The sequence below is a fragment of the Hippopotamus amphibius genome, chromosome 12 (genome assembly GCF_030028045.1).
Source record: "Hippopotamus amphibius kiboko isolate mHipAmp2 chromosome 12, mHipAmp2.hap2, whole genome shotgun sequence".
Taxonomy (NCBI): domain Eukaryota; kingdom Metazoa; phylum Chordata; class Mammalia; order Artiodactyla; family Hippopotamidae; genus Hippopotamus; species Hippopotamus amphibius.
In genome coordinates, this window is record NC_080197.1 from 62,608,267 (window position 1) to 62,715,380 (window position 107,114).

Below are 107,114 nucleotides of genomic sequence, written 5' to 3' on the forward strand. Positions count from 1 at the left end.
TACTTCGATAGAAAAAACTATAAGATTATAAAAAAAAATCCTATGAACCTCTAGAGTTAACGGGTAATAGTTGGGGGATGGGAGAGGGAATGTGGTAAGACCTGGGCATATGAAAGAGCATTTTAGGGTATAATTGTTATACTTTTATAGCTTTTGAACCAGGTGAATGTCTTGTTGATTAAAGCTTTTTAAATAAAAAAATGTTAAAATTACTTTCAATGTAAAAAAAAATAGCAAGGACATTAAAATCTTTAGAAATTCTGAAAAATTAATTTTGTCTTCTCATTTCACTTTTTTTCCCAGCCTCCTACACTGTGGGAAAATAGCAAAAACAACAATCTTTTATGAAGTGTCCTTTACACACATTCTGAGGGCTCTGGTGATGATTTTCTTTCTTTCTTTCTTTCTTTCTTTCTTTCTTTCTTTCTTTCTTTCTTTCTTTCTTTCTTTCTTTCTTCCTTCCTTCCTTCCTTCCTTCCTTCCTTCCTTCCTTCCTTCCTTCCTTCCTTTCTTCTTTTCTTTCTTTCTTTCTTTCTTTCTTTCTTTCTTTCTTTCTTTCTTTCTTTCTTTCTTTCTTTCTTTCTTTTTCCTTTTTTTAGATGTTCTTGCCTAGAACATGAAGTAAAGCAACCCATGCCACTCAGGTTATTAGATTGTAAGAACAATTTGCCATTGTTTATAGAAGTCAGAGTTCACAAAGCTTCTTCCAGATCTAACAGTTTTCTTTGGGTAACTTTTGAGATTCTATTAAGTGTTAGAGTAGATAAGCTATTTTCATTGTAAGACAGGTTATAAGCATTATTAAAAGACAAATTGTGTCTCTTTTCAAGCCCATGAAACAGGCTGTTTCTGAATAGATACTGTGTTTCAGAGTCTAGCATTGAGATTCTTATTTTCTTATTTCAAAATTATTAGCTTGAAACCCATGGAAGCTAATGGTTGAAGAACTACCATTCTTTTTAAATATTTTGTATTACTTTGTGCTCAAATAATAGAGAACAAACTTTACCATGTTAAGCCAATAGATTTAACTGGGTGATATGGAGGAAAAATAAATTCTAACATCCTCAGAAGACAGATTTAATTTAATTTAAAACAACCAAGAAATTTTACTACTAGGGATCAGAGAAATAAAACATATACATGTGTAGTCATATGACATTTATATATTTAGTCTAGAGCACACAGCACTACACTTGTGTGTAAATGTGATACTTCCAAAGCCATGACTCTTCTACTTCAAACCCATGTGATGAGATTATTCTGAGACAAATCTGGTCTGGGGTAAAAACAGCTTTCTAAGAAATACAGAATTTCCCTGGTTGCGCAGTGGTTAAGAATCTGCCTGCTTAATGCAGGCGACATGGGTTCGATCCTGGGCCAGGGATCCCACATGCCTTGGAGCAACTAAGCCTGTGTACCACAACTACTGAGCCTGTACTCTAGAGCACGAAAGCCACAACTACTGAGCCCATGTGCCGCAACTATTGAAGCCCGAGTGCCTAGACCCCGTGCTCTGCAACAAGAGAAGCTACTGCAATGAGAAGCCTGCACACCACAACGAAGAGTAGCCCCAGCTCACTGCAACTAGAGAAAGCCTGCACGTAGCCATGAAGACCCAACGCAGCCAATAAAATACGTTAATTAATTTAAAAAAAAGAAACAAATATAGAACACCCTGAGGTTTAAAAGGGTTAAATACACAGGGAGTTTTTCTCCCAAGGGAAAAAATGCAATCAGAAGGTGATGACAACTCACTTCCCAGGTTATCTCCTGTTTGTTCTACGGGCATGGCATTTGGCCGCCTGCATTACAAAACACTCAGGGTTGCCAGGCATGTCCTCTCAGCCATGAGGAACTAGAGGGCCAGTTGGAAATTATGACTCCCACCTGATACCAGGCAGCTGGTGCTTTCAATTTATGTCGAAGACATAAATGGTCATTTCTAACCAACTACATAATTCTAGAACAATGTGCAGGATATTTTTAACAGTAGATAAAAATAACACATACATATTAGTCAAGGGCTTTACAAGGAAACATCATAAGCTTACTTAAAAGTTAAAGATTTATCACATTTTATTTCTATCCCTGATAATAATGTGTGTGTGTGGGGGGGGGGGGCTGGGAGAGAGGAAAAGTGTGCTAAGAAAGCTTGTGCTAAAAGCTTGACACAAGCAGGCTTTTAATGAATGTTGTTAGTTCACTTGTATATTAACGGGACATATTTTTAGGTTAAAAGGCCTATTTTATACATATATGCTATATCTATGTAAGTTCCATAGAGATGCATAAGAAGGCATGTACGTTTTTTTCTGTTACTTTTGGACACCTTGTAAACTCAATAATATATTTACATCTCATTTTTAAATTAGATGCTTTTTAAACATTTTCCTCCATGCCTCAACCCATACACTAAATAGTAAGATTATTTGAATTTTAATAATAAAAATGTATTTGGAAATCCTAAACCCTTTTAAAGATAAAAACAAAATCTCTGGGCTTCCTAGGTGGCGCAGTGGTTGAGAATCCGCCTGCCAATGCAGGGGACACAGGTTCAATCCCTGCTCCAGGAAGATCCCACATGCCACGGAGCAACTAAGCCTGTGTGTCACAGCCATTGAGCCTGCACTTTAGAGCCCGTAAGCTACAACTATTGAGCCCATGTGCTGCAACTACTGAAACCTACGTGCCTAGAGCCCATGCTCTGCAACAAGAGAAGCCACAGCAATGAGGAGCCCACGCACCACAACGAAGAGTAGCCCCCACTCACCACAACTAAAAAGAAAGCCCGCACACAGCAAAAAAGATCCAATACAGCCAATAAAATAAATACATAAATAAAAATAAATTTATAAAAAAGCAAACGAAACAAATCTCCTGAGAAACTGATTTTGCTTTCTATTTTGGGAGCACCAAGAATGAAATAAGAGGGACTTCCCTGGTGGCACAGTGGGCAAGAATCCACCTGCCAATGCAGGGGACGTGGGTTCGAGCCCTGCCCCAGGAAGATACCACATGCCACGGAGCAGCTAAGCCCGTGAGCCACAACTATTGAGCCCATGTGCTGCAAATACTGAAGCCCATGTGCCTAGAGCCCGTGCTCTACAACAAGAGAGGCCACCGCAATAGGAAGCCCGCACACCACAACGAAGAGCAGCCCCTACTCACCGCAACTATAAAGAAAGCCCACACACAGCAAAAAAGACCTAACACAGACAATAAAATAAATAAATAAATAAATAAATAAATAAATTTATATTAGAAAAAAGAATGAAATAAGAGAGATGATGTCTTGTTTTATGTGGACATATTTGAGGCTAAATTATACTGTAAGGAATTTTGCCAATGTTAGTATCTAGTTTTAACTTTATTCCTGAATATCTTTTATCCCCGTTCTTGTTTTTATTTCTTAATTCTACTTCAGAATTGTGCTACCTTCACACTACTACATAAATCATTGTAAGCCATGTAAAATATCATCTAAAAAATGTATACTTTGGGTAAAGGAAACTACACAAAGAACAGTAACAAGCAAAATCCTCAGACTTTTATTGACTATCGTGTTCCAGGTATGGGCTGAGATTCAAAGTTTAAAACAACACAATTCCACCTTCAACAGTCTTATAGAGAAGAAATAGAGGCAAACAGAAAATTACTGTAATATATAATGATGAAATTAGCCAGGGCATTAAAGAAATGTTAAGTAGGAAAATCTAAGGTAACCTAGGAAGGGTGGAGCTTGAGAAAGCCTTGGTCCAGGTGTCACTTAGAGGAGCTGGCCTGGGGTCCAGAATGAACAGCCGGCAGACTATTCCTGGCAAAGGCGACAATGACTGCCCAGGAAGAGAATCAGGTCACAGCATTGTGTGGGGGCTTTGAAATGCAGACTGATGGCCCTGGAGCATTGGATTCCTGGTTCTGCATGTTCGATGGTGGGGCTGGGGCAGGTGGGGGGCCTATTCCATAAAGATGCCACTAGAGGAAGTGTGGCCACAAGACGGAGGGTATCACCAAATCGACAGAGGGTGCTGACAGTATTCAGACTCTTCAAATAATTATGGACTTTGGGGTTATCAGGTTTATGAATAATGTACTCATTAAACTCTAAGATATTTGTTGATTTAAATGTATTTTATGAAAGAAAAATGATCTCTTTCCTCCTCTTCCTGAATTCCTTAACCTGAGTATAGACTGCTAGTATGCATGGAAACCCTAGACTCAAGCAAGAAATGCATCATTTCCAGTGGAAGGATTTTCCCTGGGAAGGCAGAGCTCCTGGTTCTCTCCAGGTACTTCCAATTCCCTTGCATGCTAGCAGTGGCCTAGAAAGGCTGGGGTGTATCTCTCCATTGTCCTTTTCCCCCCTCTTTTTCTTGTTCCCTTAATCTATTCCGCATCTTCTATCTTTTCCGTATTTTTTTAATCTTTATTGGAGTATAATGAGCAGCCTGCAGTATTGTGTTCGTTTCTGCTGTACAACAAAGTGAATCAGCTGTATATATACATATATCCCCATATCCCCTCCCTATCCCACCCCTTTAGGTCTTCACAAAATATCAAGCTGATCTCCCTGTGCTCTGTAGCAGCTTCCCACTAGCTATCTATTTTACATTTGATAGTGTGTGTATGTCAATACTACATTTTACACATACTTGGTGACTGAAACTTTCCTGATTTTGCTTTTAGAAAGTGCCTAAATATGAAGAAATCTGCCTGTACCTCCAGAAACAGATTTACATATTCATGAAACTAGCCATGAATTTTGACTGAGTGCTTACTGGGTACCAGGCAATGTGACAGGCACAGGAGATAGAGTGGGAAGCCACAGACATGAGCCTAGTGGGGAAAAAAACACCAATCAAATATTTACACAATTAGATACATGTAATTCCAAACTGTAATAAGTATTAGGAGGAAAATGTGCCCTATTTCAGGGAACCACAGAAGGCTTCCCTCTGAGACAGTTACATTTGACCTGAAGGGGAAAGATTTGAGGAGCATTCTAGGCAGAGAGCACAGAATGTCAGAGGCTCTGGGGCAGAAGGAACAATGACCTATTTAAGAAACTGAAAGAAAGCCAGTTGGGTTTGGTGCTCAGAGTCAAAAAAAAAAAAAAAATGGTGCACGTTAAAAAAAGAAGAAGCTGCAGAAGAACACAGGAACTGGATTCTGCAAGATCTTGTAAGTCAGGTTTCAAATCTGAATCCTTAGCCTAAGAATTTGAAGCCAATTGAGTGTTCTGAATTTGAGCATGACTTGATCCAATTTGCAATTTTTTAAAAATTTATTTATTTATTTATTTTATTGGCTGTGTTGGGTCTTTGTTGCTGTGTGCGGGCTTTCTTTTAGTTGCAGTGAGTGGGGGCTACTCTTCGTTGTGGTGTGTGGGCTCCTCATTGTCGTGGCTTCTCTTGTTGCAGAGCATGGGCTCTAGGCACGTGGGCTTCAGTGGTTGCAGCATATGGGCTCAATAGTTGTGGCTCATGGGCTCTAAATCACAGGCTCAGTAGTTGTGGTGCACAGGCTTAGTTGCTCCGTGGCATGTGGGATCTTCCTGGAGCAGGGATTGAACCCGTGTCCCCTGCATTGGTAGGCAGATTCTTAACCACTGCATCATCTAGGAAGTCCCTCCAATTTGCATTAAAAAAAAGACAAAACACTTTAGTTGTCAAGTGGCAAGAGTGAATCCTGGAAACCATTACAAGAGATGAATGTAACTTAGACTAGGGTGATGATGGTGGAGAAATAGAGACGTTGGAGAATTCTGTAGATATTTACGAGGCTGCATTGACAAGGGCTTAAGAGAAACAAGCAGGGGCAAGGCCACAGTTGTTAGCAGAGCAGATTCTAGAGCCAAACCTCCTGATGTAAATCATGGCTCTGACACCTGTGAGCTGTGTGACATCGAACCAATCCATTAACCTTAGCCTCATTTTCCATATCTGTAAAATGGGCAAAATATTGGTCCTTCCTACTCAGGGTTGTTGTGAGAACTAAATACTTAATAGACATAAAGCACCTAGTCCATTGCCTGGCACGAGTGCTCTATAAATGTGTGATGCTCTCAGCCCGGATACAGAGAATGTTGATGGAGAAGAAGGAGGGGCCTAGGAGGATGCTCAGAAATGCATTCATTGTATTCAAACACGACTTCAATTGGTTTAGGAGGAATCACATAGGAACATGAAACTGTTAAGCTCTAAATTGGTAACAATCTATAAGAAATGATTGTGCTTTACTCAACAAGAGAATCTTTTTTTTTCAGGTCAGATCCCAAAGAGGAACTTACTCTCCCTTCTAAAAGTGATTTAAAACAAAACAGCAGCATTTTTGCTGAGAAATGCCGAACACCAAAGAGAAAAATCACAGGTGGGTGCCTAGATATCACAGAGCACTAATGATAAACTGAAACAGAAGTTGTTCCTCGGGAAATAAGAAATTAGCAGCTACTTCCTTAGGAAGCTATTGACACACTCAATCATCCACCCTTTTGGCAAATACTTCCGGCGTGGGTATAACATGTCAGGCAATTTGCTAGGTGCAGGATACAAAGGTAACCACAACAGGGTTTCTATCTGCCTAAAGATGACTGTGGAAGCATTAAGCAAACCCAAGAAATTATTTTAAATAAAACTCTATATCTGAAATTAACAAATTATAAAAGGAAATAAAACTGATAAAGGAAAAATGAGCAAAATAAGAAAAGTTACTAAACATGATGAGGGCTATATTTGAGTTCAAGAGCAAATATTCTATTAAAATATTAATACTGAAAGTAGTCTCATAAGTGTCACTTATAGACACTTGACATTATTATTTGACAATGTTTAGTATATTCTAGCTTTTGCAATCAAATAAAGATGAGATGTATTAGGAAATATTAGGAAAGAATTATTATCTTTTGATGACTGCCTACCTAAAAATTCCAAGAAACATCAGTGCTAATAAGACAGTGTAATATGACAGATACAAGAGAATTGTAAACATCAACCACTTTCCTCTATACTAGAAGAAATTTAAACTTGGAATGGAAAGCCTATATCATTTCCCATATCACACTAACGATAAAGGATTTAAAATACCTTGAATAAATTAAAGTAAAATCTTATATGAAGAAAATTATAAAACTAATTATAAATCATAATAACAATTTCATAAATTATAACATTTACTAATGGAAGGATTTAAATGCATAGATATTTTATATTTCTGGGTGGGAAGACAATATCACAAAGATATACATCCTTTCCAATATCAAATTACTTGAATTCCAAGCAGATTGTGAATGAATTGATGCATTTGGTTTTTGGTTTGGTGGGGTGAGAGCTGTGAGGGGAGGATGACTGTTTTGGTGATGGTGGACTCATCCGAGTGCAATGGAATTAGATGAGACTTTTAAAGTTTGATAGTAATATGGTCATAGTTTTATATTTAAATGATCACTCTAAGTGCTGCATGGAAAATGGACTGTGTGTGTTTGTGGCAGGAAGGAGAGCTAAGGAAATGTGGGGAGCCTAGGTAGGAGGAGTAAGGAGGCTGAGGCAGTTAGAAGGTGCCATATCCCACACGCTGCAACTAAGACCTGGCGCAGCCAAATATATAGATAGATGATAGATAGATAGATAAATAGATAGATAGATAGATAATAGATAGATTCAAATCTGCCTGTTTTATTTTTTCTTAAAAAAGAAAAGAAAAGAAAAAGGAACCAACCAAACAACAAAAACAAGGCAGCTGCCTGGCTCCCTTGGGCACTGGGCGTGCATCTCCGTTGGCAGGCCTGCTCATCAGGCCGGTCCTGCTGTGGCTGTGGTTGGTGTGAACACATTACCAGGTATGGGAGGCGCTAACGAGTGGCAGAGTAAAAAGATAAGTTGGGGCGGGTGAGAACCAGTAGTCTCAAGGTAAAGTGCATGGCGAAGGCTGGCACGAAGGCTGACACTGGCCGCGTCCGGGCATCTCCCTCCTCCCTGGCCGGAGGAAAGGGCTCAGCACAGAATTGTAGTCAGCAGGAGTTCGTGGCCACCAGCCACCAGGGGAGGGCCAGACCGCAGTCCCTGCTGCCCCCCAGCCACAGCCCTCCAGAACCCTCAGGCTTCCAGAGAGGCGGTCAGCACGAAGGCGGCGGCAGCGGCCTTCCTGGGCGCTGGGCAGCAGGCCAGCCATTGCTCAAAGGCTGAGCAGGACCTGGCCGGGGCTCCTGGAGACCGGCCGTGGGCAGCCAATCTCACTGCTGCTTTTTTTATTAAAAAAAAAAAAAAATATTATAGCTGAAGGCAGCTTGGACTGTGGTGGCTGCAGAGGCAGAGGAGAGAAATGCACTACTTGGAGACATAAAGAGAAAAAAAAAAAGTGATAGGACCCAGGGCTTAAAGTATGAACATTTCCAAATGCAAAATGAAAAATTTCAAAGTGTTAATAAGGATCCTGACACGAGATAGCGATTTCTAGTAGGATGTGACGTGAAACAGACAGATTGCTAGGAAGTATTAGGGAAAGCTTCAATAAACCCTGGACATCTCAAAAACAAGATTCAGAAAGGATGAAAAGAAGACTTTGCTCTCATGCACGTCTATCTAAAGGCTTTCAACAGCACCTTACAGATAGGAAACTAGAAAAAGTTAGTATTGGAACTTTCATTTGTATTTTGCGGCATAGATTACACTTGTGTTTAAAAATTGTTCTTATTACACGTGGCATAATGTGAATTCAGTCACGCTTACCTAACCCTGCTGTCTTCATAAAATCCTAAATAATGAAATCCTCCAGACTGATACACATTAAATATCTCAGCCAGGTGAATGCTACCTGAATTTCACTCAAGCATCTGCTCTCCAGAGAAAGGAAACTGGGTGAGCAGTATTTCTCACAGAGTTTTATTTTACCAGGTCCAATTTCTGTGTGATGTGTTGACTCCAGGGAAGGAATTATTTGCCCCAGAGAAGGATCAGTCCCTTTCTCCTTTCTCAGGCTGGTTTAATGAGGTCGATTCTCCATGAGGATGTTTTTCAAAAGTATCATTTTGGCAAATAATTATCATCACTAACAAGAGTAAAATCTACCCATGACAATCTTCTGAATCTCTCAAAAAAAAAAAAAAATCAAAAGAGAAAAACTGATGCTTAGAACAGATAATAACTTTCTCTTCCTGTTATTCTACAAACTGCTTTGCACCTCACTGAAGGAGACAAAATTTTTTAAAATATATTTTAAATGATATATTTTGATAGAGGTGAATTTCTAAAATTCTACACAATTAAGATAAAATTCTTAATTTCACATATATGTTCACAGACTGGTACATGTCCCAGTCTGTCCCCAAAGCTCCTGTGAGGTGATAAACTGTGTCAGATATGAACCAATAGTTCACACAAACTTAAAAAGCCATTCTTTGTTATTTGTAGAATTCACTCAGTTTCAAATACAGATTTTGTTCTCTTCTAGAAGTATTTGGATATCTTACCACTCCTGATTAAGATTTGTGTGATTTGACACAAAATAAACTTTAAGAACAACTTTCAAGTTCTCTTTCTATTTTTCCACACATGATCTCGTGAAAGCTGCATGCTATATTCTTGAATCAAGGCCTAATTTTAATGAGGTTCAAAGTTGAGATAATAATGCTTTCTGAACAAGCAATATTTTTGAACTTCCATTCAGAAGTTAATTTGGTCTAAGATTAAAGGACTCAACATCAGTTTTTAGTTGCAAACCTCTAACCTAGTGTTCCCATGTATTTTCTCATCTCTCCCCTGAAGGTAAGAACTGCTAGGCTAATTGCCAAAGAGATAATGCATTGCTTTTAATTTTAACTCTTCCTTGGTTATTTTAGAAGACATGGCATGCGTATATTCTGATTATTCGTTTCCTGAACCTACATGAGTGGCATCTGCTTGTACTGCAGTTAGTTTATCTTCTCTGACTGGTTCACCCTCAGAAATATGCTGTCCCTTACAAAAGAAGTGCTATTTAGCCAATTATGATGTTGTATGATGTATTTCCAAGAATAAACATTTTCTTGATTTATGTTATTTTCTAAAGTCAAGGACATAAATCAATTCTGTTCACATTCCTTTGGCAGAAAATTAGTTGCCTGTCTACATCTGGTCTCCAGAAAATTGGGTAATGTGTTTCAACCAGGTGGCCATATACCCAAGATGAATGGGAAAACCAATTTGGTACACAATCTAAAAAGTAAGCATTCTTAAAGCTTGCTTTTATCCAAGAAATAAACTTTTGGTTTTGTAAACCAAACTAAAGTTTCTAGGTATTGTCTAAAAGAAAGAAAGAAAGAAAGAAAGAAAGAAAGAAAGAAAGAAAGAAAGAAAGAAAGAAAGAAAGAAAAACTTTTGTAAAAATCATGATGTTAACACGCCCCAGGGATAGTAGAGACAGCAGCATTATCTTTATCACTCACTCTCTTATTTTACTCATTTTTATTTATTCATATGTGGTTTTAACTAGGCAGCTATACACCTTTTTGTTTTTAAACATTTATTTATTTGGCTGCATCAGGTCTTGAGGCGGCATGTGGGATCTTCGTTGCTGTGTGCGGATCTGTAGTTGCGGCATGCACGTGGGATCTAGTTCCCTGATCAGGAATCGAACCCCGGCCCCCTGCATTGGGAGCTCAGAATCTTAACCACTGGACCACCAGGGAAGTCCCTATACACATGTTTGGTGAAATACTGACTTCATTTAAAACACTTGCCTGGGATCACACATCCAAAAAAAAAGGACAATCCCAAGCTATTAATCACTAAGATATCAATATGCTGAAGTATATATTTGCCTCCCACAATGCTTATCTTCATTGCACTGTGTTAGAAAGACCTCTGAAAACAAATAACAGCACATATTTGCCATACACCAACTAGCACATTGGACTTGGAAAAAATCTCTTGGCACTTTATAATACCGCTTTCCTCTTAACCTTCTAATCTAAATCAACACTAAAGAGTTTTATAATCATAGAGTGATTCCACAGTATTCCTTAGGAACCTTTTCTGAGTTACAAGAACAACTTGTTTTCTAGTCAAACCGCACGTGGAATTGCCAGCCAAGTACAGTAATTCGACTTCTCCTCCAAGTGCAGTGATTAAGAAATAGCCTTGTACTGATATTGCGAGACATGTTTTAAAAAAAAGAAAAAAAAACACCTTTCAATTTGAATATAACTAACATTATATTTTAAAGTTCAATTTTCCTACAAAATTGTGTTTATAATAGGGCTGAGTAATGTCTATGACCGTGACGACTTTTGCTTATAATCTGACACCGTGGCACCCAGGATTTGTGTTTAATGAGAAGACGTTTTTATGCTTTCTGTACACAAAAATGGAGGTTTATTAGGTTGATAAATAGGTAAACCCAAAAATATGTATTCTCAAGGAGACATATGGTGAACCTTGATGGAACTGGAGTTAATCAGGGTCCCATGTGTGGCTGGTCTCACCAGGGTTGGGTAGGACTGATTCCTGGGCTCACCTAACTACCCTGAGCATGGACTTAGAAGGTAAAGAAGGCGATTCCCGACAGCCACTCCCCCTGGCAGAAATACTTTACTACAACAACTGTACTAACGTTAGCATTTCTTTCATTATATTAAACAAAGAAATAAATATTACTACACCTACTATTTTCATGACACTGTTTTGGAAGGAAATTAGTTTATCATCACATATGTAACTTGGCTTGTTATCCTTGTCATATTTGTCATATATATATATTTTACAAGCATCTGGATATATGTGTGTGTGTGTGTGTATGTATATACACTATATACATATACTCTCTCTATATAGTATAAAATCACTGTGTAAAAAGATTTGACCACATTTTATATCCTGAATCGGGTGGAGAATGTCAGAAAAATAAGCCTGTAACTTGATATTTCTAACCTCCACATCAGTGTCCCTTTATCCAAGTAGAGCTCAGAGAAAACAGAGTCTTGGTGGCCACCAACCAATGGTCTCTGGAGTGGAGACCAGGGCAGAGGTGGATTCGCAGCTTGAGCTGGCCTGCCACAGGTCAACTTCATGCAACCCGACTGCAATCCCTGGACTCTGAGCCAAAGCAGGATTTGGCAGACACTGTACCAGGGACGTGTATACATTCTCTTAACTAATCCTCACAACATGCCCATGAGATAAGTATTATCACCCCCATGTCACAGACTAGTGAGTAGTTCAGTTCCAACTGAGACTAGCCTGACTCCAAAGCCCTTTTTTTGAAACAATTGTGTGATGCTACCTCTCCAGCGATCTGGTAAACATACAGTATCGTGAGGCTTTGGTTTCTGCTCTTGGCAGATAATTTGGTTCTCAACTTTACACATCTTTGCTTTGATTCTGAGTTTTTAAACTGATATTTTAAAAAGTGGTCATACTGATTCTATTCAAATTTTAATGGGAAAAGGAAGAAGGGGACACATTGACAAAAACATCTTAGAATTTGATTGGCCTTCTCAGGGTGACTTACTTTCTCCCCTGAGAGATATCATCTGCTTTCTCTCTCCCCCCAAATCCCATTCTTTCAGCTTTTCATCCTTGGGCTAAAGCTACTCTTCCAAATCTCTTCATCTTGTATAGTGACTCAGTGAAAGAAGAGTTTAAAATAAAGTCGGGAATAGAGCACAGTAAAACGAAAGCTCTGGACTTCCCTGGTGGCACAGTGGTTAAGAATCTGCCTGCCAATGCAAGGGACACATGTTCGATCCCTAGTCTTGGAAGATCCCACATACTGCGGAGCAACTAAGCCTGTGCACCACAACTACTGAGCCTGTGCTCTAGAGCCCACGAGCCGCAACTACTGAAGCCTGCCTGCTGCAAATACTGAAGCCTGCAGACCTAGAACCTGTGCTCCGCAACAGGAGAAGCCATCGTAATGAGAACCCCATGCACCGCAACAAAGACCCAAAGCAGCCAATAATAAAAAAACAAAAACAAAACAAAAACAAAAATCCAAAAACTCTTTTCCAAAAACAAGTTCTGGGTGTCAAAGCAACACTCCATTTATGCTGCCACTAAAATAATCTCAATGGTCAAGGTCAAAACTCTTTCTAACTATCATCAATGCAATGGGTAGGCATTGTCAACTTAGATTACAAGATTAATTTTAGAATAACTACTTCTTCTTTCTTTGGCCATTTCAATTGATCAGCAATTCCAAATGTACACTGTAAAAAATTAAATCAAAAGCTTAAGATTCCTGTGTTTTTAAGGAATCACTTACAGTTAACCTAAATGAGTAAAATAGCCCTGTGGAGACTAAGGTAACTATGGTGAGTGTTAAGAAGACAGATTTCTCCAGCTCCAGCTGATTGTTGCTGTGAAGGTATGCAAATAGGATCTTGATTTTTCAGGAGGAAATAGAAACCCAAAGTTTTATGTGAAATTCCCCATTTTTGAGAAATAATCGCACTTTTTGTAAATATTAAGCACTGTATGTACCAAGTAAGATTCAGGAGACCAGGAGAAGAAAGATGGCAGTGAAGTAGAAGGGCGTGGAATGCATCCTTCTCCACAGATGCATCAGGAATACATCAAAAGATGCAATAATTCCTACAGAGAACCAGCTGAACAACAGCAGACAACCTCGGACATCAGAAAGGACTGCAAAGATCCTGACATAGCTGGGTAGGACAGAGGAAAAAAAAAAGGGGAAAGAGGAGGAGAAGAAAGGAAAGGGATGGGTCCCATACTCTGGGGCAGGGGGGTCTGAAACAGGGGGGAGATTGCTGAATTCGGGGAAATGTCCCTTATCTGATGGTGAAACCCCTTCTCCAATGGGGAATTTCCCTGGGTCAGAAGGGAGACATTTGGGACTGTTCAAAGAGGGTGAAGCAGCTCATCTGTGGCAGACAGGAAAGACTGAGAAACAAACAGAGGGTCTGCACCAAGGCTCAGTGTGTCTGGACTGAGACGTTGGTTCACAGCTGAACAGGGGGTATGGGAGCTGGAATGTGGGAACTGGAGAACTGGTTCAGGGTGAGAAACATTGTTGGCAGTGGGGAGACAGACTGAGAGGACAGGAGGGGAGAAATCCACAGTAGAGAATGCCTACTGCAGAAAGCTGGGCAGCCATGGGGGCGGCTCTATACTGCTGACTCACAAGCAGCGGGGCGGAGCCGCTGGTGTAGCCTCTCTCTTGGCACCTGCAATGGACGAAGGAAGGACCCCTCTGGGCCTGGCTAACACAGTCAGGGATAACAAAGACCCCCTGGGCAGGGCTGGCCTAGAGTGCCTGCAGCCGAGAGCCAAAAGTCTGCAGAGTGGCACAGCTCTGGAGACATTCTGTTTACACCTGAGCCGCCAGTGTCCCCTGCAGCAGGCACTGCCCAAGCTGCCCAAGCCACTGCGACCCAGGCAGGGTGCCACTGCTCACTCACTCCCAGAGGAAGGAGCCACTATTGTACCCTCTCTCTACCCACACACCTGTACTTACAGATGAACAATAAAGGAAGCAGAGGCTGGTCATAGAGTAATACAAAAAGCCCAAGGCAGGTAGAAGGACACTTACAGCTGAGACCCCAAGGAAACAGAAATATTATTATTAATTCTGTTGATCTAGTCCATTCTGGGGTCAGTTCTAGTTTTTTTTTTCTTAAATTAATTACGATCTTAGTCCTAAGGGATCTACATGTTTTATAACATATTTTTTTATTCTATTTTTTCTTCAATTTTTATTTTTAGCCTCTTTATATTTTGCTATTTCTAGCTAAGTTTTTTGTAGTGCTGACTGTATCTCCTACCTTCTTTCCATCTCTTTTATACATTTCTTTTTTTTCTCTCTTTTCTTTTTCTTTTCATATTTCCAGTCATGCTACGCTCTTCCGTTGCCCTGTCTTCTATCCTTTTTTAGTTTGTTTTATCTTAATATACTTATAAGCAATATTATCAGCCTGCTCTGTTTCCTTGCTTTATTTTCCAGATGACACACTGCTGTGGTTTTTATTATTAGGTTTTGTCTTTATCTTAGTTCTTAGTAAAATTGTCTGATTTCATTCTGAGAATCTTCAGTCTGTCTGGTGGTACTCTAGCTCTTTATTATATTTGACCCTAGCTTTCAATATCTCCCTAGATTTGTGTTTGTGTGTGTGTGGTGTTATTTGTTTGTTTTTGCTTTTGTTTCTGTTTTGTTCTGTTTTGGTTTTCAATTTCTGTTGGTTTTCCCTTTGAATGTCTGATAGCATACTGGGGTTCTTCTGTCAGGTATTTCTAGTGCTTTATGTTCTATTGGATTCAGTATTTGTGTGTCTTAAACATGTATGTGTTTCCTTGACTTAGTATTTGGTTGACTCAACACTCTGCTGTTAGTCTGGGGGCTTGGACAATCTTCTTTAAACCCCTTTATTGCTGGCACAAGCAACCTCTGAAGTTTGGACTACCATGAGAAAACAAAGAAACACCATGCAGGCAAAAGAGCAGGAAAAAACCCCACAAAACCAAATAAATGAAGACGAAATAGGAAAAATACCTGGAAAAGAAATCAGAGTAATGATAGTAAAAATGATACAAAATCTCGACAACAAACTGTAGAAAATATAAGAAACAGTTAATAAGGACTCAGAAGAACTAAAGAGCAAACAAACAGCAATGGACAACAAAATAACTGAAATTAAAAATACTCTAGATGGTATAAACAGCAGAAGAACTGAGGCAGAAGAATGAATAAGTGAGTTGGAAGATAGAATGGGGGAAACAACTGCCACAGAGCAGGAAAGAGAAAAAAAGAATGGAAGACAGTCTCAGAGACCTTGGTGACAACATTAAGCACACCAACATTTGAATCATAAGCATCCCAGAAGAAGAAGAAAAAAAGAAATGGTCTGAGAAAATCTTTGAAGAGGTTATAGTGGAAAACTTCCCCAACATGGGAAAGGAAATAATTAATCAAGTCCAAGAAGCGCAGAGAATCCCATACAGAATAAACCCAAGGAGAAACACACTAAGGCACATATTAATCAAACTAACAAAAATTAAACACAAAGAAAAAATATCGAAAGCACCAAGAGAAAAGCAACAAATAACATATAAGGGAAAACCTATAAGGATAACAGCTGATCTTTCTGCACAAACTCTGCAGGTCAGAAGGGAATGGCAGATTATACTGAAAGTCCTGAAAGAGAAAAACCTACAGCAAAGAATACTCTTCCCAGCAAGAATCTCATTCAGACTCGACAGAGAAATCAAAAGCTTTCCAGACAAGCAAAATTAAGAGAATTCAGCACCACCAAACCAGCCTTACAACAACTGTTTAAGGAAGTTCTCTAAGTAGGAAACACAACAGAAGGAAAACACCTGCAAAAACAAAACCAAAACAATTAAGAAAATGGTAATAGGAACACACATGTCAATAATCACCTTAAATGTAAATGGATTAAATGCTCCAACCAAAAGACATGGACTGGTTGAAAGGATAAAAAACGAGACCCTTCTATATGCTCCCTACAAAAAACACACTTCAGACCAAGGGACACATATAGACTGAAAGGAGAGGGGCGGAAAAAGATATTCCATGCAAATGAAAGTCAAAAGAAAGCTGGAGTAGCAATACTCATATCTGACAATTTAGACTTTAAAGTAAAGACTATTACAAGAGACAAGGAAGGACACTCCATAATGATCAAGGGATCAATCCAAGAAGAACATATAACAATTGTAAATATCTATGCACCCAACATAGGAACACCTCAATACATAAGGTAAATACTAACAGCCATAAAAGGGGAAATTGACAGTAACACAATAATAGTAGGAAACTTGAATACGCCACATACATCAATGGACAGATCATCCAAACAGAAAATAAATAAGGACACACAAGCCTTAAAGGACACATTAGCCCATCTCGACTTAATTGATATTTATATGACATTCCACCCCCAAACTACAGAATACACTTTCTTCTCAAGTGCACATGGAACATTAACGAGGATAGATCACATCTTGGGTCACAAATCAAGCCTTGGTAAATTCAAGAAAATTGAAATCATATCAAGCATCTTCTCTGACTACAACACCATGAGACTAGATATCAATTACAGGAAAAAAACTGTAAAAAATACAAACACATGGAGACTAAACAATATGCTATTAAACAAAGAAATCATTGAAGAAATCAAACAGGAAATAAAAAAATAACTAGAAACAAATGACAATGAAAACACAACAACCCAAAACCTATGGGATGCAGCAAAAGCAGTTCTAAGAGGGATGTTTATAGCAATATAGTCCTACCTCAAGAAACAAGAAAAATATGGAATAAACTCCCTAACCTTACACCTAAAACAATTAGAGAAAGAAGAACAAAAAAAAACCCAAGTGAGCAGAAGGAAAGAAATCATAAAGATCAGATCAAAAATAAATGAAAAAGAAAGGAAGGAAACAATAGCAAAGATCAAGGAAACTAAAAGCTGGTTCTTTGAGAAGATAAACAAAATTGATAAACCATTAGCCAGACTCATCAAGAAAAAAATGGAGAAGATGCAAATCAACAGAATTAGAAATGAAAAAGGAGAAGTAACAACTAACACCACAGAAATACAAAAGATCATGAGAGACCACTACAAGCAACTATATGCCAATAAATTGGATAACCTGGAAGAAATGGTTAAGTTCTTAGAAAAGTATTATCTTCCAAGACTGAACCAGGAAGAAATAGAAACTATGAACAGACCAATCACAAGTATAGAAATTGAGGCAGTGATTAAAAATCTCCCAACAAACAAAAGCCCAGGGCCAGATGGCTTCACAGGTGAATTCTATCAAACATTTAGAGAAGAGCTAACACCTATCCTTCTCAAACTCTTCCAAAATATAGCAGAAGGAGGAACACTCCCAAACTCATTCTACAAGGCTACATCACCCTCATACCAAAACCAGGCAAAGATGTCACAAAGAAAGAACATTACAGGCCAATATCACTGATGAATATAGATGCAAAAATCCTCGACAAAATACTAGCTAAGAGAATCCAACAGAAAATTAAAAAGATCATACACCATGATCAAATGGGGTTTATCCCTGGAATGCAAGGATTCTTCAATATAAGCAAATTAATCAATGTGATACATCATAACAAATTGAAGGATAAAAACCATATGATACTCTCAATAGGTGTGGAAAAATCTTTTGATAAAATTCAACATCCATTTATGATAAAAACTCTCCAGAAAATGGGCATAGAAGAAAATTACCTCAATATAATAAAAGCCATATATGAGAAACCAAAAGCCAATATCATTCTAAATAGTGAAAAATTGAAAGAATTTCCTCTAAGAACAGGAACAAGACAAGGGTGCCCACTCTCACCATTATTATTCAATATAGTTTTGGAAGTTTAAGCCACAGCAATCAGAGAAGAAAATGAAAGGAAAGGAATACAAAATGGAAAAGAAGTAAAATTACCACTCATTGCCGATGACATGATATTATACATAGAAAACCCGAAAGACTCTACCAGAAAACTGCTAGCACTAATCGATGAATTTAATAAAGTAGCAGGATACAAAATTAATGCACAGAAATCTCTTGCATGCCTATACAATAACAATGAAAAAGCAGAAAGAGAAATTAAAGCAACTCTCCCATTTACCATTGCAACAAAAAGAATAAAATACCTAGGAAGAAACCTGCCTCAGGAGGCAAAAGACCTGTATGCAGAAAACTATAAGACAGTGATGAAAGAAATCAAAGATGATACAAACAGATGGAGGGACATACCATGTTCTTGGATTGGAAGAATCAATATTGTGGAAATGACTATGCTACCTAAAGCAATTTACAGATACCACGCAATCCCTATCAAATTACCAATGGCATTTTTCACAGAACTAGAGCAAGAAATCTTATAATTTGTACGGAAATACAAAAGACTCCGAATAGCCAAAGCAATCTTGAGAAGGAAAGACGGAGTTGGTGGAATTAGGCTTCCTGACTTCAAACTATACTACAAGGCCACAGTGATCAAGACAGTAGGGTACTGGCACAAAAATAGAAAGGAAGATCAATGGAACAGAATAGAGAACCCAGACATAAACCCAAGCACATTTGGGCACCCTATCTTTGACAAAGGAGGCAAGAATATACAATGGAAAGAAGACAGCCTCTTCAATAAGTGGTGCTGGGAAAATTGGACAGCTACATGTAAAAGAATGAAATTAGAACATTTCCTAACACCATACACAAAAATAAACTCAAAATGGATCAAAGACCTAAATGTAAGGCCAGACACTATAAAACTCCTAGAGGAAAACATAGGCAGAACACTCTATGACATACATCAAAGCAAGATCCTTTTTGACCCACCTCCTAGAATCATGGAAATAAAATAAAAAGTAAACAAATGGGACCTAATGAAACTTAAAAGCTTTTGCACAGCAAAAGAAACCATAAACAAGACAAGAAGACAACCCTCAGAATGGGAGAAAATACTTGCCAATGAAGCAATGGACAAAAGATTAATCTCCAAAATATACAAGCAGCTCATGCAGGTTAATACCAAAAAAGCAAATAACCCAATCCACAAATGGGCTGAAGACCTAAATAGACATTTCTCCAAAGAAGACATGCAGATGCTCAACATCACTAATCATTAGAGAAATGCAAGTTAAAGCCACAATGAGATATCACCTCACACTGTTCAGAATGGCCATCATCAAAAAATCTAGAAACAAGAAATTCTGGAGAGGGTATGGAAAAAAGGAAACTCTCCTGCACTGTTGGTGGGAATGTAAATTGGTACAGCCTCTGTGGAAAACAGTATGGAGGTTCCTTAAAAAACTAAAAATAGAACTACCATATGATCCAGTAATCCCACTACTAGGCATATACCCAGAGATAACCATAATCCAAAAAGAAACATGTACCATAATGTTCATTGCAGCACTATTTACAATAGCCAGGACATGGAAGCTACCTAAATGCCCATCAACAGATGAATGGATAAAGATGTGGCACATATATACAATGCAATATTACTCAGCTATAAAAAGGGATGAGATGGAGCTATATGTAATGAGGTGGATAGACCTAGAGTCTGTCATACAGAGTGAGGTAAGCCAGAAAGAGAAAAACAAATATTGTATGCTAACTCATATATACGGAATCTAAAAAAAAAAAATTGGTACTGATGACCCCAGTGACAGGGCAAGAATAAGGATGCAGATGCAGGGAATGAACTGGAGGACACGGGGTTGGGGGCGTGGGGGGCGAGGGGGAAGCTGGGACGAAGTGAGAGAGTAGCACAGACATATATACACTACCAACTGTAAAATAGATAGCCAGTGGGAAGTTGCTGTATAACAAAGGGAGATCAACTCGATGATGGGTGATGCCTTAGAGGGCCAGGACAGGGAATGTGGGAGGGAGTCGTGGGCAGGAAGGGATATGGGGATATATGTATAAATACAGCTGATTCACTTTGGTGTACCTCAAAAGCTGGTACAAGTGTGTAAACCAATTATATTCCAATAAAGAGCTTAAAAAAAGAATAAACAAATGAAGTTCAATAGTAAGAATTTAATGAATAAAGAAAAATCATAAACGAAAAAAAAGTTCAGGAGACCATATTGTGACTGCTGCCATAAAAGTTGAATTTTCTGAAGCTCTCTTTCAGCACTCTGCACCCCTCTTCCTGAGATGTTACTACTCCCGTGACCTCAGTTACCAGCTATGTCCCAGATCGCTCCTCTGAGGTTCTGAGTCGGGAGGATATCTAACTTTCTACTGGATATATGGCTGGTATCACAAACACACCATGGCTAAAATTGAAGTCATTATCTAACCTCTCAAGTAAATCTATTCTCTCCCCTAGTGTTTCTGATTTTAGTATGTTGCATGACTATCTGCCTAGGTACCCAGACTAGGTGCCAAACTACTCTTCTCCACACTCAATCAACTCCAGGTCCTGTCAAGTCTTTTTCTTTGGCCAATTGTTTTTATGTATGTATTTATGTATGTATTTATATTGAAGTATAGTTGATTTACAATGTTGTGTTAGTTTCAGGTGTACAGCAAAGTGATTCAGTTATATATATGTATATTCTTTTCCAGATTCTTTTCCCTTATAGGTTATTACAAAATATTGAGTATACAATACAGTAGGTCCTTGTTAGTTATCTATTTTATGTACACTAGTGTATATATGTTAATCTCAAACTCCTAATTCATCCGTTCCTTCCACCCACCTTGGCAACCATAAGTTTGTTTTGTGTGTCTGTGAGTCTGTTTCTGTTTTATAAGTATGTTCATTTGATGTGCAACAAAGATCCTGTGTGCTGCAACCAAGACCCAGCAGAACCAAATAAATAAATAGTTTTTTAAAAAGTTCATTTGTATCTTTTTTAAAAAAAATTACATATGTAAGCCATATTATGTGATATTTGTCTTTCTCTGTCTGGCTTACTTCACTTAGTATGATAATCCCTAGTTTCATCCATGTTGCTGCAAGCGGCATTATTTCATTCTTTTTTTACAACTGAGTAATATCCCATTGTATATATGTACCACATCTTCTTTGTCAACTCTTAAACACATCTCACTACTCTTTTCTCTCTAATCCCACTGCTATCACTTTAATGCAAATTGCCAGCATCTCTTGCATGGATTACATTGGACTCTTTTTTTTTTTTTTAACCCATGGTGGCTTTTATAGCCAGCCTATACACGGAAAATCTTGATCAAAATGTATGTGTCAACCCTCGGGCACATTCAGCCAGTGAGATACTCAGACTATGAAAAGACCAATTACAGGAAATGCAGTCCTCTAGTTCTTTCTCATTCGAAGGCATCCTCTCTTCTCACCAAATGGATACTCCTAAGCTATTTAATTTGTTCTCTCTTGTTCTAGGTTCTCTTTTTCTAGTGGATATAGTTGAATTTTAAGAACTTAAATGTTCATATGATGCATATCCCAGACTGCAAACACATCATCTTTAGTCTCATCCCATCATAATCCGTTCTTCAGTGTTCAGTGAGCATTCTTTGGAAAATGTAAATCTTCAGGATGATTCACTGTTTGAAATCTGGCACTCCATGGACTTGTCTGGAAAAAACCCCACACTCTGATGTGGTTTGTTCTAATTTTTCATCAAGGTATAACACAACGGTATTTACTTTGTGACAATTCATTGAGCTTATGATTTGTGCATTTTGCTATGTGTGTGCCCTATTTCAACTTAAAACAAAAATACATAGAAGAAAAATAATGCAAATTCTATCATGGCTTTTCCTTGCCTTGATGTAGTCACCACATGGAAAACACAATTTCTATTTATTTATTTATTTAATTTATTTATTGGCTGCATTGGGTCTTCATTGCTGCACACGGGCTTTCTCTATTTGCTGCGAGTGGGGGCTACTCTTCGTGGTGCGCAGGCTCCTCACTGTAGTGGCTTCTCTTGCTATGGAGCACTGGCCCTAGGGACATGGGCTTTAATAGTTGCAGCACATGGGCTCAATAGTTGTGGCTCACGGGCTCTAGAACACAGGCTCAATAGTTGTGGCACACAGGCTTAGTTGCTCTGTGGCATGTGGAATCTTCCCAGAGCAGGGCTCGAACCCATGTCCCCTGCATTCGCAGGCGGATTCTTTACCACTGCGCCACCTAGGAAGTCAGTAAAACACTACTGGAAAACAATTCAAAAAATGAAAAATAAAACTACCATGAATTCAAAACTCCTTTTTTTTCCCTCTTTTTTGCCAACTGAGATGTAACTGACATATAACATCAGGTAAGTTTAAGGTTTATATACAACATGATGATTTGATGAACTGATATATTGTGAAATGATTACTACTGTAGGGTTAACTAATACTTCCATCACGTTACATACTTACCATCGAATGTACCAGGCTGTACATTCGACTCCCAGGACTTGCTCATTTTATAACTGGAAATTTCTATCCTTTGACCAACATCCTATTTCTCCCAGCCCCCAACCCCTGGCAATCACCATTCAACAGTGTTTCTATGAGTTTGGCTTTTTTTAGATTCCACATGTGATATTTGTGTTTCTCTGTCTGACTTATTTCACTTAGCATAATGCCCCCAAAGTCCATCTATGTTGTCAAAAATGGCAAAATTTCCTTCTTTCTTATGGTTGAGTAATATTCCATTGGGCATATATATACCATGTTTTCTTTATCTATTCATCCATCAATGGATACTAAGGTTGTTTCCACATCTTGGCTATTGTAAATAATGCTCCAGTGAACATGGAGGTGCAGTTATCTTTTCCAGTTAGCATTTCTATTTCCTTCAGATAAATACCCAGAAGTGCAATTGCTGAACCACGTTAGTTTTATTTCTAATTTTTTGAATTGTTTTCCAATAGTGTTTTCCATGGTGACTACATCAATTTACACTCCCATCAACAGTATACAAGGACTCTCTTTTCTCCACATCCTCACCAACACTGGTTATTTTTTGTCTTTTTGATAATAGCCATTCTAACAGGTGTGATGTGATATCTTGTGGTGGTTTTGACTTGCGTTTCCCTGATGATTAGTGATGTTGAGCAACTTTTCATGTACCTGTTGGCCATCTTTGTGTCTTCTTTGGAAAAAACATCTATTCAGATCCTCTGCCAATTTTTGAATCAGATTGGTTTTTTTTTTTTTTTGCTGTTGTTATATGAGCTTCTTATGTATTCTCACACATATAATTTGCAAATATTTTCTCCCATTTATAGGTTGCCTTTTTATTTTTTATTTATTTATTTTTTTACACTTTAAATATATGCAGTTTATTGTATGTCAATTATATCTCAATAAAAGTTCTTAAAGGTGAAAAAAACAAAAAACAAAAAAGACACCCAATGCCCAGGCTCACCCTCGATGAAGTAATCCAGAATCTCTGGGAGCTGAATCCAGGCAGCAGTATTTTAAGGAGTCCTCCCATTGGTTTTGTGTGCAACTAAAATCAAGGAACACCTTCATGGAGAAGCTTCACCTCCCACTCTCCTTCCAGAGACTCTAGCTGCCCCATATTCTGTGACCTCATGCTAATTAACTCCAGCTTTTCCCTCGGTGCCCAGGAAAAAGCTAGCAATATGACTTTCCCCCGCCACAACCCCTTTTGTAGATGGGCACCAAGAAGGATCTTTCTTTGTGTGATGGAAATATTCTGTATCTTGATTGTGGTGGTGGTGGTGGTTAGATGACTGTTTACATTTGCCAAAACATTAAATTAGACTTAAAATTGGTGAATTTTATTATATGTAAATTATACTTCATTAAGCCTGTGTTTAGAAAGGTATGAATATTGGAAAGGAAGAAATAGATCATTATTTACTCACATAAATTAATATCCCCCCAAAAATTAATATCCATATTGTGACTGATTAATTCTACTTCCTTGTGAATTAATTCTCTTTCTTGACATTGGTGCTTTTCTTCTCTAGTCCTGGGTTTCCTCAAATCTTTGGTGATTCTTTTTTTTTTTTAAACTCTTTATTGGAATATAATTGCTTTACACTCTTGTCCCTGTCTCTGAGGTACACCAAAGTGAATCAGCTGCATCTACACACATATCCCCATATCCCCTCCCTCCCCCGACTCCTCCCCACCCTCCCCTTCCTGGCCCTCCAAGGCATCTCCCATGAAGTTGATCTCCTTTTGTTATGCAGCAACTTCCCACTAGCTATCTATTTTACAGCTGGTAGTGTAAATATGTCTATGCTACTCTCTCACTTTGTCCCAACTTCCCCTTTGCCCCTCACCCCAGCCCCGTGTCCTCAAGTCCATTCTCTACTTCTGTATCTCCACTCTTGCCTGTCACTGGTTTCATCAGTACCGTTTCTTCAGATTCCATGTATATGTGTTAGCATACAATATTTGTTTTTCTCTTTCTGGCTTACTTCACTCTGTATGACAGACTCTAGGTCTATCCACCTCATGACATATAGTTCAATTTCATTCCATTTTATGGCTGAGTAATATTCCATTGTATATATGTGCCACATCTTCTTTATCCATTCATCTGTTGATGGGCATCTAGGTTGCTTCCATGTCCTGGCTATTGTAAATAGTGCTGCAATGAACATTATGGTATATGTTTCTTTTTGGATCATGGTTTTCTCTGGGTATATGCCCAGCAGTGGGATTACTGGATCATATGGTAGTTCTATTTTTAGTTTTTTAAGGAACCTCCAAACTGTTTTCCATAGTGGCTGTACCAGCTTACAATCCCACCAACAGTGCAGGAGACTTCCCTTTTCTCCACACCCTCTCCAACATTTATTGTCTCTAGATTTTTTGATGATGGCTTTTTATTTTGTTAATGGTGTCCTTTTCTATGCAGAAGCTTTTTAGTTTGAAGTAGTCCCACTTGTTTATTTTTGCTTTTGCTGCCTTTGTTTTTGTTGTTAAATCCAAAAAATTGTTGCCAAGACTGATGTCAAGAAGCTTGTTTCCTATCTTTTCTTTTAGGAGTTTTATGGTTTCAGGTTTTACATTTAAGTCTTTAATCCATTTTGAGTTAATTTTTGTGTATAATATGAGAGAGTAGCCTAGTTTCATTCTTGTGCATGTGGCTGTCCAGTTTTCTCAACACCATTGCTTAACAAGATTGTCCTATCCCCATTGTATATTCTTGTCTCCTTTGTCATATATTAATTGGCCATATAAGTGTGCATTTATATCTGGGCTTTCTATTCTGTTCCGTTGAACTTCGTGCCTGTTTTTAACGCCAATACCATACCATTTTGATATAGCTTTGTAACATAGTTTGAAATCAGAAAGTGTGAGCCCCCAGCTTTGTTCTTTCTCAAGATTTCTTTGGCTATTTGGGGTCTTTTGTGGCTCCATACAAGTTTTAGTATTGTTTGTTCTATTTCTGTGAAGATGCCATTGGAATTTTGATAGTGGTTACATTGAATCCACAGATTACTTTGGATAGTATGGACATTTTAACAATATTAATTCTTCCAACCCATGAGCACAGAATATCTTTCCATTTCTTTCTGTCTTCTTCAATTTCTTTCACTAATATCATATGGTTTTCAGTGTACATGTCTCTTACCTACTTGGTTAAATTTATTCCTAGTATTCTATTCTTTCTGATGCAATTAGAATTGGAATTATTTTCTTAACTTGTCTTTCTGACAGTTTGTTATTAACGTATAGAAATGCAACAGATTTCTTATATTGATTTTTTTTATCCTTCGGCTTTACTGAATTCATTTATTAGTTCTAACAGCTTTTTGGTGAAGTTTTTAGGGTGTTCTATATATAATATCACATCACTTGCAAATAGTGACAGGCTTACTTCTTCCTTTCTGATTTCCTTTTATTTCTTTTTCTTGGGAGATCATTCTCAGTATCTCATTGCATTAATTCCATTGTTACATATATGTTATGCATCACTCTCAAAGTCCTTTAATTACTTGTTTCATACTGACTTTCCCTGCTGGAATGTAAACTTCACAAAGTCAAGGATTCTGATCACAGTACCTGATATACTGCATTTAATTCTCCATGTTAATCTTGTTTCTGCAGTCACAACTGCAACCCATGCATAATAAGCTACAGACAAAGGACAAATGAAAGCACAGAAATGAACTATATAGGGATGCCACTTTGGAAAGGCACTCTCTTTACCTTAAGAAGAAAAAGATCAAATGTTAATAACATGTTCATTGCTGCTCTTATAGCACTGAGAAGAAAACAGGAGACTATCTATGGAAGGGATAAAGTATTATATTCTAGAATTTGTGACTGATAGGCAGGCTTCATAACCTCAGATTCCAAGCCTCCTCTCTTGCCCTTCTCAACATTCCATTTTTCATACAGCAAACTGAGAAATCTTTTCAGAGCATAAATAAGATAACATTACAACGCTGCATAGAACCATTCAATGAGTTTCCAATACAACCAGGATAAAATGCAAGTTCTGAACCAGCTTTTCTATAATTTGCTCTCTGCTTTTGTCTCTGACTTTCTCCCCTCCATACTTCTCATTCATTTTGCTCTGGGTCCTAAGCACATTGGTCTTTCTGTTCCTGTGTCACTTAAAGGCATTACTCTCTCTTCTCCTAGACCTTCAAGTGTTGCCTCTTTTTCATTATTTGTGTCTCAATTCAAATAACACTTCCTCAGAGTGAGCTTTCTTGCCCTCCCCAGCTAAAGCACTCATTTCTATCAAGTGGCATTCTCTACCATTGTGGTTTTGCTTCTTCAGAAACTTAGCAGCACCTGAAATACTGTAATCCATTTATTGGCTTACGTGATTAATGTCATTCTGTTCACACAAAGGCAGGGACTTGTCTACGGTTTATTGAAAATGTCTTCAGCTCCTACAATAGTAGTACTTAGTAGGTGGTCTATACATATGTTAACAGAATCTTTCTGATTATGCAGGTGCAGGCTAATCAAGCCTTGAAATCCTAAAGACCTCCAAGAAGATTTCGAAATAGCAAAGAAAATGTGTTGTTTTCTAAATGTGTCTAGTGACCTCTGCTGGATTACTTACCAAGGAAACCAAATATGAATCTTCATTTTTTTCTTAATTGCCCTCTCACCTTTGTGGGGGTTTTTTTGGGGGGGGGGAGGGGTTATACTCACAGTTATGGTTTATTACAGGGAAAAGATAGAGATTAAAATCAGCCAAGAGAAGAAGACTATAAGGCAGAGTCCAGGAGAAGTACTAAATACAGAGCTCCCATTGTCCTCTCCCCATGGAGTCTTATATGTGTTATTGGGATCTATGAGACTAGACACTGCAAACTTCAAGATCTATCACAGCCCTGTCACCCCGTTCTCACTTCTTGTCAACATGTCCCTCTGTTTTGTTTTATTGGAATTTCTATTTGCAGGACTCACATGGGTTATGTCAACACAAGCAGAGCATTTTGTGAAACAGAAAGTCATTTTGAAAATTTGGGCTCCTATTTTCACTATTTTAGTACTTGAATTTTTTGATTAGTCATTTAGCTTTTTTCCTACCACTCAGATGAATGGATAATAAACTATATACTTAAATTTACAAAGATAATCAAACACGTCACTGAATCATGGAAGACATTTTTAATTTACTTGATTCACATTGATTTATTAATCTCAGATAACGAACTACGGTTTTCTCTAACTTGAGTTATTAAAATATGTTTAAGTAGGTAAGGCCAACTGTGCAGAAAATGGCTGAAGACCTAATTAAAGATTCTAACCTTTATAACTCTAAAAAGTTAGAATCTTTTATTAGGTTTTAGTACTAAGAAGTAACAAATAGGATTAGTTATAGTAAATAGAAAAAATAAAAATAGTAATAGTACTAACAAGTAACAAGTTATTCTATAAGATTCTGCTCATAATTCTAATGTGAAGGATATTTTTTGTGAATTTCAATTCTGCTGCTATATGGAATAATAATGTAAACATATTGGTTGTACACTAAATCTCTAAAGTAAGATGTTTCAAAACATTCATTTTGTGACTGCGTTTACTCCATTTAGGGACAATATTAGACTGTATCTGTGTGTGTAAATAAATTGGCACATACGTGCTTATATACATACAAACACATGGAAAAAATAAGTATATAGCATTTATTGACAGGCTGACCCTGATCATATATCAGAACCTAATGTCTTTTACAATTTTCTTCCCGTATTTGTACATTTTTACATCCACTGAATTTTTATCAGTTTGATAATATTTGAGGTAAATGTATGAATATGACTAAAATTAATTTCTACAACCTTGTTAAAATGATGGTCTGATGATCACAGATTAGTCAAAATTACATTCTTTGTATGTTATACCCAAAGACATCCTGGCATTTATATTTTGAATAGGGAAATTTTTAAGAAGTGTAATTAAGGAAAGGGGAATCAAGATCAATGCCTATCATCAAAATTCAATCTGTTAATGTAGAATAAAATAACTAGAAGTAATTTTTTTAATGATCTAGAAATGGGAATCAAGAGAAAAAATAATACTTAGGAAATCTAAAGAGATTTAAAGCTTGGAAACACATTCCAGTCGATTCTACATGTAACCTACAATGGTCTGCAAACTTTGTAAGGGGAATTGCTACTCCTGGACCCCTTCAGAGATCATGAAATAAGTACTGGTGACTGTGTGAGTCTAGGAGTTTGGTCAAGAGGACAAGGGCTAAAGGTCGGGACTCGTCACGATCAGCGTGTGAAGATTTCATTAAACTAGCGGGTGCTTACCCTAAGCCCCAAACTGGGGGGGTTTACTTGTGCTTGTTCTGCACTGTTTGGGTAAATATTGATCTGAGATGGTGTCCTCACTGGACCTTCCCAGAAAGACTGTAAAAGGAATTGAGAATCCCGCCTTCCATTAGCGATTCTCTGGGAAGCCCATGAGATCTCTTTCTGTTTATTTCTATGAGAAGCTGCTAAAGCCTGTGATCTACCAGCTCTGAACCTCTGCATGCGTAACGCGCACCACTCCTAGGATTGCAGTTCTTTGAAAGCGGGACTCAAAAGTGCCAGAGAACTGAAGGAAGAATGCTCCGAGGCCGATCCTTATCTGTGACATCCCTGGGTGGGCTGCCTCGGTGGGAAGCCGGACTTCCTGTGGAGGATTTACTGCTCTTTGAAGTCGCTTGGGAAGTGACCAATAAAGGTTTGTACTACCCCTCAGGTGGCTATTTGCCAGATGGCTGAAGAATGTAGATTAGGATTCCACAGAATGCTGTCTATTGAGAATGAATTGCCAAGGAGTGAGGAAAGTATTCAAACCAAATCTAAGTTTAGAGGACGTTTAACCTTGTCTATTTCAACAAGGTTGAAATGAAAGCCAAGGAAAACTTAGACTGGTGTATGTATTGAAGGGAGAGAAAATTGAAAATATTAGTCATGGCAGAGAATGTGCATTTAAATTAAAATTTGAAATCTGTGTTATGACAAAACTGGAATATAGAGTTAATATTCACTTTTTCGTTTTATGATTTTTCTCAAAATCAAAATTGCACAAAAAAAGCGCAGTTTTGTACTTTATTTTAGGAAGAACTGGGTCTGATCAGGACCAATTAGAAACTTTAACTCCATACTCTGTTAGCAGTTATATGAAATATTTAACAACATTTCTAATAATTCAAGATTAACTTGGAATTAAAGTTTTAACTTAGAAGCAGTTCAGAAAGCATAATATTGAGCTCCTATTAAGAAGAATGCATGTAATTTTCCCCTCAATACTGTATAAGCATAGAAATTATAAAATAAGAAAGGAAATCAAATTGCCAGAACTAAAACAATTTCCTAATAAGATATAATCTCATTTATGCTGGATTGGAAATGGTGAGGCAGAGAACTGTGACCTAAATGATTTTTATGATAAAGGTATCTGTAAAATTATTAAAAAAACAAGTCCTTGTGGATTGATATTGTCTAGTTTATGTGTCAAGACTATTACCACTAATACTGAAGGAATACTGGTAAAGAAAAAGTAATAGTTCTGAAGGTTGAGTTCTTCAGAGTCATGAAAAACCAGGCCAAATGATTGGTGGGTAAAAGGCAGTGATAACTTGTGGAATTTAAAGGATCTGAAATGATAACATGTGACGTGATCTATTATTACAATTTTTTGAAATTTATTTTTTTGTTTTTATTTTTTATGACATGTTTATTGCAGTAATTTAAAGGGTCCAAAATAAACATGAATGTGATACATTACTTCTTCCTTTTAGCTAATCAGAGCCAGCAAAACCTCAAAATCAGAGAAGTTGTATTTAGCATTTGTTCTGATTTTTACCTTATGCTGTGTTCAAAGTTCTTATATGTATGCATCATAAAATTCATAAAATCATACAATAAAAATTAAAAATGAATTCTTCCTGTTTAGAAATGCACAGAATGAATGTCAGAGAACAAATCACAGTCATCTCTTTGTAGTTTAGTGAAGAAGAAGCAAAGCGGGCAGAAACCTTAATACGGAAATGTGAGGTATTTTACAAATAGCTGTTCCTAATATTCTTTTTCCAGTCATGAGGTTTTTAAACATGCCTAAAGCTCCTGGGAACAGAGCTGTGTCTTCTACACATAAATCCCAGACCGTTCCTTGAAATAGAGGTTTTTTCCTACAGAGTAGGCAGGAACTCAAGGATATAGCTTATTGCTGGAAAAAAACTCGGGAGGGATTCTTTTGCACCAAGAATCAGTTCAGAAGACTTCTGTGTGGGTCCTTCTAAACAGAGCCCCTCTCCTTCCTTCTAGCAGATGTTAAAGGCGCATCGTTTCCTGGTGCTGGGCACACACTGGTGAAACTGTTTATCCCACAGATTTTATGCCCTGACAACATGCATGCTGCTCCCAGGACCTAGAACAGTGCCTGGTGCATAGAAAATGCCCAATGAGTTTTTTTCTTTTGCATGAAGGAATGAACACATTTATTTTTCAACCTAAGCTGCCTTTGATACTTATTTTCTTTAGTTTCCCATGCAAGAGGAAGCAGATTTTCTTGTCAAGAGGGGACCCATGGAGTGATTTACCCAAGTTATCATCTCCAACATATCTTTAATATTTATCACAGTCATATTTTTAAGAAATTTTTATGTAAATGGACAATTGTGTCCATCCCTCACAACATTGACACTATAGTTTTTTTGAAAATTTTACTTTGAACTTTTACTTCCCTGCAGTTCATTGCAGTGATAGGAGGCATCTTGGAGAACATGAATACAACTCCTTCACTTCACAGATGAAAAGGACGCCTACAAGGCATTACATAATCAAGCAAATGGCAGGGTTGGGACCAACACTTAGGTCTCCTCTGAGTCCAAGTCTCTTTTTTATTACCACTCAAGAATAAAAAATTAAAATGTCCAGTGTCTAAGGAAATGTCCTGTAGGTAAAAGGATGCAGGACACAGTCAAAAAGGTCAGGATATTCTCAGACTTAGAAAAAAAATCCCTTAAACTATCTGAATATCAGTTTCTTCATGATGAAATGAATGTAGTGCACTCCAGCCATCTTACAATGTTTTGTGGAAACAAGAAAATGTATTCATATCCAAGAAAACAAAAGATTTCTTAGAGAGGACAAAAAAATTCCTTACTGCCAGAATTTTGCCCATGAACAATGAAATGTGTAAAATATAACAAATGAGATTGTCACAGTTAAATTATTGGGTGTTAATTCTCTGACCTCAAAACAACCTTTTCTACTTGCTCACATTAACCTTGAAATGTATTGCTCTTATTCATTCATTCAGTCTTATTCAATAAAGATTCATCAAGTGTCTATTGGGTATCAGACATTGGAAAATGAGGTGCACAGAGTTTAACAATACAGAATTGATTCCCGATCTTCCAGAATTTATGAACTTGTAGAAAGATAGACATTGAACATGCAATTGTAGTCAAATGTAACTAGTGTGAGAATGAGAACAAGGTGCTCTAGGACTACACAGGCAGACCTCATTTTATTGTGTTTCACTTCATTGTACCTAGCCAATACTGCATTTTTTTTTTTTTTACAAATTGAAGTTTCATGGCAACCCTGCATCAAGCAAGTCCATCAGTATCATTTTCCCAACAGCATTTACTCACTTTGTGTCTCTGTATCACATTCTAATAATCCTCACAATGTATCATAATTTTTCATCATGGATGTATTTTTGTGGTGATTTGTGATCAGTGATCTTTGATGTTGCTATTGCAAAAAGATTACAACTCACTGAAGGCTCAGATGATGGGTAGCCTTTTTTAGCAATAATGTATTTTGAAATTAAGGTATGTACTTTTTTTTAGACAAAATGCTATTGCACGCTTAATAGACTGTGGTATAGTGTAAACATAACTTTTATATGCACTGGGAAACCAAAAAATTTGTGATTCACTTTATTGCAATATTCGCTTTATTGGGGTGGTCTGGAATAGAACCTGCAATAGCTCTGAGGTCTGCCTGTACTTTGGTGGGGAGAGGGGGAGGTTTCTACCTAGTTGGGGGCTTGGGAAAAACCTTTGACAAAAAGACATTTGAGCTGACATCTGAAGGATGACTAGCTGTTGGGTAGAGAAGAGGAGGTGGTGACAAAGAGGGGACAATGTTCTGTATGAGGGACCTGTATATGCCAAGATACAGAGGTGAGAAAGTGTACTCTGTTCAATGATCTGAGGGAAGCTCAAAGACAGAAAAAGACTGGCACCAGCAAGGGCTGGACTGAAGTTTGTGGTGAGTTAATAACCTTAAGGAGTTACATTTCCAATCCACGACGGGTGGGAAGCCATTGAAGTTCTAGGTAGTGGGAAGTGCTAAGAAGTCAGAGGTGTCTTTTTAATTTTTTTTTTTTTTTTTACTGAATGAAAAATTCTTTAAATTCTATAGTGCTTTACAATTTTCAAGTTTCACACAATTTCATATAATCCCATAATAATTTTTTTCTCCCTACCCCTACAGTGCTCCTCCTCCCTTTCCCCTCCCCACTGGTATCCACTAGTTTGTTCTCTATATCTGTGAGTCTGCTTCTTTCTGATTTTATTCACTAGTTTGTTATATTTTTAAGATTCCACATATAAGTGATATCCTACAGTTTTTGCCTTTCTCTGTCTGACTTATTTCACTTAACATAATGCCTTCCAAGTCCATCCATGTTGCTGCAAATAGCAAAATTTCATTCTTTTTTTTATGGCTGAATAGTATTCTATTGTATATATAGTTACCACAGAAAGCACTATTACTAGTTGGGGACAGGCTAGCAGGAAAGTCACAACAAGTTAGAGACTGTGCCGTGACCTAGGATGGAGAGTTTTGCCCCCAAATTGGAAATAAGCTTTACTTTCAACTTCTTTGCTACAATCGTTTCTTCTATACAAATTTACCCAAGTCACTGTAGACTGTGGGCCAATGATCATGTTGTGGATATTTAGGGTCATTAAAAAGAGTTTAATGAATGTGTCAAAAATAATGTATGCTGATTTCGTCAACATGAACACTTCTGAAATTTAGTCACTAAATGGATGCTTCCCCCTAAAAACTGAATGAAAACAATTTGTTTTAGCACCAAGCCCATGCCGACTGTAAAATAATTGCACAACCTAAAAGTTGAGTCCTCAGCAGACTTTCTGAGGACTATAGCCTGGGATATAGCCTCTCGGTTCGCTCTGAGGGACTGTTCCAAAAATGGTAAGGGAGGAGTCAGGATATATAGCAATTTTTGGTGAAAAAAAAGCAAACCACGAACATGTAGTTAAACATCAAAAGGTTACTGCTAATTACAAAAACAGACATCTCAAGTTAATGACTTGAGACTTGCAAGAGTCTGGGCTAATTGAAATCATTCCTTTGATATGCTTCTGTGTTAAATATTTATTTATTTATTTTGGGCTGCATTTGGTCTTCGTTGTGGTGCATGGGCTTCTCATTGCAGTGGCTTCTCTTGCTGCGGAGCACAGGCTCTAGGCGTGTGGGCTTCAGTGATTGTGGCACTCAGGCTCAGTAGTTGTGTCACACGAGCTTAGTTGCTCTGCGGCATGTGAGATCTTCCTGGACCAGAACTTGAACCCGTGTCCCCTGCATTGATAGGCAGATTCTTAACCACTGTGCCACCAGAGAAGTCATGATTTGCTTCTTAACTATCTAGGGCCAGTATTCTGTTTTTCTCCACCCTGAATTCCCCTCAGGGTATACCATCAGGGCAGTTGCAGTGGCTGATGGCTTTCTGGCCACAGCATCCTTTGTTTACTGAAATGGCAGGTGACATTCTTTGTCCACGCTAGCTTATTGCCAGACATAGTACTTCTCCCTGTTACCTTCAAACAGCATAGTATAGTTGTGGGTTATATGGTACAAAAGTCATATGGGAAAACTCAGAAAACTACAGTTAAAATGATGTGGTAGAAACTGATTGTGATCAAGTCCACTACTGGGATCTGAGGCAGGAGTTCTAAAAGTGGAGACCTTGATGAAAGTGAACTTCTAGGAGTTTGCAAACCTTCTAAAATTGTACATGAAAATTGTGTGCTCATACGTGTATGTGCTTTTTCAGAGAAAGGACTGAATAATTTCATCAGATTTCCAAATGCGCCTATGATTGATGTGAGAACCACTGCTCTAAAGTTTTCTTTATCATGGGTTCCTTTTTATTAACGCAAGTGTTTAGAGCCAAAATGAAAAAGCTGTTTCCCCAAGTGTTGCTTTCCAAATAACCTTTCTGTAGAGCATAGTAGAAAGGATTCCAGCCTGCCCAAGACCTAAAGATGCTTATTTTTGTGTGATGCTGTTCACTTTCTCCCTCTGCCCCTCCCACCACCATTTTCAAAGATTCATCTGTATGTTGCTCCACAGGGTCACAGTCAGTCCTTTGTATCCACGGTTCCACGTCTGCGGATTCAACCGAATTTGGATTCAAAAAAAACTCCAGAAAGCTCAAAAAACACATATCAGCAAACTATTTACACCCCCATTCATGTTGTGTTAGATGTTATAAGTAACCTAGAAATGATTTAAAGTATATGGGAGGATGTGCATAGGTTATATGCAAATACTATGCCATTTTGTATAAGGGACTTGAGCATCCTTGGATTTTGGTATCCACAGTGGTGGTCGGGGAGTGATGTCCCAAAACCAACCTGCCGTGTGTACCAAGGGACAACTATACTTGTAATCCTGCTATCTAAAACTTGTGGGCTCTGGAGTCAGACTGTCTGGATCATTACCTTTGTGACATCGGATCCACCTAGTAACCTCTCTGTGTCTCAGTTTCTCCATCGATAATAGTAGCGTCTTCCTTAATAGTGTCGTGAAAACTAAAAGAAATACCCACTGTAAATCACTTAGAACAATGCCTAGCATCTAATAACACTCTGTTAGCTTATTATTATTTCTTATAAAGTGTATTCATAAAATGGGGATGTTGGATCATTCGTTTTCACACTGGCTCTCACTTTGAGCAATTGCATGAGTCTATTTTTAAATGCAAAACAGACAGAGGAAAAAAAAAAAAGGACATGGATCCGAGTTACTCCAATCATGGGCAAGGCTGTAATTAGAGGCTGGGTTTTCTTTGCCTGGTGTGGATATGCAGTGGCCACGTCATGTCAAAGGCATCCCAAGCTGCACCACACGAAACACACAGTCTCTGTAAGGACCATGCTTGGCACACAGATACCTTCAAGATGAGCACACGTCTCCCCACTTCCCTTCCATCCAGACTGCCATGACCAAGCCCTGCCTGTATAAAACATTCAGAGCTGTTCTCGTGGATATAATCAGGGTGGGGGCCTGCCTGTGGCCTTGCTCTAAGTGCATCATCTCCCACTGCCCTGGACGGAGGCTGCTTTGATCTGAACCACAGATCTGGCCGACTGCTAGGCACACAAACATTTGGTGACCATCGTCACCAGTTGCATTTAGTCTCTTTCCTACCGACCTGCTGCCTCAGAGGATGATGTCTAACTGGGTAATGACCACCCCTGCTCTAGCAACTATGTCTTGGAACAGGAGGGTCAGATTAGTAGCTATGCATACTGAAATCCCAGACTTCTAAACTCTCTGACTTTCAACCACTCAAAAATAGTGAAGGGTCTCTCTTTCTATATATACTCATATTTATATATTATCCTATATAGCTCCTTTTTTCGGCGGGTGCCCACCTTCTGTACTGCCTTGGAATCCTGCTTTTAACAATGTCAGTAGTGTTTCTAGACAAAAACTTTAGGTTCTAGCTACTTTGCTGACATGTAGAATTTCTACAGCTAGAGTGCGGATAGTTTTTGACTCACCCTCGTATATGCTATGATAGCTCATCTTTTCTTTCTGATAAAAGGCTCGATACTTTGCCTTCACACTGCAGATGGCTCCTATGTTGTTTCAGGAAAGTACTGATCAATAAAATACAAAGTACATGTTTGAAAGTGAAGGGTAAGTCCAAATTCAATGACCTACACTTGGTAAAACAATAATTCATTAAAAAAAAAATGTGTTGGTGAACCTTTGGTTTGTAGTCTAAATTTGAAAATAGGGATGACCCTTTTCTAGGCTATCATACTCACCTTTAATGAGCATTCCAAGAGAGTAGTTTGGTGTTAAAAGGTGGTAAATAGAGTGAAAACTGAGAGAAAGTCATTGGCATATAAATCTGGGGAGGACAGAGAGGGCCTGAAATGGAGCTTGATCGTGTGAAACAGCAGTAAGAGGACGTCCCCACAGAGAGACTGTATGGGGAGAAATCTGGGGGGAAAGGATTTATTTACAATCACGCCTCACCAATATAGGATGAAATTTTTTTTTAAGTTTATGTTTTTAATCCTGATAGACTGAAAGAACAGAGCCATAGTATTTATAAACACTCTTAAGGCTATTTGGGGACTCTTTATCTCAAGGCTGAAGTCCTCAAGTGGGAAAAAGAAGTAGCAAATTAATTGTGTTTATCTTTGCATTTCAATTGTCAAATCTAACCATTTATGGTTTTTTTTGAAATAAAAAATTTCTCTTCTCCCTTACATCCTCTAGCAAATAAAAATGTGTTTGTATTAACCCAAGTGTATTTTAATTTGCAACACATAACCTAACAAACAAGGATGTTCTAATATTCCTGGGCAAAATACACAGTTGCTAATAAAAGAGTTTTCAAGAATAGCAAAAGTGTGTGGGACTTCCCTGGTGGCACAGTGGTTAAGAATCTGCCTGCTCTATGCAGGGGACATGGGTTTGACCCCTGGTCCGGGAAGATCCCACATGCCGAGGAGCAATTAAGCCCGTGAGCCACAACTGCTGAGCCCATGTGCCACAACTACTGGAACCTGTGCTCCGAAACAAGAGAAGCCACCACAATGAGAAGCCCGCACACCACAACAAAGAGTAGCCCCTGCTTGCCACATCTAGAGGAAGCACATGCACAGCAATGAAGACCCAATGCAGCCAATAAATAAATAAATAAATAAATAAATTTATTAAAAAAAGAAAGAATAGCAATGTGAATAAGACATTTAATAAGTGTATGCCATCAGAACCCGATAACATATTCATTCCCCTGGATAAAATAAAGATGAAGAAAATGTCTACAAAGAGGAGAAATTATCTGAAGATTTTGAATTTTTATTGATAGAGGGATTGAATAAAGCTTATATAAATATATACATTTAAATATGTTGCTAAGATGTGACTCTCAGACTTTAGAGAAAAGTTCTTCTTTTTAGTTGCTCTTGCAAACTATTTAATTTCCTTTTTCCTCAACAAGTGGTTTTGATGGTTCCCAAAATTTTCTGGAATCTGGAGGAATATTTAGTCATCCTTGATGTTGGCCTCAGTTTACGTAGACTGAGATTCATCGCTGAATGTTTAAGTAAATCCTGACTGTTCTGGTCCAGTCTGGAAGGCTCTGTTGTGGGTTTGCAGAGCCTCTTCCTGTGTCCCATGCTGTCCTCATCAGCCACCTGAGCTGGGATTGTAGTGTCCTTATTATCAGACTCTGTTTAAGTGACAGTTTAAATTTCTTTTAGGTACAGTCAAAAAGTTTTTTCTTAAAGGTCAAGTTTCTAAGGATAATACATTTACCTAGGCTTATATGAAAATTACATGTAATATTTACATTTTGGCTCTTTTATAAATTAGCTCTTTTATAAATTAATGAACTAAGTTGTGTCATGTAATAGTATTAACATTTGTCTTTTATGTCCCACTTTTCAAAAGGCAATTTACCAAAAAGTGTATTTTGAGTGATTCAGACTTTTAAAAAAATTTGCAGATGGCAATTCTACCCATGGCCATCAATTATGACTATTGGTAAGATTTATTATTTAAGGTCTAAGTTATTGAAATAAGAAATTTAAGAGATACAGTAGCTATGAAACCCTACATTCTGAAGAACTGGAATACATTATGAAAAACCATGATGAAAAATAAGACTTTTTCTTCTTAATATACAAGTAGCAAAAGTGTTCTTGGGAGTGTAGTTGATGATTAATGCCAGAATCTGTATTAGCTTGGGGATTTTACACAGGATTTCTTGAGCTCTTCCTTTGGTTCATGGACAAAGTATCGCTCAAGAAATTGATTCAGAATGTTTTCATGTTCTCATACAAGGTGATTGCTTTGAGCCAGCACAGGAAATACCCAGTGCAGCTCACTGAAGGTATTCTCCCTGCTGGCCCTCCCTATCCCTCCTACCTGTTTGCTGAACCCCTCCTTTTGAATGCCTAGGACTCTGCTTGCACCTTCTGTTCCCAAAGTAGGGCCTTGGCTCGAACTGTTCTCTCTGCCTAAAAAATTCTTCGCCATGATAGCCTCTTGCTTGATTTCCTTACCCTTACAAATACTTACTGTAAATCTCACCTTTTCAATGAAGCCTACTTTTTAATACTGCTGCTCCAACCTGCCCTTCCTCCCCAAGTGAAGCACTATTTTACCTCCTTGAACAGGTGAGCTAATTGAGCCTTACATGGGTTAAATGAGTGAACTAGTTCAATTTAAGTTCGTTACAATTTTTCACCATTATTATTCCTTGATAAATATTTTTATACACATATCTTCTTATTTTTTTAACTTTTTATTTTATATTGGAGTATAGCCAATTAACAATGTTGTGATAATTTCAGATGCACAGCAAAGCGACTCATGCATACACATGTATACATGTATCCACTCTCCCCAGACTCCCCTCCCATCCAGGCTGCCACATAACATTGAGCAGAGTTCCCTGTGCTATACGGTAGGTCCCTGTTGGTTATCCTTTTTAAGTATAGCAGTTACACATATCTTCTTATTTCTCCCCCAGGACAGTTTTCCAGCTGTAAATATGCTGGATATAAGAGTATCCATATTTTCTAAGAGTATACATATTTTTTGGCTTTGTGTTTTAATAGTAGTGACAGCAATGCCAGAGAGATGAAATGCAATACCATGTGAAAATTTGTATTTGTGTCATTGGGTTTGATATGAGGGTTGGGCCAAGAATCTCCCCTCAAAATCTCTCAGCTTCTTCCTCTTGTCAAAAGGTATTTGCTTGGCCCCTAGAAGGGAAGAGGCTTTTTATCCTGGGAGACTTGCTTATAATTTGAGCGGTGGCTATTACTTGGTGGTATTTTATCCACTTGGACCACAGAAGGAAAAGGGTGAAAGGTGATTACTGCTGCTGAGGGCGTGTGTCATGACAATAGCAGTTTGTCTCACCTTTGACACTACCATGTGGACAGAGCTTTAAGCTAAGTACTGCTTTATTCCAATTGTCTCTTCAGGTTTCCTTGAAATATTTGCACTTCTCTGCGCCTGCCAACCTGCTGCTCTCTGACAAGCACCCAGCATGAAATTGAACAAAATAGTAACTCTTTGATAGTATTCCCTAGAAACTTTCTTTTAGAAAGTTAAATAAACCCTTGTGCTGGATGAATCCCACAGGCTAACTTAAAAATGAGGACTAACACAGTATTGGATATCAACTATACTTCAATAAAAAAATGTTGGCTTAAGTAACATAGAAAAAAAAAAAAAGACTCATGTCCATCCTTTCATCACTGAAAATGAACTACTAACCTGCATGATAATGGGACCTTTTCTTTTTAACAGTTGGTGGCATCTATACTGTGATTCAGACAAAGGCCAAAACAACAGCAGATGAATGGGGAGAGAATTATTTTCTGATCGGTCCCTATTTTGAGCATAATATGAAGACTCAGGTGGAACAGTGTGAACCTGTAAATGATGCTGTGAGGAGAGCAGTGAACACAATGAATAAACACGGCTGCCAGGTAAAGGCTACTGCCCGACACTCCATTCAGCAGGGTGTGGGGAAACACCACAGTTTACATGAACTCACAAGCAAAGACCACTCATCTTCTTAGGGGAAAGGAGTTGGTTTATGAGAAAGATGATGAACTTGATTTTAAATAGGTTACTTTTGAGGCACCTTGTGAAAACCATAGGATGTTCATCTAGTAGCATCGTAGCTTTGGAACTCAGCAGAAGGTACAGAATAGAGATTCTGGGGGAAAAATCATTTGTGTCTAAATTGTAGTTGACATTATGGGTGTTGATAACATTATTCAGTGGAAGATTACAGACTAAGAGCGAAAGTTTTGAGCCAAACCTTGGGCAATGTCAACGTGTTAGAACAGCTACATGAAAAGAAGTCAGAGACTGCAAAAGTAAAAGTTTAGCTAGTGATTAGAACTAAGGACGTCCTCAGAACCTGTGAATATGTTGCCTTATAAAGCAGAAGGACTTTGTAGTAGTGACTATGTTAAGGTTCTTGAGATGGGAAGATTATCCTGAATTATGTGGGTGGGTCCAATGTGATTACAAGTGTCCTTATAAGAAGGAGGCAGTAGAATTAGAATCAGAGATGAGATGTGACAATGGAAGCAGAAATTGGAATGATGAGAGCTTTGAAATGGAGGAAGGGGCCACAAGCTGAGGAATGCAGTTGGCCTCTAGAAGCTGGGAAAGGCTAGAGAACAGATTCTCCCCCTAGAGGCTGCAACTCTGCTGGCATGCTGATTTTAACCCATAAGACCCATTTCAGAGGACTGATTCTCAAATCTGTCAGATAACAAATTTGTGTTGTTTTAAGCTACTAGGATGGCAGTAATTTGTTGCCATCACTACAGGAATAGAGATGTCAAGACAAGGAAGGAGAGAGTTTGTCAAGTATAAGGGAGGGATTGAATCAACAAAGGATTGAACCAGGGTCAGCTGAGTTTAGCAATATTCAGGTCATTCGTGGTCGCCTTGCTAACTACAGAGGGGAGAAAGGGGGGTTAAGTCAGATTGCAGTAGCTTGGAGAATGAATAAGTGATGAGATAAAGGACACAGAAGCGTGGCTATGAGATTTTTCTGTGAAGAGGAAAGATAAGCTGTTTCTGGGTGACATGGTTTTGAGACTTGGTGTTGTCTTAATTATGAGTGAGCCTATTTATATGACAAAAGGGAATATCTGGGGAGCAGAGAGAAGCTTAAAGTTCAGAAGGAATGAATGATTGAAGAGAGTAAGATCACTGAGAACAAGAGAGGAAACGAGATCCAAAGCACTACTGAAAGGATGGTTCTTCATTCCTTTCACTCAAACTGGAAATAAAGGATGAATGCAGACAGACAAGTTGATGAAGAATTCTGGATGGTCTCGTTCAGTGTTTCTGATGATCTTAAGAGCTAAAGTTCATCTTCTGAGAGTTAGGAGGCAAGTGCTGAAATAAAAGAATATGACCGAAAAAGTTCAGAAAAAGTGTTCAAGGAATAGGGAAAAGGGTTTCTGGACATCTTTAAGGTACAGTCGTGACTTTTTAATGGCACAAGTATACACAACTGTGACTTTCTCCATCAGCCATCAACAGCCGGAGTGAGAGTGCAGGAAGTTAAATAGTTGGAAATTTGGTGTTTAATTTTGGCATTTGTGCAATGGGGCAAGGTGGCACAAGTCTTGGAGGTAACTGTGGGATTGATTGAATTAATGGTTTGAGTTGATGGACTGTTGAGTCTGAAATGGATAGGAAAGGAAGTGATGAAAGGAGAAAGATGGTGACGATGCCAGAGAAAATGGAAGGTTCCAGAAACTGGAGGTCTCGAAGAGATACATACACTGGGAGAGATACAGTGAGAGAAGTGGAAGTATGGAAGTTGTGGTCAAGGGATACAACGTTAAGGCTGAACATTTCAGAGGAGGGACAGTTTGTATTTTGACAAGGATAATATTGCAGACTGGAGCTTAGGTGGCTAAAATGCAGTGGCCTTGAAGTTCTTTGTTATTTTGCCTTTTTTAAAATGATTTTTTAAAATTTTGTTTTATCTTCTTTATGGCTACGTTGGGTCTTCATTGCTGTGCACGGGCTTTCTCTAGTTTTGGCGAGCAGGGGCTACTCTTTGTTGAGATGTGTGGGCTTCTCATAGCAGTGGCTTCTCTTGTTGCAGAGCACTGGCTCTAGGCTTCAGTAGCTGCAGCACGTGGACTCAGTAGTTGTGGCACACACGCTTAGTTGCTCCACGGCATGTGGAATCTTCTCAGACCAGAGATCGAACCCATGTCCCCTGCAGTGGCAGGCAGATTCCTAACCACTGTACCACCAGGGAAGTCCCTAAGTTCTATGAAGTCAGTAAGGTTAAATAGCTATGAAGTGTGTAGGATTCAATCCTGGATTTTAAAGTTTCCCAGAATAAGGTAGAAAAGTAACCAAGAGATTGGTAGAACAAGGAAAGTAACATATTTGCATAACGTAAATTTCGATGTCATTGTATACAAATAAAGAGTAAAGTTTTCAAAGTTTCAGTGTAATTTAAAAAATCCTAACTTTCTTCATACTCACCCCAGGAATGTAGTTCCTGGGGGTGAAAAAATGAGAAGTTCTCACTGAGATGTCCACGTGAGTGGTGATGTCTGGGAGGTATAAGCAAGGTTTAAAGTGCAGAATATCTAGTTTAAAAGGGAACTTGAAGTTCCAGAGGGCACCATGGAAGCATAGCATTGTGAGGGTAGCATTGAGAATTAGGAGAGCAGAGAAGGTTGCATGTTGTACAGTTGGGATGAAATGAGTGAGATATTAGAAGGTGTTCGCATTTGAAGCTCTCATGAAAGAAGAGGGAAGTGAAAACTGTGGTGGAACTGACTGGTCTCAAGATTCGAAATGGATTTCTGATGTAAGGATGTTTTCATGTCATAGCCAAGAATGCACTGCAAGTCAAGACAAGCTAGCTTACGTTCGCTGTAGTTTCAACACTTCTCTGTGCTGTTAGCTCACTGTATCACATGCCACATATCAGGCAGCCAGTAGCTATTTATTAAATGAATACATAAATCAATGAATGTTCCAAAGAGAAAACTATTGACAGGTTGTTTGGGGCTCAGGAAAACTCAATCTGAAAAGGAAATAGTGCCGCGACAAATGCTGAATTACAGTGGAAGCAACTGACACATACTGTAATGAGGGTCTTTCAAAGTTGACCGAGGCATGGCTGGGAGAGAGACATCACTATATATTCCTGAGTCCCACGCAAGGGAATGGTGATCAAATGGGCTTTGAAGCTCTGCAAAATTCTGTCTTGCATGGAGTCATAAGGTCAATGTAAGCAATGTAGACACATTCAGTTTACTAGAGAGGACTGAATACCCAATGAGAGAGGCTCTTAGCTTCCGCCAACTTCCAAAAAGCGTTTGAAGTGATTTATGGAATTTTCTTCCATGTAATAGGAGAATAAACATAAAGTAGAAAGCAAGACAAATGAATGAGTAAATAACTGTAGGAAAATAGAGACCAAAAGGGAAGTTAAAACTTAGATATACAAGTGACTATATAATTACAATTGGAAAAACTCTGAAATAGCTGCTGCATTAAAACTTGCACAAGGAAGTTGCTGTATAACAAAGGGAGATCAACTCAATTATGGGTGAGGCCTTAGAGGGCCAGGACAGGGAAAGCGGGAGGGAGCTGCGGGAAGGAGGGGATATGGGGATATATGTATAAATACAGCTGATTCACTTTGGTGTAACTCAAAAGCTGGTACAAAAGTGTAAAGCAATTATATTCCAATACAGAGCTTAAAAACAAACTTGCACAAGGAAAGCATTTAGGAATAAAAGAACCATTTTGAAGAATGTAACAGAATTAGACTGCTAGACTAAAGAGAAAATGAGTCTCCGGCAATACATTTAGTTAAGACCTCTGGCAGCAACCATATTGAGAAACACTTGGTGTTACTTTTTTTTTTTTTTTGATAGGAGGAATAAGAGAAATCATATACATTTGTCTAGAGAAACAAATTTTTTCTGGCAGGAAATATTGTAAGTCCTGTTGCATAAAGGAAAATAAGTGACATGGTAGACGTATCAAAGATACAGAACAATTCATCTTATGACTCTTATCATAAATACATAGACCATAATATTAAATCCTAAACCCATGAGCTCAAGGTCATAGAAAGGTCATGAGGAACAGAAGAACAAAGATTACATGATCTAAGTACTTCATTTTTAAATAACCAAATTTAATGAAGAGCAAGAACTTGGAGATTCTAGATGAATGGGTGCCTTCCTTCTTCGGGCTCAAACATCAAATGCTCTGTTATCACTATGGCTTCCCATATGACCAGTGTAATCTACTGCTGAGTTCTAAATACAGTTTATAGCTTCTAAGCACAAATACATTTTCCTCCCTTGTGTTGCGTAGGATTACTCCATGGCTGTGTGTTCTTTATATACGGCAGGTGCACTTTGGAAGATGGCTGATAGAAGGGAGTCCTTACGTGGTGCTCTTTGACATAGGCTATTCAGCTTGGAACCTGGACAAGTGGAAAGGTGACCTCTGGGAAGCATGCAATGTTGGCATCCCTTATCACGACCAGGAAGCCAACGATATGTTGATATTTGGATCCTTAACTGCCTGGTTCTTGAAAGAGGTACCGTTTACTGTATGGTCGTACAACAGAGGAGAAGCACAGTTGTTCTCTGTGCCCAGCAATGATCCTCCGATCTTTAAGCTAATTTTGAGATAATGCCATTATTAATTCTCCTAATACATTTCAAAGGAATCTGAGAAAATGTTCAGCCTTCCTGTAACTAAATACCAGCCTTTGGAAAAGGGTGATAGTAATTCTTATTAATATTTATCTCATGTCAGGTTTAACTACAATGATGTGGATAAAACACCCAATTATATTCCCAGTTACATAGATAATATTCAATATATATGCAAGGAAAAATAGTATACATCATGCACTATGTGCGTGAGTTCTAGCATCATGGGAGTAGCAAATGGCTTGAAATATTTGATTTTGTTTATGCGTGCATGCTTGTGTGACTTCAGTGGCTCTTAGATCTTTTAATCATTTGCTAAAGGCTGAAGTGATCTCAGCAGTTGCTAAGGAGTCCACAGCAGTGAAATATTCCGTAGATGTAAAAAGAATCAAGAGCATTGGAAATCAGTCCTTGTTAAATGAGCCAATGCTGTACTCAATTCCTGAAAGCATGGCAGTAGGATTTCTTCACATTCCTTGCATTAACTCAAGATAATTATGCCGTACTTAAAAATTGGAAAATGAAGGAAGAGCATTCCCAGAAAAGTGGGACTGTGGTCTAAAGACAATCACAGAGCTGTATGTTGGGTGTGTGTCCCCTTGACCAGTATAATTTCTTTCTGATGAAATGAGTCCAACAGCCATAAAGGGCTGCCTTGAGGTGAAGGGGAAGTGAAGCGGCAGTCCTATTGCTTTGTCTTGGTGACAGAATAGAAGAGTGAGGGTACTGACAGGTTCTGGCCTAATGACAGATGCAGGCTTGTTTAGCATCAGTTGCTAAAACCAATTCTTCCTCTGCAAACTGGCCTAGGGCTGAGGCCAGCCTCCACCAGCACCTGAGCATGTGTTAATGTCACGCCTCCCAGGTGATTCTGATGTATCTGAAGTATGAGAACCACTACCTTAGGTTAACTCTCCAGACTTTCCAATTTTCTGTACAGGCTTCTTGAACACAGGTGTTTTGTATTATCAGTGCTACTCCCTCATTAGGGAAACGGACAGTCATTAAGGGGAGTAGATATAAATATTAATTTTTTGTAAGGATGGAACAAAGTAAATTTTTTTATTGAAGCAACTGATTTACAATATTGTGTTATTTTCAGGTGTATAGCAAAGTGATTCAGTTATATATATATTTTTTTCATCATAGGTTATTGTAAGATACTACTATAGTTCCCTGTGCTATACAGTAAATCCTTATTGTTTATCTATTTTGTATATGGTAGTGTGTACCTGTTAATTCCATGTTCCTCATTTATCCTTCCTTCCAACCCTTTGGTAGCCATCAGTTTGTTTTCTATGTCTGTGAGTTTTGTAAATAAATTCATTTGTACTATTTTTTAGATTCCATATATGTGATGTCATATAATATTTGTCTTTCTTTGTCTGACTTATTTCACTTCGTATGATATTTTCTAGGTCCATCCATGTTGCTGCAAATGGAAATATTTAATTCTTTTCTATGGCTGAGTAATATTCCATTGTATATGTATACCACATCTTCTTTATCCATTCATCTGTTGATGGACATTTAGGTTGCTTCCATGTCTTGGCTATTGTAAATAGTGCTGCTGTGAACATTGAGGTGCATGTATCTTTTTGAATTAAGGTTTTCTCTGGATATATGCCCAGGAGTGGGATTGCTGGATCATATGGTAGCTATATTTTTAGTGAAACAAAGTAACTTTAAGGCTAAGAAACTGGTGCCCTGCATAGTGTTAAAGTTAGACCTTGAAGTAGACCTGGATCCTCAGTGTGTTATTAAATTTCTATTTGATTCTAAGCAAGTTATTAATCTCTTTCTCCCTAGTTCCATATTCTTAAAATAATAATATATCCGTTAAAATGTTTTTGGCTTCAAGGAACAGAAAGTCTAGATAAGACTGACTTAAAACATGAAGTCATTTATTGTTTATTAAAAAGAAGCTTGTAAGAGGGTGGTCCCGATTCAGTTACCCAGTGAATCTTCAAGGATAATGTTGCTATTATTCATTCATCCATTCAATGAATATTTATTGAGTGCCTACTGTGCATTTATTCTAGGAGTCCCCTCTGTGGATACAAAAATAAATCTGATCCGTATTAAAAGAGAGGATTATGCCATAAACGCATATGGCCATGCTTTATGAACATGCAGCTAAATTCTATAAAACCCTTATACTTGCTAAGTCTGCACGCTTTATCTTTACATCCCTTTCAGTTGTGCTAAAATTTTCAGGCATGATAACTTTCCTTATGCTGTGGACCATGAGCAAGATCAAACTTCACCACCAACTTTTCTAAAAGCTTCTTTTCTGGCATAGGTGACAGATCATGACAATGGGAAACATGTCATTGTCCAGTTCCATGAATGGCAGGCCGGGACTGGACTGATCCTTTCTCGAGCTCGGAAACTTCCCATCGCTACAGTGTTTACCACCCATGCCACCCTGCTTGGGAGGTATCTCTGTGCAGCAAACATCGATTTCTACAACCATCTTGATAAGGTAATTAGTCCTTCCACCTTCCCCCCTCACCACCTTTCTTTCCTATTCTTAAAGCTGAAGGATGGGAAGTATTGATCTTCACCTTTCAGCTGTCATCCAGATGACAGAAATGCCCTTTTAACCAATCAATATTCATGACAAAGCCTCCCCTGAGGGGACCGAGAGCTCGTCTAGTTTAACTTTGTTCAGAGTGCAGTAGAATGTAGAGCAGGGAGGCCGGATGCCTGTCCGCTTTGGAGCAATAGACCCAAGATCCAAAGGGGTCTGGTGGGAATCAGACACCATGGATGTGAGGTTGGGCTGATGTCTACTCTAAAGCTGGGGAAGTGGTGTGAGGATCCTGGATCCGTACACAGATCTGAGTGGCAGGTACACGGCAGGGATTCTAGCCATCAACTTGTACTGTGAGCCTCACTTCCTCCATCCTTCAAGTGAACGAAGGTCAGATTTCTGCTGTAACTCTGCAGTGAGTGGAGTTTTGCGGGGTCCAGTAAGACAGAGTTATCAAAAACCAGGATGGGAATCCTTGGTGACCAAACAGTTGGGTTTGCTTATTTTAGAGGATTGCCCTATTCTATGACCCAAAGTCATTCAGTTTTGACTTCTTTCTTCTATTTTCCATCAGTTCAGATTAATAAAAGTATGTCTTTCATATCATCCTGTTGATAATAGTGATGAAGCATTTGAGTACCGTATAAAGTCAGGAGTTTTGCAGATTTGGTATCTATGTTGCCAATCAAGTTGATTTAGCATTTTGGGGTTCTGTTTCACCATCAGGAACATTAGGAAGTTGGAAAGTTGACGTCTAAAGACTCCCCCAGTTTAAAAAAGTTCTAGAATTCTATGATACAGAATGTGTGCCTGTGTGAGTGTGCGTATGTTTGTGTGTGTTTGTAACACATGAATGATACTACTCTGATAATGAAAGCAGAAAGTTATACTACCATCTCAGAGACATTTTGAGTGCAGAAAAGTTCTTTTGAACAAACTTTAACATTTGCAAAGCAACAAATGGTCCTAAGGAGAGCTTGCCTATAAAAAAATTCAGCTGAACCTGAAGGTCAAATTGTAAATGTTAGATGTATATTTAAAGCAAAGTCACCAAGCAATTCAGAAAGTTGGGAGAGCAAGAAGATTCCCTAATGGTAGACTAATAAGGGCAAACCAGTGATCTGTGATAAACTCAACCACTGTTTCCTGGAGAAGACCAGACTCTGATTTTTGTGAAAGAGAAAATATTACAGAGGCATACCGAATATTTCAAGCATATCAAATATTTCACTTCAGAATACTGAAGAGCATTGTATGTAACAACTGTAAAAACAACTAATGATATTCATCAGATTTTATTCATTGTTTTTAAGGAACAAAACAATTATAATATGCAGTTATATAGTATAACTTTATCCTTTCAATAAAAGGTCAGTGTTTATATCACACTATCTCCAAGTATGATTATATATCAACCTCTCACTTGTAGGTAAGCCTAGTCAGGTAATCATTTTCTATAGCAGCCCTTCCAATGCTCACAGTAGGTTTGGAATTTGGGTAAAATAGAAAAACACCAGATTATATACATGAAAAGTTGTTAAAAGTTCAAAATAAGGAATGAGTCATAATTTAGTCTGCGATGCAGGACTCATAGTCACTTTCAGTGAGTTCTGACTCAGGCAAATAAACACAGGGGGGAAATGAGAACAAGGATAAAAGCATTCACCTTTTATAAAAGCAGAAAGATCAGAACTATTTTACTCAAACACATTAACTGAGAACATTTTTGTTAACAGCCAATTCATAAGGACCTTGATGTTTGTTTATGTTTTGGGAAAATTTATTAGTTAAAATAACATTGCAACTATTTTCAGCCAGCATATGAATTTTCTGAGACTCTCCAAGATGTTTCCAGATTCAGTCCAGCCATTGGTCAGTTATCGCCTCAACTATAATGGCTAGCTATACAATGCTTAAAAAAAAAAAAAGGGCATTAGTTTTCTTCTTATGGCCTCTCTTTTCTCCATAGCAACAGGATTTCCTGGGTGGGAGTGTGAGGACAAGGCTGTTTGGAATTAGAAAATGGTGAAGGAGGAAGGAAAAAAAATTAGAAAATGGTGAAGGAATCTGTAGACAATTGTTTGGTGGATTTTAATTCTTTCCTCTAACCTAGTTTTGAGTTAGTTCACTTCAATTATCGCCAGGGGATTGCCAGGACTCTGCTAGCCTCCCCGTATCTTGCACACTTGGTTTACTCACTTAGAAATTCTATTTTCTCATCTTTAAATATTCAAATGTTACATGCTACCCCTATATGAAATCTTACTATTCTCTACAATAACAACAACACTCTACTAAATAATAACAATAGCTGAAGTTATTGAGCCCTTTCCATATACCAGGCACTTTTCTAAACATTTGATATGTTAGGTCATTTAATTTTCCCCAAACTCAATGAGATAGGAAACCTTTCATTCCAGAGTTATTTTTCTTAAACATAGGCTATATTTTTACCATACCACCAAATGAGCCCTTTCAGCGCTTGTCATTGTATTCTGGACAAAGGCTGAGTTTCTAGCTTTGTCTTCAGGGACTTCTGGCATCTGGTCCGATTAGCAGGATGTCTCCTTATTATGTGTCCTACATTCTACACCCAATGCTACAGTCATATCAGATGTCCTGCTATTTTCCTCACATGCCATTTGACTTTATGTACTTGTTCTTTGAGTAGCTAAATTTTTCAGTCCAAAATAACCTTTCCTCAAATTAAACTTTCATGCCTCAGTCCAAATGCCATTTTATTTATTTAATCAACTTGGAGATGCAATTATTAATAAGTCACATGTCTTGCCCTTGAAAATATTAAAATCTAGATGTGATATTGACATTATGAACACTTCTTAGCATGAGATACTTTTCCCTCTCCTCAGCCAGGATGAATCAGACCCTCTCTGATCTTATACCTTGCTTACCTTGCTCAGACACTTCCTCATTTCTGCCTAGTTTTACCTGCTTTCTCACTAATTCATGAGCTCTTTGAAAGCCACAGAAATCCGTAAATTACTAAACAAATGTATGTTGAACGAGAGATTTGGTCGAATGAATATCAGCCATATAGAGCTTTGAAGAAAATGTCTGTTGATCTAAGGATGCCATAGAGAGCCTTGACTCAGACGTTTTCAGAGAGATGGTTGCGAATATAACAGTCAGGAAAGATTGCTGTAATAACAGAGAAGTAGAACAGAGATGTTTTTACAAATTACTAAAATACCTAACACTGGGCTATACATATTCTACTGTTACATTCATTTTATTGCTTAATCTCTAACAAAATTTCACCCTCAGTTGAAACGAATAACCCTCCTGCCCTTTAGTTTTATGTTACCTGTATGTCCTTTATGTTACCTTGTATGCTTAGCTTGGAACACACTTTTCTTTCTTATTGATTCGGAAGTAATATTCTGATCTTTGTCTTTGTGTTTCCCACAGCACCTTTTACAGTGTCTTTCTGTTAAACATGCAAAAACAGGTAAATTTGAAACTGATGGAATAACCCTTGTCCTTTGGGGGCCTCAGTTTTCTCTTTAATAAAATATAGGATTTATATATAAAAAAAAGAAAGAATGCTCTAGCAATGTCCCTGTTGTAATCTCTAGAATCATCTAATGAGTCCTTTTTAGTACATTCCTCTACATGACACAGTCATTATTGGGACTGCTTTGTTGATTGAGCTGGGATCTACTTGATATAAAAGCAGGCAAGAGCCCACGTGTGGAGTTAGACTGATTTGGGATCAATTTGGGCTTTGCTAAGACACTAATAGGAATGTGACCTTGGGCTAGTTTCTTGACCTCTAGAAGTATCAATTTCCCCCTCCATAAATTGAAGGCAAAATACGTGTCTCGGTGGTTGATGAGAATGAAATACTAGCATGCTTAGGAGGGTGTCTGATGCATATGTTGAGCTTCCAATAATTTTTATTATAAAAAGTACCCTGCTAATATAATACCAGAATTTTATATACTTTTTTCTCATAGACACTGGTAGCTTCACATGCAGCCATAGGCGACATAGCATTCAGTAACTAAGCAAAATGGCAAAAGCCCACAACTGTAGCCAACTATGTAAGGCATTATTGGGGGTTTGGCTTTTTTTTTAAAGTTAAGAGACCCAGAATCATGGAAGACTGCACAATCTAACATAGCATCTAATTAAAGTAACTGTACACTCCTTGAAATTTCACTGTGATGGGAGCTCTACAGCATGAAAAATCATTTGTCTTTTCTCTTTGTAAGGTCTCCTTTCAGTGAATAGGAAGGATAATAATTATCCTTACTTTCAGTATCAAGTTTAATGTCAGCTTTGTTTCACTGCTTATGGAAAAAAACACGATAAAAACCTTGGGGAAAGGAATTAGCTCAATATTTATAAAATAAGTAAAAGGATAATTAAAGTGCCAAAAAAATCAAGAGCTCTCTATGATTATAGCAAAGGGGAAATATTATTTATGTAGGGGGCTAAATGGCAGTTTTGAAGCACAGGTGAAGTAAACAGCACATTTTGTAGGCATAAGTAGCTATGCATTTTTGTAGTGGGTTTGATAAAAATTTATCATTACTTTTATTATGGTCATAAAATTTCATATAGCCTTGAGGGAAAACAATATGAGAAATATGTGATTATGTTTTGCTCGTGTAGAAGGATCGGTGTAAGCAAATGTGTATATGTGTGAGTGTGTTTTGTTTTGTTTTCACAGTTTAACATAGACAAGGAGGCTGGGGAAAGGCAGATTTATCACCGGTACTGCATGGAGCGTGCCTCTGTCCACTGTGCTCACGTGTTCACCACAGTTTCTGAAATAACAGCCATAGAGGCAGAGCACATGCTGAAGAGAAAGCCTGGTAATTATTATCCCTGAGTTTGTCACCGATCTATGAGAATTTTGTTTTAAAGAAAAATGTGTAAAATAATAGTAAGAGGAAAAATTGCATTCACTATTACCACTCAAATCTTTATACATATTTTAATTCTCATTTTCAGTAGCTTTGTTGAACACTAAGCTATATCTGGAACATCCTAGTGTACAATCCATGCTTGTTGAATAGTCTATACTTAAAACGCCCTGGTTCTAAACTGGGTCGTCGTAATATTAGACTTCCTGTGTGTAAGCAAGCTGAGTTGACTCTTCTACTTTAAGAAAAGTCCAGAAAACATCAGAGGTGTGTGTGAGACGACCCCAGTCCTACATCTTAGAATATTGCCTCAGTAGTCCTGTTTAGTAGAAACCTGTTGTTTTACTTCTCCCAAGATTTTCTTGCAAGTTTTTTTGAGAACTATCCCCAGACTCATCCAGAGGTTGCAATGCCAAGGCATGTTCACAAAACATGATACTGTCACCTGGCCACAGCTGATTGGTTGAGAGGTAGACACCTGACATAAACTGCACCAATCAGAATGCTCTCATAAGAAGGAGCCTAAACAGGTGAGTCTGTTTGAATGCAGTCTTGTATAGCAGAAATGTCAGCTTGGAAGCTGTTGGCAGTGTCCATTTTCCTATTATGCTGCATGAGATGCAAAGAAAGTTAAACTACAGTGAAGTACAATAAGAAGCAGAAACAGATTGAGAGAGAAAGACATGTAGATTCTCCGTGGTGATTTAGACCATGATTTAAACTAATTCTCAAGGCCCAGCTAAATCTTTGCCATCAGAAACTCCAGCATCCTATTAACAATTTCCTTTTTATAATACTTAAGCCACTGTTAGTGAGCTTCTCTTCCTTGCAACCAAACAGTCCTAATTAATATATCCTCCTTGTTTAATTCCTGTGGCCTTGTCTCTAGTTGTTTTTCTTTCAGATGTCAGTTGAACAACTAGAGAAAGCATTTCAAAGTTCTAGATAATTAAAAAAGAAGAATCCAAGTGATTTGAATAGTGACAGCCTCAAGATCTTATGCTATTCTTTTTTCTTTCCAAGGGTTCTCTTAGATTCACTTGGGTTCTCACTCTCGTGTCTCTCACAGGAGTTTGCTTCCTCAATATGCTCACTTGTTTCTTGGATCTTCCTTTTTGCCCTGTCTTCAGTGCTTATAAAAATGCTTTTTTTTTTTTTCCTATTCTAAAATAAAAATTTCTCTTGAAGCCACTACTATGTCAGATGTCTATATAATCTTATCCTTCCTCTTGCTGCCAAATGTTTTAGAAAAATAATCCATAGTTCTTCCATTTACTTACAGCCCCTTCAACTCTAATTTCCAACCTCCAACAGTTGGTCTAAAATTGCTTTTTCAAAGATCACCAAGTTCAGAATGCTGTAATTTTCTTTGTGTTCTTTGACACTCCTTAGCATTGAAAGGTAGCAGATACCTCTATCTGCCCTTTTCATAACATTACACATTCTAAGTTTTCTCAAATATGATTCTTTTCTAGCATCTCTAATAGTTTCTCTACTATCTTCTGTCTTTTAAAAGATATTCTCCAAGATCAGATATTCTCCAAGATCAGATTCTGGATCCTGCTTTATCTATATACTATTTTCTTAACTTCTCGTTTTCTTAAGATTGCTGCAGGATAGTGGTGAAAACTGTGGACTTGTTGCCAAACTGCCTGAATTCAATATCAAAAATGAGTGTGTTGAATATATGTTACTGGCTGTACGACACTGTGAAAGTTGCATAAGCTCTCTTGGCCCTAATTACATAGTGGAGATGATAATGCTATCTCTTATCTAGAATTATTACAGTGATTAAAGGAGTTACTGCACAAGAGGAACTCAGATCAGTGCCTGGTCCATTGTAAAGGTTCAGAAAATGACAATGATTATAATTTTGTATGGACCAGGCTTTTCCCAGGCTCTCATTTCTATTTCTGCTAACTTCACCTGGAGCTTCTACTAGAACTATAAATCCCATAATCTACTCCATTTCTGACTAGTAATAGAATCACCTGGTGGCTCTGATAGAAACTGTGAAATCCCTGATGGTTTGTGACTCAAGAAGGTTCACAGACTTTTAGTGGATTATTAAACACAAAATCTCTCTCAAGAGCATTCTGGGGGAAAAAAAAGCATCACATAGCATATCATGACTTTGTATTTTCTAGTTTTTTTTGAAGTCTTCCCCAATTAAAAGTGGGGACACAGCTCCAGAGCAAGAGACAAACTTTGGCTGGATCAAAAGCTTATATGGGGCCAGATATTTTTAATAATATTATCATATACTAACTGGCAGAGACCTACTTATCACATTATTATGCTTTGACCATAAATTCCACTCAAAATAATTTCTGATGTTGAAAAGATATTTTTTAAATATTGGAGAGAAGACATTATAAATTTACTAATTACAAATATGCAATTGAATACATCTGCTTTGAAACTTGAAAATATTGTACATCAAAATGATTGCCCTCATGGACTATACATTGAAAAGATTTTATTCTATGTTGAAGCAAAAAACTCCCAAATGAAAGATTTCCAATTGAAGAATGCCAATACCCCTGGCAGCTCATGCATTCCCACATTTATTATAAAATCACTTATTGTCCTCCTTTTACCTGAAGTTTGGTAACTTGGATTTGTGAAAAACTCTAAGGTACAGTTCTATTCAGAACCCATCTGATTTTGTTCAGAGACGGAAGCTTTACAAAGAGAATCAATGTCCCTGTAAGACTATTTTGACTTTGTTGTAGAACTTTACCATCTGTCCAAACTTCACATTTTGGATATTTCTTAGGAAATGTAGGGTTTGTGATGTCATCTTAAAGAGGTGTCATATAAATGAACTAAATCTGATGTTATAATGTCAACAGAACAAACTACACTAGCCAGTGAGTGATTTCATGCAGTTTTGCCAGAAAGGTCATTGCGGTCCAAAGCGCCTATAGATTTTTTTCAAATATGCTAAGCACCGCTCTCTACCCCAACCCAGTGTATAGATGCCAGGCTGCAGAGAGGGCGTTTTGTAAGAATATTCATCTTGAACTGGTATGACTCTCAGAATCTGTTAAGCAGAGTTTAGGGAATTTCTAGCAGTCCCCCAGGTGATATGCAATGATATGAATTATTCACATGACAGTGAATCCCAGGAATGCCTACTGCAATCAGGACATTCAGTAAAATGGTTCAAGATTCTGTAGGATATTTTGACAGTGCATCTGTATAATACCATATGGACAAACAGGTATGGAGTGTTCGGTTATGATACAAAAAGCATCATTTTTCAGGTGGTCCTTGGCCAAGGCTGTTAACATCATATTCCTTCTTCATGATTGTAGTGAGTCATCGCATGTGATGTCACTGAAAGCTATATTCTGAACTACTTCTTCCAAAGTCACTTCCACTTATGAAAGCAAAGAATGATCCAAAATCCCCCTTGGTAAAGAGTCCCAGTAGCTCTCAAATCAGGAGAATAAACTTACACAACAAACAATAGATTTCTCCAGGTGATCTCTCAGAAACTATAAAAGTACAAAGAAGCATCAGTATCAACCCTTTTGGATTTAATCATTGCTGCAATATACTTCCAGCTGAAAACTAGGACCTAAGCCCTACCTAAGGAAAAAAAATTAGAAGAAAACTGTGAGCAAATACGCCTTTTATTTATTTATTCATTTATTTATTATTTATTTATTTATTTATTTATTGGCTGCTTGGATCTTTGTTGCTGCATACGGGCTTTCTGTAGTTGCGGTGAGCAGGGGCTACTCTTCGTTGTGGTGCATGGCCTTCTCACTGCAGTGGCTTCTCTTGTTGCAGAGCACCGGCTCTAGGAGTGCAAGCTTCAGTAGTTGTGGCACATGGGCTCAATAGTTGTAGATCTCGGGCTCTAGAGCTCAGGCTCAGGAGTTGTGGCACACAGGCTTAGTTGCTCTGTGGCATGTGGGATCTTCTCTGCCCAGGGCTCAAACCCTTGTCCTCTGCATTGGCAGTCAGATTCTTAACCACTGCGCCACCAGGGAAGTCTGGAGCAAATACTCCTTGAACTAGTTACACATCTCCAGTGAGGTATACATATTGTGCCAGTACAAAAACCTGATGATAAAACAGGGTACGGTAGTGTGATGACAACGTATGCACTCTAAATAAGACACAGAGGCAGCATTCAATTCCTTTTTGGTGGCAAGCTCTCCAGGTTTTTTTGTTTGTTTGTTTCTTATTTGTTTGTTTTGTTTTTTATGCTATCAAAAACTGGTTGATAGTGCTATTTTATTTTGATTTTTTCATTATAAATAATATTTATTGAATGCTTGGTATGTGTCAAGCCCCTTTCTAGTATTTTATTCACATGCATAATCTCATTTCATCATCACAGTATTCTAATGAGATAAGAACTACTATTATCTCTCCTTGCTATGAATGAGGAACCCAGGGCACAGAGAGGTCAAGTGACTAGTCCAAAGCCAAACAGCTTGTGAGGGCTGCCATCTGGATGCTGCCCAGCCAGACCTGTTATTGTTTTAAATTTATTTTATTGAAGTATAGTTGATTTACAATGATGTGTTAATTTCTGCTGTACAGCAAAGCGGTTCGTTTATACATATATATATACATTCTTGTCTTTATTCTTTAAGAATTTTATTGAGATATAATTGACATACAACACTGCATATATTTAAAGTGTACAACTTGATATTTTTTTCTTATTAGTAATACATATATGGCAATCCCGATCTCCTAGTTCATCTCACGCCAACCCCCCACCCCGCTTTCCGCCCTTGGTGTTCATATGTTTGTTCTCTACATCTATGTCTCTATTTCTGTCTTGCAAACCGGTTGATCTGTATCATTTCTCTACATTCCACATATATGCGTTAATATACGATATTTATTTTTCTCTTTCTGACTTACTTTGCTCTGTATGACAGTCTGTAGGTCCATCCATGTCTCTACAAATGACCCAATTTCCTTCCTATATACATTCTTTTCCATATTCTTTTCCATTGTGGTTTATCACAGAATACGAATATAGTTCTCTGTGCCATACAATAGGAACTTATTGCTTCACTAGTGCTATTTTAGATGCCCAATAGGTTCAGAATTTCAGAGCAATTAGACTTTCAAACTGTATGGAGATTCTATTTCCCCAAATTCTAAGTATGGAGCAACATTTCAATAATGTAACATGAAAAATCATTCATCCAACAATTAATTATTAAGCACTGCTTCAAGCAATAGGAAAGGGTACATGGATAAATGCACATACCTACCTTCATAGAGCTTACATTCTGAAAGGAGGAGGAAGACAATAAACCAGATTATCAAATAAACACATGATATGTTTGGGATGATAAGCACCTCGGAAAAAAGTAAGTCAGGTAAGGGAATAGGGAGTGGAGGTGGAGACGTGATGGGCATGTTTTGTTTTTGTTTTTTTCTTTATGTAGCATTTGAGAGAAGTCCTCTTTGATTACGTAAAATTTGAGGGAACAACAAGTAAGACTCAAAGCTTCATCTACAGAGGAGATGCCTATGTATCCAAGAGGGAAAAAAAACAAAACAAAAAAGAAGTTACTTTCTTGGACTGTTGCAACAACTCTGCAAGCTCTGCATATCCCAGATAAGCTGCTTGCAATCTAATATTTTGCCTGCTCCAAAAACCAAGCAAGATATTTTATTTATTTTTATTTTTTAATATTTAAAAAATATATACAATTTTTAAAGGTTACTTTCCATTTACAGTTATTACAGTATATTGGCTATATTCATGGTGTTGTACAATACACACTTGAGCCTACCTTATACCCAGGAGTTTGTACCTCCCACTCCCCTACTCCCATATTTCCGTCCCCGCCCCCCCCACCCCACCGCTGGTAACTGCTAGTTTGTTCTCTACTTCTGTGAGTCCAAGCAAGAAATTCTATATTAGAGTACTTCTGGTTTCCACAGTACAGTTGTTCTTCAGTTTCTACAATGTTTTTCATTTACAAAATCCTTTTTTACTCAATTGTTTGATTACCTAGAGATAAAAGAGAGGTTCCAGGCAGCTGGATTAGCTATATATAGTTAAGAATACCAAATTTATTTTCTTTTTCCTTATTTCAAAGGCATCCGTGATAAGAGATTCTTTTCCCCACCCCAATTCTGAATTTATTCTGTTTCTTTAACCAAGCAAACAAACAAAAAAACATTGTGTGATCTTAGTGGGAGATGGGATTCTGCTTTCCACCACGAAAATCAAAGGAGGACAAAATGTGATCCCCCCCTCCCCACGTTTTGGAGCAAATAGGAAGCAAATCAGAGATTCAGAATCAACCAGTCAGATGCTTCTGCCAGGATCTTGAATAATGAGAAAATAGTGCAAAGAGGCCAGGGCAGTTGGAGAATATACATTATTTTCAGTGGCAGCGCGAAATCCAACACAAAAGTAAGAAAAGGTCTGTGTCCACACATTCTTACCGACAATGACTTTCTTACATATTTAGTCTTTGTCAATTAGATATGTAAAGAATGGTATGGCATATCCATTTGTGTTTGAATACTTAGTTTTAACATTTTTTACCTGTTTGTTTGGCATTAGTATTTGATCTTCTATTTATCTATGAGTGTTTCTTTTCTATCAGATGTCTGTCTTTTTTCTTACTGATTTTTAAGAATTGTATACACACACACATATGCCTTAAATGTCACATGTTGTTTCCAATTTGTCACTTGCCTTTTAGTATGGTTATTAATAGTTTTGCAGTTATTGACTTTCAAGTCCATGTTAATGCCTTAATGTGAACTCTAACCACCATTTTTTGGCCAGCATTTCCCCTGTGTGTTGGCATTACCTAACCTCAGAAAGATGGATGACACTGACGTTATCTTCTCCTTGGGGACAATAGTGAGAAATTAGGAATCAATGTTGCTTCCTGAGGGAGAGAGAAAAACTGGGGGACAGAAGAGGAAGGGATATTTTTCAGAGTATATATCTTGAACTTTTGAAACTTAAATGTTGGGAGAATATTGCTTATATAAGCAAATTAATTATATTTATATAACGAATTAGTTTAATTAATGAAAACACTGAATTTGGAGCAATACCAACTATGGAGTGGAACTGCTCACAAAATGAAGATACCCTTACTAATACAGTAAACATTGAAAGGATATTTTTAAACACTATTTGTGTTACCGTGTAGAGCTAACTCGAACTCCATGTTGGATCTGTTTCTTTGACTTTAACCTTTGCTTTTCATTGCTTTAATCATACACAATGAGCCCACCTCAGGGAACCCTACCCACCTGTGAAATTAACACATCCCTTCCCCCGAGGCTAGTCATTCCAAGAGATGTTTTGCAAGACTGATAACCCTTTTTACTTTACCTTCCAGCCTCTCCCTCTCTGATTCTCTAAAACAAACTAGCATGCAGAGCCCAATAAGATGTTTTTTTAGGAGCCATTAGTCTGCCATCTTCTAGGTCTGGTGGCTTTCTGAATAAAGTCGTATTCCTTGCCTCAACACCTCATCTTTGATTCATTGGCCTGTGATGCAGCAAGCAGAGTGAGCTTGGACTTGGTAACATTTGTAATCATTAGATTCCATATAAATATTTAGAAACAAAGCTACAGTTTTAATTATGTCACTATGTGTGTCCATATGATTCCATATCTATCAATGAAACATAAAAACATTTTTAAAACTTATGTCTTAAGCCTCGTAGGCAGTGGTGTATTGGAATCAGCTCATCCTGGCTCACAAGAGCCAATTACCAAATTTCAAGAAATTTGTGAGCTGGTTGCTACACACAGACATTATTAAAAATTAAATTATGTAAACTTACAATTAAATATTATACTGAGAAAAAAATTAATAAATCCTCAAAAGACGTCACTTCCTAATTACTTCACTGCATTTTACCATGATCAATACTCTTGTTTATATCTATTGCATTTGTATGGTGGAGACATTATGTAATGGTGTTACTTTGTATCTCTTTCCAATTCTGTATTCGCATTAGTAGCTTGAAATCAGTCATGGTGAGAGTATTTACACCATGAAGATAGACAAATACTACTCATAAAACATCTTTCTCTCTCTCTGCCTCTCTCTTTTTCCTGGAGTGCTGGATACCACTGCTTGTAGGTCTCTATGTGTGAGGTTATTCTGCATTAGAAATACAGATGTTAAAAGACTTCATTGACCTAATTTTTTTTTAATAAATTTATTTATTTATTTATTGGCTGTATTGGGCCTTTGTTGCTGCACATGGGCTTTCTCTAGTTGTGGTGAGCAGGGGCTACTCTTTGCTGCTGTGCGTGGGCTCCTCATTGCCATGGTTTCTCTTGTTGCGGAGCACAGGCTCTAGGTGTGTGGGCTTCAGCAGTTGCGGCACATGGGCTCAATAGTTGTGGCTCACAGGCTCTAAAGCACAGGCTCAATAGTTGTGGTGCACGGGCTTAGCTGCTCCGTGGCATGTGGGATCTTCCTGGAACAGGGGTCAAATCCGTGTCCCCTGCATTGGCAGGTGCATTCTTAACCACTGCACCACCTAGGAAGCCCCGACCTAACTCTTTAGGCTAATAAACTGAGACAATTAATTTCAAGACACATTTTTTAAAAAAATTTATTTTCTTGAAATACAGTTGTTAGTTTCAGCAGTACAGCAAAGTTATTCATATATATATATATAATATGTATATATATTCTTTTTCAAGTCTTTTCCATTGTGGTTTATTATAGAATATTGAATATAATTCCCTGTGCTATACAGTAGGACCTTGTTGTTTATCTACTCTCTATATAATAGTTTGCATCTGCTAAACCCAAACTCCCAACCCATCCTTACCCCACTCCCCACCCCCTTGGCAACCACAAGTCTGTTCTCTATATCTGTGAGTCTGTTTCTGTTTTGTGGATGAGTTCATTTATGTCATATTTTAGATTCCACATATAAGTGATATCATACAGTATTTGTTGACACATATTTTATTTTATTTTATTTTATTTATTTTATTTTTTTATAAATTTATTTATCTATTTATTTAATTGGCTGTATTGGGTCTTTTTTGCTGTGCACGGGCTTTCTTTAGTTGCAGTGAGTGGGGGCTACTCTTTGTTGTGGTGCACGGGCTCCTCATTGACGTAGCTTCTCTTGTTGCAGAGCACCGGCTCTAGGCCTGTGGGCTTCAGTAGTTGCAGCACATGGGCTCAAAAGTTGTGGCTCACGGGCTCTAAAGCGCAGGCTCAATAGTTGTGGTGCATGGGCTTAGGTGCTCTGCGGCATGTGGGATCTTCCTGGAGCAGGGATCGAACCTGTGTCCCCTGCATTGGCAGGCGGATTCTTAACCACTGCGCCACCTAGGAAGCCCCTTTTATTTTATTTTTAATTGTTTGTGAAGCAGTGAGAAAATTCCAGAGGAATCAAAATCATAATAATGTGGTCTTCATATACAGTCTTGCCTTCTACATCTTTCTGGACAATACAGCTGCCTGACATAGAGGATAAGGGTGTAGACCCCAGAGCCAGGCTGCCTTGGCTTTAAATCCTACTTCTGTTACTCTGTACTTACTTAACCTTAGGCAGATAGCCTCTCTGCAGGCCAGTTTCTTCATTTGTAAAATGGGGATGTGAAAAGAACTTACTTCATATAGCTTAATGAAAATTAAATTAATATTCATCAACTACAATAGAGTCTGGCACAAAGTGAGCCCGAGATAAATGTTATAGAAAGACATACATTGTAAGAGGGGTTTGTCTGCTATCCTGATCACACCATACAGTTCATCTAGGAATTAATCACACTATGGTTTTCACGAGAAGCCTTGGCAACCAAGCATTGACTCTGCTGTGGCAAGATACATAAACAAGTGTAGCAAATGCCCAATTACTTAGTAAAAAATCATCAAAATAGCAGTTCTTTTCTTATTTTTTTCACAAGAAGTGACCAAGAAGCCTGGGTTGAACCATTTCAAGGGAATAGCCTGTTAACTGTAAATATTCTTCAAAATGATGGCATACTTATAATTCTAGCTCAAATCTCCACTGCAAAAATCTTCATTGCCATGTGCTAAATTTTTTATTCCTTTTGTTTTTACTGCTACTAAATGCAATAAGCCATGAATTCAACTCGGTAGGTGATTTCCATCATGTACCCTGAGCAATCTCTATCTTTCTTGTCACAGACCAATATTCTGGAAAACAACAAATGTCTCCCTGCCTGAGCAACAAAATCTTCTAGGCAGGGAGAATCAGTTATGTATTAGAAAAAAAGGGCTGCTTTTCCAATGTTCCATATGGACAGAACACTTCCCACACACTTGATCAAAGTAAAATGACCGGAGGTAGTTTAGTGCACAGCACAGTTAAGGGCACAACAGGTGGAGGCTGACGGACCTCATGGACTCTATTCCGCCTGACACGCATTCTGGAACAGGTTCCATTAACAACTCTTTGCCTCAGTTTCTGCCTCTGAAAATGCAGAGAAGCACCCATGCTCTATTGGCTGTTGCTCTATTGGGGTTAGATGAGTTACACTGTAAGGCGTTTAAAGCAGTGCTTGGTGCACAGCTAGTGATCAATAAATGAAAACTCTAACAATGACTATTTTTGCTATTCATCTATTTCATAATACCCATCACTCAATGTTATTTCAATAAGGTACTCCTGATTTTCTATGTCAGCAATTTATTATGAATTTTTATGAATTTTCAATTCTTTGATAGTCAGTAACTAGACATGTTAATAGACACCTAACTTAGATTTAAAAATACTTTTTTTTTTTTTTTTACAATGCTACCCTCTCTCAAAAGAGATTTTTCATGATGATTTTACTTTGCTTTTCCAGATGTAATTACTCCAAATGGCTTGAATGTTAAGAAATTCTCAGCAGTACATGAGTTTCAAAATCTCCATGCCATGTACAAGGCCAGGATTCAAGATTTTGTTCGAGGTCATTTCTATGGGTATGTTTTTTCTTTATTAAAAAAAATTTATTGTGCAAAACAGGGTTGTTAGAGCAAATGTTTATCTTTCCCGGTCCCCTTTGTACTTTAACAGAACTCGTGTACATTTTGTTGCTGTGACTTTATTTCATTGGAACCTGTTTTGTCTTGTTTTAGTCATTTGGACTTTGATCTCGAAAAAACGTTATTCCTCTTCATTGCTGGGAGGTATGAGTTTTCAAATAAAGGAGCTGACATCCTGCTAGAATCCTTATCCAGGCTAAACTTCCTGCTGAGGGTAAGAATGCTCTAGAATGCCATACAGTGCTTTTATAGGAGGACTTTCTTCTATGAGAAGTAAAGAACTTTCTGGCTTCTTAAATAGTTTTCAAAAGAATATACAGTTTTGAAGACTTTAACAGCCTTATTCTAAAAATGACTTTGGTCTTTCATTTATCATATTAGATTGCCACACTGTTCACTTGTGTATTTGCCTGTGATGTCGGGTATTTTTTAAAGAGAGCCACAAGCTTATCACATTACATGTGCTATGTTTTCTTTCTTTCTTTTTTAAGAATCATAGAAGCAAGATTTTATTGGAAATGCACCTAAAAGAATATTTTTATGTTAATTTTAATTAAAAGTTTTTTATTGAAATATAGTTGTTTAAATACAATGTGTTAATTTCAGGTATACACAAAGTGATTCTGTTATACAATATATAAATGTATACATATTCTTTTTTTTAACAATTTCTTCCATTATAGGTTATATATGTGCTATGTTTTAAAACAACCACAAAACAACCACATAGCATCCTTTTTCCCACCTATCCCCCAAGAGTTTGTAAACAATTGAAAGGGAAACATAGATATATCAAACAAGTGGAGAACAAAATCTCACCTTTTTAAAAACTGATAAAGACTATACTGGAAGATGTGGCTTGGGTGTATGGCATCAATAGGCTTCCTAATATAGGACCTTGGTGTTAAACTTGGTGGTATTAGACATCCAACTACAGGCAGCTCTGGATGTTGCCATCTTCCCTCAACCAGCACAAGTCTTCAGAAGAACGTGTGTAGCATGTCTGACAGCCAAGCACTTGCCATCTGTAGAACGGGGCAGACACTCACAAATTCTATTCCTCTCCCAACTCACTTGCTCTACCTCTCCCTTGAGACTGAAAGTCTTGAACTGAGAAACTAGGAGAGGTCCCACCACAAAGAAATATGAAGGAGAGTTTCCCATCCCAACAACGTGGAATCATTTTTTGCTCAGGAGAGTAGGACTTAAAATATGTTCTGAACTAACCCAGCAATAAAAACCTGTGCCAAAAGAAGTACTGTGTCATAGCTATTGATGAAAATTATTGGCTTATATTCAAATCCCATCACATAAAAATATAGAATAAGTAACAGGAAAATCGGGGAGACCAGTGTAGAAGTCCAATCTTCTTGAGATACCGAGACAATCTAAACTTTCCTGAGCTCTGTACTGCCTTCCAGTTCAGATTTTGTTTCTTGGACATAGATTTAGCCTGCCTTAGAGCAGACACTGTACCAAGTATGCTAAAAGATTTACTAAAACTACATTAATAAAAACCCAAGCCCATAAAATAGGATTGAAAATCAGAACAATTATTCAGAAATAAACTGGAGTCATCTTCTTTCACAGTATTTCCTGATACTATTTAACAAGCTTTATAGACGGACTTACAGCTATATCAAACATGTATCATGTCTAGAGACATTATTAATCAATTTATCCATACCTTTATTAAACATTCACTTTATTTTTAGATGTGAAGAAAAAACCAGTTTCTCTTATTCTAGACAGCAAAGATAATTATATAAAATTCTTGGAGAAATTAAAAGAAGGCATTCTCTTTCCATATAGTACGTTTATTCTTTCACAGCACATTGTCTCCTCATGGGGTGCGTTTCCTAGTCTCTGGTTCCTGTGGATGTTTTGAATAGAATGTCAGGTCCTGGATGGCAGAGATCGCAGATTAGATGCTAAAGTGCCCCACATGCAGGAGTTCGTCATTTCAGGATATAAAAGCATTCATCTGTTCACAGTTTTAAGTAAGCTGATGCTTTCATTCCCACAGCTGTTTGGCATGTCATTTGCTTCTGAGAAATTCCAAGTCAACGGTATTTATCGGAATAGGAAAAGTAAACAGATTATAGAGTCAAAAAAACACCAGTTTGACTCCCAGTTTTGCCAATAACCTGTGATAGGAGCTCAGACAGAATATTGAAACTCTTGTGCCTCTCTTTGGAAATTATTGAGGAGAGTGATAGCCACTGTGCACAGTTATTGCCAGGCTTGGGTTGTTATGCATGTAGAGCACCCAGCACAGCACTTGCCACCCCAAAAGTTCTGAGCCCCCATGCTTGTTCCTTTACAGTTAAAATAAAAGAAAATGCAACATCATGAAAATCAAGACATTTAACAGAAAAATGTGAATAATCTATTTGTGCAAATCCATGTGAATTAGCTGTAAGAAATAGAATAAACCCAAACGAAATCCTCATTAACTTTCCAACCTGAAAATGTGAAGAATATTAGCTCACATCTATGTTATTTTTTAACCACAGAAAAGCACATTGATATCAACAGCAATTGCTATCTATTTTGGACGATCGATGCCATGAAAACACTGTGTGTGTGGATTTTTAAATTGTTAATTGACATATCTTGATTGAAAGACATATTTAAATTAGTTTCTGAAAATCCTCAAGACAGTAGGTGTAATTTCTTTGTCAATCATAAATGAGTATTCTTTTTATCTCAAGATATTTCAAAGTACTCTTTTTCACATTTAAGGTCCATCTGTCATGTGGTTTATCTTATCTCCGATAGTTGACTCTGTTGTGTTTTCTAATCCCTCATTAGATGCATAAAAGTGACGTCACCGTGGTGGTGTTTTTCATTATGCCTGCCAAGACAAATAATTTCAATGTGGAAACCCTGAAAGGCCAGGCAGTGCGAAAACAGCTATGGTAACCTCACATCTTGTAAATGTTGTCAAGCAATGGCTATAAGGGGATTTTTTAAGTGCATGATTTCCAGTCTGTTTCTTTGAACTGTTTTTTTCCTTAAGATTATTATAGCATGCATACTACTTGGTTCTCTTCTCATTGGGCTACTATCTTAGATTATGTCATGCCTATAAATCTGTGTTAGTATAAAAACGTTTGAATGACCTACCATGGAAGGATAAGGCCACTACAGAAATCTCTAAAGATAGGTTGAATTTTTAAAAATTTTTATTAGGGAAATGTTAAAACATATGCCAAAGTAATGAGGTTAGTATAATGCTGCCCTACTTGCCCACAGCCCAGATTCAACAATTATCAACGTATTCCTGATATTTCATCGATACCTCCATCCACTCCCCTTCCCCCCACCCTCCCCCGATTATCATCAAGGGAAAAAAAAGTACACTCTCTGCACTGGTCAGGGTGTTCAGCTGCCTCTCCTCTGGAGGTTTTAACTCAGGCTAAATTGGCAAATAGGAAAAGAACAGAAGAGGTGATGCAAAAGGGATCTGTAATTTCAGAGAGTGCACTGACAGAACAACAGCCCTGTCATGGCAAAGAAAGACTTAAAATGGTGGCATTGTTTAAGATGTAAATCTTTCTGTTCATACAGGGACACTGCACATTCTGTGAAGGAAAAGTTTGGAAAGAAACTGTATGATGCATTATTAAGGTAGGTGCTTGGAACACTGAACACTTCAAACATTTAGGGCTTCACTATTCAGACTTAACCATTTAGACACTATACTAATTTTGTTCCAAATATAAAGGAATTAAGTCTTTGAAGATGTATTACATCATGTGAGCAAGTTTTGTTTATCTTTCATCTGACAAATATTTGTTAACAGGTTGTACAAATTAGAACATATTTATATATACAGATAGATTCCGGTTCAATGGAAATCTCATTAAGGGTTAACATGTCAATCTGAAGCGGAGGGGGATTTCATGAGATTTTAAGTCAAAGTATATATTGACTCCATGTATATTAAATATATATTTACTATATATTTTATTAACATATATTTATTAATTAACATATTAATTAATGTCAATTAACATATTCACTGAATAAGTAGTATGTATTATTTAAATAAATAATAAATAAAATATATTAAATGTATAAGTAAAATAAAATCTAAACAATAAAATCAAATTAAAATGTATTATAAAATAATATGTACAAAATAAAATGTATTATAAAATAATAATATGTACAAAATAAAATGTATTATAAAATAATAATATGTACAAAATATATGGATCTTGTTACAATATGAAGAGAAAGCTGTGTTGTCTCCTGATGCATGGTAGCAGGTGTGCATCATTTTCTTTTTTTTTTTTTTTAAGGTTGGGTCAGGGTCAAATGTCCCTTAATTTATTTGAAATTAATTAATTAATTTATTTGGCTGTGTTGATTTTTCATTGCTGTATGCAGGCTTTCTCTATTTGAGGTGAGCGGAGGCTACTCTTTGTTGCATTGCATGGGCTTCTCATTGCGGTAGCTAAGATATCTTGCTGTGGAGCACAGGCTCTTGAGTGTGCAAGCTTCAATAGTTGTGGCACATGGGCTCAGTAGTTGTGGCTCGCAGGCTCTAGAGTGCAGGCTCAGTAGTTGTGGTGCATGGGCTTAGTTGCTCCGAGGCATGTGGGATCTTCCCGGACCAGGGATCAAACCCGTGTCCCCTGCATTGGCAGGTGGATTCTTAACCACTGCACCACCCAGGAAGTCCCTGATTTCTTGTTACCAGTAAAAATATCAACTTACAGGTGGACAACTTATGGCCACTGTAAAACACAGTACTCAGGGATGGACAAAATATAATGAGAATGTCCTACTGATCATCAACACGAAGGCTTTAAAAATTCATTTCAATTTTCTTTTATGCTATCCAAGGCGTTCTTTTAGCAAACTTTCTCACACTTTAGGAATTTGTCTGTGAGCTTCATCAGGAAACAATGTTTGCTTTACATTTATTTTTAAATTGCTTGAAAGGGTCTCTGACACATAGGAAGCACTCAGTTAGTGCCAGCTGTCTTTATTTTTATTATTAAAACTGTTTTCCCCACAGAGGAGAAATTCCTGACATGAACAAAATTTTGGATCGAGACGATCTGACAATTATGAAAAGAGCCATCTTTTCAACTCAGGTAATAAAGGAAGAAGTGCCCATCACTTCCCATAATTGCTCAAGTCCATTTAGAGCAATATCTTAATGTATTGGAATGGGCTGATTTGGAAAATTTTTAAACCTGAGAGCTAGGAAAGTCATTCCTAGGTATCTACCTAAATGACAACTTTGTAAGTTCTCTTTCTTCAGTGGTTTTTCAAGGCTCCTTTAAAAAAATCTCATGGAACTTGTCTCTGTATCTGCTTAAAAAATTCATTTGGAACCAATATGTCCAATTGAGAAACCATGTATGTTGCAATGACAACAGAAAACTACCTAAAGTTTTCGAAAAGCATAGAATTCGGAGTCACTATAGAGAAAAGGGGAATGTTTCTCAGTCGAGTGGAATTGTAAAAATGAAAAGTGTGTTAGGCTTGTAGGGGAATCTTGTCAATAACCGTGAGGCACCGGAGGACAGCCACCCTAGTGGGAACCAGAAGAGTAGCTCATCTGGAGTCAAGCCTCCAGGACACTCTTACTCCAAATAAGTCCCAGGAGCCGTCAGGAAGTCTGGGCTTTTCATTGAGTGGCTGCAGGTGAAAAACGAAAGTGCCACGGGTTCACAGTATGGCAAGGAAGTTCTGTACCTGTCATCCTTCTCTGAAACACACACACAACTCGCCATTATCCTTAGTGTCATCTCAGACCAGAAGGCATAAAGGCTGGTTATCATGCTGCCAATGACCTACTGTTGAAATTAGTCACACTTATGAATTCTTTTCACAAACTGACATTTTCTCCCCCTCTGTTCCATCAGCGGCAATCTTTGCCTCCGGTGACCACTCACAACATGATAGATGACTCCACGGATCCCATCCTCAGCACCATTAGACGAATCGGTCTCTTCAACAGCCGCACAGACAGAGTCAAGGTACAACTAATTGTTTGCGTGGGGCTCTACAAAACCATAGAGAATAGATTTTTGAGAATTTATTAGAAGCATCCCTCCTTTGTTTTAACATCTATCTGAAATACTGTAAGTGATATTTCTAAAGAAAATTAATTCCGTTTCTGGTCTTGAGCAATGAAAGAATAACTATTTTGCTATCATTCTTAAACACTGAAGAATATTTGTGGCTTTGAGTTGTAATTGAGCTTTCATTTTCATTGTACAATACTGTCAGCAAGCATCAGGAAATGGCCTCATTTCTAATGAAACACATATGGACTAAGAATTGCTTTAATGAATGAATCTCGGAGATTAATGTGAATTGTCTTTGTTTTTTCCTGATAAAGTTCAACTTACGGGCAGAGGGTGAGGAGCTCCCAGTTTCAGAGCATGTGGCTAATGATGGTTTTATGTGCTTTTCTAAAGACCAATTCGTTCCTTTGACTCTTGAGTTTTTACGATGATGAGGCACAGTATTGGGTACATGAATAAGACTTGGCTTCTGCCACTGCGGAGCTTAAGCTCTGTGATGTTTACCGAGGCGTGTTATTTTCTAGGCATGGCGTTAGGTGTGGGAGACGTGGGTGAATGTGTCGACAGGTAATTGCCTATCCTCACTTACTTCCATTCACCGGCATTCACGATCAAGTTATAAGCTTTTACTAAACTTTTCAAAGGAAAAGGTCCCACGGTCCCTTCTTTCTAACACTTTTAGCAGATCATGTGAGTTGTAAACTCCTTTAGAGTCCCCTCATACTGGCCTCAAATTTAGATTTTGACTCATTCTTACTCCTTTTCCTTCAAATTCTAAGGGCTTTTCTGGGATCTTATTTCCTCCCACATTCTTAAGAAATGTATCCTGTTTACCTTTTTTATGTTGTAGGCTTACTAGCTCCTCCCCTTGCTGTCTACAAATATTTCTTAAATTTTTCCACATGAAAAAACAAACTTTGCCTTAACTCTGTCTCCTCTTGATGTTTTAAAATGTTTTTCTACTCTTCTCTGCAAAGTTTCTTGGTGAAAAAATAGTCTATTCTTAGATGGATTTCTCATCCTGCGCTTACTCATTGATGTAAACATGAGTTGATATAATGGAAACAAATGAAAGACCTGCTGCAACAGCACAGGTGAGAGATGCTGAGGGCCCCTTCCGAAGGCCTTATCAGAAGTGCTGGAGAGGATGGAACAATGAGAGAGATGGTTACCTGCAGAGAAGACCATACTTAAGTGACCAGTGGACACTGAGAGTGAGAAAAAGGGAGACGGCAAGGCTTCAGTATTCAACCCACACTTTCTAAAAATGAAGGAAAGGCTTTATTTAATTTTTAAAATTTATTTATTTATTTATTTATTTATTTATTTATTTATTTATTTATTTCTGTGGTGTCAGTTGTTACTTCTCCTTTTTCATTTCTAATTCTGTTGATTTGCGTCTTCCTTTTTTTCCTGATGAGTCTGGCTAATGGTTTATCAATTTTGTTTATCTTCTCAAAGAACCAGCTTTTAGTTTCCTTGATCTTTGCTATTGTTTCCTTCTTTTCTTTTATGTTTATTTCTGATCTGATTTTTATGATTTCTTTCCTTCTGCTCACTTGGGGGTATTTTTGTTCTTCTTTCTCTAATTGTTTTAGGTGTAAGCTTAGGTTGTTTATTCGATATTTGCCTTGTTTCTTGCGGCAGGACTGTATAGCTATAAGCATCCCTCTTAGAACTGCTTTTGCTGTCCCCCATAGGTTTTGGGTTGCCGTGTTTTCATTGTCATTTGTTTCCAGTTATTTTTTTATTTCCTCTTTGATTTCTTCAGTGATTTCTTGGTTGTTTAATAGCGTACTGTTTAGCCTCCATGTGTTTGTATTTTTTGCAGTTTTTTTCCTGTAATTGATACCTAGTCTCATGGTGTTGTGGTCAGAGAAGATGCTTGATATGATTTCAATTTTCTTGAATTTGCTGAGGTTTGATTTATGACCCAAGATGTGACTTATCCTGGAGAACGTTCTGTGTGCACTTGAGAAGAAAGTGTATTCTGTAGTTTTTGGGTGGAATGTCCTATAAATATCAATTAAGTTGAGATGGTCTAATGTGTCATTTAAGGCTTGTGTGTTCTTATTTATTTTCTGTTTGGATGATCTGTCCATTGATGTAAGAGCGGTGTTCAAGTCTCCTACTATTATTGTGTTACTGTCAATTTCTGCTTTTATGACTGTTAGCATTTGCCTTATGTATTGAGGTGCTCCTGTGTTGGGTGCATAGATATTTACAATTATTATATGTTCTTCTTGGATTGACCCCTTGATCATTATGTAGTGTCCTTCCTTGTCTCTTTTAATAGTCTTTACTTTAAAGTCTAATTTGTCAGATATGAGTATTGCTACTCCAGCTTTCTTTTGACTTCCATTTGCATGGAATATCTTTTTCCATCCCTTTACTTTCAGTCTGTATGTAACCCTAGGTGTGAAGTGGGTTTCTTGTAGACAGCATAAATATAAGGGTCTTGTTTTTGTATCCATTCAGCCAGTCTGTGTCTTTTGGTTAGAGCATTTAATCAATCTACGTTTAGCATGATTATTGACGTGTGTTCCAATTACCATTTTCTTAATTGTTTTGGGTTTGTTTTTGTAGGTCCTTTCCTTCTCTTGTGTTTCCTGCCTAGAAAAGCTCCTTTAGCAATTGTTGTAAGTCTGGTTTGGTGGTGCTGAATTCTCTTAACTTGTGCTTGTCTGTAAAGGTTTGAATTTCTCTGTTGAATCTGAATGAGATTCTTGCTGGGTAGAATATTCTTAGCTGTAGGTTTTTCTCTTTCAAAACTTTAAGTGTATCCTGCCACTCCCTTCTGGCCTGCAGAGTTTCTGCAGAAAGATCAGTTGTTAGCCTATGGGTTTTCCCTTATATGTTATTTGTTGCTTTTCTCTTGCTGCTTTTAATATTTTTTCTTTGTGTTTAATTTTTGTTAGTTTGATTAATATGTGCCTCGGTGTGTTTCTCCTTGGGTTTATTCTGTATGGGACTCTCTTCACTTCTTGGACTTGATTAACTATTTCCTTTCCCATATTGGGGAAATTTTCCACTATAACCTCTTCAAATATTTTCTCAGACCCTTTCTTTTTTTCTTCTTCTTCTGGGACACCTGTGACTCGAAAGTTGGTGCACTTAATGTTGTGACTGAGGTCTCTGAGACTGTCTTCCATTCTTTTTATTCTTTTTTCTTTTTCCTGCTCTGTGGCAGTTTTTTCCCCCATTCTATCTTCCAACTCACTTACTCGTTCTTCTGCCTTAGTTTTTCTGCTGTTTATACCATCTAGAGTATTTTTAATTTCAGTTATTGTGTGGTTCATTACTGTTTGTTTGCTCTTTAATTCTTCTAGGTCCTTATTAAGTGTTTCTTATATTTTCTCTATTTTGTTTTTGAGATTTTGGATCATCTTTACTATCATTACTCTGAATTCTTTTTCAGGCAATTTTCCTTGTTCCTTTTCATTTATTTGGTCTTGTGAGTTTTTATCTTGCTCCTTTGCCTGCAAGGTGTTTCTTTGTTTTCTCATTTTTCCTAATTTATAGGATTTGCTGTCTCCTTTCCTTATGCTGCCTAGTAGTAATTCCTCTTGTTTCTACTCTCTGCCCCCTGTGGTGATGTTGGTGCAGTGTCTTAAGTAGGCTTCCTGGTGGGAGGGTCTGGTGCCTGCTTTCTGGTGTGTGGATCTGAATCTTTTCCCTCTGATGAGCAGGGCTGTGTCAGGTAGTGTGTTTTAGGGTATCTGTGAGGTTAATATGGCTTTAGGTAGTCTGTGTGCTGATGGGTGGGTTTGTGTTCCTGTCTTGTTTGTAGTTTGGTGTGAGGTGTCCAATACTGGCAGTTGCCGGCAGTTGGGCAAAGCCAGATATTAGACTCTGATAGAGGCCTCCATGAGAATTCTCTGCAGTTAATCTTCCCTGTGGCTGAGGACTCTAGTGATCTAGCATCAGTAGACCCAGTGCTCCCTCCCCAGAGCCTCCAACTTGACTTCTGGTCAAGGAATCCAGACTCCAGAGGTCACCAGTTATGTCAGCATCTTTGCAGTCCTTTCTGGTTTCCAAGGTCTTCTGTTGATATTCAGCCATTTTTCTTGTGGGAATTATTGCATCTTTTGATATATTCCTGGTGCATCTGTGGAGAGGGATGCTTCCACCTCCTTCTACTTCACCATCATCTTTTCCCCCCTAATTTATTTATTTATTTGTTTGTTTGTTTGTTTGTTTGTTTATGGCTGTGTCAGGTGTTAGTTGCGGCACAAGGGATCTTTGTTGAGGCATACAGGATCTTTCATTGTGGTGCGTGGGCTCTTCATCATGTGCTCTCTAGTTGTGGCATGCAGACTCCAGGGCACATGGGCTCTATAGTTTGTGGCATGCAGTCTCTCTAGTTGAGGTGCGCAAGCTCAGTAGTTACAGCATGTGAGCTTAGTTGCCCTGAGGCATGTGGGATCTTAGTTCCCTGACCAGGGATCAAACCCACATCCATTGCATTGGAAGGCAGATTCTTTACCACTGGACCAGCAGGGATGTCCCAGGGAAGACTTTAAAGGAAGTTGGTTTGAGGGTCATGTCACGAATGGAGTTCAGTTTTTCACAGATTGAATTATGTGTGAGATATTCAAGTTGAGATGCTTAACAGATACTTAGAAAACATATGTTTGGGGTTTACAAGGACAGTTGTGAGGGGAGCTATTGGCATGTGGGTAGCAGTGGAGGCCAGGGAATGATGACCCTGCCATGCTGGAAGACTATTGCTGAGTCTTCACTCAAAGTGTTGACTCAAGGAACCCTCAAGAGTTGAGGGCACTAAAACATGAAAGGTCAGGGAAAGAAAGAAAGAGGAAAATATCTCAGAAATCAAGACAGGAGAAATTTTCATAGTAGAAGAAAAAGCTCATAATACAGCATTAAATGATACAAGCTGTTTATAAAATGTTCCATATTGTGTTAACCCTTTCATTTTAAACATATACTACACACACACACACACACCCCACACACACATATTGTGTATATTGCCCTGGGCCATATAATTATTGGTGAGTTTTAGTTTTCATTTCTCATTTGCTTTTATTTCTCATTTTTCTGAATTTCCAAATTTTCAACACCAAGTGCACCTATAATAGTCAGGCTGCACATTTTCACCTGGAAAATGCAGAAATGTCTCTGCCAAGGATGTACCATCCTTTATGTTTTTTCAGCAGGATTGGATTCTCAGAGCATGTAGACACTTACTTGGCTTCATTCTCATGTAGTTTACTCCAGACTGGTCCTTCTCAATTTTTTGTCTCTTGGAAAGAAAATAGTGCGAGCAAGAAAGCCTCTTATTTCCCTGTCGATTTCTGTTTATCTCAGAACCTTTCATATTCACAGCCATATCTAAATTTGTGAATCTTCCTCTGAAAACCTATGTGTACCTGGCACTTATTATGTACAATAAATACAGATTGATATTTAAAAAGTGTGATAACAGTGAGGCAATTTCCCAGGAATGGACAAGTAACTTATTTCCTAAACATATTAAACACTTTCATACCTTTGTGCATTTGCTGATATTATTCTCTCCTTCAGAAATAAACTTATCTCAGCTATTTTAACAATTCTTTTGGGATCCAACCTAAAAGTCATCTCTTCCTTACACTTTTCCTTAATATACATTTATCTACTACAGACAGAACAATTGTTGCCTTGTCTGTATTCTCAAAACACTTTCTATATTTTGCAATTATAGGAATTATCACATTGAATACTGTAAATTTTAATTGATGTGTCCATTTCTCCAGAGACTGTGGGTTCTTCAAGGCAGTGATCACGTCTTATCTATTTTCTAAGTTTTTGTCCTCTGAGAAACAGACACCAAGACAGGAGTAGGTATGAAAACACTTATTGGCAGAAACACCTGTGAAGGGTAAAGAGGTTGAAAGCAGGAGCAGGCAGGGAGGTGCGGCCAGACACAAGGAAGAGACAGTGAAAAGGAAGGATGAGGTAGCCATAGATTGCAGCCCAGTTTTTTAAAAGTCTCAGCCTTATAATAATAATAATTATTATTATTATTTTTGCAGAAAGAAGAGTCAATTGTAATTAATAAAACACTAGAATTAATAAAAATTAGCAACTACACAAAAAAATATACACACATAACCACACTATATATAGTGACTCATAAAGGGGAAAGCAATGGTCCAAAACCACCCAATGTGGCTTGTCAGTTAATGAAAGGAAACACACACACACACACGCACCACGCACGTGTGCTTATGCACCCACAAAAACAAAAACAGTTTTCAACAGTACACTCAATCTACAGCTCACACAAATTCAGAATTATTATACAATGCTTCCTTTCTTAATACAAAAGATTCCTATTTGCATGTTGTGTGTGTGTTGGTTTAGTATTGACATTTTAAGTATATTAGTGTTCCTACATACATTTTTCCTTTATTGAACAACCTTTTCTTTGGGTTTTGTCTTCATGTGTACTTTCCACCTACCAGAAGTTTCAGGTTGGCGGGCAGATGGGTGCCTTACTCTATGAACAATTTGATGCAATGGTTTTAGTAGGGATTTCCATTAATAGGGATTGGGATTCCCCAAGCAAAAGTTGCCCATTAAAGGAATCACCCGTTGGGCAGAAATGGGTTGGTGCTAGTACCCATCCTTGCGGTCCTATTGACTAGGAGCAGCCACTGTGATGGATGCACAAGGGAGGCACTCAGGGCTGCCAGCCAAGATCCCTGGGCCAGGATCTCTTGAAGGAAATCTGAATGGCAAATTCAGGGCTGCCACACACATCTATAAAGGTAGGTGAAGTCCTTTAGGACTGCACTCATGCTGCCTGGCTTTCAATCTCTGCCACTTATTCAATTTGTAAGTTTACTTAATCTACCTGTACCTCAGCCTTCTCATGTGTAAAATGGTGATCATATAGCCCCACTCATAGAACTGTTGGGAGGATTAAATAAATCATAGGTACCACGTTTAGCACAGTCACTGGCACATAGTAAATGCACAATAAATGTTAGCTTTTGTTAGTACTAGTTCAGTACCTGGCACATCATACTCAATATTTTTTTAGACCTGTGAATGGAGTTTAATGAGAGTAGAAGACAGCGGATTGATCTTTACCTGCAGGATTTGATAAAATGTCTTATAAAAGGGATGAGCTACATCTTGATAGATGAGCACAAATTCATCATACAAATAACAGGAAGATTGCCTCGCCAGGCCAAAGAAGTAGATGAAAAGGCGCAGAGATATAAAAGTCCACAACGTATACAGAGTGAATGGAGAAAGAATTGGTCTCATACAAATTGTGTTTATGCAGTTAAATTCATGAGCATTTTCAGATACTCACTGATTAATATCATAAAGCAAACACACAAAAGAAATAAAAGAATAGCCTCATTCAAACAATATACACTCACAGCACTGATATAAACTTTGGTCAATTCAGAATTAGGTATTTTATTTTATTAATAACATCCTTCAAAAGCTTGACAGTAATTCATGGCTTGTGCTAACATAAGTACCTGTTTGATTACCCGCATGTTTATAGACGGCTATAGAGTGGTTCAGAACTCTCCGACTGGATTGACAAGTTTTTTTTATGAATGTAACCATTTGATTCAGGAAGCATTGTAGATTATTTTGAATTTGAATTTATCATGGGTTCTGCCTTGGTGGTGGGGGATAGTGAGAAAAGTCTAGGCCGCAGACTTCAGGGTTCCACCCTGTGCTGTCCCGCTGTGAAAGTAAACTAACTTCCTGGGACCTTACTTCCCTCTCAGGATACAGTCCAACAAGTTTTTGTTTATTGGTTTTATCCCCGCTGATCCAGGGCCTGCTGTGAACCAGGTGCTCTGCTGGGGGCTTTGCATACAGGATCTCATTTAACCCTCCCTGTAACCTTGGGGTGACCTCTAATATCCTTTCCTCTTCCCCGAGCTTCTGCCATTGGCTGTTCTAGGACCCAGGGCAGCTGTTTTCTTATTTCAGTCATGTTGTCATTCTCTTTGGTTGGGAACAAAACAAATGAGCCATGATGTTTTCATGGCTTTGGAGAGTACAAATTTCCCTGTTATTTACTTATTTTTTATATCGTAGTGCGTATATGTTCATCCCAAACTCCTAATTTATCCTTTCCCCCACCCCACCACCACTATCCCCTTAGGTAACCATAAGTTTGTTTTCTGTGCCTATGAGTCTATTTCTATTTTGTAAATAATGTCACTTGTATCATTTTTTTAGATTCCACACAGAAGTAATATCATATGATACTTGTCTTTGTCTGACATCACTCAGTACAGTAATCTCTAGGTCCATCCATGTTGCTGCAAATGGCATTATTTCATTCTTTTTTATGGCTGAGTAATATTCCATTATGTGTGTATCTGTATATGTGTGTGTGTGTGTATCTTCTTTATCCATTCATCTGCTGATGGACACTTAGGTTTCTTCCATGTCTTGTGTATTGTAAACAGTGCTGCTATGAACACTGGGGTGCATGTATCTTTTCAAATTACAGTTTTCTCCAGATATATGCCCAGAATTGGAATTGTGTGATCATATGGTAATTCTATTTTTAGGTTTTAAGTGGGAATGTTCTTGTTTGTACATGTTAAGTATTTGTGGATGATGGGCTTCCAGCCAGCAATTTATACGCAAATGGTTCTGGAAAAATATTAATTCTCTTCACATTGCACTGGCAACTTTTCTGTAAATTTGAGATTTTTTTCAATTTATATACATAAACATGTATTTAGATATAATTATATGTATAATTTATACAAAATTAAAATTTAATACTTTTAAATATATAATTATACATAAACATATATATATTTCTCCTATTTCCCCATTTTATTAAAGTTCTTACCAAACCAGTTTTATGTTATCCGTCAGCCTCCCCCTATAGCTAAGTAAGTTATTAAAAATAATTTCTAAATTTTTTAAATTTTTACATTTTTTAAAAATCAGATTTTAAAGTGCTGGGATAATAACATAATTTATATACTATAATTATATCATAATTTATAATTCATCATTTTAAGAAATAGGAGAAATAGAATTCATTCGTCTAGGTGACCAGTTAAGTAGCTATTCTATTCACGACTTTCCAAGTATACCTGTGTTCTCTCTGGTCTCTGCCTTTGCATAAAATTACAGGCTATGCAGTCCAAGGAAGAGCTCATACCAGTGCACGAGAGCCAATTGCTAAATTTTCAGAAATGCTGTGGTCCCGTTTTAAACACAACAGTTGTGTAAAATTAAATTACATAAACTTAAAAAAAATCAATTATGCTGAAAAGAAAGATAATGCTCAAAACTCATTGCATCCTAGTTGTTGACTACATTTTCCTGTACCCTATGCTCTTGAGGTTATTTATGACCATTGTACTCACATAATGGAAATATTCTATAAGGATGTACTACTGCTCTTCCCGTCTCCAGTTCAGTAACATCACATGGGTAGCTTGCAATTGTCCCTTAGTTCCATTTCACTTGGGTAACTTGCACCCGGGGTATGTAAGGGTAGCTCTCCCTTTTCCTGCTCAAGGTGGGAATAAATTGAGAAACAAGTCCAGGACCAGCAGTTAGAGAACCAAATGAAATCTTTGTTGTCTATAAAGGCTGGGTTGGAGGAGTCTAGCGTGAGAACATTTTGGATACAATAATTCCCTATCCTCTAATCTAGGCCTGGGAACCTGAAGGAAATTTAGTCCTTAGAGTAGATATTTATAGAGAATGGAGAGAGGAGAAAAAAAACACCCAGACCTTTTCCTTTTTCTTTTTTCTTATCTCTTTCTTTCTCCTGAACCTAGGATGCAAGGATTCTCTAGTATTGAAATATCAAAGCAACAAAAGTCTAGGAGATTTTTTGCTTTAATTTCTTCTTTCTTTCTCTCTTTTCTCATTAGAATTTTTCTTTTGCAGGTGATTTTGCACCCAGAGTTCCTATCCTCCACCAGCCCTCTGTTACCCATGGATTATGAAGAGTTTGTCCGAGGTTGTCATCTTGGAGTATTTCCATCATACTACGAACCCTGGGGTTATACTCCAGGTATGTAACATGTATAGATTGTGAGATATTTTAAACTTTATTAGTATATTATTCTATACACATGTATGTAATAGTCAAAGTTGATATGTCATTTCTACTAAAGTTCTGGTTTTGTAGTTTGTTTTAAAAGTGATTTTGGTTGGATCTATCCCAGGGTTCAATTTTATGCTTTGTAGCTCCTGACCTAAGCATAAGGACATAACATATAATCTTTTATATGTTTATGAGGTTGTGGTTGGACATATTTTAGTGGGTATCTGAATTGTTGCCTCACTGCATTCCAAAGAAAAAGAATGTTTTATAAAAACTATATATTTTTAGTTAACTTCACCAGTCCTATCTATTAACATGAAGGAGAAATTAACTGCAAGGAGGGTTAATATGAGAAACAACGGTCCAGCAAAATTGTTCTAAAGTTTATTTCAGAAGAATTCTTTTTTTAAATGAAAGGATATATTTATCTGTTAATTAGATACTGCATGCACATGGTTAAAGACACAAATAGTATAAAGAGATGTATAGTGAGAAGTCATCTTCACACCCTTGTCTCCCAAAAAAGAGGTACTTTTAAGATAAAATGCCAGTTCAGTGGTAGGTATTATGTGCAACGACATAGCTCCATCTAGACCCTCCATCCTCCACCTTCCTCTGCTCCGCTCCCCACCCCCCGCCCCCGCCCCGGTCCCTGTTTCTTTTCTAAGATGGTGGACTCTCAGATCCGCTATATGTTTATCTTTTCTGGCCTCTACTAGTATGGTTACCATGAGCAGCAAGAGATGTCAATTTGTATTTGTACTGAAATGCCTAATCAAAAGGAAATCATACTTTAAACATATGCCAATGCAAAGAAGACGACGGTTTTTCCATCTTCTTGGTAATCAGTGATTTTCCTCCTAGTATAGATATAATTCCACTTATAATTTAGAAGAAAAGGCTCAGAAAACATTTTTATTTATAATGAATACATTTTTCCTTCTGCATCTCAGTGTCATCATTGCCCACGTAAGGGGCAGCAGCAGTCAGGGTTAGAGAGGTCATAGGCTGAATTATGAGGAGGATTTTTCTCATCTTTGCATACTGATTCCAGAATTTAGTATAGAATTTCACATTCTGTAAATTAGGATACTATAATCTTTACAGTAGGAGTAACATGAAGGCTCTGCACTTTTTTAAAGTTTTATTTTGTTTTATTTTATTTTATTTTATTTGTCTGCACTGGGCCTTCGTTGCTACGTGCAGACTTTCTCCAGTTCAGAAAAGCAGGGGCTACTCTTCGTTGCGGTGCGTGGGCTTCTCACTGCAGTGGCTTATTTTGTTGCAGAGCACTGTCTCTAGGTGCCCGCACTTCAGTATTTGTGGCTCTCAGGCTTAGGCGGTCCGTGCCATGTGGGATCGGATTCCCTGACCAGGGATTGAACCTGTGTCCCCTGCATTGGCAGGAGGATTCTTAAGGCTCTGCATCTTTTGATAAAGGTCCTATTCTATTCTTCTAGGCTTCACCAAGAATAATTTGTCAGCAGCTGCAAAATTATTAGAATTTTGGGGGAAGATTGATAAGTAATTACCCATTCTTGAAACATGACATAGAAAAGTTATTGATCTAACTCCTCTAGCTATCTCTCTTGTAGTTCCAAAAATGTTATTGGCACCAATTCCACTTTTGTGAAGGCGGTGTCTTCTTACTTATGAAATGCCCACATAGTTATCCTAAATGGCTTATAATAGAGTATCTGTCTTTCGAGATATATTAAAACAATTCACTTGATGAACTTAAAACTTTGTAATCAGCTCTTATTCCTATTATTTCTAGTAACATAATTTACAATCGGAAATACCGAGAACAAAAAAGTGCAAAACCAAAGCATGAGTGACCAAGGGAATGTGAAAAGTCATTTATATTGGGTAAAAGAGAATGTTATCTAACTTACAGCAGACTTTCTGCCAGAGTATCATTTCACAGGACAAAGTTAAACTTAACTTGAAATGACAGAGGAAATAGATTTAGTGTGTTAATATAAAGGCCAGCAAAGGTGTTGTAAAAGATAAGTAGACAGAAAAAGGGGTGTGAGAAATACATACCCTACAGTGAATGAGTCATTTTCTGTTTTAAATTAACCAAAGGGAAACTCTCTGGCTGTGCAGTGGTTAGGGCTCCACGTTCTCAGGGCCAAGGGCCTGGGTTCGATCCCTGGTTGAGGAACTAAAATCCCACAAACCGTGCAGTGTGGCCAAAAATATAAATAAATAAAAAATTAAAAAATAAATTAACCGAAGGAAGTTGGCCTCTGTTTAACTAAAGGAAGTTGGTCCCTCTTTATGCACAGAAATAGCAAAACCTCTGGTGGTGTAAGTTTGACATTAGCATATTAGATAATGCTCTAATTTTTTCTTTAGAATAATTGTTTTATGTTGTACTAACTCTCACTCCAGAAAGTGTTAAAATCTGTGTTTTGTGTTTTGAGAAAACTCAGTGAAGATAAACACTGACTTCATTAAATTCACTCAATGAACATAAACTGAGCTTACATGGGTCCCTGGCATTTCGTTAGATGGGTGTTAGTGAGTATTTAATAAAAATAAGGATCTGTGAAGTTCTATAGAATTGTAGGCAAAATTTTTCTGGGGAGGAGTCCCAGAGTTTTCACCTGATTCTCAAATGGGTCAATAATCCCCACCCACCTCCTCTCTACTATCTTCCCCCAAATTCGGAAACCCTTGCTCTCTGGAGCTAAACCAAGAGGAAGTACTTGCAGAACAAGAGTATATGAGTCATGAGCAAATCTCTTTTTATCCACCCATAACCACTAGCCAACCAAGAAAATTCCATAATTGAATAGAAATTGCATGTTAACAATTCAAACATCCTTGAGTGTGGTGACATGTCTTATGACCCATCTGATATTGTCTAAAAAAAGATTTTGACTAAAAGGTGATAGAGGATTGAAAGAAACCATGGGTTCGCTGAGCATCCAAGAAAGTGGAAGGATGGGAGGAGCTGGTTCTGTCCAAAACATATTGACGTACCCCATACATTTGCCAAATACTTAGAGACACAAGCTTAGAACAGAGCAAAAAACAAAGCCAGCTGGAACGAGAGAGTCAGGACAGGGTAGCAGTTCTGAGCAAGGGCTCTGTACCTGGGCACCTGGCTTCAAATCCCAGCTCTACCACGTCTCCTGGCTTTGTGAAGTTGGGGAAGCTATTTAATACCCCTTGTCTCAATGTCTTCATCTGTAAGATGGGGAAAATGATAGCCTCACTTCACAGGGTGGTTGAGAAAATTAAATTGGTCATGTGTGTAAGGAGCTTAGTACCATGCCTGGCATAAAATAAACGTTGCTATTACTAGGTGGACTGGGGCTTTTCCTTCTCTGTGTGTGTAAAAGGATATTATTGCTGTTTGAAGCCAAGCCTTTGTCTATTTCCCCTGGCAGCCGAATGCACTGTGATGGGTATCCCCAGTGTGACCACCAACCTCTCTGGCTTTGGCTGTTTCATGCAGGAGCACGTGGCTGATCCCACTGCATATGGTGAGGCTTTTTATCATGAACCCAGCTGGGGGAGAAGGGACCTCTAACCAAACAAACCATGGGGTCTTTACAGAGCCCAACTCTAACGCTATCCTGATGGTTAAACTAATGTGTATACTTCCTGTTCAATTAAAAGTAAATTTCATTATATGACCCAAAGCAAAGATTAGAATGATACTAATATTGAATATATTGCCCCAAAGTAGTGCTAAGCTTGGACAAAACTTATCTTTTCACCTTTTTATTTTTCTGACCTCGTTTGGTCCTCTGTTACCTAGAAGTGATGTTATGATAACCACGGCTTTTGGGTATGTGTCTTGGTCAGCATAATTACTTTATAAGTTCCGTGCCTCGTTATCAAGATTCACATTGAAGATGGCAGATGGTATCACCATCTATATGTTTACGTTGCCTAGCAGCAAGAAAAATTAGAATGGGCCGGATGCTCTGCCAGGACATTGCCAATTCTCTGGTCTTTTAGGGTTGCATTGTCACTGTTGTCTTTCCTCGGGTGATAGCTGTGGTCCTCACCTGTGGCTATACGGTGGGAACACTGGGGAATTTAAAAAGCACTGACACCCAGGTCTCAGCCGGGGGACTCTGGTTAGCGAGCAGCCCCGAGGACAATCACTGATCCGGTGTATCCCTGTACGGCCAGATTTTCTCTAGCAAGATCCATTTGGTTGGCTGTGTGCCGGTGATAGTTGTGAACCATTAGAAGGAAATACAGAGGAAATACAGCCTTGGGAGGGAAATGATAAAGCAGAGGCAGTAGGGGAGTCAGGGAGTGGATAAGCACCAGGTCTGTGATAGACCCTAAGGAGCAGAAGTAGAAGTGTTCTAAGGTCCTTTACCTGTGCTCTGGCTTCTGTGTCCCTCAGGTATTTACATCGTTGACAGGCGATTCCGCTCACCGGATGATTCTTGCAATCAGCTGACTCAGTTTCTCTATGGATTTTGCAAACAGTCTCGCCGCCAGAGGATTATTCAGAGGAACCGAACTGAGAGGCTCTCAGACCTTCTGGATTGGAGATACTTAGGCAGAGTAAGCAAGTTTGTGATCTACACAGAGGACCCCTTTAAAAATCCCAGCTGACTATAAAAGGAATTGATTTGAGTCATAATCTGTAAGGCCAATCTGTATCATCATTGTTAAGATCTCAGTGATGTTTTCATGTATTTAACATGAATGCTTTTGAGCTTGATATGAGTTTGCAGAGCCCTAACCCGTAAAATTCTTCGTATTTAGTTTGAGACCAGAACAGCCAGTCCAGCAGGATCTAGCCATGATCTTACTAATCACTCTATCGCCAGAGCTTAACTTGATGCATAACAGGTATTGTTTCATGAAAATGAGGAAAACATCAAGAGGAAAGTCCCTGTTTTGTTTCACTCTAAGAGATAATGTGATCACATCCCTCAACTATAGTGGGGAGTGGGAATAATCTTGCTTCTCAAAATGACAGGTACGGAAATACCTCCTTTCAATCCCACAACAAGTTTATAAATACTCAGATGTTCACATATCTTAGCACTGAATGCTTTACTAAAAACTAAATTGACTTTGCCTGTGCATAATGTATCTGCTGAGACCCTGCTCAACTCTGGCTGGCAAATGACAGATGCGGCCATCAGCCGAACATCTGCACCCACTAACGCTGGCAGCGAAGCTCGTTACCTCCCTCGAAGGTTAATTTTACTGTCTTCTTTTTATAATGAAAGTAAGGCCCTTAGAAGTTATGTTTCTTAAGGTCTGAAGCAGGATTTAAAGCCAGTTCGTCTGAGTGTTCAGGCCCTATCTTTTTTCCACACCACAGTGCTTCTCTGTAGAAGAAAACCAGGGTTTTCAATCGCCTCAGTGCTCAGTTCAGAGTTCAGTACAGCTAGTATGTCCTTCCCCTCCAATTGTTGATAGTATTTCTTTATTTATTCTCTGAAAAATAATAAACCTATAAGCTGTCATATTTTTTTCTGATTCTTAAATTTAGGATGAATAAAATCTACCACTTTAATATATATATTTTTGTAAGTGGGAGAATAAGATTTTATGTAACAACTTGGTTGTTGAGATATAAATATATAAATATAAACCTTTTTTAACCCATGCATTGGTTTTCTATCATAGTATTACCAGCATGCCAGGCACCTGACATTAAGCAGAGCTTTTCCAGATAACTTCCAAATGGAACCCACATCGCCACCTACGGTAAATAGTTTATGTATTGCTTATTTGTTTTGAAAGTTAAATGTTTTATGTATGCTAAATCCTAACAATACCTTTTACTTGGAAGTAGCTAAATTCACAAACTATTGTACTTTTTCATAGTGCTGCAACAAAACAAATAGAGAAACTGACAAATCAGACCAACTCTAAGCCCTCAGTTCAGAGTTAGCCTCTACGTAGCGTAAGTCAGCTAATTCATGTCACTGGAGGAGCACTTTCATACGAAAACACTCCTTGCTTTAGTGCCTGAAACCGCTCTTAGACATCCCATCCATCCTTTTGAGAGTTGTCAAAAAATAAACTGGCCTGCTTTCATCGGAAGTGAATTTGCTACCCAGTGTAGCATATGAGAAATTGGACTAAATGAGCATTTATGAGTGGAAATTCAGCAGTGCCCACCAGGGAGTCTTCCTCTAAAGTTCCCTTAGACATTTATTCATGAGACTAGAGTAGGCTACCTGTCATTAGATTCACTTAAAAGGAAACACAGCTTGAAGTAGGGCAGTATCTCTTCAGTGGAGTAAGTTCTTACAGCAATCTACACAGCAGTCCAAGAGCTAAACTTCTCTGCCCCCTACCCACCAGGAGAAAGCAAATACAAAAGACGAAACCCATACCATTGACCATGAGATCCACTTCAGCTTAGTTACATGCCCCACAGAAGCCAACATCTCACGTAAATCTTCATAGACAAGCTTCTGTGGTCTCCGCAAAGAATGTGAGCAATTCAAGAGGCATCATGTTCAAGGATTTCCAGGAGCTAGAGACCTTCATCAAGTATTTATAGATCCTCCAAATGCAGATGTAATTTTCCAATCAGGAGCCACTTTTACCATACACAGTTTTGCCTATACTTTATATTCCACCTCTGTTTGGTGTCTGGGGACTAGATCTAGAAAGTTAACCCAAGGTAAAATTTGCTCATAGAGAAAATGAAAGGCTTTTGTAAGTCGCTCAGTATACAAATTCCAGTTCCCATGTCCACGTTTCTAACAGAGTGACTTGCTTAGTTTGTTTAGAGGTGGTCACTGCCCTTGATGATAATTCAGCTATATTCACCCATTTATTCAAATAATGAGTATTGCGCTCCTACCCTGAGCCAGGTCCCAAGCCCAGGACTAGGCTCTTTTTTTTTTTTTTTTTTTTGTATTGCTTTCAGGTAAAATATCTGAGCTTTGAAGTGACTGTGCATGTATGACATAATAATGTCTCAAAATAGCTGAAATTCAGAGTGATGAGTGCTGTAACAATTTCATGCCTTTGGCGTTCTGATTGATGCAGCATGTGCACTCTTAGAGAGCAGGGATCCTGTTTTTCATCTTTGTTTCTTCAGTGGCATAAGGGTGTCTGACCTACCGGTGGTGCTTCGTGTGTGTTTATCCAGTGACTTATCTCAGTGAATCTTAGGTAGAAGGGCAACTGATTAAAACCTACTGATATTCTGCTCATTAACTGAAAGAAAAGGAACTGATGGAATTTCAGGGTCAGTGAAGTGGGTTGGCTTCCAGAAATCTTTCTAGTGGTGGTTGTCCGTGGAATACCCAGGCTGCCCATGTTCTGCAATTTGAGCAAATCTGAAGGATGACATAGAAACTGATAATTTCAACAGTGTATCACGGCATTTGATATTAAAGGCTCTGGGGTGATCAGAGCCCTGGAACCACTCTTTGCTCTATCACTTACGTGCCGTATGACCTTGGGCAAGTCATTTGGCCTCTCCAACCTTCAATATTCTTCTGAAAATGGGAAGAACAAATTGGTTGGAGATTAACTAAGATCGCATGTATATATAGCCCCTGGAACATTTCAGTGCTCTGTAAAAGAACGCTATTTATTTAATGAATCTCTCTTGAGCTTGGTGGTAGCAGAATCAAAATAAATCAAAGTTAATAGCCCCCACACAGACCACAAAAAAATCCAGCTGTGTTTTTTATTAAATGCACAAGCCAAGTGTTTACATCATTGAAAAATCAAGAAGTTGTTCTAAAGTTTTGTGTCTTATTTTTGTCTTTGGTAGACGGAAGGGTTTAAATATCCCAGGCCTTCCTCGGTACCACCTTCTCCTTCAGGATCTCAGGTCTCCAGTCCTCAGAGCAGTGACGTGGAGGATGAGAAGGAGGATGAGAGGTACGATGAGGAAGAGGAGGCTGAAAGGGATCGGTTAAATATCAAGTCGCCATTTTCTCTGAGTCATGCTCCTCGAGGGAAGAAGAAGCTGCATGGCGAGTACAAGAACTGAATTCCACCCTGGTTGCACAGGCTAATTTAGTGAGAGCATAGCAAGAATGACCATTGAAAGAAATGAAAAGGCCCCATGTGTCATTCTCTTCTCAGTGTTACAATGGGATTTACCCTCTGCCTAAAAAATGGAGGAGATTAAGTGAATGGCAACTTTGTAATTTATAATAAAATCCAACTTATTTTCCTAACTGCTTTTCCCTCAGTCAATTTAGGCACCAGGAAGAGTGTTAATTAAAGGAGGAAGACAAAGTGTTTTTAAAATGATTATTTTAAGCAATAAGAATTTGTATTCCCTAATGTGGATTTTTAAATTTTCATCGCCATAATCCTTTGCTTAATGTTTATACAGCTTCTATACCTGCTAAACAAGTCTGCCATTTCCCCCGCAAAGAGTCCTGACTCCGCTAGGAATGTGCTCTGCCTTTATATTTCAAATAATTTGGTCTTCAGTGATTATTTTTATTTTTCACATGAGTCAGAACCATGAATTTATACCTAGCTTTGCAGCCAGTCAAAATCCATAAGACAATAGCCATCCTCAATCCAGATCTTGATACATATTAATGCATATATACAAGGTCACCTCAAAGTAATGATCAGAAGATGTTACCATCTGTACTGTAACAGTTTTTTTTCTATTGTTTAAAAGGAAAGCCTTTTTGAAAACTGGGTCAATCTTCCATAAGTGATACATTGTTAAATCCATATGAATAAATATATCAATATTTAAAGATTTAACTGCATTGATAATGTCTTTTTTAAAATATTTGTTTATTTATTTATTTATTTATTTATTTATTTATTTATTTATTTATTGTCTGAGTTGTGTCTTTGTTGCTACACGCGGGCTTTCTCTAGTTGTGGTGAGCGGGGGCTACTCTTCCATGCGGTACACAGGCTTCTCATTGAGGTGGCTTCTCTTGTTGTGGACCATGGGCTCTAGGAGCGCAGGCTTCAGTAGTTGTGGTGAGCAGGCTCAGTAGTTGTGGTGCATGGGCTTAGCTGCTCCTCTGCATGTGGGATCTTCCCAGAAGTGTCCCTTGAATTGGCAGGCAGATTTTTAACCACTGCACCGCCAAGGAAGTCCCCAATAATGTCTCGTTTAAAATACTTTTAGATATTCAAATAAGATAATATGTGCAAAAACACCTACTATAAAATAGTGCCTTATGAAAGATAACATTTAAAATTATCTTTTAAAAAATTAGCAAAAAAGAAAATGTAGGGTCTACTTAATTATAATAAGGACAGTGTTTCTGAGACTGTTGAATGATTGAAGTTAAACATATTCATGTTTTAAATGTGGTTAAACCTAAATTGTAAAAAACAAAACAAAAAACCCCTCATATTCACACTTGGATTGTGAGTAGTGTTATATTTAGATTACAGTGAATGCCTTGGTTGGCCTAGGTCTTTATAGGCTCTAAAAGAGTTTAGGTCTTCTCAGTGCTGGGTTGTTGATGGCAACAAGGGTAGAGTAACAATGTCAGATGGTGCAAGGCCAACGGAAAACTGTACTCCAGCTCTCCTGTTGCCCCGTGGCTGGGGAAAAGCAGAAAAATGGCAGATACAAGCAACAAATCAGGTGAAAATGGAGGATGTTTGCAAACTCTTCTCATTCAGAGGTTTGAAAGGAAGGAAAATAAATTACCTAAAACCCAATCCTTGAAAAATGCTCAAAGGATACCAGTTAAATCAGTGTCTGCAGAACAGTTTGGAAAGCTCTGCAGAGGAGATCAGGAAAAAAAATGTGAAATAGATTTGTATTACAATCCAAACACTCATTTGTTGAAGTGCCAGAAAAATCTTATGATAAAAATGGGTTTCACTCTTGCAATAACCCATGAAAATATATCCCTAGTAAAGTGGCTCAATGTGTGTATTCAAGCAATATTCTTGATTGGTAATTGGTCGATCCATGGCTACTGAAAGCATGAGCTATACAGAAACTATAACTTCTTAATATAAAACTTTAAAATTCAAGTTTGTTTTTTTTTAATGAAAAAAATAGTCCTCTGATTAGAAGTGAGTACAAGTGGTATAGGACACATGGAAATGACTAACTTGCAAACACCTGGCTTCGAGTGGCATGTGTAGGAATCAGCTTCTACTCTGCACTTGGTCCTCTATTCAAACAGCTGCTGCCATCAGACTCCAACCCCTTGCTCCAGTCACTGGGTTGTCCTTTCCCCAAGACTGACAAAGCCTGGTGTTTAGTTGTCCTTTCCTCAAGATCAACAGAGCCCGGTGTTTAGTTGTTCTTTCCCCAAGATTGACAATGCTCAGTAAGGAACAACCAATAGGACTGTTAGATGACTCTGTGTCTAGCACCGTGCCTTATACATGTAAGTTGCATAAATGAATGGTTTTATTGGGAGAAACAGAGATACAAAAAAAAATTGATGCTCTTAAAGAATGCATGCATAAAAAAGAATAAAGAATAAAGAATGTATGTATCCATAAGTTGGAGCACATGAACTATAGAAAATTGTGCGTGCTTGACCAGCTGACAGCAAGACTTTCTTAAGCAACGTACCACCCTTCCTTCCATGGTAAGAGCTAGAGGGAACACAGCTGGCTTTACATATATAGATGGGAATATAGAATATTCCTAATAGCTTTCTAGGACACAAGGAAATCTCAGAAGAGGGATTGGTTAAATGTACTTGAGGAGATTCAAAGAGACTTCCTAGGATAAGCCTATGAAGTAGGTTCTATGAAGTAAGGTGGGAGATACAGTCGCCCACTTCACATTGTGGTTGTAAGGATGGAATCAAATTAGATATGAACATTTCCTTAAGGAATTTATAGTCCAGTAGGAGGAGACCAACATGTTGCATTCCCAACTCCTCTTTCTCCTGAGGCCAAGGTAAAACACTGCAACTCAGGGTTGGTAGGATACAGACTTTTATTTCTCATTAGCAGGTAAAGAAGAAATGCTAGTTGGAGGCTGAGTTTAACCTCCCACCTTCTCTCCTTGCTTAGGATCATGATGGTGCTATGGGAGGGTGGGGGGAGAGGAGGAATCCACTGGGGAAACCCAGGGGGACAGAGAGTAATTGAGAGCCTACCCTGGAGGCCACATAGCCACAGGGGAGTTAGGATATAGAGGCAAAGAGGGGAAGAGCAACTGGAACGGGGTGAAAGTGGCTGCAGGTCCAATGCGGAGGTGGGGTATTCTAGTGCCTGGACATGCATACGAGGCTGTTATTTCCCAATTTTAAGACACAAGCCATACAATGTGAAAAATTTTGACCACTGATTGCTTCAGTTTTGAACAGGACAGATATAAAGAGAATTGCAAAGACACCCCAGGACAGATAGAGAGTTATAGCAAAACTGGCACAGGGGCCTTTATGCAACTACTGGGTTAATGTGCACATCTGCATGGTAAAAGAATGTTCAGGAAATTCAAGTACTTCTAATATTGGAGCTGATATTATTTTAACAGCTGTTGGTCATTTAGACAGCTTTTAAAAACTGTTTTAGCGGGAAATACTTGAGATTGTTCTAGTTGTATAAGAATTACTTTATAAGATAGACTTTAAATGTATTCTGGGACAAGACATAGTATTTAAGTAGTCCATATGTACAAGTCTATGTCAGGTGAATAAATAACTCTCAGTAAACTGGACAAATACACTGTCTAGAAAATCCACTTTAAAATCAAACAGTAATTAATGACAGGCACCTATTATAATGCTACATAGCTTTTTTTAATTTTTAGCATACTATTTTTTGGCAGACATCCATGTTACATTAACTTGAATACAGTTTCACTATTCAGTTATGAAATGAGATACAGACAAATCTTATTAGCAGGGTTTTGATTACTTAACACAGTAAAATTGTAATTTCAAGTTACAGAGACATTCACATAATGATATTCTTTGGCCACTAACGAATAGCTATATACTGATGACAATACTTTCCGCTTATAACATTTATCAATAACAGCTCTCAAGAAATTAAGTCAAAAATAATGAACATGATCGTTATATTGTAATTCCAAATAAGTATACTATATGCTTGCTGTACATATGTGCGTATTTTATTTTTCAGAGAGTACTGAACCCTAGCTGACTTTTAAAAATGAATAAATTTGGCATATTACCATGCACTTTCATTATCAGAGTGCCTTTGTTATGTTTTTATGTCAAATAAAGTCTAGAGTCCTGGTCAATTAGAGTAAGTAGTCTTTGAGTCTTTTTAGCCATGGAAAACGGGTTACCGCTAAAAATCTGGTTTGTTTCTTTTGTACAATGAACCCAAGAGCAGAGTGTGTTCCCACCTGCTTATTTCTCAGAAACTTTTAGACCCTTGTTTCTAAACCAAATTCAGGGAGATCCCCAGAGAGCACAAGGGGGAGCTCCCAGCTGTAGAACGTTCCAGCCTCACCAAGGATCCCCTCTCTCAGCAACCACACTGCAGTGTCTGACCACAGGGCTTCTTCCCCGTCATCCCTCGCACTTTCCTTCCTGACAACTTACCTCTCCTGGATACTAAGAGAATCACATTTCACTCTTTCCTATCCTGCCATGCTTCCCTGTCTCACCCTCTCTGGAGGTGAGAAAAGGGAAAAAGGAGAGGAGATTTGTGCTGAGTAATAAGATAGTACAAGCGGATAACTGAATGGAAACAAACAAAGAATAATTAGATCAAGATGGGTATTTGTTGTAACAAAAACAAAGAGCACGCTAAAGAATCTTCAACCTAGTAATTATAAATGGGCTAAAAAATTTGAGAGTAAGACACAAGGTGATCTAAACAAGACCTGAAGCAATGGAAGAAAGCAATGATGTTCTCATTAAGAACCCGACATCACTTTAGCTTTTGGGAGAATAAAAAGGGTTGCACATGTTCCTAAGATTACAAATGAAGTGAAAAGGGTCCAGGGGCTTTATTCACATGGTTCTATAATTGAATGGAATCTGGTATATTTTCACCAGTTTAGCAGACTGTCTTCTAGGAATCTGGTTTGATCAAAGTTTTCTTCTCCAGCTGTAACAACAACAACAACAACAAAAATTACATAAAATAAACATGCATCCTGTGTTTTACAAGAAGAAAAAATAGGATGACGGGAACCTCAAGAAATAAACATTTGGCCTCCTAAGTTATGTCAACTCACGCATTCTATCATGGAAAACCTCCAAAATTGGATTTTGATTGATTTTGTTTCAAAGATTTCCCCCTCAGCTTGGGATCCATTGGGGAATTCATATCTGACATGTGAATCTCCACACTGAATAAAATTTTTAAGTGGTATATTTGTTAGAACTCTGAAAAGGCCACATGTCTTGCTCTAAATATGTTTTGTGTCTAAAATACCCACCAGTAGAACCATTCACTTGCATCAAGAGACTGTTTCTATATTTCCTGTTAAAATGCATCCTAGGTGAGAAAGATGACAGAGGAACACATTTGCACATATTCTAGGTTGAACTAGAGGTCTAAAGTGGAAATAAGACAAAAAGAAGGGACATTTGTTAGCTGGATGGGATTGCCAAACTTTATTGTAGGAGGAGTCACCTCTGGCTTGGCGATAGCAGACTGAGATGACCGCAGTCATCCACCCAAAAAATGGGTAGAAGGGCTGAAACTGACCCTGGGGAAGGGAGAGGACGTCACCAGAAGCAAAATTCCACTCCTCTTTTTATCTAAGGTCATCTCTAGAGCAAACCACTTTCCCCTAGTTAGTTACAATATAGTTTGAATACCTGAGTTACCATGTAACCTGAATTGGTAGCAAACTTCAAAATACTGCAGATAATCAGCTGCTTTATTTATTTATTTAAAATTTTTATTTGAGTATAGTCGATTTACAATGTCATGTTAGTTTCTGCTGTACAACAAGGTGAATTAGTTATACACATACATATATCCACTCTTTTTTTAGATTCTTTTCCCATATAGGTCACTACAGAGTATTGAGTACAGTTCCCTGTGCTATACAGTAGGTCCTTATTAGTTACCTATTTTATGTATAGCAGTGTGTATTTAAAGGAAGGAAAAAAAAAAGGAATCATCCCTGTATATCCTCTACTAAAATAACAATCTACTACTTAAAGTAATAATCTACTATATAAAATAAGTCCAAATAATACCTACAGCCTTCAGAATAAACATATTAAAGGTGACTAGTGATTAACCTATCATATGGGAATCCAAAACTTTTTCATCCATTTAGACTAATAAAATTTTGTTCCCTCATTTCATCATTGGAGACAAGACCCTTCAGAAACTTCAGTAATTAAAAACTTGAATTTCTTTTCCAAAAAAAAGAACTGAAATGGAGACCTATCTTCACATTCTTCTGTAAAATTTCTGATGAAAATCCCTCTCCTCCTCTTTAAAATTAGCTCTCCCTTCTCCATGCTAGCTCACTTTCCTTTCTGGTTCTGCACATCTTGCAAGCAATCAAATCTCAGACTTCACAATCAACCCATCTCCACCCATGCTGTCCTCCTACTGACTTCAAAAATCAGTGAGAAGGACTTCCCTGGGGGTCCAGTGGTTAAGATTCCATGCTTCCATGCAGGGGGCGTGGGTTCAATCCCTGGTCAGGGAACTAAGATCCTGCATGTCTTGTGGCATGGCCAGAAAAAAATTAAGTAAGAGTGCCAAATACCAAATTTAGAAAAGATCAGCTTGGATGCAGCATCTTCTACCCATGAGTCAACTATTTCTCACCTTTTCATTGTAAGAATTCTGAAATCCATGCCAGCAAGCATCCACTTTCTCTTAACTCTGCAGTTTACTTTCTTTTCCAAAATTCCCTCAAAACAAGGTTTCAGAACTCACACAGCTGCAGCAGATCACGGGCACTGGGAAGGGGCTGAGAGGAAGACTTGTGAACCTCGATTTAACGATCCTTCCTACCCAACACAATCTTCATTTTTTGATTTCTGTACATTTTTTGCTAAGCAGTCTGCTATATTTGATGCTTCTAATCACTCCTCTCTTGAAATTTTCCATCTTTGACTCCTCTTAGTTTTCTGCCTGCTCCTTTTAAGGTCCCTTCACTGATGTGATTTCCCCCCTTTCCCCTGGTCTCAGGGTATTCTCCAAAGCAAATCTTTATTATCTGCCCCTCTCCCAGTATAGCTGAGGCCTAGGACAGATTTCCATTTTCATGCTTTCAACCTTCATTAACTGGCTCTGAATTTCCAGTTATTCCTGAACCTGACATCATGAGAATCATGTGAGCAAACTTCTTAAGGATACAGATTCTGGGACCTCACTCAAGCTGTAGAGAATCAGAATCTCTGGGCCTCAGGCCAGTAAATCTGTATTTTCAGCAAGTTCTCCAGTTAACTCTGATGGAACCAGTCCACACATGGAGTGCAGAGAACCACTGACCTATACACCTTTATCCACTGCAATGGCTCCGTCATCTCAAACTGAACCTTAGTTATAACCACAGGAATTTTCATTGATCAGTATCAGCATTTTAAACTCTCACACATAACACTTTAAAAAATGTACTTAGGGCTTCCTAGGTGGCACAGTGGTTGAGAATCTGCCTGCCAATGCAGGGGACACGGGTTCGATCCCTGCTCCAGGAAGATCCCACATGCTGCGGAGCACCTAAGCCCGTGCGCCACAACTATTGAGCCTGCTCTCTAAAGCCCGTGAGCCACAACTATTGAGCCCATGTGCTGTAACTACTGAAGCCCATGTGCCTAGAGCCCGTGCTCCACAACAAGAGAAGCTACGGCAATGAGAAGCCTGCACACCACAACAAAGAGTAGCCCCCAGTCATCGCAACTAAGGGAAGCCCGCGTGCAGCAACAAAGACCCAACACAGCCAATAAATAAATAAATAAATAAATAAATAAATAATAAATTTATAAAAAAATGTACTTAGACTCTGGATTCTTTCTTTCTTTTTAAAATTTTACTGGCGTATAGTTGATTTACAATGTTGTGTTAATTTCTTCTGCATAGCAAAGTGACAATTATACATATGTTTTTTTTTATTCTTTTCTGTTATGATTTATTACATATTGAGTATAGTTCCCTGTGCTATACAGGAGGACCTTATTGTTTGCCCATTCTCTTTTATACTTTTAGCAAATAGTTACAGCATGTTATCTGCTCTTCCTTCTGGTTTACCTCAGAGCTGAGACTCCATTCCCACTGGCCTCATCACTCCACCCCAGAATGATTGCCTTAGTTTCTCACTGACTCCCCTCTCCGGCCTTTTCTCTTCAACACCCATCCATTTGACAGGTGGCAGGGCATAGCTGAAAGAGCTACAGAGTCTCACAGCCCTGAGTTAAACTCCCGATAGCATTTCTTATTAACTATGTGGACCTTAAGAGAGTATATACAGTTCAGGAAGGTCCAGTTTTCTGAGCTATAAAGATGAGCATTGATACCTGACACACAGCAGATGTTCCCATATTGTAGCTATGGTTACCGCCCTGATGGATGGTTACCCTATAAACCATAATCAATTTCATCTTCCTTCACCATGTCCTCTCTCTGCTAGAAATCCATAGAACATCTGATTTGATTCTCAGATAAAGAATAAGTTACCTCCTGTTCTTCATCCCATTTCTAGTATGTACCTGCTATGTGATAGTGGGCAAACTACTCAATCTTTCTGTGCTTCTATTCCCTCATCTGTAAAGTGTGGATAATGCTGGATAATCCTAGGATGTAATTCACTTATTATGGATTAATGAATTATTAATACATGTATTAATCCATATCAAGTGCTTGGAACGTGCCTGACCCACTGCATTATAGTAAAACCCTCAATCTTTATTAGCTAGAGGAAGCAGTCATAGGTCTAGCATGACCACAGCCTACAGTCCCACTAACTGTTCACCCTGCCTTTTCACTGCAAAGGCTGTTCTCATTCTTGCTTTTGCTTAATCCTCTTTCTTTTGTACCTGCCGCAGTGCCTGGCGCCTAGCAGGCATAAATGGAGACTTGCTGATTTAAGTAGCATAATTCTCTCCACTCAAACAAGTCAGCCCCCACCTTGCCCTGAGTTCAAAAGACCTCTTTATCCCACCCTCTTCCATTTGCTTCTCATAGGTTTTGTTTTTGTTTTCACAACAAAGCCATAAGCTTGAAGCCAGAAAGCTCTCTTCCTTGCCCCGATGTGGCCTGTCCAATACCAGGCAGGGAGCACATAGGGTTTCTCCATTAGCACAAGTGTCAGAGCAGCAGACAAGCAGCCTATGCTTTGACCACCAGGTTATTTATTGTACTTTTTAAAATACATTTTAACATTTAATTTATGTCATAAATATGGCATCGTTACAATTTTTGAGAAGGAAAAGTCTAGATCTACTTACGCTTTGATGACTTCTACTGTTAATACTGATAAAAATTACGTACTTTGTTCCATTTGGCTCTTAGAGCAACCCTGCCCGTGGATGTCACTGTTCCACTTTACCAATAATGACGCTAAGGCTCAGGGACACTCAGTTAGTAAAGCAGCGAGGCCAGGATTTGAACCCAGTCCTGTTATATTCCAAAGCCCTGGCTAATGTGTTACAAGATGCCTTAATGCAGTTGGTGGTTTTAATGCTATATGGACAAAGAGTCTCTGTTTGGAGATCACACCTAATCCTTCTATGGAAGAAGCTGTATAGTGTAGTGCAAATCACACAGGCTTAGGATCAGAACTAGCCCATATCTCTTAGGGTGAACCATAAGAAACTGCTGTGTTTATAAGTAAAAAATGAGTGATTTTCAGCTATTTCATTTGGTTCAAACTTTAATAGCAAGTAATTGGATGTGCGATTATTTAAACCTCTTTTGGCCTCAGTTTTTTCAAATATAAAATAATGACCCTGAAGTTTCTAGAGTTCTAAGAGAAATGAAAGCTCCAATAGGCTATGGATTACGGAATTAACATGAAATCCCCACTATCACCAAGGAAATGCTTTTACATTCTTGGGACTCACTTTAATGAGAAATATGCTAGTCTTTAAATAATAAACATCTCTTGAATTTCTGGTGGGGTGGGAAACTGTTAATTATTTTTAAAAATCTGAATAAATAAAAGCAACTTTGTTGTACTCAACACAGAATGCCCAAATCACTCAAAGCTTCTCTGTCCTACAGTTAAAAGAGGTCACTATACTTGTACCTTCTTGTTGTTTCTGCAAGGAAGCCAATACCACAGCTGCTACCTCTGGAAGAGTTAGTAGTTGGGGATTTGGGCTTCGTCTTTCTGGAGAAACAAAAAAAATGCATACAGGTTCTATTAACATTTAAATATTCATGCAGATTAATCCTATTCCAGTATGCTATAATACTATAAAAATCGCTGTGAAATAGCTTTTTGATCCCTCAGCAAAGAGCCCCTTACACAGAATGATTTTTACAGGTTGAAACGTTTCACACTTCCCTTGGACATTACTTACAATTGGTTATGTTGTGTATTATAGGGAATGGAAGAGAATTTAAACTATATACTACAGAGAATTTCATGAAAGCAAAGAGGATTAAGATAAAGAGCCCACAAGAAATTTCCCCCTCAGAGCTTAAAATGGGATGTCTGGGCTGAAAGGTTTAGACGGGACCCTGCCTGGAGCAGGGACTATCTTCGCTGTGGTTCCTTCCAAAGCAGTTTGAGAAAATAATCTACTTTCTTGGCCACGGGTAAGGCAATTATTTGACTGAAGGAGAACCTGAAAAATATTCAAAAGTATTTCAAATCTAGGTTGACAGAAGACAAACCATCCTGATTCAACACAAACCATGATTTTTAATTTGGGAGCTACTGAAGTGGAAAACAAAACTGGTACAATAAATAAGGTTAATCACACTGCAGGCTTGAAGAATGTAAACAAAAATTTGATAAGCACCATCTATGTGCCTGACACCGTTTGGTATTTTTCAAAATGAGTATACTTGATATTTTTAGCAATCTTGATGTTTATTACAATGAATGGTATTGTTATTTTTTAATCCCATGGCATGGAAAAGTTTATCATGAAACACAGCCTCTGGGTCCATCCTTAAAGGTCCCCACTTCTTCACTATATCTGATTTTGAACCTTTTGAGAGTTACTTTTTGCAATATAACAGAGGCGTTTGAAGTTTTTAGGGAAATCACTATTTTAATAATAATGCTGATGATGGTGGTGATGATGATGATGACACTGGCAACAACAACAGTGTTTAAGGGGAATCTTGTAAAGACCCTGCCATAAAGGGGAGGCACATTTCTAGGGACAGGCGCACAGCCCTCAAACCCATCCTGACCCCCGGGAGCGGACCCCGCTCTCCATCCTTGCGGGGCGTCGCGATCCCCAGCCCCGCCTCTGCCAGGGGGGCTGGGTCGGGCCGGCTCTCCCCCCGGGCAGCCCCCAGGCCCGCCTTGCGGGAGGCGGAGCGCGCCCTCCCATCCGGCACGGTGCTCTGCCGCCCGCGGCCCCCTTACTCCCGCGCACTCACCGGGCGGCGGCCGGTCGGAGAGGTCCTTCCTCCGGCTCTGGTCGGAGATGAAGCGGCGCCCCTCTGCCAAGGCGAGACACGGACTCAGCGCCCGCCCGGCCCCGTCGATCGGGGTTCCCGGGCCGGACCGGGACGGCAGGACCGGGTGTCCCCGGTCCGGTGCGCGCGAGACTGCAGGGGTTGGGGCGCCCGGCACGCATAAGGGAGGAGACCACGGGTGAAGACCAAGGGTAAAGCCCGCGCGCCGCCCGCCCCAGGGCCCCCGAGTGCGCTTCGGAGGGGGCGGCAGTCTCGCTCACCAGCCGGGTTGGTGTGTCCCCCGGAAACCCCAATCTTCCTTTGGGCAAGAGCCAGCGACCCTCCGGTTTAGGGCGGAGGATTTCTGATAATCCCTCCCGCTCCCTCGATCTTTCTCCTTGATTAACTTAGACCAGATTGACCTCGATTATTTATGGGAACAAAGTCGATAGGATTCTCCCCCCACAGCTCTCCATTTATCCCACGGATTCATGCACCCCTAAAGAGCTCCTTTTATTGCTTTCTGAAGAGCAAAGCATTTGGAACGTACGTGCACCCTTCAGGTAGAGCATAGCTTGAGGAGTCCAGTTCCTTCTCTGGAAGAGTGTCTACAACCCGGGGAGAAGAGAAAAGCAGTTAGTAAGGCAGCCCACTATTAGGAAAAAAAAAAAAATAGGAGGGGTGGGGGGAAGAAAGGAGAGAGAGGAAGGAAGGAAGGAAGGAAGGAAGGAAGGAAGGAAGAAAGAGAAAGAAAGAAAAAGAAAGAGAAAGAAAGAAAGAAAATGAAAAAAGAAAGAAAGAAAAGAGAGAAAGAAAAAGAAAGAGAAAGAAAGAAAAAGAAAGAGAAAGAAAGAAAAAAGATAAAAAAGAGAAAGAAAAAGAAAAAGAAAAGAAAGAAAGAAAAGAAAGAAAGAAAAAGAAAGAAAGAAAAAGAAAAAAGAAAGAGAAAGAAAAAAGAGAAAGAAAGAAAGAAAAAGAAAAGAAAAGAAAGAAAGAAAAAGAAAGAAAGAAAGAAAGAAAAAGAAAGAAATTAAGTCGGAGGGAGGGAGAGAGGGAGGGAGGGATGGAAAGCAAGGAAGGAAGGAAGGAAGGACAGACACAGCGGATGGAGGAGTCCCAATTTCCGCGTTTGATTACCTGAGGAGCACTGCTGGAATTTCCCATGAAACAAAACACAAGGAAAAGAGTCAAGGCTGTTACCACCAGACTTCTGAATCCCTGCAGGATAAGATCAAAGAAAGTCATTTCTGTGCCTATAGAATCTTCTGTTTCCTTCCTTGGCACCTGGACAATCACAAACCCCTTAGTTTTGCTGTGTTCTGTTTTAACACTGGAGGGGTGGGGGTGGGATGGGGGAGGGAGTTCCCCAGTTTGTCTTCTAATTAATCCACAAAGAGTTCTTTAAAAAAAAATTTTTTTTTGAAATATATTATTTTCATTATTTAACACACATGAGGATTTGGGTGAATAAGTGGATCTTTTTCTCTGTAAAATCAAGTGATTTTGATATTTTAAAGGTATGTTTATCCTTTAGCCTCTAAAACACTTACTAAACATAAAAGAGCTAAAAAGCTATATAGCTTTTTATAAAATGGCTAAAAAACTCAAGTAAATAAAACCTTTACTTACCTTCACGTTCCGCATCTTTCCAGAAGCTGCAATAACTATAACTTAACCTGTGAGTTTTCTCATTTTGTTCTGAGGGTGGGGCTTTTAAATCTTAGTGTCAAGGACTTCTCCTGATCTTGGTTGAGTCAGAGTCCACAGGGACTTCATGTCCACGTCTTCAAGATTGAGAGGATCTGATGACTCCTCCAGGGAGATTCAGTTGCAGGAAGTAGAGGAATGATTGATGGGCGAACTTCATTTACTGCCCACATCAGCCAGGAGATAGTCCGAATATATCAGTATCATAACCTTTGCTTTTCCTTCTAGCTTTCCCAAGGTATTATTATTATTATTATTATTATTACTATTACTATTAAATAAAATGACTAATAACCCCAGGCAAAATCAAAAGTAAATGAACAAAGTAAGAAAACCTATCTTGGGTAGTTAACTATCAAGCTATTACTGGTGAGTAAAGATGAATCATTTGGGTAGAAATGAAAAGGTTAGGGAATCTCAATGGAATTTGAGATCAGTCATTCACTTAATTATTCATTGAATTATTTAACAAATATTTATGGAACACCTACTGTGTATCAGACATCCTTCCTTTTAGCTTGAGGGACACAACCATGTGTTAAAAAGACAAGTCTCTTCTTCGGTCACGCTTATCCTCTAGTCAGGAGAGAAACACTCCAAACTGGTCAATAAGGTAAATTACAGAATCTTAAAATGCTTTATAAAGGAAAAGTAAGCAAAATGATGTGATAAGGTAAGTGGTGGGCTACTTTAGGGAAGGTAAAATCAAAGGGAGTCTGGAAGGATAAGGTAGAGTGAGACATGGGATAAACTGGAGTGGGAATTAGTGTTGCTGACATTTCAGGCAGAAGAAAAATGCAAAATCTTGGGATGGCAAAGAGCTGGGCTTGTTTGAGGAACAGGAAGGATACCAATGGAGCCAAAGTTGTGCAGGGGTCAGGGGAGAGTGCTGTGAATTGAGGCTGGAGAGGCAGAAATAGGCCAGTTCAAATGGCAACTTGGTTGTAAGCAAAAGATGATGATGGCTTAGACTACAGGAGTCCTTGCAGGGAATGGATAGATGCAATGAATTTGGGAGGTAGAAAACATGGACTTGTGGATATATGGGATATGAGAGTTTAAGAAAAATAAATCAAGGATGAGTCTTAGATTTTTGGCTTAAACACTGGATGAATGATGTAGTCCTGTATTGAAATTGGAGAGATTTCATAAGGAACCAATTAAGAGAGGGAAATTAAGAATTATCTTTGAACATATTAAAATCAAAATGTATGTTAGCTATCCAAAGAGAAGTGCAAAGTAGGCAGGTTGCAGATGCAAAACTCTAGAGGTCAGCAAACAGGTCACCAGCCTGCAGATTTTTTTCTAAAGGCAGGAATTATCAGATTTAAGAATTTTGAGAATTTTAAGGCAGGAAGAAAAATGGGATTGAAAGAATATTTAGGGAGTGAATGGAGTTAGAGGAAGAGAGAGAGCTCTGAGAACAAAACTACAGAGACTGCGCAGAGGGAAAGTCAGTAAAGAAAGCTGAGCTAAAGCAGTCCGAAAGAGAGAAATTCCAGGAGACCACAAGGCCATATGGGAGCCCAGAGGCTATCCAATAACATTGAAAGGTTAAACTGATGTGAGCTAAGAAGTGCCTGACAGATTTGGGATTATAATGACTTCTGAGGACAGAAGCTAGATTGGTTTGAATAGGAGAAGAGGAAATAAAGACAAGTGTGGACAACTTTTTTAGACATTTCACCAAAAGGGGGGAAAAATGAACTTTTAAAAAAGATATACGAGTGTGGTAGAAGTGGGCTCCTTTTTTTTTTTTTTTTTTTTGCCTTTCAGCAGCATCTGAATCCTTTCAATTTTAGGGAATTTCTGAAATTCCCTAAACTATAAATTACGACTCTTGGTGGGAGGCAGTGTCTTCCTTGTATTGTAGAAGCTGAAAATACCAGACACTCTTTCCCAGCTTCCCTATCAGGTAGAGTGTGGGCATGACACAGACTTCATCCGTCGGATGTACCTACCTGATGAGACTCTGGAGCTGGGAGGGAAGACAGTGGAGAGCAGAAGACTTTCTGGTGTAGCAGTAGTTGTAGGATGCTTGAGTTTGTGTGGGCAGTGCTGACTGACCACAATGTTAGTGACAGATTCCAGCATCCAGCGCTAGGGGGATAGTGATACCACCTGCAGTGTCCTTTTAATAAGGTCCTCTTTTGCTTAAATCAACCAGGTTTGTTGGTTTCTTTTGATGACCATTTGCAGAACATGTTTGCTGATGGGGATGCTCAGCAGAGAAGGAGAAACTGGTGACGTGGAAGAGAACTGCAAAAAGGAATTTGGAGAAGGCAAGAGGGCTAGAAACCGAGTCTGTAAATATCCAGTTGAAACAGTTATATACACAGGCAGGAATTGAACAAGGACCAGAGTGGCCACCATAGGCTAAGGTCCCATGGGTGAGAGAGATGATCGCTTTCTTCTAAATGTTAGAGCAGTGCTCCGCAGGTACTAATGTCCTTTTGAATCGCCTGGTATTCTTGTTAATAATGCACATTCTGATTCAGTATAGCTCGGATGAGGCCTGAGAGTCTGCATTTCTAATAAACTCCCAAGTGATGCTGATGGATGCTATTCTATTGATCCTAGGACATTTTGAGTAGTAAAGCTTAGAGGATATAAAGTGATAAAAAAAAAAGCAACTAAACTAAACTAAAGCTTAGAGTCTGCACGGCTAGAGAACGGCTAGCAATAGGAATATCAGGGAGTATAGAGAGGGAACAGATGAGTTTGGTTTGGGATTGAAGTTTGAGGGGTGACTCTATCTACCTGTAAATATTTGTCTAAGAGAGATTGGGGTTGCAGCATTTGATGTTTGGACTTGATGATCATATGCAGACAAGAAAACTGAGATTTGGTTAGTAAATGAGAATGAAATATAGAGAGTAGTTTGTAGGTAGAAACTTGAGGAATATTTACTCCCTTTAAAGAATAAGTAAAGCAAGAAGGAGCTAGAACCATGAATGTAATGTTTTCCACTTTTTTAGGAGAGAAAGAAGATAAAAACTAAGGACTAAAATATTATCACCATATCTGGAGAAAATCTTAATATTCCTTTATATGTTAAGTTTTAGGGTTTTCGAATTTAATTTCAAAGGATTGTAGCAATTTCCAAAAAAAAAAAAAAAAAAGCAATAGAAGAAAGAAGACTCTGCCTGTGTTTATATTTTAAAAGAACTCATAAGTGAAACCCATTTATTAGGTTACTCTAACAAACAACTAAAATGTCTTTTTCCCCTCTCCACACCAAAAACACACAAAGGTTTTAGAAAGAGGGACAGGAAAATAAATTGCCAAACTGTTTTGAATTTACAATTTTAAGGAAAAAGTAAATTAACGTGGTTTGTCTGTAACAATTTTGCTAATGAATTCACAAGCAGATGTTTTACGTCAAAGCTGCCATTTTCAGTATAATATGCACAAGTGAAGAGAATGGCTTTGACATGTTATCAATATTGTAGTCTCATCAAAAGTAACATGACAGAATGTGTTTGTTCTAAAAGGGCATTGACTCCCAACCAAATATTTTTGTTAAATCCACAAAATTTTAAGATTTTTATAGGTCTAAACCTAGAGATGGGCTAAGAAAAGTTGCTTATTTAATAAAAAAACAAAACAAAACAGTTGATGCATAAAACCATTAAATTTTATTCTGCTGATGTGATGACCTGGCAGTGGGTATTGGACAAATTGGATCCAAAACTCTTTTTAAAGGCATATTTAATGGACATCATTTTTCCTGCATCATTGATGTCATCTGAATTCTTCTAGTTGACTGGAGGGTGTCCAGGCCCCTCCAGTGTAAACTGCATTCGTACAAGGTCAGTCATTATTGTGTTCAATAATCGGAACACAGAAAATAGCACCTATCTTTTAAAAAAAATTATTTTTAAACTTCACTTAGACATTTTTAACTTTATTTATTTATACATTTTTTAAATTGAAGTATAGTTGATTTACAATGTTGTGTTAATTTCAAGTGCACAGCAAAGTGCTTCAGTTATATATATATGTATAAAACTTTTTTCAGATTCTTTTCCATTATAGGTTATTTCAAGATATTGAATATAGTTCCCTGTGCTATCCAGTAGTTCTTTGTTGTTTATTTTATATACAGTAGTGTGTTTCTGTTAATCTGAAATTCCTAATTTACCTACCCCCCACCCCTTTCCACTTTGGTAACCATGTTTGTTTTCAGTGTCTCTTAATGTATTTCTGTTTTGTTATTAAGTTCATTTGTATCATCTTTTCAGAAAGCACATAGAAGTGATATATGATATTTGTCTTTTTCAAACAGCTCCTATCTTGGGTAATGTTATCTGGACAATATGGCTATTAAGATATTCAAATATCCGAATTACCTCTTTGATGACAGAACAGAGGACTTTGGTAAGGATAATGAGGTCATTGGGTTCAATTCCTACTTGGGCTTTATTCTCCGTGAAGACCTGTCAGCCCCGTAGGCCAGTTGTCTCACAAAGAGGTGGAAGAAATAATCTCCCCAAAAGGCTGTCGGTATTAGGAGGAAATTTAGGGGCACTGAGAAGGCCCGCAATCCCAAATAAAACTCCCCAGTCATTGGCCAATGTTTTTAACATCCTTTATTTAAGGCTTTGAACCTCAAGAATCTCTTTTCCCAAACTATGTAAATACAAAACATGCGGAAATTTCTAGGAGAGGACAAGGAAGGGCCAGCTGTTTTGGTCTAGTCAGTTAAGAAAGCTATAATAGAGGTGGCCTTGTAATAGTCCTTAGAATGAGTAAAGGTAAGACCATGGAAAAGTGTCAAGTCAGTGAAGGATTTGGGGAACACTATATCTATGTCCAGTCTCCTACATGGATGCAGATAGCAGAAGGACAGAAGTTGGAACCTTTCAGCCCTGAGGACAAGGTTAGAAAGATGTGCTCAATATTTAATAACAGATTCAAGACTTGCATTTCACCAGACCATAGTCAAGACTTGCAGTTTAATGACTGGACTCAACACTTATTGGGTACATTAACTGGTAGATCTGGCCAGTGGTTTTTGGTCTTACTAAAGTTTAAGATCAAAACACTGCAAATGTTAAGTGATTTAAGCCACAAATACTTAAGTATCATATATTCCAAGTTAAAAAAAAATTAAGCATTTCTCTAATTTCTAAACTTACTGCTCCCTTATTTGTACCTTAAGTCTATTTCTATTTGATTACATTTAAACAATTTGGAAATGAAAGATGTGATGATCATTCTATGAAAAAGAAAACCGCATATAAGGCTAATTTAAAAAAACACGAGGTGGGTTATTGTGCAATGCTAAATTTTTAGAATTTCATAATAAAAATACATGACCATTGTTACAGATTGAATGTGTTCCCCCCAAATTCATATGGGGCCTTTGGGAGGTAATTAGGTTTAGATGAGGTTCTCAAGATGGGGCTCCTGATGAAAGGATTAGTGTCCTTGTAAGAAGAGAGACGAGAGCTCATTCTCTCCCTTTTTCTTTGCCGTGTGAGCACAGAGAGAAAGCAGACAGAGAGAGGACCCTCTCCAGGAAATGAATCTGCCAGCACCTTCATCTTGGACTTCCCAGGATCCACAACTGTGAGAAATAAACATCTGTTGTGTAATTAAGCCACCCAGTCTATGGAATTTTGTTATAGCAGCCCAACTTGAGACAACCACCAATTAATAGAAAAGTACCCTTTTATTCAGAAGTAAGACAAGTGTATTTACAATATTCAATTGTTACATCATATAATCCGTGAGACTTTTAAAAGCAGCAGTATTCCAGGAATTACAATTTATAAGGGGAAAAGAAAAACATTCCAAATAGGTTTCTGTTACAGAAAATACATTTGAACAATGCCAGAAACACTTAAGGCTAAGTAGTATTAGATCTTTTCCTCCATCTTTATAGCAATAATTGAAGTATGTTTTTGTCACAAAGACAGATGACTAATTTTGGAAAGGAAGAAACAACATGATGTACAGTGCTTTCTGACAGAATACAGGTATATTTAAAAATACAGCCTCATTGATGGTTCTGAATAAGAAACATCCAATGCTGCCAAGCAG

General features: G+C 38.1%; 2 protein-coding genes across 2 annotated transcripts; one reads left to right on the top strand and one right to left on the bottom strand.

Moving 5' to 3' along the window:
* Positions 1 to 29,342: 29,342 nt before the first annotated feature.
* GYS2 (glycogen synthase 2) lies at positions 29,343 to 88,652 on the top strand. Its single transcript, XM_057702075.1, has 16 exons — positions 29,343 to 29,597; positions 40,475 to 40,656; positions 45,099 to 45,290; positions 47,711 to 47,893; positions 52,641 to 52,785; positions 63,650 to 63,767; positions 63,924 to 64,044; positions 66,645 to 66,751; positions 67,404 to 67,463; positions 68,863 to 68,941; positions 69,719 to 69,832; positions 79,793 to 79,919; positions 83,354 to 83,449; positions 84,331 to 84,494; positions 85,575 to 85,655; positions 87,691 to 88,652. Exons 1-16 carry the CDS (start codon positions 29,480 to 29,482, stop codon positions 87,910 to 87,912), a joined length of 2,109 nt encoding a protein of 702 aa, XP_057558058.1. The 5' UTR covers positions 29,343 to 29,479; the 3' UTR covers positions 87,913 to 88,652.
* A 4,204-nt stretch (positions 88,653 to 92,856) lies between these two features.
* Positions 92,857 to 100,577, bottom strand: SPX (spexin hormone). The gene is made up of 5 exons (XM_057704286.1): positions 100,497 to 100,577; positions 99,910 to 99,967; positions 99,342 to 99,404; positions 98,029 to 98,112; positions 92,857 to 92,915 (listed from the first exon to the last, which is right to left on the bottom strand). Exons 1-5 carry the CDS (start codon positions 100,521 to 100,523, stop codon positions 92,857 to 92,859), a joined length of 291 nt encoding a protein of 96 aa, XP_057560269.1. The 5' UTR covers positions 100,524 to 100,577.
* Positions 100,578 to 107,114: the final 6,537 nt, after the last annotated feature.

What these genes read in the sequence shown, in the direction of transcription:
- SPX (XM_057704286.1), bottom strand. Translation starts at nt 100,523, where the DNA reads ATGGGAAATTCCAGCAGTGCTCCTCAG. An exon ending in CTCCGACCGGCCGCCGCCCG is followed by an intron (nt 98,113 to 99,341) that starts GTGAGTGCGCGG and finishes TTGTTTCTCCAG; the next exon opens with AAAGACGAAGCCCAAATCCC. An exon ending in CTTGCAGAAACAACAAGAAG is followed by an intron (nt 92,916 to 98,028) that starts GTACAAGTATAG and finishes TTGTTGTTACAG; the next exon opens with CTGGAGAAGAAAACTTTGAT.
- GYS2 (XM_057702075.1), top strand. Translation starts at nt 29,480, where the DNA reads ATGCTCCGAGGCCGATCCTTATCTGTGACATCCCTGGGTGGGCTGCCT. An exon ending in GCAGTGCGAAAACAGCTATG is followed by an intron (nt 66,752 to 67,403) that starts GTAACCTCACAT and finishes CTGTTCATACAG; the next exon opens with GGACACTGCACATTCTGTGA. An exon ending in ACCCTGGGGTTATACTCCAG is followed by an intron (nt 79,920 to 83,353) that starts GTATGTAACATG and finishes TTCCCCTGGCAG; the next exon opens with CCGAATGCACTGTGATGGGT.